At 45.6% G+C, this 144,179-nt stretch overlaps 1 protein-coding gene across 1 annotated transcript; it reads right to left on the bottom strand.

The window, feature by feature from the left end:
• Positions 1-39,918: 39,918 nt before the first annotated feature.
• Positions 39,919-132,633, bottom strand: LOC144785078 (somatostatin receptor type 2-like). Its single transcript, XM_078664187.1, has 3 exons — positions 132,548-132,633; positions 44,486-44,569; positions 39,919-41,795 (listed from the first exon to the last, which is right to left on the bottom strand). Exon 3 carries the CDS (start codon positions 41,743-41,745, stop codon positions 40,783-40,785), a length of 963 nt encoding a protein of 320 aa, XP_078520313.1. The 5' UTR covers positions 41,746-41,795; positions 44,486-44,569; positions 132,548-132,633; the 3' UTR covers positions 39,919-40,782.
• Between the last annotated feature and the right edge of the window lie 11,546 nt (positions 132,634-144,179).

Below are 144,179 nucleotides of genomic sequence, written 5' to 3'. Positions count from 1 at the left end.
CTTCATTTATTGAGTTATTGAAAACAAACACCCAGCCTATCAGTCTTAACCACCAACCTAGGTAGACACCTTTTAAAAAAGGTTAAGCTGCATAACTGATATAATGCCCAGTCTCCAACCCTATCCACGATGCCCTGCTTCCACATGAAATTGTTTTTGAACACCTGAATTGTGACATTCTACCACTGTCCTTGTCCTTTATTGGTAACCCCCCCCCCCCCAAAAAAAAAACAGACCAGCATTATGCCACCTGGCCTCGCCTCCCGCTTAGCCTTCCCATCCTCTACAAGCGGCTTCTAATTCACTGTCAATAAAAATGTGGCAAGAAGGTAGGAAACCTGCAGTCCTCTGTGGGGGACTACCATCATGCAGAGTGCCAGTGCTGACAAGGTGCTGACATGGATGCTGTCAGAATGCAGAATGCATAATCTCACAGACAGCAGGAGAGGCCATTAGTGGCCAGCATAAATCACGGGTGGGAGGTCGTGCAAGGAGGGGGTCGAACGGGGGGAATTTGAATTTAAATTAAAAAACAATTAACTTACCTTAGCCAGCACGGTCTGGTCCCGTGTCGTCCCTCGACTCACTGCTTCTCTGCTCCTGAGGAAGCAGGCAGCCTCCCTCCCCTCCCCTCAGCCAATCACAACACTGCAATGGCAGCGTAGTGATTGGCTGGGACGCGGACTACATACATGATGAAGCATGACACCTAGCTTGCTGGATGTGTGAGAGCCCTAGTTCAGAGAGGAGGAATTCCCCTCCTCCTCTATTTAATTTGACCCCTGTTTTTCCTCTTTTTTATTTTGCCAAACATTCCAGTCTTGGCTCCTTGTCGTGAATATTACTTCACCTAGGAACTGCGTCCCATTCTTTGTTTAAACGCGGACTACACAGGCATCTATGGGGAGGCCATTTTCTCCATGTATAGAGAAAATGCAGAGTGCGTAAGACTGGTTTGGTCGGCCGTGGGACCGACTAAACAGTCAGCGCACTCAGAGTGGGTAATGCGCTTCTCTCCTGCCCTACAGCAGGACCTCCCCCTCGCCCGCCCCCCAACCAAACCATTCTGCTTTCTCGCACTACGAGAAGCAGAAACATAAAATGGTATTTATGATATGATGTTATGCTTCTGCTTCTCGCACTGCGAGAAAGCAGTGGGGCAACGCTCCTTCACCCACATTGAGGAGCCGCTCCTGGGAGAGGCACAATTGGTGACAACAGAGTATCACAGGAATTTGCCACCCGCCATGTGTCAAGGAGACCAGAGGAGACGAGGGAAGGTGGAAAAGATGCTAGACCATGAACCATCATTCTATTGATACCTTTGGCTTTACGGAAGCCCAGGGGATGAGGTGGTTCAGTTTCATGCAAGTATCCGCTAAAAAAACACAAAAAACTATTTTTTTTAAGTCCGCTGATGTAAGGGCAGTAAAAAAATAAGTTTTGTTTTTCTCTGCTCGTATGTTAGATGAGTCAATAACTTACTTTCAGGTGATACTAATGGCCTCCAATGCAAGCCAGGTACAACATACCAGTTAGTGGCGATATGCTAGAAATGATATTTGGCTTTCCATCTTGAGATCCATACTTACATGTACAGTCTCTGGAGGACACATCGTGTAGGGAAGTTTTCAGTAGAATGTAGGTACTGCTACACATTTTGGGCACTTGCATTGGAAGATATTGAAGGTTGTTATGAAACATACACATCATGGAGGTGATTTTCACATTTCTGTGGGGTAATTTCATGTGATGTCCTTCATCATGACTAAAGCTTATGTGACGTCACTTTCTGTGATGCAATTAGGGCCACCTTCCTTTTGATTGTGTGCCCCGCGTGACCTGAGATCAAAAGATGGGATTAAACACACTGTGATGTCAGATCCCCACATATCATAGGAGTCCAAAAGCCCTGTGATGTCACTTTGCTACCCTGCGATGTTAGTGAAATCAAGGCACTAACGAATGCCCAAGGAGCAGTATTACATGCCCACACTGGGGTGGTATGTTGTGGAAGCAGGGGCTTTGGATGCTGCAAGATGGGTATCTGTTCAGCCTCTGCCAAATATTTCGCTCCTTTGCTTCATGCGTGAGACTGTTTGCTCTTTTTTTCTCATTTCCATTTTCAACACTTAATTATGCAAAATGCATTTGCAATTTCTAGTCTAAAACCAAACCTCTAATGAATACACTGAAAACACCTTCGAAATAATAAGACAGGCTATTAGTAAAATCATAAAAACAGACATCCAACACAGCTAATTTCTTTTAATTTTGGTACGATAATGAAGAGGATAAGCAGGAACATGAAGTGTGTGTCAGAAACAAAATGAAACTCTGCAAGTCAGAAAAGGTCCCTGCGCCCCAGGGTACGAAGGTAAAACTAGGATATAATGTATGAATGCTTTTTGTAACAATGGGTTAAGAAATCACCTTATTTAAAATAAAAACAAGCAATACCTGTTAGAACTGGGGGTCTCTAGTTGGCAGGGGTAGGTACCCCTGTCCAAATAGGGACCCGTGCTTCTAGTCAGGGTAAGGAGGAAACCCTCTGAGATAACCCCTGCTCACCCCCTTGGTAGCTTGGCACAAGCAGTCAAGGCTTATCAAAGGCAATGTGTAAAGTATTTGTACCAAAACTCACAGTAACACAGTGAAAACACCACAAACTGACTCCACAGCAGTTTAGAAAAATAAAGGTATTTAATCTAAACTACACAAGACCAAAACGACAAAAATCCAACATACACAGTTCAAGAATATGGTTGCAAAAGAGTTCTTAATGTTAGCGTTAAAATAATCCACAGTTGCGTGAAAAGTTCACAGTAGCATCACGTTTAGCCAACAGTACCTTTAAATGCGACAAAGTTCCAAAATAGAAGCTGTTGCGGTGAAAAACAAACGATGCGTTACTCCTGAGACCCTGGGGAGGCGTTAGTGACAATTCCGCTGGATGTAGCGGCGTGTAGCGACGAATCCAATCTGTATGGGGAGGAAGGCGATGACTTGTATGGATTCCGTTGCAGAGGTTCCGTAGGAAAATGCTCGCAAAGGCACAATGCGATGATTCTCGGGGCTCTGTGATGATTCTCGCAGCGACGTGATGCAGTGATCTCACCCAGCGATGACAGGCTCTGCAACGATGTTCGCAGCGGCGAAAATTCACAAACAGGCCAAGGCACACAGAAAGGTAAGACAAGAGAACAGCTACTTTCTAAAAGTGCTCTTCTCAAACAGAGGATTTAAAAACAACCTTTCCAAAAAGATGTGTTATTAAATTCTGAGTTCAGGGATTCCAGACTTGTATGTCCTATCTTGTTTCTATGGGAAGATATGCTGGTAGCCACTGTAGCCAGCATCCCCCATGATAGCCTATGGAGCAAGATAGCTTTACAGCAGTGAAAAACGAAAATGGCTGTAATTCACTACCAGAGCATGTCACCTGCACAAGTACATGACCTACCTTTCACATACACTGCACCCTGCCCAAGGGGGTACCTTGGGCCTTCCATAGGGGTGACCAATGTGCACAGAAAGGGAAGGGTTAGGCCCGGTCAGTGGGGACACTGACCAGGAGGACATGGCAGTTCACAGACTGCACACAGGCACTGCGGTGGCAGGCCCGAGACACCATTTTAGGGGTACTCATGTGGGTGGCACAATCAGTGCTGCAGGCCCGCTAGTAGCATTTGACATCACCAGCCCTGGCACACTCAGTGCACTTTACTAGGGACTTCTGGGTGATACAAATATGCCAATCAGGTATATCCAGTTACAATAACAATTTACACAGGGAGCACTTACACTCTGACACTGATCAGCAGTGGCAGAGTGTCCAAAGCATCTAAACCAGCAAAAACGAAATGCAGCGCAGCATCAAAAATACAGGAGGTCGAGGCAAAAAGATAGGGGGAAACCACGCCAAGCAGCCGCGGGCCGTGGAGGGAGTTACGGTGGGGCAGGGAGGCGGGGAGGGGGAGGGGCAGGGTGGAGGGAGCTAAAAACTGGCATATGGATATTTGCAGGTAAGTACACAATTTAATTAATAAAACGAATTTCGTAGCGTGCACTGCATCGCAAAATGCGATGCTGTGCGCGCTACGAATTTCGTTGTATTAATTAAATTGTGTACTTACCTGCAAATATCCATATGCCAGTGTTTAGCTCCCTCCACCCTGCCCCTCCCCCTCCCCGCCTCCCTGCCCCACCGTAACTCCCTCCACGGCCCGCGGCTGACGCCAAGGATGCCAGGTCTAACAATACCTTTTCAAGTCAATAAATCAGACAAGCGCATAAAGCACTACAGTCGCATTCATATCTAAAACAGAGCCAAAACAGCACCCTGCCTCGCATCACTAAAACTTCTGTTCGAAATATGTAAAGTTAGGAAAAGTATTATTTGTTAAAAAAAGACGAGGCTAGGCTTCATTTCTCACATCTAGAAATGATACTGTTCAGTTAACTTATGCTTCATTATGTTTACCTTACAATAAATATGCACGTGCATATGTTTTTAAAATAATTAAAAAAAATGTAATACAATATAACCACATATTCAACACGAGATCTCTATAGAAAGGAAACATATAGGATACATCTTTGTTTCTATCAAACTCTCAGTTGCATTCACTACTTTGTAAATGTGATAGCTGTTAGTTTCTAATTTTGTGCAGATATTGTATCTGTCCTACCTTCATATGTAAGAGTGCACATCAATCAGGTTCTTTCACACACCTCTCAATGGATTTTTAACCTTGTTTAGAACCCCTACGCTGGTTTTAGTGGATTAGTGCAGAAATAAGTCACATCTTTCAAAGGCTGCAATGTCATTTTTATCCATTATGTTACAGAGCCACATTTCGGTATCATTTACTATGAAGCCTTCCCAACAGATATAAAAAGGAATTGTAGACCTTTGCTCAATCGCATGCCACCTTAAATTGTTACACTTATGCCCGGGTTGTTATAATTGGTCTGCTTTTTTTAAATTCATGATTCCCTCTATGTTTAGCCCCTCATGCCTCTCCCTTTATTTTCCTGGGCGATCACGTGACATATAAGTGGTGGGGAAATCTGGGCTTAATTGGCGTGCTCGTGCAGACACATTATTAGCTGTAAACTCACCAATCAATGCAGGTTGAACCTGCAGAGACCCAGTAGATGAGGGGTCATGAATTTACATGCCCTTCACAAGAGATCAAGTTATCTTGCACCACAGTCACAATACTTCTTCGTTAAAACCCTGTAACTATCCCGTCTCAGCACTTGTTCACTCAAAGCAGAGGCAATTTGATTAAAAGTATTGATTTCATGGCATTAAGAATGGAGAAATCAGCAGTCTGAGACTATATCTCTCCAAAGGAGCACAGGTCAGACAACCACATCACATTGCTCCCTGTTGGCTTGATTAAATTCCAGTTGCCTGCTACAATAGTTGATAATAATTACAAAGAATAGTCCCCAAGGGAATCAATTCTTTTCATTAGGTTTCGCCTGCATAGCACTTGCGCTGTTCTTCAGAAATCTATTGCATTTAATATAATATTAAAAGCAAGCCCCCTTGCTTTTCATTGGTTCCTGTGCTTGTTACTTACTTTGCCTCCATTTCAATTGGCTGTAGCATAGTTTCCTACATTTAGCAATGCTTGTTCCTCCCTGCTTCTCTTATCAGTTTCCCTTCCCAAAAGTACTGTTTCCTTCTGCTGTTGGGACACTTTATTTTAATGCACACTTTGGAGCTCATTATGATGCTTGGACTGCCCGCCTGACGTACGATGGTGCCACCATCCCAATTAGGATGTGCCCGCCAGTATGGCGGGCGCATCCTGGCCTTTTAACATTGCGGACGGTGCTGCTAGCTGCAGAACTGTTTGCAATGTTAAAATGCCACGATGTGCATTTCCATGCACAATGTGGCAGGCACCGCGCGATGCCTGCCACCTTTCGCATGGTAATGTAGGGGGTACCCCTCCAGTGCATAACTGGCTCCCCCACCACAGAGGGGGCCAGTAACGGGCCCCCCGAAGCCAGTCTCCACCAGCCTTTCCATGGCGGTTCCACCGCCATGGAAAGACAGGCTGACGCCTGCTAGGCACCGCCGCCGTATCCCCGGTCTGAACCGCTCCGCTACGCAATTGCAACGATTGCCTGTGGCAGAAGCTTGGCAGCCGCTCTTTGCGCTCTCCACACTTGTGGAACGAGTGCCCCGCCATCCTAATGTGGCGGGGGAAATGGGAGCCAGATGGCAGAGGAACCGCCACTGCCGGCACGGCGGCGGCGGTCCCTCCGCCATGGTAATGAGCCCCTTTTACTTAACGCCCTTTCCTTTTCCTAGCTGCCTGCATTTGTCTCGTATTTTATTTAAACTTTTTGGGCACGCATTTTAAGCGTGCTTGTGAACCCATGCCGAGACTTGAACTTGGCTGCCCAGCTCCTAGGTCAGCAGTTCTGGCCCTAAGGCCACATCCTCTGTCTTGCCCATTTACTATATATTTTTTTCATTTAATCATTTGCACTCCAAACGAGTGCATGGTTTTCATGCTGTTTTCAGATTGTTCTCCCCCCATTGCGACCCCCAACATTGCTGGCATCCATTTCCAGCGCCATCCCCTGCCCTGGTCATTACTTTCACCCGCCACCACTGTCCCATTATTGCTTGCAAGCTTGCTGCTACAGAAGGCCAGGCTCTAATACTAATATCACAGCGTGAAGAATTGCACTGGCTTTGATAATCACGCGTTGAGGCATGAATGGATTAAATTATTGCTATTATTTGCTACAAATTACAAAAAAAAAAAAAAAAAATCACATGGGCGAAACAATGCATTTATCAATGCTTGTTTCTTAATGTGAATATCACAGAGGATGAGAGTTCATTGTTGTGCAAACCAGAACTGAGTATATCTTAGCTTCTTATTGAGGTTTAGTTACGTCATACAATTATTACGACCTGCTCATAATTTTTTCTCGTCATCTAAAATTTTGCGGCAGCGATCATCAAATTTTGGATTATTCCCAAACACTTCCTAATTTTTGAGAAAAAAACAGGTTAATAAGGCACTCCCCAAGTATAGCGTATATTTAAACATTAATCATTAAGTTATATCACTTTAGAGAGCAAGTAGAGCACAATGCAATTATTGTAGTAGTCCCAAAATTGTATGAATAACGCGTGATTCACACTATACTAATGGTGTGAATGTAACTTGTAAACGATCCCGCATACTAAATATTCCACCTTTAGTAATAATAATTGTAGTTTTCATGTTTGTAGCTATTACTACGCAAGAGTGACCAATTGTGCTTAACCGCTCAGTATATTATATACTTCTTATTCGATATGCGTTATCATGACAGGCCTTGTCCTACGTAGCATTGCGCTATGAATTCATGTCTTATTGGATTAATTTTCTGTTGATGACACTTCGGTATCTATGTTATCATTATTTATAACCATGACAATATATGGTTTTCTTGGTTTTCCAGTTGTATATACTTCTAGGAATTATACTCTAACGTCTGATATGACATTGGACTACTAACTATGCTCCGTGATCATTTCCGTTTCCATTGAACAGGACTTCTGAGACTACGTCTAATTTGGCCATCTTTATTTGGTACGTTTGTGAATACCATTGTCACAATCACACGTATTTTGTTATCTTGGTCACTGGTTATATCCTCATATGTCTTTGTTCTTCCAGGATCCTTGCTAATTGCGTCTTATTTAGACTGCTTCTTGATCCTACACTCTGAGACCGGATTTGGGTTATTAACATCTCCTTAGAACACTCTTAGGTATGTTTTAACTTTCTTGAGTATTCAACTTGAAACTTTAGAGTAGGGGTACATTATGTCCTTTCAGTTTAGGCCCCACGATCCATATATCAGTGGTAATTTGGACAGCATTATTTTGATATCTCAGCCTTTTGCCTTAATGATCAACCTATGTTTGAGTACTGTATGAACTTGTGAGGTATCACTATGTATGAAATAACAATGTGTTTCCTATCCTAATTGTTTTAAAATGTGTTATTCACCAGTATTGTCTAGCATTATTTATAATACACTTTGCATTTGTTTCTTCTTTTTGTGGTTTTTCAATGAATGGATTGTATAATTTCACTTATATATGTATGTTATACTTGTGTTTTGTTGTAGTACATTCAGCATGAATATTTATTGTAGTCTTTTATACTTCCAGCCTTGAAAAATTCTCATGTTGAGACGAAACACGTGTCGGCGGTGTGAGCTGGAATAACTTTTAACGTGTAAAAATAAAGAATTTGAAGAACAACATCTGTTTTTGGATCCGTACTTTTGCATCATGCTTATTTTGAAATGAACATTATTCATACAATTTTGGGACTACTACAATAATTGCATTGTGCTCTACTTGCTCTCTAAAGTGATATAACTTAATGATTAATGTTTAAATATACGCTATACTTGGGGAGTGCCTTATTAACCAGTTTTTTTCTCAAATTAGTAATGTTAGCATTTTTTGCTAGCTTAACACCCCTGGTGGTGGGTGTATAACAGGATATATAGTGCACCTCCGCATAAATCATCTCGATATTTTTGACTCCACACGCTTTAGGAATTGTACTTACCTGATGTGCGGACGTTTTCTCTCAAGGGAAACACTACCACCAAATACTGTGTGTAATACTTCCTAATTTTTGGTGAATAACCTATTTGGTTTGCATATTTTTGCTCTTAGTTTATGATTATGTTATCATTTTCCAACATGGCTACTTACCTTTTAGAAGACATCAAAATACTTGAAATCTCAGGACTTTCATGCGCTCGCTTGCGACACGCTCCATCTGCATATGCATTGCCAAATAAGGAACTCCACAATGCGCTGATTTCTGGATCCCACACAAAAAAAATTCTGGCACCATCTGGGTTGAAATTAAAGTGGTAAGTATATATTTTGTGCACTAATTTTGTACAAATGGATAAGCAATGCTGGATGAAGACTCTCAGCTGGATAATACCTGTAAATGCAAATTAAGGAAGTGGTAGATGTATTGAAAGTGCTGGGAGAGTGGAATGTGTGCATGTTCTCCACGGTGAAATGTCTGCAAGTGAACTTCCTGTGCACCCGTCTACAGTGGGGTAATGCAAAATGATGGTGTCACCCTGAAGAATGTGTTATGATGACCTTGAAACTCCCATAGCTCACATCAAGTCATGAACCTTAAACTGAATTTGGCCTCCTTCAATGGGGAGGCCTTCCAGCACTGCTGGGGCTGCAGGGACCTGTGTTACACCCCTGCAAATCTAGATATATGCTCTAAAACAAGAGGGTCATGTAACAGAAAAGGCCTGAGAGGAGCTCAATAGTTTGCTACTTACACAGTGGAATGTCAAAGTGACCATGTGTAAATAGGTGCAATGCATGGTTTTGTTGGTGAAATCAAGGCAGGTTGACTGATTTTGGTAGTCTGAGACAGTTTTATGGTGTTTTTCATCCCAACAAATTTAGGAAGGTGCACTTTTCCATCCAATGTTCAATTCTTTCCTTTTGCTGCTCTTGTTTAGGTTTAGAAAGAAGAGGAGCACCTCTGGTGTGCAACAATAACAAGTGGCATATTCATTGTGAGATTCTGTGCAACAGCCTATAGGAAAGAAAAGCCCACTACTTATTTTGCCTGGATTTCTCCAATGTGGGCACTGTAACAGGCCCACTAGTGAATTTATGTCAAAGTGGCTCATTTGTGAGATGCTTATGCGAGCGTGCCACTGTGAGACCAAATCACGTTATATCAGTTGCTTGCTTTGGTATTGGTTACCAATGCATGAAAGCAGGGCAAAATTTAGGAGACACACAGGTAGCGGTGTCTACCCACTTTTTTCTCAGGGTGAATATCGCCACCCTGCTAAGAAGTTGGTCCCCAGTAAAGTAAGCTAAACTTCTCCTGTTGAAATTTTCTGACACCAAAACACATCTTCCGGGAGACAGCCGCTGACCGTGTAGGTACACGGAGGGGAGCCGCGGGCGTTGAAAAAAACGCCGCGTGAAGACACCCCACGCTGTCATTTCCGTAGGGGCGTAATCGTGTCCCTTAGGAAGTCATTTTTTACATCCCTACCAAATGTGTAGCGTGGTGTTGACGAAAATGTTTTTTTCATTTATCTACACTGTATATATCTTTTTCACACTTTGAGCCTCTCGGGAGGGTGCGCCTTAGTGCGCGCACACCACCGGAGGACTTTTGATATAGGTCCTGAAGAAAGCTGAGCTACACGCAATCAAACAGCTGAAACATGTCGACCAAATTCCTGTCTTTGACTTAGGATTCCGGTTCCTTAATTAAGAACCTGGGGAGTCCGCTCATTTTGTTTTTAACCAATGCGGGTTGGCCATTATTAAAAAAAATTCTAAAGGCACAACCTTTGCATTTTTTAATTTTCTAGACACATTTGCACAATCACAGTTAGTCACATCCTAATTTGGGCACTGTTGCACTCACCACATCCTGCTCCGCTGTAACCAGGCGTCGTAGCACGCTGGGGAGACATTCGGTCACCCCAGCGGGGACCCGATGATGAAGCATGTCACCAACTAGTGGTGAGTGAGGGTCCTTCAAAGAAGTAAGGTTCCTTCCCTCCACCCGTTATAGGGTGACCAGCAAGCGCCCAGACTTTCTTCCAGTTGAAGATAGTCTTTTGGGCTCACTTAGGGATTTTGAGACTGCCCCGCTGTGTGTACTGCACACATGTGAGCATTGATCACGCGTGCGGCGCACAGCGGAGTTTATTTCGTAAACATTTAAACTATCACGTTTTTTATCTTTTCTTTGTATCACAGTCACTCCTTTGTTGTTTATAATACATTTAACCGGGGTACAGGAGTGTCTACGCCCTACCTCTCTTGTTGATATTGAATACCAAAACACATTCACCAGCTCCTGCACATTGTCTACGATTTGCTGAGCAACAATGTGCAGGCAGTAGTGAGGCTTTTTAGGTCTCGACTAGACAGCGCATACGCTGTCTTGATGAGACATGTTGTATTTAATCTGTGGGTTTCAGTCCACCCATAGGCTTACCATTTGCTTGCTCCATCGTCGCTCTGAAATCCTTTGTCCTCATCCGTCCATGGCATGCATATGTCATGCCTGCTCTTGTGTTTAGCCCTCCCTCAGAGCATGGACCAAGTACTTGTGTCCATCCACTGCTCCTGTTTTAAGAGAACCTTTATTGTTTCTGTTTGAGCACTTTACATCTGTGCTTGTGTTTTTACAAGTCCTGTCCCATACATCACAGAGTTCTCTCCCTACAGGTTCCAGACAGTCTTCCTGTTCCGCCCTCCTTGCCCATCCTCCTCTCATACCCTTTTCTCTCCCAGCAGCTTGTTGTTTCATCCTATGATAGTGCCCCTGCTCCTCCATGACCCCCACGGCTCCCGGGCTCTGGCAGTCCTTCGTCTTGCTGCCGGCTGGGGAGTATGATCTGTCTCACAGCAGGCACCCAATGCCCATAGGCTTGTCGCGTATCTAAGCCCGGGCTGATGCAGCTTCCAGGGATCACACACAGTTTCTAAGCTGCTGTGGGCCTGCCTGCGTAGTGTCTGACGTCTTATCTCAGTCTCACCCGAGTATTTCACAGGTCTTTAAAAGACCATTTACATGCCTTTGGAACAGGTTAACAAGGCTCTGTAATACATTTGGTGAATACCTTCAGCAGTGATTCAGGTTTTGCAGAGGCCCACACCTTTTTAAATGATGCTACTTTCACATGGTATGTTCATATAGTTTATTTAGTTTTTATATGCACTCTTACAGTGCATGTCTCTGCAGTCTTTAATTCACCCCTGTTGTTGCTACTCTGTACCTTGTGTTGGTTTCCCCAACAGCCGTGGTCCGTGCAGGTAACAGCGGTGAGGTGGTAGGGCCGGGTAAGGGGGGATTTCGAGGGACGATGCCAAGGGAAAATTAAACAAATAGTTAATTTTCCCTCTGCATCGTCCCTTTGAAATCCCCCCTTACTCGGCCACACTGCTGTTACCTGCATGGGCTGCTGCTGTACTCCCATACCATGGACTCTTCCCAGCTGTCTCTGCTTGCTTTCCTCACCCCCTGCCACACCACCCCACCTTCTGTCCTGCTTTAATTGCCTCCAAAATCACTCCCTCGTGTTACTTGTTACATCTGGCACTGTAGTAATCACTGTAACAACATGGGGAGAATAAAATGTTTTTTCAGCTATTCTTTGATTGACATATGTGCAGGCACACCAACCCTTAATTGTTTCTAGCTTTAATGAAGGCACATTTTGAAGATGACAGCATCAAGCGGTAGATAATGCAAGGTATCTTTTTGTGAGATACCAAGAAAAAGTCATTTAACTGGAGCGCGCGTGGACCAAGCCTCTCAACGCAAGCATCTTCCTCCGGCACAGGCAGCCACTCTGTTTTTTCATTGAAGGAATTTCTGCTGAGTACACGTATTTTCAGCTCCATTTACATAATTGCACAGTTATGTGTTCAGCTACTTAATTATACTGTGTTTTACAGCCGGCCATGATTGCATGGTGGGGTCGTTCATTCGTGGTTGTGTGTTCCACATCCCACTCGCTGAGCAACAAGTGTAACATTGTGCCACAATCGATGGTATATCAAGGCAGATTAGCCTGCTACAGGAAAACTCAGAGGATGCCAACAAACTGGGCCTGTAAAAAGACGGAAGGGCTGGGGCTTGGACAGGGGAAAAATGCAAACTGATGTCCTCCACCCCTGAGGTCTCTGAGACTCCTGTATGTCTCAGGGGCTTCAGCCAATGGGAAGCGCTTGCCAACTAGTTGTTTATTTTGGCTGTGATAGCTTGGTGTTCTTGGCACAAAGACTTCATAGAAACCTCATACCAAAGAGTCATGTGAACCTCTGCATTCTTTTATGATCAGGGTCACACTCACAGGCTCCAGCTAAGCAGCACATGAAGAACAGAGCTTTACTCCAAATCAACCCACAGGTTTCATAGCTGGAAGCATGCTACCTGGATCACTCTCAAATTGGATGAGGTCAAGGGTTCTTTGGGAGACCTTTTGTGAAGGTCTTCAAATTGAATGAGTGTGACCTTGTGTAATGAAACTGGTGCTCATGTAAATTGCTCCAATACCTTTGAGTCAAGTTCCCTGCTATATAAAACTGCAACAAAAAAGAAAAAGCCGACCTATAATCCCATAGTCGGCATCCAGTCCTTTCCTCAGCGTAGAGCAGGCATTAGGTTCGCAGATTTCCAATGAGGAGTATATTGGCAACATACTGTAATCTTCAATTGGTGTTTTTTCCAGGCCTCAAAATTACTCAAAAGCATATGAATTGAGTCATTTCAAACAAGAAAGAATTGTGGGAAAGCATAACACTGGATGTGTGATACAGTTCAGTCAAAATTACCATGGTAATTCTGCCTATAACACGTCATGACCCATGGTGTGGATAAATGATGTCTGGGTCTTGTGAGGAGCATTAGCCTCAGTAACACATCTCTTTAGAAGGAAACATACCTGTGCAGTGCAGTGTTTTAGAGAGTTTGTGGTTATTATTTTGCTCCTCAGGGAGATAACTTTGTCTTAACAGGTTGAAACTGCAGTTTGACTAAAGGCTGCAGCCTCTTGTCTGAATGAAGAGGGTCGACCACATTTCTGAGTGCTGTTGGAATAACATTGCATGGAGTTGATTGAACTATACTGAAAACTGCATTTTTTTATTCTTCGCACATTCAGAGAGTTCCCAAACACTTTTTTGCTCTGCATTCTGCTGCTGTGAAACATGGCTTAAAGAAAAAAAGCGATATCAGGCGGTCAGCTCTGGCCATGTCATAGCGCTTTGCTTTTATTTACTTTAAGCCATGTTGCATAACAGCCAGCACTTCTGTGTAATATGTTTAAAAAAACATTGACAATACCAATAGGTCACTGAAAAGTAAAACCTGTTGGATTTGCCAATGCATGTTGGACCTCCTGTTCCGCCTGTGCCCTCCACTACTGAGTTCAGAGCAATAAGGTCCTTATTGTTCACAAAACTAGGACATAGATGTCTGTTGAGTTCATGCAACTTGTGAATCCGTCCTTGAACACCCTTTGCTTTCCTCCAAAAACACTCCTCTTTGCGGTTATACTAAAAAGGTCAGCCTGGGAAACCAAAAGCGGCCTTGCCAAAAATGTTCACAACAACCCGCTCTACTTCTCTCTTTCCACCAATCCTTTACCTCTCCTTCTCTCCCCTCTCTCTTCTCCCTCTCTGATTTTTCTCTCCACCTCCCTCTATCTTTCTTGAATCCCCCTGCCCTGTTCCTGCTGCAGTTAACCTTGGGAAGCTGCCACATTTCACTAAAATCTACCTGACTCTCTTCCAATCTACCCCAGTGTACCCCACTTCACTCCAACGTACCCCACTTCAATCTATCCCAATCGACCCCACTCCAATGTACCCCAAGCCAACCCTCTCCACTCCATTGTACCTGACTCCACTCCAATCTACCCCACTTTGCTCTACTCCACTCCAATCTGTCCAAGTCCAATTTACCCCACTCCATTCCAATGTACCCCTAGTTTATTCCAAACTCCACTGCAATCTACTCAACTCCTCTCCAATCTAATCTACCCCACTCCACCACAAACTACCCCACTCCACCATAATCTACTCCACTCCATCACAATCAACCCCACTCCAATCTACCATAATTTACCCCACTCCAATGTACCCCAATCCAATCCACTAAAATGTACCCGACTCAAATCCAATCTACCACACTCCACTCTACTCCAATCTATCCCAGTCCAATTTACCTCACTCCCTTGCTATTTACCCCATCTCCACTGCAATCTACCCAACTCCACTCAACTCCAATCTATCCCAGTCTAATTTACCCCACTCCCTTGCAATTTACCCCTACTCCACTGAAATCTATCTAACTCCTCTCCACTCTAATCTATCCCACCCCCCACAAACTTCCTCACTCCACCACAAATCTACCCCACTCCATCACTATAAACCCCACTCCAATCTACCACAATCTAACCCACTCAAAAATAGCAAATTCTACCACTCTTCACTCCAATCTACCACACTCCAATCCACCCAATCAACCCCACTCAACTCCACTCTAATCTACCGCACTACACTCAACCACACTCCACTCCACTTCACTCCATTCTACCCCACTCCAGTCTACCACACTCCACTCAAATCTACCCCTCTCCACTCCTATCTGAACCACTCCACCCGATCCACCCCACTCCACCACAATCTTCCCTACTCCACCATACCCATTCCCAATCTACCTCACCCCAATCTACCCACTCCAATCAACCTCTCCACAACCTACCCCACATTCAGTCTGCCCACTCTAATCTACACCACTCCAATCTACCCCACTACACCCTAATTTACCCTACTTTAATATACCCCTCCCCAATCTACTCCACCCCAATCTACCCTAATCCAATCTACCCCTACCTACTCCACTCCCATCTACTCCACTCCAATCTACCCCACTCTACCCCAATCTAACCCACTCCACCCTACTCCAAAACACCCCACCACACTCTACCCCAACCCGCTGCACCCCACACCACTCTATCCCACTTCAATCCAACCCACTCCACTCCACCTCAGTCTACTCCAATCTACTCCACTCCAAACTACCCCACTCCAATCATCCCTCTCTAATCTACCCCACTCTAATCTACCCAACTCCTTTTCAATCTACCCTACTCAAATCCAGCCCCTTCCACTCCTCCCTAATCTACCTCACTACACAACACTCCAGTCTACCCACTCCATCCAACTCTTCTCCAGTCTATCTCACTCCACCTCAATCTTGACTCAACTCCAATCTATCCACCTCCAACTCACCCCACTCCACTCCAATATAACCCACTCCACTTTATCCCAATCTACCCCTCTCCAATCTACCCACTCCAGTCCACCTAATCTAACCCACTCCACTCTGTCCCAATTTACCACACTCCATTCCACTCTACCCAATCCTCCCACTTCACTCCAATCTATCACATTCCAACCAAATGGACCCCACTCCACTCTAATCTAACCCACTCCTCCCAATACACCCCACTCCAATCCACCCTACCCCCACTCCAAGTACCCTACTCCAATCTACCCCCTCCAATCTGCCCAACTCCAATCTACCCCACTCAGATCTACCCCAATCTACTCCAGTCCAGTCTACTCCACTCCCATCTACCCTACCCAAACCCAATCTACCCCACCCCATCCCAATCTACCCCAACACCACTCTATCCAACTCCACTCCAATCTAACCAACCCCCAACTACACCACTCCTAGATATCTCACAACAATCTACCCCACTTCACTCTTTACTCCAATCTATTTTACCATAACCCCATAATTATCCCACTCCAATCTACCCCATTCCACTCTACCCACTCCACCGTAATATACCCACTCCACTCCAATCTTCTCCTATCAACCCCACTCCAATCTACCCCACTCCAATCTACCTCACTCCACTCCAATCTACTCCAATTCACTGTACTTCACTCTACCCCAATCTACGCCACTCCACTCCAATCTACCCGAATATATTCAACTCCACTCTTCCCAATTTACCCCACTCCAATCTACTCCACTCCATTCCAATCAACCCCACTGGACCCCAATCTACCCCAATTCGATCTACCCACTCTCCCGGTCCAGCATACCCAACTCTAATCTACCCCAGTCTTCTCCACTCTAATCTACTCTACCCTACCCAATCTACCCCACTGTACCCCAATCTACCCCACATCACTCCAATCTAGCCCACTCCCCTAAACTACCCCACTCTTCAAATCTACCCCAATCCACTCCACTCCAACTACCCCAATCTACCCTCACTCCATTCCATTCTACCCTACGACAATCCACCCGCTCTACCCCACGCCAATCTACTGACTCCATTCCAATCTACCCAACTCCACTTCAGTCTACCGCACTTCAATCTATTCCAACCCACCCCACTCCACTCTTCCCTAGTCTACCCCACTTCACTCCAATTTACCCCAATATATCACGCTGTACTCTATGCCAATCTACCCCGATATATATCTCACTCCAATTTGCCCCACTATAATCTACTCCAATCCACTCCAGGCTACCCCACTCCACCCCAATCTGCCCCACTCCAATCTACCATGCTAGTCTACCCAGCTCCCCCACTCCAATCTACTCATCTATCCCACTCCCATCTATTTATTTATTTTATTTAAAACATTTGTAAAGCGCAGCTGTCACCTGGCAGGTATCCTGGCGCTGAAAGCATTACTGCTGAACTAGAAGCAGTGGGAACTGTTTTAAGGGGATAGATGTGGCGCAGGGGACTAGGGGAAAAGCCACGTTTTTATTCGTTTCCTGAAAGACAGGAGCTGTGGAATTTGGCGAATGTCGGCGGGCAAACTGTTCCACAGCTTGGCGGCAGCTACTCTGAAGGATCTTCCCCCGCTCCTAACCTTCTTGAATCTGGGTACCGTCACAAGACAGGCTGTAGCGGATCGTAGATGTCTGGTAGGGACATACCAGGAGAACAATTGTTGTAGGGGTCTTGGGCCTGATTCGTGCAGTGCCTTGAAGACCAAGCAGAGAGCCTTGAAGGCTATTCGTTGCTTCAAGGGAAGCCAGTGTAGCTCTACTCCAATCTACCTCAAATCACCCATTCTAACCCCTCTCTACCCCCACTCCACTGTACCTAAATCTACTTCATTCCACACTACCCCACTCCAACCTACCCCACTTCACTACACGCCACTGACTTTTAGCCATGCAGAACAGCTACCACACTGGTGTACATAATAGCTAAAACACATTGCCAACACCAATAAATAGCTCTTGCATAGGTGAGACCCATTGGTTTTGCCAATGCGTTTTTATTTTTCGCTCCTGCTGGGCCAAGACAAAGGGCTGATTTAAAGGCCGTCAACTCTCCTTTTCTGCAGTACAAGTCTGTCTGGGAGCAATATGTGGCATGCCTCACTACTATGTGCAAGAGCAGTGGAGGGGAAACAAAGGCACACAGCTTGCGATCACTTCGCAAGCATTTAAGAGAAACAAGTATTCGGAAGCAAGCTTTTGAATGTATTCCTTGCCCACCAATAGCCATTGCAATTCCCATTTTATTTAATTAATTATTTTGCAGATGCCACTTCCTGTGATGCCACGTGCGATGTGATGCGCAGTGATGTCATTTGTATACTGTCTAACTTAGTCCTTTACTTCTGTTTTTTAGAACGTGTGCCCTGCATGAAAGATGCCCCTCAGAGCCCTGTGGCGACAGCCGGACTGAGAATCCAAACTGGCCCTGGCAAGGAGCTTGGCCGGCCCCCCTTGGAGGGCTGAGCTGTTTGCCACGACCGGTTTTGGCCGATTTTGTTACTGGGGCCGATTTTGCAGCTATGTTTCAAAAACGGCCCTGTAACAAAAACGGCCCCCAGGGGTCCAAAATCAGCCCCTCCACCCTGGCGGCCCACCGGGAAAACCCCGGTGCCCGTTATGGCCAGTCCGGCGGGTAAGTTTGTTGCTGTAGAGAGCTCTGTTGTTTCTCTTCCGTCCTTGGTGAGAAAGCTTGTTGGGTCTTATTTACAAGCCCCTTGCGCCACCCTTACGTCAATTTTCCCATGTTAAAAATGACGCAAAAGTGGCGCAAGGGACTTGTAAATCTGCCCCGTTGTGTCTTAACTCTGTGAGTGGCCTTGGTAGGCTATGGTCCTCCGACAGAGGGCGCTGTAGGCATGTGCAATGCAGTGCTCGCTATTCCCCTGACCCAATACCACTCCCAGGCCTCCTGGTAATTTCCAGTGTTCTGGAATTCCCATAAGTGGGGCCATTGAATTTATCGGGAAATTAGGGGCGAGGATGTCTTTCGGTTTGGCACATTGTTACCCCACAATGCAAGAGGGGCAGATAACATGAAATATTCCAAATATGAAAGTCCCATCTCCGGCTGTCTGAACAGGATATAGGATTAAACGACAGGCCCACCAGACAGACTTCAAAATGAAGTGGCTAAGAGTGTGGGGCGGTCATATTGGGGAATATGATAATACTGGGATTCTGAAAGTTTCCAAGATTAATCGCTCGTTTAATTTCCTCGCTCCCACACCGTTCAAAAACATTCAGTTTTGTCATTCAAAATATTGTTGGCCTCAAACTGTACATTGAAATATACAGAATGATCTCCGTGCACCACAACATTCTCCTCTTGCTCAGGAAATTAATTAGTGTCTTGTCTCCCACTATAAGCAGAATTAAACTGTGTACAAGTTCACCTCATACACCACTTCTGTGAAGAGCATACTTGCACATCAGGGTTCTTTTCTTCCATACTTGTGCCCACAGGTGGCCTATCCCCCTTTAACTCCCAAGCAGTACTACTTTTCCAGGGCCCTACCTTCCAACGGCTCGCCCTTACCTACCTGGATGTTGCTGCTCTCTTATAAGTGTCTAGTACCAGAAAATGCTGGTTTATCAGTTTGTCTGTGTATTTCTGTCCTCATGAACTTGCTGTGCCCCCTTTTCCAAACCACTTCACACTTCCGCCTACGTCATGCTTGTGAAATAATCTCAGGACCTTATTTATGTGGCCTTGCGACCGTTTTGCGCTTCCGTTGCGTCATGTTTTGTGACGTACCTGCGGCGCAAAACATGCCTCCTGTTGCACCCTATTTACAAAGTGATGCATCTAAGCAGATGCTTCACTTTGTAAACCCCTGCGCTACATTATACCTGCTTCGGGTATAATGTATGCAGGGTGGGCGTTCCCACGTAAGTAAGCCTCTTAGAAGTGGCGCAGTAAAATCTACCAGATTTCACAGTGCCACTTCCAGGGTGCAAATGCGTCATTATCTTATGCCTTCCTCACAGTTGGCGTAAGACTGATGCAAGCCCTTTCACGTGGGGCTTGCCCTGTGAAACGACACATTGCTGAAGTTGCTTTTCTTTTGTGAAACACTTTAGAAATGCGTCACTTCTGCGCCATACAGATACGTCAGAAATACTGACGTATATGTAACTCCTTGCAACATGATGCGTCATACAGAAAATATGACGCATCAATCATGTCACAAGGAGGGCGCACTTAGAAGTAACGCATCGCTGCTTTCACGCAGCGATGCGTCACTTCTCATTAATGAGGCCCCCAGTGTCATTCAATCAGTCTTTCATAGTTTTACATTTTATACAGTAAATATATTTCATTCGTAAAAAATGCTAAAATATGTAAAACCACATATGTGAAACAAGAATACAATGACTGATAGTGCAATTCACTTAAATCTTGACTTCATCTTGTAGGGCAGGTCACATCATCGAGGTGCCTCACACAGCAAAAAAAAAAAGGGCACGAGTGGCAGAAAAAATGCACTTAATATTTACTGTAAAAATAAAAATTCAATCTCTAGACGGAAATTAAAATGTATTTTTTTTAAAAAAAAACTTCCAAGTCCCTTTTTGCTCCAGTTGTATTTAAGATATGCCCAGGTGTAGTGCACAACATCACCGTCGTCCCATTTGTGTCACACTGGCCCACTGGACTCATGCATTCTTCCTCTCTGTGGCTCCCATGTGACGCCAGATAGCCTTTCACGAACACCAGTGCGACACCTTAATTCTTCCAGATGCTTCTATAATGTAATAAAATGTATTCATTCACCCTGCTTGACTCACTGAAACTCAATTGTTTACACACTCACTGAATTGCTCACCATTTCCCCACCTGTGCTTTGTAATCCTTGCCCCCAACAGTTTACTTGAAATTCTGTGTATAGAGGGGCATATTTACAAGCCCTCGCCGCCACCGGAGGGTCATTTTTTTTACACTCCGGTGGCGTATTGCCATTTTCCATATGTACATTTTGCGTGGCTTAACATCACCTGTATATCTGCTCCTTTCCGCCGTTGTCCTCTGCGGCGACGGAGCGTGCAATGGGTGTTGCAGTGGGCGTTCCACCACAACATCCATTGCTTTTTGATGCTGCCCCAGATTTACAAGGCTGAGGCAGTGCCAAAAACAAATGCCATGAAATACCAGGTCTTAGAATGGCGCAACTAGAAGAAATTATTGATTCCTTCCCGTTTTTTGCTCTTTCCATGAGGCATAGAAGGTGCAAATCACCATTAATGATTGCGGTTGCATGAATGCAATTTCGCAAGAGTTCAGTGGGGAGGGAATGGCGAGTCAACATTGGACTTTCCGGTGGAAAGGGGGGTTCGCCAAGGCTGTGCCATGGCACCCCTACTTTTCACTTTATTTATTAATGGGATTGTCGAGCGGATGTTAGATGTGGGTATAGATGCACCCTCGTTAGCGGGCGTCAGGGTTCCGATCCTGATGTTCGCTGACGACACCCTAATCATGTCAAAGACTCCTGCAGGGCTTCAGCGTGCATTAAACATATTTGATGTTTTTTGCAAAGAGCACGGTTTAGAAGTAAATGTGAGTAAAACGAAACTAATGGTTTTCTCCCCGTGCCGTAAAACTCATCCAAGGGTATCTTTGAATAATACCAAGCTAGAGGTGGTCAGGGAGTTTACGTATCTGGGGGTCCAAATAGCAGAGGGTTCGAGTTGGTCTCATCACCTGGAAAAAACGGTACTAAAACACCAACAAGCATCAGGGGCATTGCGGGGGGAACACAGAAAATCTAAGACTAAACCCATCAAACCTGTCCTTATAGTATATGATGCAAAGGTTCTAGGTGCTGCGTTATACGGCGCAGAGTTATGGGCCTGGGATAACCTATCGACCTTACAGATATCTGAAAACAAGTTCCTCAGAGGAATTACGGGTCTCCCACAGAGTACCCCTCTAATACCACTGTTCCTTGAGCTGGGTAGACGGTCACTTAGTGATAGAGCGCGATTGCGCCCTGTTCTCTATTGGAGACGTCTCTGGACAACTCCAGAGATCAGGCATTATGCTGGTGGCTTCCTGGCAATAATCAAGGAAGACAATTTTCACAAGATAAAGTGGTTAAAAAATCTAAGGGCCATGCTAATTAATTTGGGCCTTTCCAATCTTTGGACCAATCCGCAGGGGGAAGTCTTCCCAAGTAAGGAAGCCCTTAAGTCCCAATATTGGGATTGGGTGGATAACAGCCTTCTGAGAGGTACTAGATCTGACTCTATGGCGGGTCGCTTCTTGGAAGTAAAAATCTGTCCTATCTTAGAAAACTATTGGGACAGCATTACAGTCCCACTGGACAGGAAGCTAGTCTTCCAGCTAAGATCTGGATCCCTCCCGCTAAAAAACTAACTGCCGGATGGCAGAGGCCGACTACTGTGTTTTGTCCAGCGTGTGAAGCAGCTGTTGAAAGCTTAGGTCACTTTTTATTTGTCTGCGAAGCCTATTTGTCACCAAGGAGGGCATGGCTGACCCCAGTATGTAAAAATCTGGGGACACGACATAGTGAAGTGGCAATGAGAATCTTATGTACATCTACTCAGGAGTCGATAGTTCTCGGAGTAGCCAAATATCTGGGGTGGGCTTGGGCCATCAGGCGGCGGCTGATGGGCGTTCTTAGTTAACTTGATTTATATTTTTCCTGTCATTTTATAAACTTTGATGTAATTGATTACATATGTGTATTTTAACATTTTGGTTGTATGAGCTTGCACAACTGTTTTATAAGAAAATGTATATGTTAACTGATTTGTTTTTATCTGTAATGGTTGATTTTATGCTGTGCTTTTATGAGGAAATATCTCGAATAAAGCTTGTGCAAACCGATTGTTTATGTGCAGGAAGGTGCCCCTTCCTGCAATTAGACCATCATCCCTGCAGCGCAAGTACCCTGCTACATGGTGACAGGGTGCCTGTGATGGCACTAGAGAGTTTTTTTGCGCCAGTGCTAGGGTAAACACAGGGGTGTGCCATATTCTTGTGTATACGGTGCTTCCCTGAGTTTTTAAAATATTGGAGCATTGCACTGACAAATTTGGTGCAGCTCCGCGCTCTGACATTTTATTGTAAATATGCCCCAGAGTTTCCTCAGTGAGCCGACGTATATATCTTTATGCACATGATTGATATTTGCAGGACCTCAAGAGGTGCAAGGAGGCTCACCCACGTGAGTCCCAAAGCCTCACAGTAAATACATGTCTACCACTATCCATTTTCCCAAAAATAAAGAAATGTCTACTTTTGAGTATCTTTGTATTTGACCTTCACCATTCTGACCTTGAAGGCAGCCATCTTTTAGCAAGGAAGGTCTATGGATTAGAGGAAGGACATGGGAGGGGTGGATTTGAAGGGGTTTCCCAGAGGACCCCAGCTTTGACTTAAAAAGGGAGGGAGAACCCTTCTCTTTGCTGTAGTCACCTCACAAACCATGGAGCAGGACTCGAGAACTATGCAGTGGGCAGTCAAGTGTTTTGTATTCGAAGGCTAGCCTACTAAGCCCCCAACATCAGCAGCCTCGGCCCGATAAACTAAGTTGAACTCTTGGCAACATCATTTTGAGGTCTGTAGCCAACCTCTCTCCCTAATCGACCAAGTGAGATCATAGGGGGCATAGAGTAAAGACTGAGTCTACTATACGCTCAACTGGGTAAACTTTAATGCATTCCTATATCTTTACCATCGATAACGGCCATTTTTGGCCTGGCTGGCCTGGCCATTATGGACATCAGGAAAAACTGTGGACCGATTCACAAAGGCCTTCTGCAATTGTGGCAGAGGCCACGCAGTGCAGTTGCTCATTGCAGAGGTCCCACCATGAGTGGGGGGCTCCCTACCACGACCATGGGCGTTCGCCACAAGTGTGTGGAGGCGTTTTGTGAATCAGGCCCCAATTTGGTGAAGAGTAGGAGGCTTTCAGAGCAAGAAAAGCCAAAATGTATCAACTATGTATCAGACCTCGATAGCAGCGCTGGGCAAGGGGCTTAAATGCTGCTGCGCTGTAGCGGATACGGATCTTCGATGCCGGGTCGCAGAGTCCGAGTAGATCCGAGTAGATCTCAATTGTTTCTCTTCAAAGAAGCCTGGAAAAGCTCTTTAGACAAAGTGCATTCAAGACAGTGCTGTGAAATGAATACTTTTACCCAATTGTAAATACAAACTTCTTGATAGTTGACCTATGCTGAGCTACCCCATCACATCCTCTGGATAGTGTACGGTTTGCTGGCTCTCTGTCCCACTTCATGCAACATGAGGCTGGTATTAATACTTTTCCAAAGGAAGCTATTAGGTTCCAGTCCAGCAGTGATGATTGCAGTAAGTGTTAGTAATATCCAATATTGTCTGCAGATGTTTCCCTTCCTAGGAAGAACTATCACATTACACCAGTGGCAGCTTCCCCTAAATCAAAGGCTTTAAAACACTCCCTCTATTTGTGTCCATGATTAGCTGTCCTTTTTGGACAGCCGTGCAGTTTTTCCATTAAAACACTTTTCTGCTTTTTTTATTTTTATAGGAGTACGAAGAGTACGTTGCAAAGTATTGAGAGCTCGGTGCTGTGGGAGTAGGTAATTACCAATGCCATAAACATTAGCTGTAAGCTTCACTAGATACAGTTTCATTATTTATTTTTCAAATGCAGTGCATGTGTTTTAAGCACTCTTAAAACCTTCTCTGTGTTACATCCTGAACCCTCCAGCTGGCTCTATAGCAAACATCATTAAAATGGTAATGAACTCAGGGTTGGGTTACTAATCACTTAGCACACAATGAAAAGTTACATGCAATCCTCAATATTATATTTCCGTTATAAAAACTGTGAGTGTGGAAATTACTGATGTGCACTTGCTTGTGTGGTCTCTCTTGGAGAGTATGAAATATTTATCTTAAAAAATATTTATTTAGTTATTTATTTAGTTATTTATTTATTTATTTATTATTTGTGTTTTTAATTGCATTGTACAAGGCCCTTGAGCATTACAGTGCCACACAGAGGCAAAAAGTAAACAGACATGGGTTATAACAAGAAAATCCTATGACTGGTATACTAAGTGCTAATACAACAAGACAATCAATGAAGCAATGAAGCATCAAAAGTGAAAGAAGCAGGAGTAGGTAAGAAATGGCTGAAGCCGTAGTTAATCACATAAAAAAATGAGTAATCAAAAAGCTGATATTCTTTAAGGTTCCATCGAAACCAGTGAAAACTGAAAGATGGTGGCAGGAATTAGGTGGAGGACGAGGGAAAAAAATGATCAAGGAGAAATAATTCAAGTTCTCTTTGATTGGAGCTCGAGGAAGAGGCAATGGTACCAATCCAGTATGCGCATCCAGTGGACGACTGGTTGATGGTGCGTTTTTTTGTTGAACACTCGGGGTTACAGCAAAAGAGTATCTGAGCTTCATAGTCGGTGGGATCCCGAGACATATTCAGCTTGCTTGGCCAGTAGTGAGTGTTGTCTGTATTTAAGAGTTTGTGAACAAAACACGTAAGTGTGAACGTCAATCTGCATACGACAGGGAGCCAGTAGATTGAAAGAAGCACAGGGATGATGTCATCAGATTGACAAATCCCAATGATTAGGCATGCAGCACAGCAGTTTGTAGAGCGGCTCTTAGTGAAGCTGGTGATATGGGAATGCTTACAAGGATGGAGAGGCTGTAGCCAATTCTCGATAGAACCAGTGCTCGGCGCTTCACCTTCAGATCCTATTCACTGAGGAGGGCTTCATTCCACACATGAAATGAACATGGCGATTGGCTCTGCTGGCCAAGGCCTTAAAGTTTTACTGAAGTTTTAATTGGGAGTCAATGATGAAACCTAGTAATTTGGCATTGTCATTATTAGACCGATTATAACTTAGGATGCCTACAAAGAGGATCACATTCTCGGAGTGGGAGGGATCAGACAACTTAAGGAATTCTGTTCTGCTGCTACTGAATTTAATATGATGGGTGGTCATCCAGGGATGAAGGTTCTTGATAGTTGTTACCAGAGTGTTGCCCTTGGGACTTATGACCTTCAAGTACAGCCTTGTATCATCCACACACCGAAGGCATGATAAGGCTGGATGTCTAATAATGTTGAGAAGAGGGTCCAGGTAGAGGTGGAACAATGCAGGATCGCTTACTTGAATATTACCTTCAGTGGGTGCAGGTCTTGGACACCACATGCCACCAAAGCTGTCTTAAAACTTAAGCAAGTCACAGGGGCAATTCGGATACAGGACCTCGCACACTAAACCTATCCCGACCGAGTTCCATCTTTACGAGGCTACGACTCTGGGTTCAGCTTTATACGGGGCAGAGTGTGAGGCTTCTCCATCACTGAAACACTTATCAGTACTGAAAACAAATTCTTATACAATATTGTATCTCTTCCCCTAGAACGCCTATGACACCACTCTTTCTGGACATGGGTGTAAGAAGTCTTTCTGGTAAAGTCAGGTTGTGCCCCTTGTTATACTGTAGACGGCTTTGGACAATCCCAGAACTTGCTCACTGTACCACAGCCCTTCAAGGCGTAATGAATGCAGATCAATTCAATAAAGTGTCCTTGCTCCTCAACATTAAAGAGTCCCTTTACACCCTTGGGATATCTGACCTTTGGGACTATGCTGGCACTACCTGTTCCCCATCAAAAAACTCACTGAAGGACCTTTACTGGGCAGCCACAGAGGCCTACGCCCATAGAAGGGCTAATTCCCTAAAACTGGTTAGAAAATGCCTTGATTTCAAGCCTCTGGGAAGGTATGAGTCATACTGGAATCAGGTGGCTGTCTTGATCGACAGGAAGTTATAGTTTCATTTCAGAGTGGGCACTTTCCCACTTAGAAATTTCACCCAGAGGTGGACCATCTGCTCTCCCATCAGCTCTCCCATCTGCTCTCCCATCTGCTCTCCCACTGAGAAATTTCACCCAGAGCTGGACCATCTGGCCCCCTGACATGGGCCCTATATGGACTTCCCCAGTACATAATGTTGCACATGTTTTCTTTGCTTGCCCAGCCTATACCCGAACAAGTAGAATCTGGCTAACTCCTACCTGCAGGCGCCTATAACAGCATAGCCACTTGGCCGCCCCATCGTATCTCGAGATCAGACTGCAGTTTAACCCTTGCCATAACACTTGGGAAGTTTCTGGGGTCTTTGTGGATACTTCACAGGAAGGCACTCCGCCCCCTCTTAATTTCATAAGGCTTATTGAAATTGAATCCTTGTTTCTTTTATGTTGTGCTGCAACAATCTTTACTAATACTTTTTTGCATTTTATGCCGTACTTGCTCACTTGGCCTCTGGACTCAAGCAAGCCTGGCTGAAGACGGCTGTAATGCCAGAAACTGGTCCTAGGAAGCTTGTTTCCGGTCCAGGGAAGGCATGACTTGGCAGTTCGGGCTGGAGTTTTCCCATGAGGCACAGGGTCAGAATGATTTGCATATGGCCATGTCTGAACTGGGATGGCAGAGTGTGCTAAAGAACGGTGATGGATTAAACCCAGATCAGTTGACTGGGTGTGAGTTTTTGATTGGTTCAGATGCTCCGTCCATCACCACCCCCTTTTGTAACACTTTGTTCGCCATAAGTTGGCAGGGTGTGCTCAGACGTGAGTCCCTTGCTCACTTTGCCACTGGATTCAAGCAAGCATGGCTGAAGACGGCTGTAATGCCAGAAACTGGTCCTAGGAAGCTTGTTTCCGGTCCAGGGAAGGCATGGCTTAGCAGTTCGGGCTGGACTGTTCCCATGAGGCACAGGGTCCGACTGATTTGCATATGGCCATGTCTGAACTGAGGTGGCAGAGTGGGCTAAAGAACGGTGATGGATTAAACCCAGATCTGTTGACTGGGTGTGAGTGTTTGATTGGTTCAGATGCTCCGTCCATCACCACCCCCTTTTGTACATGCAAGCCGACATTTTAATTTGCTATTTCACCATTTTGGCATCTACTTACGAGAAATATGATTGCCACATGTCAGATTGTAATGCATTGCTCTATTTTATTCATTTATTTGCTATATTCTGCTTTACTTGCACTTGCACTTTTATGGCCCTGGAGGCCGAAATAAAGTAATTTGAAATACAAATAATACTGATCCCTAAGAGACAACGTGGTGCACTGGAGCAGCACTGAAAACGATGGCCTATGTTGATAGCATAGGATCAATTAGCTAGAAATGAAGTGAACCAGTTGGAAACTCGCGTTCAAAGTCCTTGCAATTATTAATGTTTGGATAAGAATGTCGTGACTCGCAGCGTCAAAGGAGGCTGAGACATCCAGTAAAATCAGTAGGCAGCAACTCCTTTGTCTGAGATACATAGAGTGTCACCAATGAGTGATCAGATTGAACCTTCAGGACCATGGCAAGCCCAAAACCCGGTTGGCAGTCACAACAAACAATTTTGTGATACTTGCACTTTTCAACAAAATGAGAGCATTCCTCTTCTCCAGCAAGGGAAACAGGTGCCATCATCCTTTCTGGAAGGACATCTCCAGAATACTCGCACACCTGAAGACATGTTAGTAGTTGTATGCTTTAGGTAGGTTATTATTGTCGATTTTTCAGCAGTACTTCATGTTTCGATTGTGTATAGCCTTTGTCATGGAATGGAAGTACATGTATCGCTACTTGGTCACTGCAGCCAGAGCTTTATACTCCTCAGTTTCAATGTTTTAGGTTATATCTGGAAGTTTTAGGCCGCCAATGGAGAATTACCTCCCTCACTCCCTTTCCAAGTTTCCAAGTCCAGGCCAGGGTTGGGTGAGGCACTGATTAGCTCCTTTAGAGGCTTATGCAGTGCACAAGTTCAAACCATATAATGTTGTGTAAGTCTGGAAATTCTTCCTCCAATATACGTGGGTATGCAACAAGGGGTAACCAATACATTTGGAGACTTTCGGAAACGTCAACTCACCTCCTCTGGAGCTTTTGGCTTTCCCTGTATCATATCTGAATAGGACATTGAAAGGCACCCTGCAGTAACTCAAGACAGAAGGACCAACTATTTTACTAAACCTATTACATTTGGGTGATCATCCCATGGAAGCAGGGGTGGCTGGTGAAGTTTGAGAGTGGTGATGCTGTGCTTGGGCCCGGAAAGGGGGTGCGGGGGAGGGGGTTGGGGATGTCATTTTTTTTCGGGAGGTTAGATTCGCCATTTCCTGTGCAAATCTTACTAAGGGGAATACTCAATTTATTGACCTCGAAAGGATAAGAAGCTGAGTGGTCTGCTAGAATTTGAACCTGTTGCTGAGTGGTTAAACAGAGATGCTTGAAACTGATACTTTCGTCCACCCAGTCACCAGACCCAACACAATGCATGGTGAATTAATAAAAAAAATGCAGATATTTGAAAGATCATATCACGACTAACATACGCATGTTAATTAATTGCAAAGCCATTAGCCTTCGTTTTAAAATTCGGCAGGGTCGCGACAACGGTAATTCACATGCCAGGAGTGAATACAGCATCTTGTCGGCAGCACCTCGTGTATCATGTCCTGGTTTTTAGGTCTCACCTATGCAGCGCGCATGCGCTGCTTAGGAGACCTTTAGCAGTTGTGCAGCTCTTTTTCAAAACATACTCGTGCTTGTGGCGGCATACGCCTTGCGGGACTGCGCAGCGGCGCGCCCCAAGAACGAGTACATGCTTTGAAAAAGAGAAGACTGCCCTCCCCAGCGCGCGTGCACCACTTGTGGATGCACCCCTCCGCCTCTCTCTCCCGCTGCAGCCTGCACGCTTTTTTTTTTATCTTTCAGCATGAGGCGCGCGCATGTGTTTTTTTACTGTCGCTATCCAAGGAGTGCTCTAACCATGTTAGTAAAGGCTTCAGTGAATAGACTGCAGCAGATTCGAGCTTATACATGAGCCAGAAACAAACGGTTCCAAATATCTGGAGCGTGTTAAACATCTCTTACAGCTCTTGCTTCGGAGTTTTATATAGCGCCAACTTGACTCGAATGTATCAGAGCTCTTTACTTGAGCACCAGACAGTGCTCCTGTAAATAGTGCTGTTGTATAATCCATTTGCCGGCGCATCGGTGCTCAGGTAGGCTGCGCCATGTTAGTACGAGTCTTCAGTGGTAAGTACATTACATCAGAGTCTGTCCCAGAGCCGGGCGCCTCCTGGCAGGCTTCCGGGGTTTTGTAATCATCGATCTGCTTTTACTGTTGGGGCTCGAAAAATGTGCGGCATTCTGATGGGAAGCTACTCATGAAGTTGTTTTCCTCCTCACAGTGCTTTTAGGGACAGTCTGACTCTGTTTACCTTGGCAGTGACATAGCGCAAGTTTTAGAAGCGTTAAACCCCATAAGCTTTTCTCTATTTTCTTAAGTTATTGATTAATTGATCACATGCCCAGACGCACTGTTGATGTAGAACAATCATTTCAGCACGGTTCGCCTTTGAAAGTGAGCTCCCTATCCAGCAGGCAGTACAAGCTGATACCTGGCTCTAGGTATTTACAAGTCTTCGTGACTTTAGACTGCTTTAGGTCACTGGGGGCCTTTTCACATGCTGAGAACAGGCGGAAGTTCCAAAGGAGGCTTCAGTTCTGTACTCTGACAATGGAGCACACTCCCTTGGGCATGCATGCTGAGGCGGACCACGTGGCCTTTTTTCCCTGTGATCAGGGATGTTAGTGAAATATGGAAGTGCAGGGACTCACTTTAGACCCCCTGATTGCTCCTGAGAAATGCCACAGCTCACAGCACTGTGGAGAAGTGCTTCCAGTAAAAGAATTGCAGGGATTCGGAAGCAAAGAGGACCTGCCCGCTCATTACATCACTGCTTGGGATTGCTTGTAACATGCTACGTTGAAGACCTCAATGAACGTACACACGTTGATATTTTGTATTGGCTAATGCAATGTAATGGATAATGTGCTGTATGGCTAAACATGTATAAGGTCCCAAAGGCGAGACCTATTGGCTATGCTAATGCTTGTTACTTTTTTCAAATTAATATCTGGCCTGTTGGTCCTTTTGGTGTGATTGTACCGAACGAAAACTATGAATCCCACAATGCATTGTTTTGCTAAATGAAAGTACCGCACTGGACAAACAGAACGAGCTGGCATCTTGTCTCTCTGCGGTTGTCTAGTAACAATGCATCTGTACCTGGGAGCATCCCTCAATAATCGTTGTTTGCAGTCCTGACCAGCAGCGCACAATGGGCACATTCACCCCGGGGAGGTTTAGGAGCTGCCATGAGTGCTTCCTAAAAGGTGTCTCTTTCTTTTGTATCTCTTTCTCACCTTGTCACAAGACTCCTTCAGTCTGTCATACCTTTTTAACACACGGCAGTTTGCGTGTTGACATAAAGGTTGTGGGGCAGATTTACAAGCCCCATGCGCCACATTTACGCCGCCGTTGCGTCACTTCTGTGACGCGGCGGCGTAAACCATGCGCCACGTTGCGCCTTATTTACAAAGTGACGCATCTAGGGAGATGTGTCACATTGTAAAGCCCTGCGCCACATGAAACCTGCTTTAGGTTTCATGTGGGCGTTCCAGCGCAGGGTGAGCCTTCCGTCGCAGGAACGCCTTGTAAAAGTGACGCAGTGAAATCTACAAGATTTCACGGAGTCACTTTTATGTCCACGCAGCGTAAAAAACCCTGCGCCTGCTTGAAGTAGGCGTAAGGAGTGACGCAGCATGTTAGGCATAGGGCGCCCCTGAGCATTGCTGGAGTCGCATCATGCTTGCGACACGACTCCAGCAATGCGCCACACTTACGCCACAGGATGCGACACGCATCTGCCTATCCATGCACCGCGGCACGCCGCATTGTAAATCCGACGCATCAGTGGTGGGGCACGGGTAGTTTTTCAAGTCGCAAGTTTTCTGGCGCATCCCTATAGATTTGCAGAGATGCGTCAGACCTTGTAAATCTGCCCCTTTATATGTAACGTGGAAACACAGCTACACGCTGCTTTATAAGTTGTGCTGCTGAGTCAAACAATAGGACGGGCCGTGGTGCCACTCTCCGTGCTTTAAGCGGGGTGTCAATTGTAAGTAGTATAGCGCTGTCTTTAGTTTGTTTGGGTTTTCTGTGACGCGCTGCTGACCACCTAAGGGTGGCCTCAGAGCACTACAAAAATGGACTCCATGACCTAGCAGATAATGCATAAGCGAGACGCCGGATGTGGCAGTGTGAGGGCAGGGCACAGGAAGTGCAGAATGGAAGGGGCACATTCAGGGCACGTGAACTGCAGGGGAAGCGGAAGAAGGGCACTTTGATCAGAGCTGCTTTAACACATCTGCAAAATGAAGAAATACCATGGGCCTCCACCTTCTAAGTGGCCCATGTGCGTGATCAGGACTGGCCTGCTATGACAATGGAGTCCATAAAAAAGATTCTTTTAAGTGTGACAGATCACAGATGGTCACACAGAAGTAACTGAATCCTAACATGTTGACCCTGCCTGCTCAAATGTAACTTTTGCGTTATTATGGGGCAGATGACTAAAATTACATTAAAAAGTTAATCTTTCTGTCTGAAGTTTCTGCTTTTACTTCAGGTCATCTCTTCTTACTTTCTCTCTTTACATTTTTCACTCTCTCTCTCTCAACCTATTGCTACATGTATTAGGTGCCCCCTCTCGCTCAGCTATATCTAATTCAACTCTCTCTCAAAATACCTTTCTGTACCCTTTCTCTTGAACTATACCACCCTTTCCCTACCACTACTTCCCTACCCACTGTAGAGCTTAATGCAAACCCTGTGTGAAAACCATGAGTCATTGCACGAGCATTCAAAAAGCACCTTATTACTTGAGCGGGGATGCTAGAAAGAACTCATAAATCAAATGTTTACTTCTTTCAGCTCTGCTGGTCTTAAGCGAAGATGGCATTCACATATTTGTTAAAAATCATTCAAATGTTTCGTTTTGGCATACATATGGCTTTTAATTGTTTAGGAAACATTTATTTAACAGCTATTAAATAGCAGGGCCTCTCTTAGGGCCAGATGTAGGTAGAATTGATTTACCGATTCTTAATTACCGAATTTTACCGATTCGGTAATTAAGAATCGGTAAATCAGAGGGGTGGAGATGTAGGTATTCCAGATGTGCTGGAATACCGAATCGGAACAATTCGGTATTTACCGATTCGGTAAATACCGAATCGGTAATGCCCATTCATTCCTATGGGCTTTGAAGCCCATAGGAATGAATGGGCATTACCGAATCGGTATTTACCGAATCGGTAAATACCGATTTTCACAAGGGTGCAGGGGGTGTCACTTTGACACCCTCTGGCCCCCCCAAAACAGGCTCGGGTGCCATGTGGCAGGCATACATGCCCTAAGGGCAGGTCTGCCTGTCATGTGGCATAGGTGTGCATGCACACATGTGCATGCACACTGGAATCTGTATTTTACCATCAAATTGGATTTGATGGTAAAATACCGATTCGGTAAGGCTTGTGGGACTCAGAAGAGTCCCACCTACATCTCAGATTTACCGAATCGGTAAAAATACCGATTCGGTATTTTACAGAATCAGTAAATTTACCGAATCGGTAAGTTTACGGATTCTGTAAAATAATGCCCCTACATACCATTTCTGAAATACCGGTCGGTAACGGCCGAAAATACCGATTTTCGGCCGTTACCGACCGACCTACATCTGGCCCTTAGTTGTCTGCGACATCCATCCATGTGATGACAAGGCCCTAGTAAACGGGCCTATATAAGTTAAAAAAAAAATTCCAGCCTGGGCCTTACCTGGTGAGCTGCCGACTCCTGAGTTCACATTGAGTCCAGTCTTACTCCGGACAGCAGCCTGCAGTAATGATGGACTGCCTCAGCTCTAAAACGCTGCCTGTGTCGCTAGAGTCGAATGACACACTAAAATGGCTTTCAGTTCCACCACCACTCCGATTGCCACTGCAGACATTGGAGAGTGCAGACTCACGTGCAGGAAGCAGTCAGAAGCAGAGTCATGGGTGGGTCCCACCATGCCCTGTAACGAGTTGGGTAGGCCGACCGACCTACGATACGATACGAGTTGGGTAGGCCGACCGACCTACATCTGGCCCTTAGTTTTTCTGCGACATCCATCCATGTGATGACAAGGCCCTAGTAAACGGGCCTATATAAGTAAAAAAAAAATTCCAGCCTGGGCCTTACCTGGTGAGCTGCCGACTCCTGAGTTCACATTGAGTCCAGTCCTACTCCGGACAGCAGCCTGCAGTAATGATGGACTGCCTCGGCTCTAAAACGCTGCCTGTGTCGCTGGAGTCGAATGACACACTAAAATGGCTTTCAGTTCCACCACCACTCCGATTGCCACTGCAGACATTGGAGAGTGCAGACTCACGTGCAGGAAGCAGTCTGAAGCAGAGTCATGGGTGGGTCCCACCATGCCCTGTAACGAGTTGGGAAAGGGTGGGGCGACAAGCTCGCTATTCTCTGATTGAGGTGGAGGGTTAGCGATACTGGACTTGTTTTTAAAACACCTGGGGCTAACTTTACCTCCAGGCCATTAGGTGGTGGAGACTGCACCTTGCAGCTAGGTCTTTGCCGAGATGATGACCTCACAGGCTTCAGGGCTGTGATGTTGTCAGCCCGGCAAATACTTAGGCTTCTTGGGCCCGCCCGGGGAGCAAGCAAAGAGAGAGTCAGTCACGTGACATCCAGACTCCACAATGGCCACTGGACAATGGCAGCGGTATCGGTGAGTGGGGCAGACAGTGCCCATGTTCTAGCAGTAGAAATGGAGTAGAAGGCTACACTAAAGGGGTATTTTTTAAATAAAATAAAATATGAGCACTTTGGTGCATGTAACAGGGGCGGAGACTTAATGCCCTCGAAGAGAAACCGCCCCTGCTTGGAAGATACCTGCTAGAGGTAGCCAGCCAAACCGATGATGGGCGTCTTGTTTTGTTTGGCTTGACACATGAGATACTTGTACAGTATTGTTGTGCTAGTTCACACTTTGGGAATTTGTACACAGCGCCATACATGATACCGTAGGGTTGACATTTTTTCCATTATTTACCTACTCCAGTAGCTCAGACTGTTGGATGGCTATCGGTTAGTTGGCATCTTCTGAGTCAATCAGCTTGAGGGTGGGCTCCTCATTTCAGAATTCTATATTCATCTGCTACTCATGACGAGGTTCAGACAGACAAAATAATCCAGAAACAAAGTCTATTACATTTTGGGCTTGGTTTAGGTTTCAGAAGATGGGTTACTCTGTCGCAACGATGCTGAATATCCCATCCGCTGTATTACAAGTGCATTATATCCAATATACTGTGGACAGGATACCCGTCACATATGTGATGGGGTAACCCATCCACTGAGCTCTAAATTAGACATTTTTCCAATACAGGGAAAAACGTGCCACAACATTCTCATTCTAAAACACTTGAGACTCCATTTCAAATTGTTCATGGGCACTTTCTAGCAGATGGTGGTACCATGTAAATACCATCATCACCCACGTGAAGGAAGGTATGACCTATTGAAAGTTTTTCGTTAATGCAGCAAATGCTTTTTCAATGAGTGAGAGCAAGTCTAATTGAATTCACCAACTGGGGGAAATGTTTTATGCAGTGGAATATGAAATCTTTTTCTCTTTTTTTTTTTTTTTATTATTGCAGGAAGAACATCTTCATTGAATTTACATAGTATAACAAATGCAAAAAAGAAAAACAAATGTAGACTAACAAAATATTATCTGAGACAGAGAGCAACCTTATAAAGTTTCAAAAGTATACTTTAGAAAATACGAACAAAAATTTAAGCTGGTTTCTTCTAACATTTATATCCTGAATTTCACAGTTCAAAGAAAGTACCCCAATTTTGTTCCTTCTTTATCAAAGCCTTAGGACCTCGAAGTCTTGCTAGCGAGAGTTCCATTACATTTATTTCATTTATGAGAATCCACCATTCAATTACTTTCGGTGAGTTCCTTGATATCCAGGACCTAGCTATGACTAGCCTAGCGCAGGCATATTCTATAGTTATTAAATCTTTATATTGACTATGGACATCTTGAATGTCTAATAAGATCAAGTGAGCCGATAATGGTGGAGTGAAATTGTGTTTCCTAGTTAAAACATCTGTTACCCCCTTCCAAAATAGAGTTAACTCTGGGCAAGAGAAAAACATGTGTTCGATGCCTGCTACTTCCATAGTGGAATATGAAATCACGCACTATTTATCTAAAAGGTTTGTGAAAATGACATGAAATTACACACATTTTCTATTCAACCCAGTCGCCTGGAAATAAATTAAGCAAAATTGCATACTCAAGAATTTTATGAATGCAATACCCTAGGCATCCACCGTTACAAGAGTACAATATATGTGTACAAGAAATCTTTTTGTTCCTTGTTCCTTTATTTTCTTTTCTTCTTCACAATTCAATTGGTGTTTCTTAGTTACACTGCATAGTCACTTGAACAGCTTCAGTAGCCGACACGTGTTTTGTCAGTAAGGTATATAATCACCTGTGACTTCATCAGGGCTGTTGTCATCAGTAATCTCTCAAATGTACGAATATTAATAGTAGTCCCTCAGTTTCTTCTTTGGACGGTAATGTTCTCTCCACTTATATTCTGAGTTCTAATCTTCAAAAGAGATGCTGCCTGTGTATTGTAATTCCATCTGAAAGAGAGTACTCATCCATGTATGCATTGCGGCGTAGTGCACACATTACCCATTATGTGAAAGCCACAATTGTTGAAAATTTTGTAAGCATTATTAAATTCACCTCCTCCTGTAAACTCAGTGGCTGCTCTTAAACATACATCTATCAACACTTTAACATGCCCTTTGTCTGTTCATGTTTCATATTTATCATTGAGTTTCTTCCAACTGCTTGCTGCACTCACCGGTGGTGTTGCTCAGTAAGTTCCCCATTATGAGCTGCAAGGCATCTCAAAGGCTTAAGTAAGGTTTACAGCCACACAGGGGGCAATTTGTGCTGCTGTGCATGACTTTGTAAAGAAATGTAATGCAGCACAGTGACTTGCATTACATTTCATAGTTGTAGGCATTCCATGTGTGGAGCATGGGCAACTCCATACATCCACCTATGGATTTTGAAACAATGTCAGATGTGCAGAAATCAGCCCCAACCATGGAGTAATGAGGAGAAATAACTTTATTTCCTCCCCATCACACACAGAAAGAAGAAATTGCCTATCAGGATTTTTGTGTGCAGGAATCCTGCCCATAACATAGGCACTCTTACACCATTGCAGCCTCAAGTGCGGCAGCACATGTAGAGAGCTGAAGAGCGACATATCTTAGTAGATGTTGCATCGTTCAGCTCTCTCCTATTCGGTAAATATGCCCCTTGGTTTTATTGAGTGTGCTTTCTCACCATGTTACAAGTAGGGTGGTATTCCCCGTGTAATGGGCCCCTGAGTGCTTGAGTGTTAGAACTTAGAAAATATATCTACAGGTAACATAGAAAGATGACATGTGGCCCAATAAATCAATGTAATTTAGGCCCTGATTTATTGTTTGGCGGACAAGGTTCTCTGTCAAAAAATGCATCTGAGTACCCTGTAGCCACACCCTCAGTCAACCTACCTCATTTCGAGTCACGAAAAGCCAGATTCCTGTCAACTGAACCCTCATCAGTTGCATCAACAAAAATCTTCCTCCATAGGCCCAATGGAATAGGAGCCTTCAGAGGAAGGTCATAACACCACACAACCTATCTATAGTGAATAATGTAATGTCTTTTTGTCCTTTCAAATACCACAAGGCAAAACCTGATGGTGAGGGACAGCGAAAATAACAAATATTATCACAATTTTGGTACTCACGATGACAGTCTAAAGAGAAAAAATAAGAAGAGAGGACAAATATGGTACGAGTGAGACAGTCAGCATGACTAGTTTGAATTGAGGTCAGAGAATCAGTAGGAGTGCAAATGGGCAGCATACCGCCTGAAGCATTTAAGTAGTTGAAATGAGAATTATTATGTCAAAGAATAAAAATGCTCTAAAATGCAAAGCTTAATAAAAAATGACAACGTCCAAGAGAAGGAATCAGATGGGCGAATCCGTGTGAAAACAAGGACCAGCTTTAACAAAAACCTACCAAGGTCTATAACTATAGAATCTTTACCATTATTATTGTATTGTGTTTGTATAAAGTTCTCTTACATTTTAGGGCAAAATGCATTTTTAACCAGCCTCTCATTTACCACTGCCTCCACTTAACTCACTCACATAGATTTGTATTTATGGTATTTTGGGCTACTTTTTCGAGGTTTATTTATTTATTTATTTTATTTGTATTTATTTGAGTGTTTCGTATAGCACAAACAAGACCCTTGCGGGTATCAGAGTGCTTTATAGGGCAGATAAAGGTGGTAGACCTAAGCATAAAAATACTGTGAGTTAGATAAATACAGAAATGGTAGCTGATATCGAAAAGCACATATATACATGGATGTAAAAATAGTTCAAGTGAATTTGGCCAAAAGGATCGCTTTCACTTCTTTTTTTAAAAATGTCGTGGAGGGGTTCAGTCATGTGTCAGGAGGCTAGGTGTTCCATATCCTGGGGGCCATTCCTGAGAAGGTCTGGTTGTATGTTCTTCCTGGAAAATTGTTGTTACAGGTTTCTTAGTTATGAGGTAGTGATTTTGACATAATGACAGATTAGCAGAGCTCGTGGGTCGATTTAATGCATATCAGCACTTAAAAACAGTTACAGACCTAAACCAGCAAATCACTTTGATTTCTTAGGACTTCCAAAACTGAGGCATTTGAAAGAAAGTTTATTTTTGGTTAAACATGCACCTGCATTTTGTCCTTTCTTTCACATGCCCTTCATTTGGTATCAGTCACACCAGGGTGTCGATTCCGATCCGGTAAAAAGCGCTCCGAATTGCCGTTCGGAGCGTTTTTCCCGTACGAATCGTACCCTGCAACGTCCACCGTACAAACGACGAAGTACGATCCGTACCAGGAGCCGTACTCCGTACGAATCGTACAGGGACCGTACGAATGAAATCCCCGTATGACTCTCCCTCGGAACCCGCTGTACGCAAAATCTGTACGGTTCACGGACGATTTCTCCGACCCGGCAAGTACGATTCGTGTTGGGTACGCACCGTACGACCCTTTTCCTACGGGAGCTGAAAACAGTCGTAAAAGCGGTGTTCGCCCCGATACTGGTACGGAACGGCCCCCCCGGGTACGGCGCGTATACCCCATGATCGCAGGGGTACGCGCCGTACCCCTGCAATCATTGGGGGTACGTGCCGTACACCCAGCGTACATGGGGTATGCACCGTACCCCATGTACGCTGGGTGTACGGTGTGTACCCCATGTACGCTGGGTGTACAGCACGTACCCCCCATGATCGCAGGGGTACGGCGCGTACCCCTGCGATCATGGGGTGTACGCGCCATACGGTGTGTATGTGAATGTGCGCTTTTCCGTACGGATCGCCCTTACCTGACGTGGACCGTACGACTCGCGTCCTGGTACACCGGTCGGGATCGTACTCGTCGGGTCGTACGGCGTCTGTACGAGTCGTACGGAAACGGCTCCGGATGCGAGTCGTACGGCGGATTTTTTTACCGGATCGGAATCGACCCCCAGGTAAGCAGACCACTGCTCACCCTCAGGGTGTCAGTAGCATATTCTCAAATACTGCATGGCAGCAAAGTTCATATTCATCACGTTAACATGCATATTGTAATAAAGTAAGTAGCAAAAAGTGACCATGTGAAGAAGCGGACTAGATGGGGTTCGCATGGCAGGCGAACTCTGTTCTACAAGTTAAGCTGCTCATTTGAGACCCCTGAACTGTGCTCCCTCCTTCTCTGTGACCATTGTCTTACTTTTAATGAGAGAACATTTTAGGCCTCATTCACAAAAGAAACTTGCACTTTTGTGTAAGTTTACATTTGTTTGCTGTTCACAAAGGCATTTTACAAGTAGTATCTTTATGACTGTGGAGTCTCCTCACATAAAAAGATAGGACAGCCTGGTCTTTTTATGTGCAGAGACTCCGTAGCTGTAAAGATATTACTCGTAAAATAACTTTCTGATTAGCAAACGATTAAAAACTTACACCAAAGTGTACGTTTATTTTAATGAATCAGAGCCTGAATGCCCTCTTGCGTCTACTGCTGGTGTTCAGTTCTATGCTAAGAGCCCATTGCTCAGGGCTATACCAGTTGTTATAGGCCCTGAACCCATGTCGTAGTCCTGCCTGAGCCATAGGGGAGGGTCTTCCGGGACCAAGAAGGCCTTTAAACACTAGTAGAGCATGATGCAGAAGGGCTATAAGGATATTAAACCATTTCACCCACTACAGGTAGAATGTTCAAAGCTAATGTAGAGAAACCAAAAGACACACATTGGAACATTGAAGAAGTGCATACTAACAATTAGAACACTGGAATGTTGGGAGCTCCATTGTAGGCAATGAAGTTATCCCTGCTTCTACGGGCTGGTAAAGGCCCGCAGTGCAACATTCCAATGTATTACAAAGGCCTCTCAGAGCTCGAGGGGATTTAAATCCCCTTGAGCTTCGAGAGGCCTTTGTTTTATTTGTTAGAACATTCTGCCCTCTAGTGGCAGCATGTTCTAATAGCCTTATAGCCCTTCGTAGCAGGGCTATACCAGCTAATAAAGTTCCGCTACCTTGTTAAAGTCCCTCACCTTCGGCTCAGGGCTTTAACGCGGTAGCGGGCCTTTAATAGCCGGTATAACCCGCTATGGTGGGCTATAAAGCTATATTATTAGCTCCAAGCTATTTCATTGTCTTCAACAGAGCTCCCAACATTCGAAGGTTTTCCACAGTGTTCCCCCGAATCAATTGCTGAGTGTAACATCGTTTTTCTGTAACTGGGACTCTAACTTATAACTAACAGCTTTAATGCAGCTGTTCTATTTTCTTGCAGCACACCACACTCTGAAAACATTGCCTGAAATCATCCGACACATAGCAATACATTATTGGGTAGATGCAGCCCTTAATATAGGGCATAACAACAACAACTGAACCAATATGCACCAACGCACGGTACCCTGTGATATCTCCCAACTCAACGTAGATCATGTTGAAAATATGCATTGGAATCCAAAATGCCACATAGACAACAAAAAGCATGACAACCATTCTTGTCCTATCAGATCCTTTGTGTTTTGGGACAAGTGGATCGACAGGCGGTTGTGCTTTGACTGCAATCATCAAAATGCATATAATAATCAGTACCACAGGTTGGAAAAATCCTAGACAATACAGAAAAACAGTGTAAATATAATGTTGATTTTGGTCATGCCAGATGAGTTGACAAGTGGGTGGATGTTCCGGGACCGTTCCATACACAATCACTGGAACTGAGGACAACATGGAGATTACCCAAATTGCTATGCTGAGAAGACAGGCCACCTTTGGTTTACGCCACCGACTGGACAGGGTGGGACGGTAGAGGACCACACAACGGTCAATGCTCATCACCGTTACAAAGAAGATGCAGGCAACCGGATTAATGGTCGTCACAGCCAGAACAATTTTACACCAGAAGATGCCAAAGGGCCACTTAATCATGGCTTCTTGAGTGGCAACAAAAAGCAAAGCCAGCATAAGGAGGGTATCACCAATGGCCACATTGAAAATGTATATATTGGAGACAGTTTTGATCTTGGCATATCTCAAAAACATGTACATCACCAAGGCATTGCCCAGAAGCCCAATCACAGACAGCAGAAAGTAACTGACGACAAGCGGGAGATTCGGATATAAGGTGATGTCTTCTGGAGAGAAGTAGTCAGTCAAAGTCAGGTTATGAACCAGTGATCCATTTCCAAAGATAGCTTCGTAAACGGGATCCATGTCGCTTCTCGCTTGATTTATTTCAAGTTTAAGTGTTTTTCAGAGAATACCTGGTTTCCATGTAAAAAGAAAATGAATGTATTTATTAGTTTTTTAATATTTATTAGTTTTTTAAACATACAATTATACATTGGTCCCTACGGAAGCTCCTGATACATTATTCTGACATCAATAGGATACACTCTCTAATACTTAATTAAGGAAAAGAGAACATTTCAGTTGTAAAACATCATACATTATTAACTATTAACACACACAGCAGTGTGATCTGTAAAGAAGAAGAACTAGCAGGCAAAGGAAACGTGTGCTGAATGATGTTATGCACTGCAAATGTTTATTTTCACAGGTTTTACTCTTTCACACTTTACTCAATACTTTATAATTTGAATACAGGTTGTAGGTCAGAATAAAGCATAGAGAAATATTTTCTGGCATAATAATTGTACCCTAATTATCATTTTCAAAAGTATCATCCAGTTGGGTGTAGATTTCGTAATATAAACTCAAAAAGGGTGATTTTTTGTAAATGAGACTTACAACACAGTATTTATGTCAAATAATAGTTTGACAAAGAGGTACTGCCACCACAACTTTTCTAATAATAATCACCTGAAATTACTACTTAAGTAGTCCAAAGACTTGTACGTAAAACACATCAGTTTATCTTATGTGTTGAAACCAGTCTAACACTTACACTTCCACCATAAACAGGTCAGCCAACTTCCACACCACACCTATTTCCACAACCCTAAGTAAAAGAAAGTATCTTCTGCCCAGTAACTAAAAGATGTGAGTTAGTATTGATGAATGATCACCTTGAAGTTAATGCTGGAAGGAACTGGAATGTACGCTTAGCCTGAAATCACGTGACTCCAAAACACACTCCCAATCTTACAACATGTTTATACCACATGAGGGGTATATTCACGTGTCAGCCACAATCCACCACCAATGCTTCTGTAGAGCTTATTTTTTACTGTGAGAGACATTTTCGGGATGTAGTATATCAATCTAAACCTGGGCAAACTACTATTAGAACATTGGAATGCTGGGAACTCATTGAAAACAATGGAGTTCACCAGGCTTCTAATGGCTGGTAGAAGCCCGGAGCTCCAACATTTCGATGTTTGTTCACAGCTGTTGCTGTGGGCAAACGGCCTCAAAGAGACTGAGGGGATTTCAAGCCATAGCAGTCCAACCATCATCGCAAAATAGCCACCAGAATGATGAGTGGATCACCAGTGTTGTCAGAGGCCAGCAGGACCATGGGAAAAGAAGGAGCAACAGTGCTGTTGCTATCAGAATCAGAGGCAATTTCCAAAGAATAATAACCATCAGCTGCGTAATGAGGACCTAGAGCCTTCTGGTTACCAACTCTCATAGCCTAATGCAACTACAGTAACAAGAGAGCACATTGAGCAGATGGCCTAGTAGAGACCTCAGAACACAGTATCAATCCTCTTGCATTTAATGACAGCAATTTCTAAAGTGGACTTTGTATCAGATCTCACCATGACCATGCCTTTTTATGACTCCTACAACAGTCAGCAGTTCTTGAATTTAGACTTAACTGAGGTTCTCACTTGTGTGAGTGGTGCTGTCTCAATCACACTTGAATGTTCGCCCTTTGCTAATTTATTTATGCATGGGCAGTGTCGCTGGGTTCATGGATTGACTCAGACCAAGGTTTAATGAAGGATGCTTTCTAAGTCGCAAGTTTTACCAAAGAGAGGAAAAACAAGAATAAAAGATAAAGTCGGGCCTCTCACATTTGATAGTGGTTCACAGTGCTCCCTTTTCTTCCCCGTGCAATTCAGCAGCTCACTTAGGGTGTGTGTCATCAGGCATACCATGCCATCTGGGCCACACCCTAGAATTAAAGTCCTATTAAATAATCCTGTGCACGAGCCCACCGGACCACCCGCCGCAAAGCCCGCTGCCGTTCTCGCCTGAGGCCAAGACTCTGTCCTTGAGTCACAGTGGTCTCATCTCCCGCTAGCCTTTCCCTGGGGTCCTCTGCATGCCGTCTATCTCTCGTCTTGTGAGGCGTTGCTCCTGTCAGCCCCTGGATTCTCCTCCTGCCTTGGGGTTTTCTCGTTGGTCATCGGAACGTCTCAGACTCCCAGTTCTACCTCTCCTGCTCCCGGCATCTGCACAGCACCGCTCAGGTTTCTTCCCCAACGTCCTTGGTACTCCATCCTCTGGCTCCCTCTTCTGTTTCCTGTACGAGACACTCATCCTTGTGTGCGTTGGCCTTATCAATCATCTCAGTTTGAAAGGTGGAAGTGGCCAGCACTGCCAATAGTATGCTTGGCTGCAGTAGTCCCGTCCCCCTGGGGGCTATATTGGGGTAGTTTCCAGATGCCATTTTAGTAGTTCGATCACAGGCAGTTAAGATGTAGTTCTGACCTTGGTATCAGTGTGCAAACAACATTGGTCGACAGCGAGGCTATTGAGGAGTGACAGGTAAGGAATGTAGACCATCAGCAGGAGTGACAACTACTGCCACAAAGTCCATTATGAAGGTCACCAAGTCCTGCACCAGCAAACCCACCAACACCAACTCCACCTACAGCGATACTACAAATAGTAACAGTGTGGAAAATCCCTATCCTATTGCTGTTTTGGAAGTAATTTAAAGTACCCTCTGAGCCAGCACCATTGAAAACCCAGGTGATGTAAATGGGGAACATTGCTTTGAAGATTGGAGCATAGTCCTTTCCTTTTCCAGAACACTTACCTTAAGGACAATACTTGCAAAGGACACAAAGTAAGAATGTGTGACATCTACTCCAAATGACTGCAAAGGATCGACAAACCAAATCTACAGAAAATATGAAAACAGTAATAAGTGCTGGTTACAAATTTCAAGTAGGAACACTTCAACAAAGTACACAATGTACAATGATAACATTAAGTTACAAATGAAAAACACTCTGAATTCAAAGAGGAAAGAAAATACACCAACAAACTCGAATGCTTGGAAAAGCCAATGGAGATTTTCGGGCGCTAGAACATCATCCCCCGAGATTTTCTCATCGTGGGTGGTGGTGACCATTCGTGGTGAGAAAGTTGCTACTCGAGTAGAAAATCTACTCAAGGGGCAGCCAAGAAGCAGCTCCCTCTGGCCCACCGCATGGTGCAGTTCACACTGATTTTGCAGCGCAGAACAATCTTCCAGCACTAAAAATCAGCACGAGCAGTGTGAAGTACAGATTTCCTCCCACTTCCGAAATCTGCAGAATCTTGCAGTTTTTATGTAACTTCACGAAATTCCATGGAATGAGTCTCTGCGAGTTCCGCCCACCCACCCCTTGTAATTTTCCAATGGTTCTTAGAAATTTTGCTCAGTGTTTGCTGGAATTCTGCAGCTGAGTCCTTTCAGATTAAGGCCTGGTATACAACCGTACATTGTGCAAAATCATTGGGTTTGTGATGGCAAAATGGCTTCTTGATATCTACTAAACCCATTTTGTGAGTATGAAAAGCATTTCAAACCCTCAAAATGAGTTCAGTAACTGATTCCAAATCACAAGTAAAGATGCATGAAAGGGTCGCCCCCTCCTAGGTGCAGTTTGGAATGCTACTATCAATGGTTTGCTGCTTCAATTGCATTCACAATCTATTGTAAAGATACTGACGACTCAAGGGAGGTCAGAACAGATTGAAAAGAAAAATGTGTCCTTGTTGGGCAGTTTTACTTTTAGGAATCCTATTAGGCGACCATGTGAGAAGCTGGTAGTGGTCCAAAATTTTCATTTTTTTGCAGCATAAGTTGCTTTAAAAAAAGAATTTTCCAATTTGGAAAGGCAAATACATCGAGGGCCATCTACTGTTCCTTGCTGTTTGTAGGCGATCACAGCATGTCACAAATAGCAACCTATATATCACACAAAGGAGGTAAGAGGTAATAATCTATCAACCACCCACCGTTTATCCTAAACCATACACATAAGGTTGATGAAAAACAAACCAAGTCACCATCTAAGGAAACCCCTTTTTGGGTCAAAAATGTGCCCTCAATCTCTAATCGTAGCATTCTTCATCATCAAGCTACTACTACGCTCCCTGTTGCCCATCAACAGGGATGGAGCTGATGTTTCTGATTGGCTTTCAATCACAAACATGAGGGGTCAAGATTGTGAGAGTATTGATGGGTTAAAAGTGCCTTAAGTGTGTGTATTCAATTTTAATATTTTATTTCTCGGTCCCCCTGACAGGATTAAAAATTGCATCATTTCATGATCTATGGGCTTGTTTTTTGCCTAACCATCACTCTAAATGTTGTCAACATGTTTCAACCAACCTTTATATGCCAATGAGGGTTTGTGGCCTCCGTCAGGATCATATGATCCCCTTTATCGTCACTCTTCCTTTTTTTAAAAATAAATTTCTATTGCAGATACACCAGGAGCCGCTAAACAGTCTGTCAGAGATTACAGTTATGCATCACAGTTGGTGCCACTCACAGCCGGCTAAGGGATACACGGCCATTCAGCCCACACCCCAGAGGTCGGGCGGCAATCATGCTCAGTGCACTATATGAACCAGATATTACACAGATGCAAACATTCAATGGGCGTTCCCCGGTTCTGCTTTTTGATTTTTAAATGCAAGAACTCCCCCCCCACCTCCCTATATCGAACTGTTGAAAAACCCAAGTTTAAGATCCGTCAAGACTACACACACGAAAATTTCTGCAGCTACACTCCCTTGTCCCTCCCCATCCCCCCAGTACCAGCCAAAGTCTTTCACTGTCTGAGGTCCGCATCTGCAGGTGGCTCACGACATCCCGTGGGCTCAGTAGGTTAGTCGTGTCCTCAACGTATATCTCATTAGTCCCGGTGTCTTGTCCCATGCCCCCCCCTGTGTAAGCCCTCCTACAGCCCCCCGTCCAGCCCGTGATAATGTCTCCACTTTGACCAGACTCTACGGAATTTTTTCGGGCAGCCCCTGGCCTTATCGGTGACCCTTTCTGCTGCCATATACAGGTCCAACCCTCTCCTCCACTCCTCCAGGCCCGGGTGCTCCGGCGCTCCCCAGTGTTTTGCAATGTCTCTTTTGGCAACAACCAATACGAGGACCAGAAAAGTAAGTAGTGGGCGGGTCAGATCAACCTCGTTTGTCATGCCCAGCAGTGCCAGCTTGGGATCCCGGGGGATCGGTGCCTCGAGGACCTCCTCTAATTCCCCAAATATCTGGGTCCAGTATATTTGTATTACATCACAAGTCCATACAGTATGATAAAAATCTCCCTCTCCCTGAAGGCATCTAAGGCATCGTGAGTCCTCTACCATCCCCATTTTGTACAAACGCAACCTGTCAAAGTAGGTTCTATGAAGAATATTAAATTGGATAAGTCGTAGCCTAGACTTGATTGCCACCTCCCGGGGATGCATCAAGACTTTCTCCCAATCCAGATCCTCCATCTCCCCCACTTCCACCTCACAGGTATCCCTGAGTCTTGTTAAATCGCCCAGCATATGGTTAGTCAGTGTCTTATAAGTTAGGGAGACCGCCTTTCCCGCCATCTGCTCTTGGAGAAGCCTCCCCTCCAGAGGCGCATATTCCGGGATATCTGTGAGCGTGATGTTTTGGGCTATCCAGGCGTGCCGTAGTTGGACATACTTGAACTGCTGTGTATTATGTAATCCAAACTCCGATTGAAGGACTTGGAACGATTTTAACTCCCCCTTGGCTATTACATCTCCTATAGTGGAGATGCCAATGTCGTCCCACCTGTGAAACCTGCGCAGCTTATGAAGCTCTGCCAACCATTGGCAGTGCCATAGCGGTGTCTGCCGTGTGGGCTTCCTCTCCCAGCCCATGCGGCGTGTGGCCCTCGCCTACGCAGTGAGCGTTATGGAGGTGGCGGGGAGAAGGAGCGCCCTTCCCTAACTCCCATAAAGATAGCTCAATATGTTCTTGGATGCCATTTTAGTTCTCTCTAGAGTGTAGGTTGGGTGGTCTGCCGGGGCATGACACCAGTCATTAACCGGGGTCAGTTGTTGTTGGGACGGGAAGTCTCCTGCATGTCTCTGGAGAGAGTGCTTCCCCTGCCTTATGCTAATCTCCAGGCAAGTCACTCAAAAAGCTACTGTATAGTTTCTAGATCCCTACCTCAGTGAGCATGACAATCATACATGTCCACTGAGGGTCTCCCTGTTTACCTGGATTGAGACCCTAGAGCTTGGCTCTGAGGTCGAGGGGGCATGCCTAGTGCACCCCTATTTTTCAGAGAGTGGCTACTGCCCTCTCTATTAAGGCTGTGGTAGACTGACAGTGGTGGCAGCAATAAATCTATAGTCGGGAGGGGTGAGTCCCTATGTTAAAAGTTAGGCTGGAAACCGTCAACATTATCGGCGCCCTCTTGCTCTCCTTAAACCTTTTGTGCGCGTAAAACAGCCGCCATTTTGGACACCATGGCTTCCCCGCTCTCGCCGAGAGCCAGCGCGTCTCTCTCTCTCTCTCCTAACTTCGCTGGCAACCCCCCCCCCCTGCTTGCACCTGCCTTGAGTCATAAACCCCTCTTCGGCACTGCTCTGCCCCAGGCTCTCATCCTGTTCCCAGCGCGACACCTCCCTGCTTCCCCGTCATGACCTCCGGCCCTTTTTGATGCAACCCCCTTTTCCCCGTGTGCCCGTTTGTCTTCCCCGTTCCCAGGCCGACACCTAGCTCTGCCGATACCAATCTCTTGCCCCTCCCCATACAATAGGAAGCTTCCCTCCTCAAAGGACCCCCGAGATGATCAAAGCCCCCCCCATCCCACGAGATCCGATCGAAACCCGCACCCTCCGTGAATCGGCGGAATACCCAGCTGCGCGATGATCATCACCTGTTGTGAACGGGGCGGGGACTTCCACTGTAGCCTTGCATGGGAACGGGCTGGGAAGGGGGGATTCTGAGGATGTCTTTCCATACATCAAAGTATCAACGAGAATGTGTTACATGTAATAAAGAGACAAACTTGTGTATAAGAGGCCAGGCCTCCGGGATGCAGTTAGAGCACCTCAGAACGATACCTTCTGTCCGTTTTCGTTGTGTTCTCCTCCGGAGCGAATAAAAACCTTGTTTCCTGCCTTCCAGTCTCCAGCGCCTGCCTCTTCAATAGTTTAACTTCTTTGTGGGTTCAAGAGGCGACATCGCCGGGCAATAATTAAGGATCTTATATTCTGGTTGGTAGTGCCCCCCAGTTTGTATATTTCCACAATTGGCGCCCAACGTGGGGCCCATCAGCGACCCATGGATCCAGTGGGAGAGGTCCTGACGACAAAGTGAACGACTGCAACGATCGGGAACGCGTCTGTCCGATAGACCCTCGTCTGACAGCCGATCATCCGAACTTCACTGGTTCCGAACAGACCTCTCTCGAGTGATCTACGGTCCTGACTGGGAACCATCAGGAGTGCCGCGAGGATAACGAAGAAGAGAGGACGATCGGGCGCTGGATTCGGAAGTCAGGAAACTGTCCATGCGGTCCGGGTAAGGTCGTGTTACCACGACAAATTGCGAAAAATTGCTTGATTGTTAAATACTAGTATTTCTCTTTTTGTTTATTTGGAGATTCACTGTCTGCAAACGGAGAAACAACAGGCTCTCTCTTTGCAAGCAGTGGAGGATAGGTAGGGCAGACAACCGTGCTTATTTTTTCCCCCCCACTCAATAGTCACCTGAAACTGAGCTGTTGTTCACAAATTATTGTTTCCTGGAGATTCCCTGTCTGCAAACAGGGAAGAGACCACCCTTTTTGCAGATAGTGAAAAGGGTAGGTAACGCAGATCTTTGCGGACCTACTCATTCTCCCCATTGTTATTTATCGGTCTTTCGTTATCTTGATCTATGAGGGATTCACTGTCTGCAAACGGAGAAACAAAGGTCTCTCTCTTTGCAAGCAGTGGAGGATAGGTAGGGTAGCAGCCGTGCTTATTTTTTTCTCCCCCCCCCACCCTATAATTGCTTGAAACTGAACTGTTGTTCGCAAAATTATTGTTTCCTGGAGATTCCCTGTCTGCAAACAGGGAAGAGACCACCCTTTTTGCAGATAGTGAAAAAGGTAGGTAACGCAGATCTTTGCGGACCTACTCATTCTCCCCATTGTTATTTGTTGGTCTTTGGTTATTGTGATCCATGAGGTATTCACTGCCTGCAAACAACGTAGAATAGAAATATTCTGTCTAGTCTTTGCACCTAGTGATAAGATAGGCAGTGCTGACTTTTTAGTCCCTCGTTACGAGCCGTCATGTCTGTCTTCTCCCCATTGATTGGTAGCCTGTTTAGCCCGGACCGCTTATTAGAGATGGACCATCCAGCCCCACTGGAAGGCACCCCTAATAAGGACATGTTCATGAAGCATGGATTGACCGCTATTGCCTATAGTAAACTATGGCATAAATATACAAAACAGGGTCAAGAAAGTCAATGGCCCCTGATAGGATCCTTCGATGATGATAAAATAAAAACGCTAGAAACTGCCCTAGGTAAAAACAAGACAACACCTACTATGCTTGATAGCTTCGGCATGTGGCGAAAAGAAACTGAACAGCGTAAAAAGAAAACTGAGAGTAGGTTGGAAAAAGAGCTGCAAAAAGCAGCCCACCTAGCTGCTCAGAAGCTAAAAAAGGAGATAGAGGAAAGAGAGAAAGCTAAACAGAAACTAGAAAGGGAAACGCCAAGCCAGTGTCCGGTTAGAACCCCCTCCATGCTCTACCCTGATTTACCCTCGAAACGACAAGCCAATGAGGACCTGCTGTTAGGTCCCCCTATCATCTACATGCCCCCTCCATATGCCCCTTCTCGACCCTTGGCGCAGCACGCGCCACCCCCAGGTACAAGCGAAGGTACCGCCGCAGCGTCGGCCCCAATGGCCTCTGTGCCAGCCGAACCCCTGGTATTAAAACCCGCATCAACGGCAACGTTAGACGAGCATGAGACTCGAGGGGCTGGCCTTGCAAGAACAAACAGACTAGACAAAGATGAGCGAGCGGGGATCGACAAAATAGCAAGGACACTGGTAGAAAGGAAGGATGATGAAGAGTACATCACAGATATGTTCAGCTCGTATACAGGGAGTCACAGACGACATTTTACCGTACGACTGTGTTATCATGTCTTGAATGCATACGAGGACCGATATCGAGACAAAGGTCCCGAGAGCCTAAGGACTCTGTACCGGAAGGTCGATATCGGGGATGAGGGCGAGTGTGATGTGTCGGACCTCCTTACGCGTACGCTTGAGGTTTTCCGCCACCTCACTGAACGAAAGCCGGGAGCTAAATCCACGGCCCCCGTAGTGACCGAACCACCAACCGAGCAATCTAACACCATGATGCCGATACGTGAGGCTGCCCCTTACTGGGTTCCCCCTCGAGGTACAGGGACTCACGATGATGCAAACAACCAAGATGCGAAGGGAAGGGTAGTATACAACTGGGTCTACCAGCCATGGGACCGGCAAGAGATACTGACATTCCGGAAATCTCTACCCGACCTACGTAAAAACCCCACTGCCTTCTATACTGAATTGGGTACAGCCCTGGGTTCAACTATCATGACCCTGGCTGACATCGACTTGTTCTTCGGGTTATGTCTACCAGCTGATGTGTGGAAGCAAATCCGGAAAGTCGACCACCTTGAGCTGTTCGGACATACCTGGCCACAACTCGATGACTTGGACAAACAACGGGGACCAGGGCAAAAGCCGTTGAAATCCATTCTAGACCTCCCAGATAAAATTGTAGAGAAATTAAAAACCCTAATCCCAGAAAAGAAAGTGGACTGGTCGATAGTAACAGCCTGTCGCCAAAAACCCCAGGAGGATGTATCGGAATACTTCTCCCGGTTTGAAACGGTGTTCTCCGATTACAGCGGCCAGGACATGACCACTGCAACCGGACACCATCTGTTTGTCCAGAATTATGTTAAGGGCCTATCATTGGACATCTCCCAGAAACTACAGGCCAGCGAGAGTAGTTGGGCAGCCTCCAAACCTACAGCGATTCTCCAAATGGCCCAATATTATGAGCATCAGAAAAATGAAAACGATAGGGCGACAGAGAAAAAGAAGAAAGACTTAAAAGAGAGGGTGATGATTGCCAAACTGCAAGGGGTGACTATAGGACGAGACCAATACCGGGGAAACTACCAGACAAACGTCCCTAAGACTGCATTTCCCCAGGACCGCACTCTGACTCCCTACAGTGGACGCACAGACCTTAGAGATGACCAGTGCGCTTTCTGCAAAGGGACTGGCCATTGGAAATCCCAGTGCCCAGTTCTCCTGGAAATGATCAGGAACAGAGACCCCAGGGATGTAGCAAACGGACCGAGACCTAAGGGACCACAACGAGGGCCCCCAAATGACGCGACTAATGACAGATCAAGCAGACCGAATACGTTCGATCGACCCAGACAGAACCAATATCAACAATCTGACTATGACGACACTCACACCTTTGCATAGGACAGCCAAGGGCGAGGGAGGGATCCAGTCGAGCTCTATGTTGACCAGCAGGGCCCTTATGTCACTGCTAAGGTCCTGGGTACCAAGTCTCCATTTCTGGTAGACACTGGCGCAACACGTAGTGCGTTATCTAAACGACTGATTCCAAGGGCACCCTTGTCTGGCTCACTCATAACATCGACAGGTTTCGATGGAACGCCCTCCACCAACCCTTTGTCTGCCCCGATTCTCTTTGACGTAGAAAACAACACCACCGACACCACGTTCTTGCTTTCCTCCAATAGCCCTGACGCCATTATGGGACTTGACTTACTGAAACACTTCCGAGCGACGATTAGGTGTTCTCAAGATGGAGTTCGAGTGTTTCTTTACGACAACCCCGTTCTGCTTAAACATTGTTCCCCCCGACACATGTTTTCCATCACCGACGTCGACGCGTCCCTGCTTGACACCCTACCTCCGTATCTGTGGGCCAAAGCGGATTCGGACGTAGGGCGTATGTTAATTGACCCAGTGCACATTACTGTCCGACCAGACGCAACACTCCCAAAACTCCCCCAATATCGGATATCGCCAGAAGGCGAGAAGGCATTGGTAATGATTATCCAGTCACTGATAGACGCAGGAGTGGTAGAGGAAGTGGTTAGCAACGTTTGCAACAGCCCTATCTTGCCCATTATCAAGAAGCAGGGAGAGGGAGATGAGAAAGCATACCGTTTCATCATCGACCTCCGAGAGATCAACAAAGTGGTAGTACCCCAGTACCCTGTGGTCTCAGACATCACCACCATCCTGACCTTGATTCCATCCACTGCAACCACCTTTTCCGTCATCGACCTCAAGAACGCATTCTTCTCCATCCCCATCCACCCAGACAGCCGATATCTCTTCGGCTTTACCCTAAAATCCCGCTCATATAGGTTTTGCCGAGCCCCTCAAGGCTACACGGAGAGCCCTAGCATCTACAGCCAGGCCCTCAAAAGGCAACTAGACCAAGTCCGGTTACCCGACGGGGTGGTGTTGGTACAATATGTCGATGACATCCTTTTGGCAGCCGACACCACCCCTCTAGCGGTTACCGCCACCATTCAACTCTTGCACTTCCTTGCGGAAAATGGCCACAAGGTCTCTAAGAAGAAGTTGCAATTCTGCCTACCCCAGGTCACTTACCTAGGCCACCTTCTGTCCAAAGATGGAAGGAAACTCACCCCTGATCGAATCCAGACCATTCTAGACACCCCTGTCCCTAAAACCCAGAAGCAGGTCCGCTCCCTATTAGGCCTCACCTCCTTCTGCCGACAATGGTTGCCAAACTTCAGCCTCGTTGTAAAACCACTGCTCTCTCTCCTAAACAAAGACGTCCCTTTCCCACTCCCTTGGACTCCTGAGTGTCAAACCTCCTTCACAGAACTACGAGATGCCCTTTGCTCAGCCCCTGTCCTGGGTACCCCTGATTACAGAAAGCCCTTCTCCCTTTACACTCACGAAAGGGAGGGGTGCGCTTTATCTGTCCTGACCCAGGCCATCGGTCCTAAGCAACGACCGTGCGCTTACTTCTCTGCCACTCTTGACCCTGTCGCCAGAGCCTTGCCTGCCTGCCTTCGAGCTGTAGCTGCTGCTGCAGTCTCTATCCGACAGAGTGAGGGGATTGTACTCTCGAATTCCCTCACGGTACTGGTACCCCATGCAGTCGACACCCTCCTGAACCAAACCAAGACGCAAGATCTGACGAGTGCACGACTGACTGGATACGAACTAACCTTGCTTGCCCCCCATATCACCCTGAAAAGATGCACCACACTGAACCCAGCAACTCTGTTACCCCTGCCAGAGAACGACCCCAATGTGCACCCCGTACATGACTGCGTGACTCTTACGGACGAACAGACCAGGAGTAGGGTCGATCTCAGAGACACAGCTTTCCCTGACCCCGACGGGGAGTTGTGGGTGGACGGTTCTTGCATCAAACTCTCCGATGGTACCACTTCCGCTGCCTATGCAGTCACCACGGCTCGAACTGTAGTAGAAACAGCCCGCATCACCCAGCGATCTGCCCAGGCAGCGGAACTGATTGCTTTGACGAGAGCCTGCATCCTGGCAACAGGAACCACGGCGAACGTTTACACCGACAGCCAGTATGCCTTCGGGGTGGTTCACCATTTTGGGCTCCTCTGGAGGGAGAGAGGATACTTGACCTCACACGGCACACCCATTCTGCACGGGGATTTAGTCTCCGCCTTAATCGAAGCTGTCCTCCTCCCCAACAAACTTGCCGTTATCAAATGCCAGGCACACAAGAAGGTGACAGACATTATTGGACAGGGAAATGCACTAGCCGACATCACCGCCCGAACGACAGCTGAAAATAGAACGACAACACGTATGTACGTGACCAGGTCACAAGCAGAAAACTGGACTGACGCCAAGGACACAATTAGAGACATACAAACGGCTAGCACACAACACGAATTGACTGAATGGGCACGGGTGGGATTGAAAGACGATGAAGGCTGCTGGCGGACAAAAGACACGAACAGATGGTTGCTACCTGATTCATACTTGATTCCCATATTAACCATGGCACACTCCCCAGCCCACATAGGATCAGCCCCCATGATCGAACTTGTCTCCAGGGTTTGGCACAATGACAAGATCCCAGATTCCGCCAAACGCCTGGTCCAACAATGCTTAATATGCCTACAACACAACCCCGGGAAGGGAACTGTAGTACCCCGGGGGGGATTTGGGGTCCCAAACCACCCATTTGAAGTCCTGCAGATGGACTACATCCAGCTAGACAGATGCCAAGGCCTGAAATATGTACTTGTCGTGGTATGCGCATTTAGCAAATGGGTGGAAGCATATCCAACCCGTGACAACACCGCTATGGCCACTGCAAAGGTCCTGTTAAAGGAGTTTTTCCCCCGTTATGGCCTCTGTCGTGTTTTATGGAGTGATAATGGCCCCCACTTCGTAGCCAACGTTATCCAGCTCATCCTAAATGGGCTGGGTATCAAACAGAAATTCCACGCAGTCTTCCACCCTCAATCTGCTGGGCTTGTCGAACGACACAACGCCACACTAAAGCTTAAACTGGCCAAAATAGTGGCTACGACGGGCCTGAAATGGCCAGACGCCCTCCCATTGGCATTGCTATCGATGCGCTCTACCCCCACCCGACATCACTTAACCCCTTATGAAGTTGTCTTCGGTCGACCCATGAGCGTCTGGTCTGCCCCGAAACCAACGTCCATTCATGACGTTCCGGATGTCCTAATGTCTGATTATCTGTACAAATTGACTGAAACTTTGTCTGTCCTTCATCAGCAGGTGCGGCAGGCCATCCCCGATGCTTCCAGGGGTCCGGGTCACGCCATCCAGCCGGGGGACTTCGTGCTGATCCGAAACTTTCAGCGGTCAAAGAGTTTGGAACCCCGGTGGACGGGCCCCTGGCAAGTGCTGATCACCACTCGGACCGCACTTCGAGTGGAGGGGAAGAAACACTGGCTGCACGCTCATCACTGCAAAAAGGTCTCTCCAGCCCTGGCCACGACAGACACCGTCAGCACCCAAGAAGAGCTCCTGAACCGGGACCGACCATCGTTGAACTGCTACCCTGATACAGAGACACTTGAACTTTCAAAACATCCTGACCCCACTGTACCATCTCGAGAAGGGTATTTCCTACGTCGAAAGGAGGGAGCTTCGGCTAAGTAGGCCACGGACTAGGCTTAAGAATCTCAGAACGGTGACCCAAACTACCAAGGGTTACCTGGAGAGAAGCTAAAACTGAGTCTGTGGTCCTGCCCACTACCGAGCACCTTGAAGACGAAGATGATGGAAGCGCCAGATAAGAAGATGATGGAAGCGCCAAACAAGAAGCCGACTGAGACAACAGGAAATACCCACTACAGAAATCCGAGAACAGACAGACTCCATAGCTCAAAGACAATTGCACTCTTCATCGTAATCCTCCTCTGTTTTCTCCTCATGACTACGCTCTGGATTATGGAAGAACACGCACCTGCTCACGAAACATTCCTAACCACTGCTCAGCCTACCACCATGAAGGAACATTATCTAATTTCGCTCTCTCCTCAACTAAGAGAGAGGCGAAAGGAGTTTTGGAACAACTCTTTCGTGCAGCTACTTCACCAGCACAATCTTGCCACCAACGCCACCAACTGCTGGATCTGTGGGTGGCTACCCCATGCCACTGGACATTCAATACCATTCATCCCTTCACCCTTCTCCGTCCACGGCTCCTGCCTTGCCTGGCTGATCCTCCTACAAGAGAGCTATACGGGAAATGCCACTTCCAGCAGAGCTGCAACACATTCTTCTCATGAGGCCGGGCGAAACAAGACAAAGACACAGGGGTATATTATCAAGGGGTTTTATCTCCGCTTTTTTGGCTTTAAAAGCCAAGAAAGCGGAGATAAAATTATCTCCCTATTACCAAGCTGTCGCTAACACCAGTTAGCGACAGCTAATAGGAGATAGCGACCATCATGGGCCCCACTTTGCATGTCAGTGATATTTATCACTAATGACATGCAAAGTGGGCGTGCCAAGATGTTAGCGACTGGAAACAGTCGCTAACATCGCTATCTCCTATTACCAACTTTTGGAGATATTCGCGCTAAGCGCGAATATCTCCAAAAGCTAACACCTGCCCTGAGCAGTTCTTAGCCATGTTATCCAATGGGAGGTGGATAACATGGCTAAGAGCATTTGCTCGATAATGCATGAATATCGCTGACTTTTCAGCGATATTCATGCATTGCGGCCGTTTTTTATCGCATTTACGATAAACCTTGATAATAGCAAGGTTTATCTGCGATAAAAATCGCCGGTTTGCGGCGATAATTTTTGTCTCTAAACAAGTTAGAGACAAAAACTATCGCTAGTTGTTGGTAATATACCCCACACTTCTGCCCGCTGACCCCCAGCGACTCGATCCAAATGGACATTCCGGCCAAAGAACGAATCGAAATGCAGGTGTTCAACAATCCAACCAGACCCACCTTCTCCTATCTGCGGAAACGAACGGCTGCCACTCTGACTGTGGCCCTGACGGTCATCAACGTCACAGGCCATATGTGTGTAGAAGGACTTGGGACACAGCTGGTGGGTCACAGCGCTTGCCGCTTTACCAGAACTTTGGGCTCCACGGATCCACCTTCCTTTGTGTCATCCCCAAACATGTATTTCATCTGTGGCACGAAGGCCTACACCTGGCTCCCCAAAGGCTGGGGGGGCACTTGCTACATCTCCTTCGTCCTTCCTCCAACTTATGTGGCCCCAGCGAATCACCACAGACAAAAACGAGCCAAAGACGTTGAGCAAGCCGACTCAACAGGAGCACAGTTCCTCGATGCTATGAAAGGACTCGTCCCCCTCTGGGGCCCGATGGCAAACAGCCGTGCCATCCGACATTTGACTCAGGCAGTCGAGACAACCATGAACATCACAGCGGGCATCTTTGCCAACAACACTGCCGAGCTCCAAGCGGTCCGTTTGGTGGCTCTTCAGAACCGCCTCGTTCTAGATGTGGTTCTGGCGGACCGTGGAGGAGCATGCCGCATTATTGGGGCCAGCTGTTGTACATACATACCGGACAACTCACCCTCAGTGTACAAAGCCATCGAACATCTTCACAGACTCTCCTCGGAAGTTCACCAAGAGCAAGAAGAATGGTCGCTTGGTGGTTGGTTCTGGGACACCATCAAAAGTTGGGGCTGGAGACTGCTCACCATTATCCTGATTCCCGTAGTTGTAATATGTGGCCTATGCTTAGGGATTCAATGTTTGCCACCTATGTGTTCTTTATGTGCGAGTTGTATTTTTCCCAAAACTGTGGACATTGGAAGCGAACACATGAGGGCATTATATGATGCCGAAGTTAGGAATTTGATGAAAATTGACATTGAGTAAGCAAGTTGGCTAGATATGTTGAAAAGGGAGGACTGTTAAAAGTTAGGCTGGAAACCGTCAACATTATCGGCGCCCTCTTGCTCTCCTTAAACCTTTTGTGCGCGTAAAACAGCCGCCATTTTGGACACCATGGCTTCCCCGCTCTCGCCGAGAGCCAGCGCGTCTCTCTCTCTCTCTCCTAACTTCGCTGGCAACCCCCCCCCCCTGCTTGCACCTGCCTTGAGTCATAAACCCCTCTTCGGCACTGCTCTGCCCCAGGCTCTCATCCTGTTCCCAGCGCGACACCTCCCTGCTTCCCCGTCATGACCTCCGGCCCTTTTTGATGCAACCCCCTTTTCCCCGTGTGCCCGTTTGTCTTCCCCGTTCCCAGGCCGACACCTAGCTCTGCCGATACCAATCTCTTGCCCCTCCCCATACAATAGGAAGCTTCCCTCCTCAAAGGACCCCCGAGATGATCAAAGCCCCCCCCATCCCACGAGATCCGATCGAAACCCGCACCCTCCGTGAATCGGCGGAATACCCAGCTGCGCGATGATCATCACCTGTTGTGAACGGGGCGGGGACTTCCACTGTAGCCTTGCATGGGAACGGGCTGGGAAGGGGGGGATTCTGAGGATGTCTTTCCATACATCAAAGTATCAACGAGAATGTGTTACATGTAATAAAGAGACAAACTTGTGTATAAGAGGCCAGGCCTCCGGGATGCAGTTAGAGCACCTCAGAACGATACCTTCTGTCCGTTTTCGTTGTGTTCTCCTCCGGAGCGAATAAAAACCTTGTTTCCTGCCTTCCAGTCTCCAGCGCCTGCCTCTTCAATAGTTTAACTTCTTTGTGGGTTCAAGAGGCGACATCGCCGGGCAATAATTAAGGATCTTATATTCTGGTTGGTAGTGCCCCCCAGTTTGTATATTTCCACACCTAGGCACCCCCCTGACCAAGTCTGTGCAGTTTGCCATGCCTGTGGGCCTGTTGCCGTTGTCTGGCTGATGTGTGTTTGAGAGCCCGCGGGTGTACAGGGGAAGAATGGTGATTTGAGCCAGTGTGAGGAATGCGAGCTGTCCTGCTGGACATCCCAGCTCCCCCGTCCCCCTCCCTATTTCCTTGGAAAGGCCTGGTGGGCTGGGGGAGACCCTCAGCTCTTATCTGGGTTTAGCTGCACTAACTGTGTGGATAGGACCCTCCCTCACTTATCAGGGCCTCCTGGGCTGGAGTTAATTAAAATTCCTCTCTAGAGGGTGGCGCAGCCTGATACCAGAGCACGACCTGCTACATGCTTTACGCATGCATTGAACACGCGGTGAATAGTCTGTGATTGGAGGTGTAAAAAGTAGCAGACCCTCTGATTGGATGAGCCTATCAATCAGAGGTGATAAAAGTCTGGCCTGAGTGGTCAGCTGTTGTTCAAAGACTGGGCTATGACAGAGAAGATAGCCAGGCACGGACCCCGCGGGTGTGAAGACAGATGATAAGACTCTGTTCACTGCGGTCTGGAAAGAAGGTCATTAAAGACCAGCTGTTGTAAGGCTTGGAGGAGCGTTCGCTTTGGACCAAGGAAATTACAGACAGCTGCCCAGTGTGGGAAGGAAGCTTGCGGCACATCACCAAAGGTGTGGGAAGGAAGCTTACAGCACATCACAGAGGCTGGTGGAAAGAAGCTTGCAGCACAGGACGAGAGCCAGAGAGAGAGGAGGATGCTTGATTCTAGTCTTTGAAGGTGAGATCAAATCCCCTCTAGGCTCCTCCCTTGCGCTGTGGGAGCCTGTACAAGCAGTAACTGGGAAGAGAGGCCAGTGAAGCAGACCCCACCTTTCTTTTTGTGAAATCTGAGGGTAACAGGGTGAACTGGCACTCTGCCCAGCCACTACCCTCCTTCAGCTAGCCAGTGGCTACTGGACTAGTGGGACTCCAGTAAACTGTGCCAAGACATCCGGCACCTTTGATCAGATCCCTGACACCACTAGAGCGGTGTCCTCACTCACAATGGGAGGGCACTTCTGTTGCTTTGGGTGGGGGGTTATGGGGCCGATCACGACCATTTGACTTCGCATCATATGCTGAAACTATATCCTTTCAATACAAAGTTTGGTATCAAGGCTCTAGTGAATGAGAACAGCCCTGTGTAACATGATCTGTAATATGCAATGCTTACTGTGTGTTTTCATGCTAACTGTGTTTTTATAGTGCTTGGCGTCTAGGCGCTATAATACTGTTTGGGGTCAGAACTCTGCCCCAGAGTGTTGTAGAGACTTCTGGTTTTCACTGTTTATCCTAGTTTTATGTGAAGAATAATTATCTTATGTGTATTAAAGTACTTTTCTTTTATAAAAAGTAGAGCACTGACTGGACATTGAGTTTATCAGCTGGTGGTACGGTTTACACTGTATTCTGAATGTCTAACCCCACCTCACCTCCTTGAGTAAGCCTTGGACTGCTCTGTCTCGCTACCCTGAGAGAGTCAAGTGCTGGAGAGGAGTACTTGGTTATCCAGTTTTGGGTCCTTTAGTACTGAGGCCCCAGGACATCAGTGAGGGAACACTCCAGTTGATGCGATTGGAGCGCAGTTACCCCTGAGTGCCCTGGTGCCCAGGAAGCCGGGTCTAACAGATGTTCCGCCCAATAGTAAGCCTCTAAATTGGGGAGCGAGATTCCTCCTCTATACTGATGCCTCTGGAGCGTGGACAGGGCCACCCTGGCGTGTTTGCCCAGCCAAAGGAAGGATCTCAGATCCGCATGGATCCTATTGAAGACCGCCACTGGTATTGGATAATATTCGTTTTGAAGGGCGTATAGGAATTTCGGCAAAATGATCATTTTGTATATAGCCGCCCTGCCCAGGAGTGTCAATGGGAGCTGTCTCCAGCGGTCCATGTCCGCCACCGCATTAGTTATAATCCGTTCCAGATTCCTCTGGAATGAGAGGGTCGCATCCGTGGTTATATAAATCCCTAGGTATTGGAAGCCTTCTACTGTTGTCAGCAGTTCCTCTGGCAGCCTCCCCCACTGGTTGCGTCCCCCCGGGTCGTAAAGTACTGATTTGTGCCAATTTGTTTTGTAGCCCGCCATCCCTCCATACCGTTCGAGCTCTCGGAAGAGCTCCGGCATGGTGAACTCTGGTTTAGTAATGTAGAGCAAGACATCGTCTGCGTAACGCGAGACCTTCTCTGGATGTAGTTCTGTATCATCACTCGTAAAGCCATGAATATCTTTATTGTGCCGGATTCTGGCCGCAAGCACCTCAATGGTAAGCGTGAAGAGGAGAGGGGACAGGGGGCAGCCCTGTCTGGTGCCTCTCTGAATTCGGAACTCACGTGAGAGTATACCGTTCACCTTCACCCTAGCCCTTGGATTAGTATAGAGCAAATGGACCCATTTGATAAACTTTGTCCCAAAGCCAAACCTATGAAGCACTGCAAACAAGAAGGGCCAGTGGACCGCGTCAAACGCTTTCTCAGCATCCAGGGAGAGGAACCAGTGTGGATCACTTCTTCCCCTCACCTCTAGTAGCCAGTTGTGGGTTCTCCTGAGATTCAGCTTCGTTGCTCTATCAGGTAAGAAGCCCGATTGGTCCAAATGTACAAGGCCCGTAATGACCGCCCTCAGGCGGACAGCCAAGATGGTTGCCAGTAATTTCACTTCCGTATTAAGGAGGGAGATTGGCCGGTAGGAGGCACAATTCTCGCGTGGTTTGCCCTCCTTAAATATCGGAATTATCGTGGCCGTAGCGAGATCCGGTGGGAGCTCTCCCTCCTCAAGGGCGCCAGTAAAGAGGCCCTTAAGATGACGGCTCAGTAGGTCCGCCGCACGCTTAAAGAGCTCTGCAGGGAAACCATTCGGGCCTGGGGATTTGCCCGGCCTCAGCCTGGCTATGGCGTCCGCGATGTCATCAGACGTTATGTCTGCTTCCAGAGCCTCCACGGCCTCTGGAGGGAGGACCGGCAGGGTAGTATTGTCTAGATATTGGAGTGTTTCCTGGTTGGTAGCAAGGTCTCGGGCTGCGTAGAACCTTTCATAGTGGGCAGCAAACACCTCTGCTATTCCGACGTCAGTGTCGACCAAAATCCCTTCCGCCGTAATGATAGTATCTATCCACCGCGCCGCTCGTTCTTTTTTGCTGAGCCACGCCAAGAGTTTCCCTGACTTGTCTCCCACGTCATACAATCTATGGAGGGTGGCGAGGGATTGGGTCTTGGCCTCATTAGTTACCAGTTCCCTATATTGCCTCTGGGCATCAAGCAGCCGTCTTAGGGTTTCATCGGTCTTATGGGTCAGATAATCTCCCTCCCGACTCAAGATAGTCTGTTCTAGGGCCGCTACCTCGGCCAGGAGTTTCCGTCTTTCCTCGCCCAATCTAGATCTAATCCTGTCACGCAGGACCGGTTTTAGGGCTTCCCATAGAGTGACATTGGAGTCCACCGAGCCCTCATTTTCTGCAATATATATTTTGATGTCTGTCCTCACGCCTCTCAGGTTTTGGAGATCCCAAGCCGCGAGGCGCCAGGAACCCGCGTCCCTGCCTCGTTCGTGGCCCACCTTCACACATAATGGTGAATGATCGGATATTCCCCTGGCCCTGTAGTCTGCGACATCCCCTACTACCAGCAGCTGTCGGGACATGAAAACATAGTCGAGGCGCGAAAAAGTCTTGTGTGCCCCAGAGTAGTACGAGTAGGTGTGCTGCGTTGGGTGGAGCCATCGCCACACATCTGTCAACCCTATTGTGGACATCTGGTCGAACAACGCAGTTCGGTGCTCCTCCCTAGCTGTGCTCCCAGATCTATCAAGGTTTATGTTCATGACATCGTTAAAATCCCCTCCCATCACTTGTACAGTGTCCGCTGTGTCTAGGAGTATGTTTGCAAGCGCTATACCCGTACGGGACTGCAATTTGGGTGGTGCGTAGACCGAGATTAGTGTATAGGTCCGTCTATTCCATGTGCCCTGCACTCCAGCGTATGTTCGCTGTGGGTCAACCCAGGTACGAGTGATACAGAAGGGTGGGGCTCTTTTAACAATGACTGCCACTCCTCTAGAGTCGGATGTGTATCCCGCATTTGCCAACACCCTGTACCGACCTCTAGCAATGAAAGCACACTGGGTGCCCTTGAGGTGCGTTTCCTGTAGGAAAGTGATGTCTGGGTCGACCTTTTTAATATAGGCATTCACTAGGCCTCTCTTGATCTTAGAGCCTAAACCATTGACATTCCATGTCAGGATACTCAATCTCTTATCACCTTCTCTCGGTGTGCCTACGGTACCTGCCATTGGAAGATGCAGTAACTATGAATTACAAGACTCCAGCATGTGTAGGCGATGCGGTGGCGCAGTGTGTGCAGCTGAGCTCTTACATGTGTTTTCTTCCCCCCCAACTGTTCCCACCCTGTCCCCCCCCGAACAAACTTGGAAACCCTTTCTCCCCCCCCCCGCCTCCCTCCCCTTCCAGATGTGTCCCGAAACAGGACATGGCCTTCCGTAGGAGTAGGCCTGTCGCCCACCCACAAAACCCTCCCTACCAAACACCAAGAAACACTGGAAACATGTGAAACAAAACAGGGAGGCGTGACAACTTGCGTGCTTCTAGATGCAGGGCTGCCACTTCAGTTCTTCAAATCCACCAATGTTCATGGACGCTACCAGCGTGTTCGTGCACTAAGATGTGTCGCTTACTCTATGTTCCGAGTCCTTATCCATCAGGGTTTGGAGTCTTGAGTCTCAGTTTCGGGCGCACTGTGCTGTTCTGACAAGTCCTGTTCCAGCACATGGATCTCTTGTACCAACGGGTGGTCAGATTGTCCCTCTTCTTCTTCCTCCTCGCCGCCGGATGTGCGGCTATCGAGAGCCTCTTCGTCCTCGCCCTCCGATCGTGCTGTGGTGCGCAAGGCTGCGAATCTCGACCCCGTCCCCTCCACACCCTTTGGGGAAGCAGAACGTCCTTGTCGCGCAATCCCAGAGCCACGACCTCTGTACGGCGTCGCTGGGGGTTGCCTCTTGGATCTCCTGGATTTCAGTCTCTTCGCCTTCGGGAGTTCCCAGTGGGATGCGTTCCTCAGGGAACTGTCTAGCAGGTCTCGTCTGGCTATCTCTCTGCTGTTGAGGATCGGACGCTCCTCTAGCCATTGCCAGGCGTCCTCCGGATGTGTGAAGAAGAGTGATTGATTATTGTATAACACCGTAAGTTTCGCCGGAAACAGGAGCATGTATTCGATTTTCAAGTCTCTAAGTTTAGCCTTCACCGCATCGAACGATCGTCTCTGTTTTTGGACCTCCTGACTGTAATCCGGGAATATCATGATGTGTGCGTTTTCCAGCCGGATCACACCCATCTTTCTCGCCTCTCTCAGTATCAAGTCTCTATCAGCAAAGTTTAGAAAGCGAGCAATGACCGGACGCGGTCTGGCCCCCGCCTGCAGTTTTGCGAGGAGGGCCCTGTGCGCCATCTCAATTATGAAACATGGCGAGAACTGTGCCGTAGGGAAGGTTTCCATTAACCACGCATGAAGGAAGGACACCATGTCAGCCTTCTCAATTCCTTCCCTAAATCCGACAAATCGAAGGTTGTTGCGCCTCGCCCGGTTTTCGGCGTCGTCCACCTTCCAGGACAGCTGGCGATGGGAGGCCTTTAGTTCTGCCATGTCTTTGCGAAGGGTCGTGATTGAATCTTCGGCCTCACCCATCCGTGCCTCCGCAGAGGTGACCCTGTCGGACAAGTTTCGGAAATCCTGTCTCAGGAGTGTCACTTCCGAACCCACCTCGCCTATTTTGACCTCCAGGGCCGCCCTAGACTCTTGAATATCAGTGCGTGAGGACTGGATGGCACCCATCAGCAGGTCGATGTCGGAGCGTGGGCCCGGGGCAGCGGGAAGGGCATCCGTCACCTGTCTTGGCGCGGCGAAATTGTCCATTGGACCTTGTTTGGGCCCTTTAGGCTGGGTGTCCCTCTTCCCCATGGTCTTCAGAGGTGTCGCGACCGGGCCACTCCGTCAGCGGTTGGCACCCCTTTACCCGGGCACCGGTCGCGGTCCCAGAGGCAAGCGTCTATTTCGCAGGGATCGTGGAGCCGGATCGTATGTATTCCGGGGCCTCTGTCCCCCCGACCCCGTCGTAGGCGACGATTTAAGTCTCTGGCTGGAGGGGCCAGGGAGAGCCGCCCCCCTATTACTTCCCTTCGTCTCCTCTCAGGTGCCCGATCCCAGGCCACCCCGCGTCACACTGCAGGGGGGGGGTGACGGACACGTCCCGGGATCCACGCCGTACAGGCGTCCCTTCATTCCGTTCTTTATGCCCGGCGGGCCCTCGGAGTGTCACACCAAGGCAGGATCTTCCCCGGGTCCACTATGTAGTCTAGGCCGCCATCTTGGAGGGCTCGTGCAGTTTCGCCACAGGTCCCGAGGGGGCCCCCACATGCACACTGAGCAGCCCCAGCGCCGTCGCTCACCACCACAATTGCCTCATCAGCACGGTGGCGCAGTACTCTCCGCAGCGCAGGTCACCTCACCGTCCTTGCTGCAGCGATATCGGCGGGGTGGGGGAGGGGGGGGAGTTCCACGGTGCCCCCGGCGCCTAGATCAAAGGTGTCCAGTCCCCGTATCTGCTGTTCAGGGTGGCGCGTCTCTCCTCCCGGTGCGGGATTTCGCGGCCGGGCGTGAAGACCCCCGGTCAGCACCGCCGCTGATAATCTCAGGTCGCGGCCGCCATCTTGCCCGCGGCTCGGCTCCCAGAGCGGCTTCGGAAAAGTCTGTATTGCGGGCTCTGCGGAACGTTGTTTCTCTCGTTCCGTCGCCTGTGAAGGGCACAGCGCGTCCCCAAGCACTCCGGAGTCTTCAGTGGTGATTTGGGGGATATTTATTGTCGGATTTCTAGGCAGCCCTCCGGAGTCGCACGTCTTAGCCCGCCATGGTGCTGGCCATGCCCCCTCGTCACTCTTCCTTTTGATCAGTCAGTCGTATTTTTTGGTAAGACCCATAAAGTGTTAAACATACACCATGCAAATGTCTTACTCACGGTATGTACACTATAACGAAAGAGATGTTTCTAATTCTTAGATGGTATAAATTAGACATTAGACTCAAGGAGAGTCATGGAAACATAACCACATTTTAGGAAAGATGGCTTATCCAGCTTGTTCAGTTTTATTTTCACATTGGGCTTGTGTTACGCCTGCACCATCTTTCAGTAGTCCAGGCTGCAAAAGACAGTTTAATGTTCTGTAAGATGCAGTTTCTCTGTGAACTTTGACTGTGCAAGCATTATGCACCTCTGGAGCAGCTGTGCGTACATTTCATGCCCAATAAAAAAGTCAAAGAAGTGTATTTCATTTCAACAGCTCTTGAAACAAGCCTTAGAGTGGCTACACCGCTTTCATCCCAGCTCAGCTGCTTCTCTGCAGTCAAGCCGAAGTCTGACAGTACTTGTCACACTTAGCTACTTTGAACTGCAACAATCATAGTGCATTCTGTTGTAACTACTAAAGAACTGATTGTCAGATGTTTACCAATAACCATGTATCTTGATTGTGAAGTGTCTGCATGGTGTGACCAATGTTGCTCCTTTGCAAGATCATGGTGTCATGGGTTGCCACAGGAAACCTGGGACAACAGTTCAGTACACAGAGGTGTGCATCGCCAAATGTAGGCTTCTTTATGTGTGGGTGGGACCACCACAGCTACTTGTGTACAGCCAGCCGATCCCAGCGCATTGGGACAAACCAGTATGACATAGAAGTTCACCTTGATGGTATTGGTTTCACGGCGACCCATGGGAAATAATATTAGCTTGCCACTCCCAGTCAACAAAGCATTCTGTATGTTGCTGACGGTTGGCTGTATTCCTTCTCCATTCTGGCTAAAATAACACAGTGTTGTACACAGTCAGTCATCACAGTTCCCAGTGTAATACTCATGACAGTATTTACTCTTTATCAGTGTGGGGTTGAATTGTTACTGCTATCCAACATCTGTTCACAAAAAGGTCTAGTTAGCAATTAAAAAGCCACAAACCCAGGTGGCCGTGTTCTTGTACATACTACTTACCAAACGTAGTATGCAATTGAACACTCTTTAAGTGTTTTTATTTTGTGGTTTGGATTTATTTTCAGGGAATCCTTAATTTTCTGGTATCAATGACCACATCATGAATGGATTTTTGCAAAAGAATACAAAATAGACCCGTCTTGAAAACATATGCTGGTTCATTTGCTCTTCTTTAGTTTCTCCACTAGAGGGAGCCAGTCAAGCAAAGGGCTTAATGTCCCTTCTATGGTGCACTCCTCTGTGTCTTTTGTTGCCTTTTGTGCATTTAATAATGTTTTTCTCTGCAACGGTTGGGGCTGGAAAGGTAACTCGATTCATTCTCACAAAATGCAAGATAGGATCATTCAATAAAAATATGACTAGTTCGGAAAGGGTAAGAGCGATTTGCTCAGCTTATAGGATTCCTTTATGTGGGTGGTTACTACTGCTGTAAATGTGATTGCAACAGATAAAAGCTTTTTCAAGACCTAGGTCAAGAAATGGAGACTGTCAGAGGCGGAAGGAAGGAGGTAGATGCAAGCAATTATGATTCTAGATGTATTTATGTTACAGTTGAGGTCTGATTATACACATTGGAGCTGCATGCATCTTTGAAGAAGCTGGAACTTCCCAGAGCGCAAGAAAAAGATATATTGAGAGAGATGTGGGGTGGGAGGAAGAGAGAAAAGGAGAGAGAAGAGAGAAAGAGAGAAAGGCACAGTGAGAATTGAGACACTCTCAGAAGAGATAGGTTTGGGTTTGTGGGTCCAAAAGAAGATGGGGTAGCACTACGGGGCTGTGCCCCTTCCAAGCCAAGCACTGGTGCACAGGACATATGACAGATTTATCCTTTCAGGGAACCCAAGATAATTAGGGGGGCCCTACCCTAGAGAAAGTGACTGTGTGAGTGTCTGTGATTGTCTCACCATAGTAGGAACGCATCCAGGAGGAGGATGTCTCTATAGATGTCTATATACACTAATCCTTCAAATCACTTTCAAGAATGCAAAAAAGTTCTTTCCAAATTGCAAGCGAAGTCCCCTCCTATTTACAAGTCACTAGCCTATCTGTCAATGGTCTGCGACCACTGAACAGTGACCAACCTCTGAGTTGGACTTGCAAAGTGGGCGTACCCAAATTGTTAGTGACTGAAAGCAGTCGCTAACGTCGCTGTCACCTATTAGCAAGGCAGGCGTAGCGATGGAAGTATTCGCGCTAACCGCGAATATCTCCAAATACTAACGCCTGCTCAGACCAGTTCTTAGACATTATATCCAATGGGAGGTGGATATAATTGCTAAGACCCTGTTAGCGATAATGCGTGAATATCGCTATATTCTCAGCGATATTCACGGATTTCACCGCTATCGCCAGAAATATTATCGCTTTTGAGATAAACGTTGCTAATAGCACGTTATCTCCGCGATAATATCCGGCGATGTGCGGCGATAAAAAACTTGCTGCTAAGCCTACTTAGCGATAAATATCGCTAATTGTTGGTAATATGCCCCTCAATCCCTACATTTGGAGCCAATCCTGGGGGTCGCAAATTGTGACCTGTATAACTAATATACATTATGCAGGTCCTTTTGCGACCTCCTGCATATGGACCATGTGCGTGTAAACTACTAGTACATAGGTGCCATCGCAAATTCCATCCTCGTTTGCATATAAATCAATGTGAAATTTGCACATTCCTAGTTTGTGAGCGGGGATTGTTCATCAGGGCCCAAGGGCCTACAGTACATGTGCACACTGATATATACCAGTGACATACTGACCACAGGTATAGGGCTGGGATATGGGGGAAGTTATAGGTGCCACATGCGTAAAATGTGATGGGTTAAACCCAGATCATTTGACTGGGGGTGAGTGTTTGCAATGTTCAACACTCCATCCATCATCCCCCTTGGTTTTGCTTTGTTCGCCCTAAGTTGGCAGGGTATGCCCAGACGTGGGTCCCTTGCTCACTTTGTCACTGGATTCAAGCTAGCCTGGCTGATGACGGCTGATTAGCCAGAAACCGGTCCCAGGATGCTTGTTTCCGGTCCAGGGAAGACATGGCTTGGCTGTTCAGGCTGGACTGTTCCCATGAGGCACAGGGTCAGACTGATTTGCATATGGCCATGTCTGAACTGGGGTGCCGGAGTGAGCTAAAGAATGATGATGGATTCAACCCAGATAATTTGACTGGGGGTGAGTGTTTGCCATGTTCAACACTCCGTCCATCATACCCTTTGGTTTTGACATGGGTAAAATAGGGCATCATATATGCGACTTTGTTAATTGTTTTCATTATTCGTTTGTCACACTATTGACATGTTTGCTTTTCTTCCTAACTGTAATACTTCACAGTTTACTTCAGCACATATGTTCAGTTTGCAGAGCAGCCATCTGCCAGACTTCTCTAATCAGTGTAAAGTAAAGCTAGCCTTCACTTCCTTGTCCAGCCTAAAAGGTCCACATATTCATTGCAGATGTTTTTTGACATCCTCACGGGAAAAGCTATTTTCTGTCACCTTTGTATGGTTATTCAGTAGCCGCTGCACCTCCTTTGGCAGAAGGGAGCCTTGATGGAAACTCATATCGCTAAGAAGACACATCCTGGCACCACCTTTCATCTCTCCACAAATTCCTAGCACTGCTGTCCCGTCCCTGGTCCTGTCACACCTAATGACTGCTGATTATTATAAACACTGCTGTATCGATTTTTTGTTGTTTTTTACAATAAATAAATACAACACAGAAATACCTCCCTCACAGGAGCAAAGGCTATCCACGGGGGTCCGATGCATACCAATGTCCTGGGACCCCATCCCTGGGCCAAAAGTGTTAACTGCCCTCCAGAGCAAGGAGAGGGAAGAATTTGTTGCTCCCATCCGGCAGGAGAAGAAAACTCCCACCGGTGGGAGAAGAAATGTATCTCCCTGCCCACCATTTGGCTGGCACGGAACAGAGGACTGTGTCCAACTTCGCAGAACCTCAAACTAAAACAGCTAATAAAGCTGCTCCCACCGCCACCCATAATGGGTGCCAGCAGAGGAGCCCGCAGGACCGCCAGGACCATGGTCCTTACCCCTCAACCCCGCATGAAGATAAATAAGTTGTGGCACCAGGGAATCCCCCATTTAAAACTGTTAAAGAAGTGCAGCCTGCTACTGAGCCTATTTCAAAGGACAATGGTCCCTAGACAGTGAAGGGATAATTCAAATCAATAAATATAGATCATGAATCGATTCTATATTGGCTGTCCAGCCGGACAGTGTTTAATAACGTATATACAATTGTGTAGTCAGATAGTCCATACAATATAGAGAGGGACACGGCATGTGCCCTACTAACACATATAGACAAGTGTGACATACATAGGAAGAAGGGATTCAGGCAAGAGCAAGCAATCTGCAAAGAATCCCAATAAGCAGATTAATAATACAAGTTTACACTATTGTGACTTTTTTAGTAATATAGTCAAAACATATAGTGTAGTGTGTCGACGGCGTTTCGATCCCTATAAAAATGATGGAATCATCTTTAGGACATTGTGATTCATGCCTATGAACATATCTCAATACTAATTCAAGCCCGAAAATTAAGAAACAATTACATAACAAAATGAACGGTTAGGGAGTGGGAAGGAATGGGAAAATAAACATAAAATTAGGCATATACAGTGTACATAACAACAATTACTGGCATGTCTAACAATTTAAGACAATGTACACAAGGCGTTGTGGAACTAATACTTGAGAAATGGTGAAACCATGAAATAAAGTGAGAATACAAAGTGTATTCATAGTGACAACTGATGACTGTGTCTAAGTCGGTGGGATGGATTTAACCTGTGTCACAAGTGAACCAGAAAAGTGGTCAGACAAACCTCGAAAATGCCGGGAGGCGTTCGGCGTGAAGGATACCAAAGGGGAGTGTTTAGGTGAACCTATGCGAATTCGAAAGTATAGGCGGCGTGGTAGTTCATGTGCTCTGTTATAAAACCGTACTCCAAAACCGTACTAAAAACGGTGGGCTGCGGCGAGGGAACAGGGGGTCTCTTATCTCATCCGAGGTTCGGGAGGTATTGCAAATACCAGGTTGGTCCGTAGCCGTGTAGTCTATGGGAAGAATATGCGAGGTCACATGTGGCCAGTAGTTACCGAGAGGCGAGTGAAATAAGGGGTCAAGCAAAAATTCTTACCGTGAACTCGGTGGCCCAGGGTGGGCGGGAGATCGATAACCTACAGAGAGATGAGCGAGGGGGTTAAGCTACAGTATGGTCGGTGGGCCATACTGAGAAAATTAATAATCAACCGCTGGAGCTTACCAAGATCGTAAATCAGGGACATCCACAGGGACATCCACAGTGGGGGTCCTGTCGAGTACGAGTGATGCGAAGCTCGAATTCCTGCGGGAAGAGGGGTCGGGTTAGGAAACGGCATAGTAGGTATGCCGGCCTTGAAGTAGGGAGAAAACTCTTATGCTTACCGGTATCAGTAGTTAAGGGTGTCCACAATGGGGATCCTGTTGCAGTGCGCGTGAGGCGATGCTCAATGGCCACTGTAAGCCCGACTGGGCTGCGTACTGAAATACTCGGTCATGTGACCCGTCATGGTACGACCACGGGGGAGGTGCGTAGCGGGCAAAATGGAATGGGCGGAAAACCCAAACTACAAGTGTTGTCATGAAGGGCAACACTGGGTGCGAATGGCGGCCATATTGGAACGTGCAAAATAGACCAAAGTGGGGTGCACCAAAACCATGTGTAAGCGTGAACATGAGAGAATAATGCGCGGTTTGGGACTAAAAGCTAGTTAAAACCTGAAATATTAGCGGCAATCAAGGAAATATAGTATGTACAAAGAAGCATTGGCAAACATTGAATAAAAGTAATGAATAGAAGTAAGCATTCCGGATTATGAACAGAGTGACAGCTGTAATTACTGTGAGAGTCAAACTATTCAAATGAAAGATTTGCAGTAACTTAGTTCATATTAGGGAAGTACAGTCCTCGAGGCGATTAAGCCCATTATGGATACTTTTGGTTCTAAGTATCCACTTAAGTTCTTCCTTGTTGAGGAGTGTACTGATGTCACCACCCCTTGGTGGGGTTTTAATAGTGTCAATTATTGTCCATTGCAGTTCAAGTTCACTGTGTTCTTTTTCCGTGAAGTGGTCCGCCAGGGGTGCGTTTGGTGTCTTACATCAGGTTCTGGTTCACTTGTGACACAGGTTAAATCCATCCCACTGACTTAGACACAGTCATCAGTTGTCACTATGAATACACTTTGTATTCTCACTTTATTTCATGGTTTCACCATTTCTCAAGTATTAGTCCCACAACGCCTTGTGTACATTGTCTTAAATTGTTAGACATGCCAGTAATTGTTGTTATGTACACTGTATATGCCTAATTTTATTTTTATTTTCCCCTTCCTTCCCACTCCCTAACCATTTATTTTGTTATGTAATTATTTCTTAATTGTTGGGCTTTGAATTAGTATTGAGATATGTTCATAGGCATGAATCACAATGTCCTGAAGATGATCCCATCATTTTTATAGGGATCGAAACGCCATCGACACACTACACTATATGTTTTGACTATATTACTAAAAAAGTCACAATATTGTAAACTTGTGTTATTAATCTGCTTATTGGGATTCTTTTCAGATTGCTTGCTCTTGCCTAAATCCCTTCTTCCTATGTATGTCACACTTTTCTATATGTGTTAGTTGGACACAGGCCGTGTCCCACTTGATATTGTATGGACTATCTGACTACACAATTGTATATATGTTATTAAATACTGTCCGGCTGGACAGCCAATATAGAATCGATTCATGATCTATATTTATTGATTTGAATTATCCCTTCACTGTCGAGGGACCATTGTCCTTTGAAATAGTATACGTACCCAAGGTCCCTGACCAATTGCTCTATTGGGTTCCCTTGTACTTTGTAATAATATGCTACCGAGCCGGCACACCAACAAGGTGCTGGCCCTGGCGGAGGCTCAGGGGCCATGAGCCTCCCATCTCAAACACCAACTTTACAATACTTGTTGGGTGCCCTAGGTGGAACTAGGCTACCCCAATAATAATAAAAAAAGAAAAAAAGAAAAAAATAAGAAAACGTGTCTGGCTCCCATGCAGATAACTGTGTAATATAGTCAAGTATTGCTATTAAGGGCTTCTGGTGACATTCTAAACCACAAGGCCAAAGGCTGAGTGATTCTCAGACTTCACTATTTATTTATTTTAACGGTTTTGTATAGCGCGAACAAGACCCATGCGGGTATCAGAGCGCTTTACAGGGCAAATATAGGTGACATCAGGACAAATAAAAATACCATAGGTTACAATAGAAGAACTTAGTAGAATATTATAGCTTAGCAAATGTATGAGTAGTTCGAGTGAATTTGGCCAAGAGAATAGATTTCACTTCTTTTTTGAAAGATAACGTAAAAGGGTTCTGTCTTGTTTCGGGGGGTAAGGCATTCCAAATCTTGGGAGCCATTCCTGAGAAGGATCACTTGTATGTTTTCTTCTTGTTAAATCGTTGTTGTTTCAGTAACAGATTGTAGGAGCTCCTGGTGGTTCTGTTACCACATGACAGCACCAATTTCTCAGCCAGATATATCGGTGTTTTGTGATGTAATGCCTTGTGCATCATTCAGGCGATTTTCAAGTGAATTCCAGCCTCAAAAGGAAGCCAGATGAGGGCTCTCAGGTCAGGGGAGATGTGACAGTTTCTTTTGGAACCTGTGATGAGTCTAGCTGCTGCATTGATAGAGGCTCTTAGAGGGGCCGACGTCGATTTGGGAAGACAGCAGAGAGCCACACTACCATACTCCAGTCTAGGAATTACTAGAGCTTGAACTGCCTGTTTAAAGTCATTTGCGGGCAGGAAGGGTTTCAGTCTTCTCAAAGTGTTCATATGAAAATGTGCTCCTTTTGTAGAGGTACTGATGTGTGCCTGCATGTTTAGCTTATTGTCCAGGGATATTCCCAGTGATTTCGCTGTGTTGAACCTAGATCCTTAAATGGCAATATAGAACACTATTATACATATTACTCATTTTGTATTTGTGTATTACATGTTTAGTTTGAGACAAACAGCTTTAAATAGCTGTTTATATCAAAGGTCAGCTAACAATGAACACTAATTGTAATTAGACTGTTTAAGTTTTGTTTAACTTTTATGAATATATTTTTGATAAAAACAATGGACGATGGTGAGGGTCATTGGATTTTTGTTACTCTGTGGCTGTAGTGTTTACTGCATAATATGGATTTACCACCTTCACCACATAATTTCCAGACTTCCAACAACATTCTGTGTCTGCTTAAATGGATAGTGCCAGGGAATGCGCCACATAATTTGGCTTTTTGCCAATCTTGAGTGAAAGTGAAGTTAAGCTACTGATGTCACATATAATGACCCAAACATTCAGTACAGCCTCGGCAAAAGTCCCCCAATCCACTAAGTAAAAGCTACTGACGCCACTTATTGAGATGGAGCTGCCCAGGGTGAAAGTGAAAGAACAGGTATTGAGATGGAACACTGAGTGAAAACACCACATGCTACAGTGAAACTACTAATGCCACGCATCGAGATACTCAAGAGCTAGCTTTCGAAAATCATGAGACGGGAGGGAAGAAGACCTGGATGGAAAGTGAGAAGATGGGGAGGGGAAATGAAGAAGGCTGGGAATTGAGGGAAAGCAAGGAGGGGAGAAGTGAAGTAAGGAGAGCAGGGGGAAAGTGCTGAGCAGGGGAGAGAGGAAGATGGGGTGTAGAGGAAAAGAGGGAATAGTAGATGTAAACTGAGAGCTCCCGGAGGACAGGAGTGCAGATGTGTGTCAGACTGCTTCTTGATGACCCATCATCAAAACCTATTGGAAAACCTAATATAACTATGTAACCATCCGTGAAATGCCACAGGCTTGATGGACAGCTCATCCAAGCAACTGTATGCCACTCAAAACACATGTCACCCTATGAATGAAGGGAACTGACCAAATTCTCACTTCCTCTGTACCTCTTCCATGTACATTTTTAAAGTATTGGAAACAATAGGTCTTTTATAAAGCTAGCGCTGTCTGTAACAATACCTAAAAATGGGCCATAGTGGGAGTACTTTGCATTCCTTGTGAAAAGAAACTTAACTTCATCAAAAAGGAGTTGGTAAAGCCAATAGTTCTGGATTATGATCTAAAGTGCTTCGATCTCATGTGAGATTAGGCACTAACAGCCTGATTCATGTACGGGCCGTTTTGCGTGGCCCTAATAGCGAATCATAGCGACTCGCTATTGAGGACACGCAAAACGGCATTCATGTAGGAATTGCTAAATCAATAGCGATTCCTACATGTTCTCTATTTGCGAGTAGCAATTTGCTACTCGCAAAAAAAGGAATGACTCCCCATTCATTCCTATGGGCCTTTCAAATGGGGAGTATCCCTCATTTGCGAGTAGCAATTTGCTACTCGCAAATCAGATTGCGATTTGAAGGGTGCCAGGGGTGTCCAAAGGACACCCTGTAGCACCCCTAAAATGCACATTTGAACAGGTGTTGCGCACACACATGTCCAAAGGACATGTGTGTGTGCAACATGCAATTTAGAAAAATGCTTTTAAAAGCATTTTTCTGAGTTTTTGCTATTTACCGAGAGGTCAATAGCGGCCCAAAAGTGTAAAATCACAATTTTTTTTTGTGTCATGAATAGCATTTGAGGAATCTCTATTAGAGATTCCTTAAAAGCCATTCCTCGCAAATATACGAATTCTTAAATAGCGATTTTTGCATTTGGGATTGTGAATACCAAATGCAAAAATCGCACTCGCAAAGGGCCAGATTCTCAGAATCTAGCCCTTTTGCGAGCGCTATTAGCTACATGAATCAGGCTGTAAATAACTAATCATACGTGCACTGTCACTAATTTGAGCAATCATGCATTCATTCATACATCCATTGTCTCATTCTGACATTCACCCAGATACCCATCTGTGATAAAATAAAGACATAACTCAGTAAGAATATGGAAGATATACTGAACAAATGAAAGTAGGAAAATATGTTGTTGCCTAAACATTGCAGTTATTTCCTTACAATTAAAAAATAAAATTAAACATTAGCAGTGTGTGGCCATCTTGCACTGGTATTGTACATAATACAGTCTAGTGTTAAAGTTCTAATTGGGTTGCTATGTTTAGAAGCACGGTATTGGATGTCTATGAGCAGGATAACTATGATACACAATGCCAATACCATGCCAACATGGCCACTCATTGCGGCCATCTTGAAGTAGGATTACACGAAGTATATCATTGTTGTAGTAATTCAGGCTAAACAGTATAGTGATTTTAAACTTGGTGGCCATCTTGGATTGGTTAAACAATAATCCTCTATGAACAACACCACTCCAAGATTATGCCCTGTTTGGAATTAGTGAATGCACAAGATGCAATATGCTGCAGATGAAGGGGCATATTTACAAGACACTTGCGCCACCGGTGTGGCACTTTTTCCCATATTAAAAGTGGCTCACCGGCGGCGCAAGGGGCTTGTAAATCGTTTGCCTATTTTTGTTATGGGTTTCTAGGAGTGCATCACTGTTATCCCATGCCCTTTTTATTCTCCTTATAATGGAGTCTGGGTATTGCATTGTCCTTGCATTAAGATGTGTACATCTACTTGATTGGTAAAGTCTAAAATATTCATGCAGTTTTTAAGTGATCTGAGGAACTCTTCTTATGGTAATTTTTCTCAGAGTGAGGATGTTTAAAAACTGTCAGACCTAAGTAGGTCATTCCTGTCCGTCAGTTTATGATAGGTGTCATTTCTCAGGACTAGTCTTGATTTCAGGAATATGAAAAAAATATAGGCTTCAAGAAGGCCTGTAGGATTATAGAGACTCTGTAGCCTGGTAATGAATTTCATAGCATGTGGAATTACAGAGATGTTTTCGCCATAGACCCAAATGTGTCCCCTTCTCCAGGACGTTTACCCCATCAGAATTGTTCCAGTTCTTTGTTATTTGACTGTATTTTATTTCTGAATACTACATCAACCACTATACTGTCAACAAGAAGATACCCTTTTCCTGTTGCTTGATGCTCCAGGTAAGCACTATCCCCCAGATGCATCAAGAATCCATTTTGCGATTCCTTATAAGCAAAAAATAAGGATTCGCTAATAAGGAATAGCAAAATGCTATGCATGAAGAAATCGCTAAAAAAATTGCGATTTCTTAATATTCCTTAATTGCGACTCGCAAATTGCGAGTCGCAATGAAGGAATATCTCCCCATTCATTCCTATGGGCCTTGAGGCCCATAGGAATGAATGGGAAGACATTCTCAATTTGCGATTAGCAATTAGCGAATCGCAAATTGAGAATGCAATTTCAAGGGTGCAGGGGTGTCCAAAGGACACCCTGTTGTATCCCTGAAATTAATCTGTGCACATATGTGGTGCACACACATGCCCTAAGGGCATGTGTATGCGCAACATAAAACTTTGAAAAATGCACAAAAATGCATTTTTCAAAGTTTTTGCAAATTACCATGAAGTTCAACTTCATGGTAATTTGCTCCCCCTATTAGCGAAATCGCTAATTTTTTTACTTTGTTGCATTGCATTTAAGGAATCTCAATTTGGGATTCCTTAAATGAAATCGCAATTTAAGGAATCTCAATTTAGAGATTCCTTAAATTGCGATTTTTGCATTTTGGGATGATACATCCCAAATGCAAAAATACAGGTTGCAAAGGGGCAGATTCTGAGAATCTGCCCCTTTGCGACCAGATTTTCCTTTCATGCATCTGGGCCTATGTCAAGTTACTTCCCTCACAGAATATATATGGTTTTATTGCAGCTTTGTGACACTACCGGCTATTTTTTAAATGGGCAGTTTTTAACAGTTCCAGCTTTGCTCTGTACAATTTTGACTTTCATCCTTTTTCCTTGATTACCTGCAGCCATGGGAAATGAAAATTCAGTCTTCCTTGGGGATACAATAAACTAAATATTTGTTAGATAGTAGGGGATTACTTATCAAAATATTCAATCTCTATTACCAGGAGATGCACCTGAAGAAATTCACATATCGTCACTTTGGCTACCCCAGGAACAAGCCCATCCCCTCTTTCTGCCCTTTTCTTACCTTATAGGCAAGTACCCGGAGTATCCCCACCTGACTGCCACACCACACTTGCAAGGAATAGCTGCTGAATTTGTGTGGTGGACCAAAGCAGCATATATGCTTTAGGGGCACGTTCAGATTCAGTCTTAAAACATATAACAGAAAGGCCTCATCTTCATGAACTTTAATTGTAAACACATTGGACCCTATTCACAAAGGTACATTTTTTTAATTTTGAATGTACATTTAGGACCAAATTTATCTGTAATACTTCTGCCAGGAATTCTAGGGGGGATTCGTGAAACGGGCAAATGGTTTTACAAGTTTGGGGTTCTCTTCTAAAGGTGCAGAGAAATCCACACTCGTAAATCCCACCCAAGGGGTGGGAAATGGACATTCCATGGCATGATCAGCCTTGGATATGTGAGGATACCCACACACCAACAGTGCTTGATTTTTAAAACAATGTGTGCCAGGGCCATCTTTGAGAGGCCCTTGACAGTGCTGTCAATGACAGTACTAACACAACTACTAACCTTCACAATCCTGCAAGTGTGCCAATTCAGACTATTCCAGGCCCCCAAAGTGATAAGAGTGGGATGAGTAGCAGGTATTAGGCATTAGAATTAATAAACAACTGTTGTTGAGCTCATCTCTAAATGAAACAAACCGCAACGCCATGTGGCAGAATGCCATAAGTGCCGGTGTTGACAATGAATGCTCAAATTAAGCTCTGAGTACACTTTTTAATTTAATAAATAAAACGAATTTCGTAGCGCACCCTGCATCACATTTTGCGATGCAGGGCGCGCTACGAAATTTGTTTTATTTATTAAATTGTTTACTTACCTTCAATTATCCATACTCCGGTTTTTAGCACCACCCCCACCCTATCCCTCCCCCGCCCCGCCTCTCCACCCCACCGAAACTCCCTCCACGGGCCGTGGCTTCACAGAGAGTATACAGGCTTCCTGGCATTGCACACAGCTGCAATAACACTGGGTGACCCCATGTATCTAGCACCAAAAAGTATTGGCAATGCCTACTGGCCTTGCTTGTATTATGAGTCCTGACTAAAATTCAAAAAGTGAAAAAAACAATTTCTTTCTTTATACAATGTACCTAGGAGATGAAGACATTAGTTTGTGATGATTCAATGTGTATTTTAAATTTGAAAAAATCTCCCGCGCATTGCAGTGCAAACACCCCATAAAAGGCAAATGATGCACCAAACAGGCAAAAATATGAGGTTAGAGAGAAATACACCTTTAGATGGAGTGAAAGACAACTCTAGGTATATTTCAAAGAACTGGTATCAATTGTTTTTTTTCAGACAGCTATGCTGTCAAGCCAGATATAAATAACTCACAGCTTGCCACAGCCCTCATTCCTGTTAATTCCTTCCTCAGCCTGCCAAAACTGTGGGGAAAAAAAACATAAGGGCTTATTTTCAAGCCATTTGCGCTACAGGTGCGTCACTTTTTTTGACACACCGGCGGCGCAATGGGCCTATTCATATTTATAAGGCCGCGTAAAGCCACCCTGTGTGGCTTTTCATGGCCATGTAAGTATGCCCCCCACCCCTTTAACGCATTACTCTGCGTGAAAGGGGCGTTCCATGGGTGTTGCTGTGGGTGTTCTCACGCAACATCTATGGAACCTGATGGAATCCCAGTTTTACAAGGTTTCGTAAGCCTGGGAATGTGTCAGATTCCTACGCTTCTCTAGGGGACGGGCAAGGGAGGCCAACAAGGAGAAATAGCTTTATTACTCCTAATTTTTCCTTTCTCTGTGTGCTGCAAAAACACTTCTCATTATTGTTTTTGTTCAGGAATGTGTCCCTTTCTGCACAAAACAATCACCCTTATAACGCAGACACCCTTTCACCATGGCGCTAGGGTGCCTACGATGGTGCACGGGCAGTCCATTATCCACAGCACAGGGGAAAAGAACAGGAATGCACTGTATCTTGTAGATACTGCTCATTCCCGCTCTTTTGACACACACGGTAGTGCAGCAGGAAGGCTTACTGCGCTGCTGTGCGTCAAAATAGTGTTAATGAGTCCCATGATTTGCTAAAAGAAGTAAGATAAAATATCCAGCTTCTCCAGCCTCGTGCCACCCAACGACAGAAAATGATAAAATACGCTAATGAAATAAGAAAAATGCCACCAAGTACTGTTACAACCCACACAATTCTCAACAATGCCGTCCTGCGGTACCAAAATTGTACGGACAGGAAACTATTTTGGTAAATGAAGAAATGGTCTACAGGTTTCATCTCACAAACTGGTATGACTTTAAGGAGCAGAGACAAGCTCCTTTGAAACAAGAATCGTGTGAACACCAGATAATGTACAAAGCAATCGAAACAACACACATTTGTGCTCTCACATTGCTACCGATGCATTCTCTATGAGTCCCCCGTTTTCTTCTGTGGCAGCCACTAATTTGAGCAGGCGCGGGGCAAGTGGGCCACACAAGCACACACACATATCTACACTCACCTACATGCATACTCGCTCACACCCATACATTCATAAGCACGTACACAAACACACACCATTCACAAGCCCATTCACATGTACACACCCATTCATAACACAGATACACTAATATACATTCATTCATACATACACACATGCACCAAACATTAAACAAAATAGCACTTACCGGGTGCAGCGTTAGTCTCAGGGGATGTATGTCGTTACTATGCATGCATTTACAACGCATGCCTTTACGACGCAACTTTTACAACGCAAGTTGTTACAACGACTTGCATTGGGGGGCGCTGGATAGTGAATAGTTTAATTTACTATTCCAACTCCAGTCCCCGTGGATAGTAGGGAAGGAGTTGGATAGTAAATTAAACTATTCCCTATCCTGGAGCGCCCCCCAGCGCAAGTCGTTGTAACGACTTGCGTTGTAAAAGTTGCGTCGTAAAGGCACAGCGTTGTAAAAGTTGCATAGTAAATGCTGTTCCCCGTCTCAGGTGGTGGAGGAAAGCCCCCCCAAGGTTTTGACTGCCGCCTCTTCGGTCAGCCAGTCCTGTACTCATCACAGAGTGGGATGGGGTCAGTGAGAGTTTCTGACCCCACCCTACTCTGTGTAATGCATCTCTGATGGATACTCTGCCCTGGGCACTACATGCCTTAAGACTAAAGTGCCCAGGTCCAAGTCTATGAGGACCTCCAATTGATTTTGCCAGTCTGATGAGGTCTCATCACCAGGGATGTAAAATTCTCTACACAGCAAAAATCAGCTCAGGCAACTAGGCACCTGAGCATGTAGTGCATGTACAGAATCTGGCTGTGTTAGAAATGTGATTTCTGGTTGGCTGAGGCTTGCGCCAAAGCCAGGCAGAAACCACCACTCTAGTCAGGGAAAGGGAGTTACTGCCAAGATAACCCCTGCTCAACCCCTTGGCAGCTTGGCACGAGCAGTAAGGCTTATCCCGCAAGCAATGTGTAAAGCGTTTGCGCAACACACACACACAGCAGCAACTCACTCGGCACACCACAAAAAGGAACTCCACATAAGGTTATATATAAAAATAGCCTTTGTATTACCATAACACATTACATCATAATCACACAATTACACCATGCCAACTGGCACTGTGCAGTATTTACAGGGATTATTTACAACAGACAGGGCCACGTGGGCCACGGTCAGAATCAGCACTTAGTAGAAGTAGAACTTTTAGAACATAGAATAATTGTAGCACAAAATAACAAGTGTAGGACACAACCAGTAATCATTGGTAAAAGGTAGGTACACACTACGCAATACTAGTCACCATAAGCATAGATCACGCAGGTAAACATAAACTCGCTAGCATAAACCATACTAGGCAAAACAGCCTCCTAAGCATGAAAAAACAGTTAGAGGTATCACAGGCATAAAGGCATTGCACATTACGCATAAATCACATTAGGCATAACCAGTGTAGACACAGTAGGCAATCACCTTGCGCAAGAATCACATTAGATACTGACCCCAGGCTAACTGGCCTTCCGTGGGGCTCAAACGCCCTTTGTCCAGCAGTGTCAGGGCAGGCTGCGCAGGCAGCCAAAGAAGAATGCGCAAGAGTTTAGGGCTTAAACGTGGCAGCTGCCCACTACTTGCTGGGCAGCTGTGAAATGCCGAAGAACATGTCCCCTAAAAGAGAAGAAGAACCTAAACGGTGCAGCTTCCCACTACTCGATGGGCAGCTGTGAGGTAGGGAAAAATACTGTAAGGGCTCTCAGTGCCCTTTAAACAAATACGCCAACGTTGGAGCCTAAATGCCCAGGTGGAGCCACTCAGTCTCTGGAGGTTATGGGGCAACCACGGGCCCTAAAACAACTGTGGGCTCGTAGGAGCGGCCCACTGGCAAACGGGGCCGCTCAGGTTCAGGGCACCACACTGGGGTTTCTTAAATCACTAGGCCCCCATACGTTGGGGCGGCCTGCAACGGCAGGCCCGCCCAGGACCGAGGCAGTATCACTCTGCCGGATCCAGCAGCAATGCGGCACACATGGAGCACCTCCCAGCCCGTCTTGACTTACAGTGCTGCTCCTCCGGTGGGGTCCTCTCCTGGGTCCGGGCTGCACTTGTCTCTGGTGGAGCCTCCAAGGCACCTGGTATGCGGGGCACAAGCAGGCCGTCTGGGGCTCTCCTATCTGCAGACGCGAGGCTCTCCTCTCCACCCGGGAACCCCGTCACCTTACCGACGGCCACTGCCTCTTCTGCCGGTTTTGCGGTGGCTGCCTGCGGGACTCTTCCGGCCAGGCTCAGCTTCCCACTTCCGGCGAGTCCCTTGGTTGCGAGGCAACGCCCGCGTCTGGGACCAATCCCAGCACGGCGGCCTCGTGACATCAGCGCCAGCACGTCCGGGGATTCCGGGGCCAGTGGCGGTGATATGAGGTAGGCACCCGTTTAGATACAAGGTCCCTGGCGGGGTGGGCACTAACTAGGTCATAAAAAGAGGCACAAGGTCCCTGGCGGGGTGGGCACCCGCTAGGGCATAAAAAGAGGCACAAGGTCCCTGGCGCGGTGGGCACCCGCTAGGGATATACGAAAAAGCACAATGCGGGGTAGGCACCCGCTCTGAAGGTACCGATGCGGGGTGGGCTCCCGCTCGGTTTTTCAGCGCCGAGATGCAAGGTGGGCACCTGCTTGGGGAAAATGAAGCCCAATCCAGCTGGGCAGGGGCAGAGCGCTCACCAGGGCATCAATCCAGCGCTCTAACCAGGAATAAATAAAGCTCTTATTTTCCGCACTGCAGAAAGTAAAGCGCTCCCAGGCGCTAAAGTCCAAGAACAAGTCCTTTAGAATGTGGGGGGGACAAAGGCTGGGTCCAGGGGCCAGCTCACAGGGCCCTCTAGCAGGTAGGCAGTCCCCAGTGGCGGTTCCTCCTGGTGCCCAGCAGCAGGTTACCCCTCAAGTTAGGATCCAGAGAACATTTTACCTGGGGTCACAGCCCCTTTTTATATATACATTTCCATTGTCGAAGGCTGTAGGGCAGGGGGAGAACCAGTTACAACTGGTTCTTGAGCACTTTGTTTTGCTCAGCCCCTCTCCCTATTCACAGGACCGGCTAGGGACATCAGACGCACCACAGGGGGTGGAGCCAGCATTGTGGAGGAAAAGCACAGCCCTATTCATGTCCCAGGTGCAACTCCTCCCTCGCATCTACATGCAAATCTCCTCATTCACCACCGGGCAGACCCATCCTGACTCCTGGAGCCAGGCACACCCACCAGCTCCAGCCAATCACAAGCCAGATAGTGAATTCAAATTCACTGCACAGACATGCCAACTTCTAAATGTGGCACTTCCACACTAGACACATTAAATCTGCGCACACCGTCGCGCAGCATTTAATCTCACGAGTTTGAACATACCAAACTCGCCCCTGCACTCCTCTCACATCAGGAACTACCATGGACACACATATCCCCCATGCATTCCTATGGGAGGGCAGGCCCACCACTCGCACTCAGGCTGCGCACGCACTTTACCCTGGGACACAGTGTTAAAGTGCGCAGAAGCCTAAAACAACTAATACCAGGTCACATTTAAAAGCAAAAAGTTTAAGGGTGAACCTGCCAAAAGGGCCAAGTCCAACAGGCTGCCTGACATGAACAAAGCTCAGCCTGACAGACAGTCTTCATGCCATCAAAAAGGTGGGGGAGGGACACCTCCACCCTTAAGGACGGGGCACACCTGGTTTTCTTAAAACCGTGGTCAAGATTAATCTAATTTTGGAGAGGAAAACTACAAAGCATAATAGTTTCTAGGTACAACAAAAAAAACGCCCCCTTGGTGGAACATTTTGTGGAAAAGGCACACAATGAAAGAGACTTGACTTGGACAATTATTACACAGATCAAACCACCACCATGTGGTGCGGATGTGTCACAACTACTTAACAAGGAGGAGCTCCATTGGATACTAAGGACCAACAGTATCCGTATGGGCCTCAACCGCCTTGAGGATTGGACAACCCTCCTCTAACTGAAGGTGCAAACATCCCCACGATATGCCTGGTTAAAAATCACTGAGTCAAAGAAAAATTACTGTGCCAAAGAAATGTTCTGTCTCTGTTCTTGGATAGAAAATATTTTCTCAAATGTGAACATCTGTTTCCCCTCTTGATATTTTGAATGTACATTGTTTTTAAGTCTTGATTTTCACTTATATCACCACCACTACCACTTCACCACCTTTCATTCTCCACACCAAGATGGCCACCTCGTCCTAGTTAACCTTTGAACCGCTTAGATAAGCGTTAGTCCCTCCTTTATTTTAATCACATGCCCAATGCTATCTCATTCTCCACTCCAAGATGGCCACCGCGTACTAATTGCATGACTGCCATTCCAATGTGGCCACCACACAGTCAGCGCTAGTCCCTTCTTTATTTTTCCAAACCACATGTCTTTTTAGCCGGCTGCCATAGAACAGCCCAACAACAATCCCCGCCAGAGATACCGCGTCCTGCGATTCTGCAACCGGCAAACTGTAAGTACACCCACCCTAACCCGCTTAACCTGCTTAACCCCAGCCCCCCTGTCACAAATTTTTGACTGAGCCCATGCTTCCTTTCCCCAGCGAGCTGGGATCTGGACGGACTAATTGACTCAAAAGCGGGATAATCTGAAATACACGCTTTCATTGGTAACAATTCTCTGCTCATTTTTCTAACGCTCAATTTACCATGACTGCACAATACTTATTCAGGCCACCTTCTCCATAGGTCCAAATCGATCCACTTCTCTCGACCTGTACTACCTCCCCGCCTAAGGATCTGTCTTGATAATACCCTTCTCCTCTATAATCACCGCACCGTTTACACAAACTTGCTCACTGTAGAGATAATTGTCCACGCCTTAAGGACTATCTTTGATATTAACTTTCTCCCCGAATGCCACTGCGCCGTTCACACAATACTGCTCACAATTGTATACCTGGTTAGGATCTGCTGTGATAATACCTTCATATGTCACCATGCCGGTTACATAAAACTGCTCCCTGTATAGACAATCCTGTATCCAACACAGTTTAGTCATCGTTAATGCACCAGTCACTCTGGACCCTCTCACTTCTATTCTGGATACTGTCTCGCACTGCGCCATATGCAACGTTTTTTTTTTTTTTTAATCGCCCCTTCTCTGAACTGATTCCCATTTGAAACTCGGGCTTTTTAATTCCAACACCATTTATTTATTTATTTATTTATTTTTTGCATTTGTAATGCGCACAGATACCCACAAAGGGTTTCCCGGCGCCAGGGCTCAAAGATCAAACCACAAAAGGCAACAGCTGTCAATAACCACAATTACTTGTTAAACAGCCACGTTTTGACATTTTTTTTAAAACTGGCAAAATTGTCATCTTTGCGAAGGGCTAGAGGGAGGGAGTTCCAAAGAACTGGTCCCATATGGGAGAAAGATTTCCCCCCCATTCGGGCCAGTTTAAATCTAGGGACCACGAAAGTTGCTCCACTGAGAGAACGGAGATTTCGTACAGGGACATGGGGCCTAACCAATTTTTGCAGATATTTAGGGGCAGTTCCTGCTCTGATCTTAAACATATAAGTCAAGGCTTTAAACCTGACCCTATTCTCCACCTTCAACCAATGAAGATCTCTGAGGTGCTTCGAGATCCTCGCTGTCCTCGGGATCTTACATAACAGCCTGGCTGCGGAGTTCTGGACAAGCTGTAGCCGTCTGATTACTGCCAAATTGGAACCCAGGTATAAGATGTTACCGTAGTCAAGCCTAGATGTAATTAGTGCATTGACTACGGTCTTCTGGGTATCCACGGGCAGCATCCAGATAATCTTCCGCAACCATTTGAGGATCGTGAAGCAAGTCCCAGCCACTTTGTTGGCCTGCTGCTTCATCGACAAAGAATCATCGATGCACACCCCTAGGTTTCTAACCTGGGTTGCTGGTGTAGGGAATGTGCCTAGAGAGGGCGGCCAATGAAAGTCCTGCCACAGATCACGCTTTTTCCCTAGGAGAAGAATCTCCGTCTTCTCCCCGTTTAGCTTCAGCTGGTTAGCTGACATCCAGCTGAAGACTTCCTGAAGACCTAATTTCAGTACAGACGGGGATGAAGACTCTGAGTTGGTAAGGGAAAAAATGATCTGCGAATCGTCCGCATAGGTCATGAGTTCAAGACCTACCCGTTCTGCTAAGTCAGCAAGGGGGCGGAGATAGAGGTTGAAGAACAACGGACTTAAAATTGAGCCCTGGGGCACGCCATGGGGTGACAGAAAGACATCCGACTGGGCCTGTGAGGACGAGATTTGAAACGTCCGGCTGCTCAAATATGATCTGATCCAGTCCAGCGCAGTGCCTCCGACACCATCCCCACTCAGCCTGGCAAGCAGTCTGTTGTGAGAGATGGTGTCGAAGGCTGCGCTCAGGTCGAGCAGGACAAGAGCAACTGTTTGCCCATCGTCCAAGAGCCCCCTGATCTTTTCCGTAACTCCCAGGAGGGCAGATTCGGTGGAATGGCCTGCCCTGAAACCCGACTGGGTAAAATGGAGTAAGTTGTTTTTCTCCGTGTACGATGACAGTACACTGTGGATGTGCTTCTCTAGAATTTTAGAGAAGGCAGGCAGCAGGGATATCGGACGGTAGTTTGCCAATACCTCTGGGTCAGCAGATGGTTTCTTCAGCAGAGGGCTGACCATGGCATGCTTCCAGGACGCCGGGACGGATGCCAAGCGAATGGAGGAGTTAAGTGTCTCGGCAATAATCCCCAGAGCGGCATCATCCAATTGGCTCAGAATGTTAATTGGCAGAGGGTCACATGGAGAGCCCGATTTGATGGAGGTAGCAAAAGATCTTAGTGTATCCAAGGTAATATATGGCCAGCAGTCAAGTCGACTTCCTCCAAGACTTTGTGGGGGAAAAACTTCCTCGTCCTCTCTCTCCAAAGAATTAATATTACCAAGAATTGTTTCGATCTTTTCCACAAAATACGTGGCAAGATCTTGGCATTTTTGAGGGGTAAGTGGGGGTGCAGCCGCCATAGAGTTTGCTCCGGCAAGGTCTTTAACAGTGTTAAAAAGGGTCCGTGCTTTATTGGCCGCAGTGTTTATAGACTCTGTTATATAGACTGCCTTAGCTCTGGAGCAAGCCGTATGGTAAAGGTTCCTAGCCTTACGGTACAATTCCTTGATTTGGGGATCGTAATGCCTGCGCCACTTCCTCTCAAGTCCCTTGCATTTAGTTTTTTCCACTTTTAATTGCTCTGTATACCAGGGAGCTGGGGGCCGATGGATGTTCCCTCTACACCTGGTTGCAGGTAGACAACTATCAACTGCTCTCTCCAACCAAGTGTGGGCTTCTAGCGCATTTGTTTCCATGTCCCCCCCCAAAACAGGAGGGGATATCTGTAATGCCTTCTGCAACTCGGTCAGATCTATTTTTTTCCAATTTCTCATAAAAGTGGGGGGCCGAGTAGAACCAGGCATCATGAACTGAGTCAGAGTAATACTAAAAAGCGTCAGAAAATGGTCCGACCAACACACAGGATCAGTTTTTAACCATTTCAGTTCCTGTATGTTAGAGATAATGGGGTCCAACAAATGACCGGCTGTATGTGTGGGGCCTTCATTTCTCAAAAACATATTCAGGGTATTAAAATCCTCCAAGAGATTAGTGGCTATACTGTTGGATTCATCTTCAAAATGGAGATTTAAATCTCCCAAAATGGTCAGGTTTTGGGCATTCAAAAAATAAGGTGAAATCAGATTAACCAGATTCGCAGCCCACACACTACTGTTTCCCGGGGGGCGATAAATTAAAAAACCCGAAAACATGAAATTAGGGTTCAGCGAAATTTTAAAAAATGCTGCTTCACATCCAGGTATATTAACCATTTCAAAATCACAAGTAAAATCCCTGTGAAAGATCACGGCAATACCCCCGCCTATCTTCTTTTCTCTGTCTACTCTAACAATAGCATAGCTAGAGGGCAGGGCAGCGGCTACATCAGGGCCTGCGCCATCGTGCAGCCAGGTCTCCGTTAGAAATACCGCACAGGGTTTTTCTTCAACTAGGAGGTGGTAGATATCAGCTTTATGTTGGGGCAGTGATCTGCAATTAATGCTATAAAAAGTGAAGGTACAGGGATTTGAAACAGAGGCTTGGGTGGGTGACATAGACTTAAGTAGTACCTCTGGGTAGGGCTGTATGTTAGTTAGCGCAAAAGCACAATGGGGACATACATGTGTACCCACTAAAGAAGGCTTTAAAACGGAACAGTTACAATTAAAACTAGGGCGCAGCGCCCGTAGCTGATCCGATGAAAAAGTACCAGTGTCCCGTGCCCCGTGACCCGGCCTGGCCCGGACGGGCTCAGACGGGCTGGTCTTAGGCTCGTCTTTGGCGCAGTCAGAGGCGCCTACCCTGCGCGCCATCGCTGCGCGCTGAGGCCGACGAGTGGCTAAATAGTCGCCAGGAAGCGGAGGTCTAGAGCGCTAACCGCTCGACACTCCGTCAGGTGACTGTCCCTGTCCCGCCCTCGACAACCCGCGATTGGCTGGGATGCCGGTTGCCAGAGAAACTAGGCGGAATACAGTCCCCGGCTAGGAAATGCTGCAGACTGGTGAGTGCAAGTGTGTGCTCTTTCAATCAGAGTGCTACTAAAATCACAGTACACAACAACAGTACAAACAGTTAATAAAAGCGAGCTTCCGCTCTAAGTATCAGCGCAATGTGCGTTTTTAAAAAGTTTGTCAGCCTCTGACAGCAGTTAGCAATTCGTGATAGTTCGTGCTCGACGCCCAGCGGGGAGTAGCTGCCACCCACTCTTACCGCGTGGAACGTCTGCCTCCTCGCAGCCTAAATAGTCGCCAGGAAGCGGAGGTCTAGAGCGCTAACCGCTCGACACTCCGTCAGGTGACTGTCCCTGTCCCGCCCTCGACAACCCGCGATTGGCTGGGATGCCGGTTGCCAGAGAAACTAGGCGGAATACAGTCCCCGGCTAGGAAATGCTGCAGACTGGTGAGTGCAAGTGTGTGCTCTTTCAATCAGAGTGCTACTAAAATCACAGTACACAACAACAGTACAAACAGTTAATAAAAGCGAGCTTCCGCTCTAAGTATCAGCGCAATGTGCGTTTTTAAAAAGTTTGTCAGCCTCTGACAGCAGTTAGCAATTCGTGATAGTTCGTGCTCGACGCCCAGCGGGGAGTAGCTGCCACCCACTCTTACCGCAATGCACCATCACTTCTCCTTCCTTTGTCGCAGTCTGCACCGAACTCACTGCACCGATGTTTAAGTGCACACTTTGACATCGTTGCTCCAGCACTAAGCATCCCAGAAAAGAACGGTCCTTGATGTGCGGATAGTAAAATGCACCACCGTGTGTTTTTTGTTTCACCGCTAGTTATAGTAATGGCGAGCGTATGTATGCAACCATGGGAATTGAATATAGGTTATAACATGTCTTTTTTGATAATTACAGACATAGATTGATACCTCTTGTCTGAGTATAAGTGGAGTGCTTTTATCTGAATACGAAACACTCCTACCATGGGAAGTCGTAATCCTCTCTCTTTCAAAGTAAGTAAAACCTAAAGGACTACTTACCACCAGTAATGTGAAATAAACTATGTACTAGTAAGGGTGTACTTTTATTTAAAAATTAAAATAATTGTGGCCTTCAACCAGGCTGTATTTTAAAATACCATCTGGTTTTCCCCTCTATTGTTAAATTCTAATTTTGTGAATCAACTGCTCCAGAAGTCCATTATGAACTGAGAATTTTCTCTTTTGTAAATAATTAGTCCATGTGGTATGAGGAAGACAGCTGGTAGAATATAGGAACATGTTGAATAAATGAGATTTGTGGTTCTTGGCTTTAAATATATGCTTATGATGTAAACATAAACCTATGCATCAATGCTTGATTTAGGAGGGAATGTGTACATATGTGTTTTTTAATAATTATAATAAAATGTTAAAGAATGGATAGAAAGCAATTATAAAATATTTCTTCCTTTTTCTTAAAGATTATTACAGTTTAAACTTGTGGCTCCTGAAGAAGGCGTTTGTGGAAACGCCGAAACGCGCGTCGAACAGAATTAGTTTTTTGCCACGTTTTATGCCTTTGTGAATATGTGTTTTTTTAAACTTTAGGACTTAGAAAGAACTTTAGCCGTTCACAGTTGAAAGTCTATTCTATTTGTTTATCTGTATATTTTAAATATAAATTGATACAAGAAGTTTTTATGAATTGTGGTTCTTGTTCACCTTTTTTTTTAATTATTGTGATATAATAAATTCTTTTTGTGTTATATACATGTGTATTAACTCCCTCTTCTATTGTGCTTTATGATTTTTGCTATGTACAAATAATTAAAATTTAGTACATTGATTTGAAATGTTTTGATTTCATTTGTGATTACATAGAATGCTGATGAGTCTATATATTAGGTAAAATATTTTTCTAACCAGCTGTCTTGTTGTTAGCTATTTGTTTTTACAAAGTGTTTATCCCTGTCGTCTGGAATTCCAATTCCAAAACAGGGGGTCCTTGTTATTTTGCACCAATAATCCCACAGCTTGTCTGTGCAGGGCTGTCCTATTTTCATTAAGGATATATATCTAGTTGCTATCATTGTGACATAGTTTCTGGAGCAGTTGATAATATACCTCAGTATTAACTTTTACCCCGGGTCTATTTAACCTCACCTTCTATTCCATCTCAGTGGTAGGTATGGCCAACCTTAAAACTTTTGGCTTTACGGATGATGAATTCGCTACCCTAGTTGGCATAACAGCTCCCACCAATAACACCAACCATAATTTTAGAGGTAACGATGACAGCAGAAAATTGATTGATCTTAAAAAGAAGTTGATTCGTATGGAGGCCCATGGGGAATTTATGTTATCCTATTTGAAAACAGGCATAATCCCCAACGGACTAAGGGTCCGTATTACCCCTGGTCTATTTGTACATCACAGACCCTTTTTGGAGAAATGGAGCCTCATAGCGAATAGATGTTCCCGCGATTTTATGATCCTAATCGTCGAGACATCTAAACTACTTGCCTTAGAAATTAAATCTGAAATAGAAGATCTGGAAGAGAAGTTAAAAATAAGCGAGGGAGTAGAGGAGGCTATGAAAAAGATAACAGAATGTAACAAAGATCTAGAGTCCTTTATTTCCTACCTGAATAAACGAAAAACCGACAAACTAAACAAAGATAAAAGGTATTATTCGGAAGAAACAACATACCCCTACCTAGGCAAAGATTTTTACCAACAAAATCACTACAGGGACGAATCTAGGAATATTCAGCAACGTGTGAATAATTTCACAGATACGTCAGATTCTGAAGGTGAAAGCACCAATGGGAATCAATATGAGCCTGATGGCGGTTTTAACTCCTATACTGGTTCCCGCCCTTACCAGCGCCCTTTTTTATCCAACAGGGGGCCTCGACGCGGTCGCCCCAGAGTGAGATTCCAAGGTCAGGGTCAAAACAGGGGAAACTATCAGAACCATCAACAGCAACAGATACAACATCACCAATACCCTCACCAACAGCAACACCAACAACTTCCGCAGCAGGAACCTCAGTTTATCAGGGAGACTTGGAACAGACAGTACTAGGGTCAGGGAATGTGATACCAATTTTCAATCTGTCCAGTGTAGAGCTTGACATACATAGTGAAACCCTGTTGGCCAAGGGTCTTTCCTTTGTACCACAGACTCATGCAAATATATTTGATCTACATAGAGACATCATATCCTTTTTCAGAAAAATTAGGTTAAGGAAATTCTTCCAAGATAGGGAAGCTGTTGAAGATGACTACATTAGACATAGAGAAATAACATTACCTTCCACATTTAGTCCAGGCTTAGAACAATTAGGTCCGGAGATGGCCACGTTTGAACTGGTAGTCCTCCAGAAATTGGAAAAATCCCTAAAATTTGTCCCTAAGCCGGCCTATAACCTAAGTAGAGAGGAATCTCTAGCCCTGAAAAGAATAACGGAGAACAAGGAATTGACCATAAAAGCATGCGACAAGGGAGGTGGCATTGTCGTACTGGACTCTTGTAAATATGAATGTAATATGATCACAATGCTGAATGATAACTCCACCTATCAAAAAATTCAGATCAATCCCCAAAAGGATATTGTCAAGAAAATTCAACTTCTAACTAAGGAAGCACGAAATAATGGTGCTATCACTAATCAGGAACACGAATTTTTAAACACCAATAGCAATAAAACAGCCTGTATCTATGGCCTCCCTAAGATACACAAGAGCGCTACAAATCCGCCATATAGACCCATCGTATCTACGATTGGAACACCAACTGAGGCCTTGTCTAAATTTGTAGACCATTTTTTAAGGCCACACATCTCAAAGATCAAATCATATGTCAAGGACACGGTACATATGATCAATATTGTAGAAGATCTAGAATTTACCCCCAATAGAGATATTTTGGTCACTATGGACATCACGTCCCTATATAGTAACATCCCTATCGATGGAGCCATAAGGGCGACAGATCAGTTTATAGATAAGCACAATATAGAGTGTCCAAAAAGTTTTGTAATTGACTGTCTATACATCGTCCTAACGGAGAATATCATTGAGTTTGGCGATTCCATCTATCGCCAACTTAGGGGAGTCAGTATGGGTGCCTCTGTTGCCCCATCAATAGCAAATATTTATATGTCTGCTTTTGAAGATCGATTTATTGATAATGAGGTGGCCCCCTTTTTTGAATCCATTTCCGATTGGTCCAGATATATAGATGATATCTTTTTTATCTGGACCAATGGGAAAGATTCTCTTCTAGAGTTCTTAGAATGGATTAATCTGACAGATGATAATTTACAATTCACAGCCCAGTACAGTACGAGTCAGGTAGAATTTTTAGACCTGTTGATACGCGAAAATAACAACAAATTGGAGGTGGATCTATTTGTGAAGGGTACAGCTCGTAACACGCTGTTACATTTCACCAGTTTTCATCCCAAGAACCAGCGGGAAAGTATCCCCTTCTCGCAGTTTCTGCGAGTACGCAGGAACTGCACTAATCTTGCAGACTACGACAAGCAGGCCCAAATTATGCGTAAGAAATTCCTCGAACGAGGATACCCACACAGACTTATAAGATCTTCTTATAAGAGAGCCCGGTTCTTTGACCGTGATGCATTGCTAACACCTAAAGAAAATAAGCCTAAAGACCAATTGGTATGTGTCACTACTCATTCCACCTTGAATGAACGTGTCCGTCAAATAATTAATGCGAGTTGGCACCTGTTGAATTGCAATCCAACGTCGAATAAAAAATTACCAAAACCATTGTTCGCATTTAAAAGAAACAAAAACCTTAAAGACAAGGTAGTCCATTCCAGATTCAATACCAATACATGCAAAAATGGTTCTACACAAAGATCACTGCTGAATAATCTACCCGTTCGTGGAACAGTAAAATGCTCCTCGTGCAAATCATGCAGTAATATTATTGAGGGTGAAGAATTCACTCATAACGGATACACAATGAAGGCAAATGATCTCTGGAATTGCAAGACTGCAAATGTAGTCTATTTTATAAAATGTAAATGCGGACTTGGTTATGTTGGTGAAACCTGCAGATCCATTCAGGTGCGCATAACAGAACACAGGTCCGCTATTAGGACCCAAAAAGTGGTAGCACCACTAGTTAAACACTTCATCGAGAAAAATCATAAACCTGAGGACTTCCAATGGCGCATCCTCGAAAAAATACGAACGCCAGACAGCAAAGGGGGATGCGCCATCAGGAAGAAAAGAGAAGTCTTCTGGATTTTTGTTTTGAACACATATAGAATTGGGTTAAATTGCGATATCCCATGGGAAAACGCAATTATATGATGACATCAGCTCCAAACAAAAAATATGTGGATAAACAGAGATCAATATGAGTCACTGCGCACTATATAGGTCCCCTGCTTATTACCACCAATGGCAATTAGCTGTACATACTTCCATGCAGAGAATAAAACTAGTGTCAAGTTTATAATAAACTAGAAGTGTGTACATTTAAGCTATGATTGGACGTTGTATACATGCATAAGGTGCTAGGGTATTGTACTGCATGTATTCACGAGCGCAGGAATAATTTGCAATACATTGTGAATTACTATTTGCATTGCCCTTTGAGATACCATACTAACTCTTGTCCAAATTCCAACGACACACATAAATAAGATATAATTGTTAGAATGTGCGTATGGTCATAACACACATGCCTTATGATCGCCCCATAGTTATATGAAATCTGGTTTTGTGAATAAAAAAGACGCAATAATATTTGCGCTATGAGGTGTATACGCCTTTAAATGATCATGGTACTAGCGTACTTTCACGTTACGCTATGACCTCACTGGGTCACAGGTGTAAGGTATCTGCCCTACTGAGCTGTAAACAGCTTAAAAGCAGGATTCCGTGGTCACACACGGTCGATACGAATCCTAACGGTCGGGAGACGCCAGCGGCTACATCCAGCCGGTCCGCGACCTAACCTCGATCTACCTCGCCGGAGCTCGATGAAAGGTAAGACGTGCGCCCTTAGACCGCCGTCCTCTAGCTGTTAAAGCGTCAAGTTATATAAAACTGAGCACCCGTACTGTAAATAGTAGAATTATGTCTAAAACTAAGTATAACGTCTCCCTTAGGAAATACCGGCTTCCAGAATACGCTGAACAAACCGGGCTTCAAGAGTGGGAATTATTTTTAATACGCACTCGGAAATATTAAAACATTGAGACAACGATTCTTTTATCTTAATTAAAGTAAGTGAAAAGGACATTTTAGTAACTATCTTCAGTGCAGCAACCATCAAACATATCAGATGCAATGCATGTAGCTATTTCGGCCTTTTTTATTGACAGCTTTGGAACTGCATACCATAGGAAAGAATCTAAACAGCTGGCCGAGTGGAGAAGTAATAGTAGAAAAAGGATCGGGGAAAATATAAATCTATTGGTGAGCTCTTAGTTTATTTAGGATTTCTAATTTATGGGCAATACATCGTACATTATGGAAGATTTAGACAACCTGTTTGACCTTTTGAAATTCGTTAAATAATAGACTTAAATACAATGCATTACCATCTGGGGGTTCTGGCTCCTTTTCAGGGTTGGAAGGTCTATCTTAAGTCAAAATATAAAAGGTGTCAATAAACGAAGAAACTTCCCAAGGCTCGTCTTAGAAGCCTTTCACCGCTAGTTATAGTAATGGCGAGCGTATGTATGCAACCATGGGAATTGAATATAGGTTATAACATGTCTTTTTTGATAATTACAGACATAGATTGATACCTCTTGTCTGAGTATAAGTGGAGTGCTTTTATCTGAATACGAAACACTCCTACCATGGGAAGTCGTAATCCTCTCTCTTTCAAAGTAAGTAAAACCTAAAGGACTACTTACCACCAGTAATGTGAAATAAACTATGTACTAGTAAGGGTGTACTTTGTTTTAAAAATTAAAATAATTGTGGCCTTCAACCAGGCTGTATTTTAAAATACCATCTGGTTTTCCCCTCTATTGTTAAATTCTAATTTTGTGAATCAACTGCTCCAGAAGTCCATTATGAACTGAGAATTTTCTCTTTTGTAAATAATTAGTCCATGTGGTATGAGGAAGACAGCTGGTAGAATATAGGAACATGTTGAATAAATGAGATTTGTGGTTCTTGGCTTTAAATATATGCTTATGATGTAAACATAAACCTATGCATCAATGCTTGATTTAGGAGGGAATGTGTACATATGTGTTTTTTTAATAATTATAATAAAATGTTAAAGAATGGATAGAAAGCAATTATAAAATATTTCTTCCTTTCTTCCTTTTTCTTAAAGATTATTACAGTTTAAACTTGTGGCTCCTGAAGAAGGCGTTTGTGGAAACGCCGAAACGCGCGTCGAACAGAATTAGTTTTTTGCCACGTTTTATGCCTTTGTGAATATGTGTTTTTTTAAACTTTAGGACTTAGAAAGAACTTTAGCCGTTCACAGTTGAAAGTCTATTCTATTTGTTTATCTGTATATTTTAAATATAAATTGATACAAGAAGTTTTTATGAATTGTGGTTCTTGTTCACCTTTTTTTAAATTATTGTGATATAATAAATTCTTTTTGTGTTATATACATGTGTATTAACTCCCTCTTCTATTGTGCTTTATGATTTTTGCTATGTACAAATAATTAAAATTTAGTACATTGATTTGAAATGTTTTGATTTCATTTGTGATTACATAGAATGCTGATGAGTCTATATATTAGGTAAAATATTTTTCTAACCAGCTGTCTTGTTGTTAGCTATTTGTTTTTACAAAGAGTTTTGTTTTAAACATGCCTGGCCACGTAATTACATTGTGTTTTTTCCCTTTTCTCCCTCATTTTTTCCCACTAATGTAATTTAGCGTTTTTTAGCGTTTAGATAACTTTATTTCGGTCAAGTAGACCATAAAAGTGTACATAAAATCAGGACATTTCACTGAGGGTTAAAACAATAAAGTACGTATACAGTACGTATACAGTAAAACCTTGAGGATAAAATAGATTAAACCAGAAGTTATCAACTATACAGTATAATAGATATATACAAAATTGCACGGTGGGTTTGAAGACCGAAGACTTGTAAACTTTCCTAATTCCCCCCACCACCTGAGACAGCCTTAGGGCCGCCTTTGCAGTCTGAGCCCCCCAGTCAAAGTTTTCCGTCAAGGTAATGCCCAAGTAATCAAAGGTCCTAACTCTTTCTAGACGTATACCATTTAACAGAGGGTTCGGGTGGGTTTTCCTCGGGCGATTAAAAATCATATACTTGGTCTTGTCCAAGTTGATCTCTAACCCACGCAGTTTGCAAAAAACAGCGAAGCCTTCCAGGGTACGCTGAATCCCTGTTGATGTTTTAGATAACAACAGAGTGTCGTCTGCAAACATCAGCGCGGGGACACGCCCAGTCGCCAGCCCAGGGGCATCATTATCTTTTATCTGCAGGAGGTGGTCAACTAGCCCATTCAAATAAAGGCAAAATAAAGTTGGGGCCAGGACACACCCCTGGCGTACCCCTTAATGTAATTTGTATGTAGCATGAAAGGCAATTGTTTATAATTCCAAGACAAACATGATTTATATATTTGTCGTGAAGATGATGCCATTTATCTTTTTTTTCGGCATCGAAACGTCGTCGACACAATAGGATCATATGTACTGAATATGCTTGTGAATACTATGTACAATGGTCACTCAAACTACAATCAAGTCTGTTCACTGATTATAAGTATACAGACCGATTTGCTCGTTCTTGCAGATACTTGTTGTTTTGTCTTGTTCACTGTGGGTCACGGGCTGTGCCCCCTTGACATTACTTTCTGATTGTGTGCATCGCCAAATAAATTCCTGTCCGGCTGGACAAAGGACATAAATACTATTCCAGTTTGTGTCTATTCTTACCCTGATCACCCAAACTACTAGGGTCCACTGTTTTTTGTAATGTGCAGGAACAGGGGTGCATGCAACCGGGGGGCACAACATCTGTCCCCCTGTATGCACCCCATGCACAAGGGCAACAGGGGGGCCTGTAGGGCCCTTTTATTTCCTGTAGGGCCCCCTTTGTTTCCCCACTGCCAGGCTTTTCATGGCAGGCTCACCTCCATGAAAATGCTGGCTGTGGGGAAACTCATAATGTGCATGGCAGTGCTAAAGCAGCACCGCCATGCAAATTGCTTCCCCAGCCCTCTTCACTACCACCCGGGATCAGTGTTAGCGGTCCCAAAGCGCTCCGACTGCTGTACTCATAATATGGCAGCCGGACCGCTGGTGCGGCATTCCCGGACTGCCACCGCACCTCCAACGCTCGTTTTGCAGTCTAATTTACTGCAAAACTCATAATCAGGCCCTTACTATGAAGGCCATAAAGCCGGTATCGCACACTCAGAAACACAAAGCAGGAGCAGCAGCTGCATTCAATCACAGGGCCATTAACCCCTTCCGTGCGGGGGTAATTCCCGTGCTGTACTGGGGGCAGGGGGCGCGCGCAGCGCCCTGGTGCTCATGACAAGCTCAGCTCGTCATGAGGCACGGTGGCGCTCGTGTGCTCATGACGAGCTGAGCTCGTCATGACCACACCCGTTCCTGTGGAACGCTCAGCACAGCAGGTGAATTATCCCCGCGTGGAGCGTTCCACGGCTCATGACGAGCTGAGCTCGTCATGAGCACTGGAGCGCCGTGCCTCATGACGAGCTCAGCTCGTCATAAGCATGGAAGAGGTTAAGCGTCAGGATCCGAAGACTATTTCGCAATTGAGAAAGGAAAGACAGTCTTTGACTCTGCAGGAATCAGATGGCAGTATTGAATAGGAGCAAAACTTGAGCAAACACAGACACAATTGTTTTTTTGGTTTTTTATGGAGACATTATCTTGGAAAGTATTTTAGCAAGTTAGGTAATATTTGAAATACAGGTCGAAATGATTTCCAGTAAAATCAAAGGCTATTTCTAAAAGAGGGAAGGTGGAGGGTGGGGGCAAAGTAAGGGCTCTTTTGAAGTGGGCTGGATTTTTAATCTGAGCTTTCTGAGGTTTCTCTGAAGAAGATGTGTGTAAATAATAACCAGCAGGCAGGCGCACAAGGGATAAACATCAACCGATATCAGAGGGTGGGCAGGCGAAGGAGCTGCAACAACAAGCTGGGTAAGAGAGAGAAGACGGCCTGCAGATGCACTCACATGGAGTGCTCGCTAGGAAATGTAAAACCAAAGTACCTTCAGGGTGGTAGCCGGTGGAAGGTCACTGGCCAGTAGCCAGTGGCCTGAATCTGGATTTGGTCCAAGTTTCACGCCACGACATTGACAGACAAATCAGACAGAGCAGGAAGATGTGCAAAGTAGATGTGCTGACCAATCAGAAGCATGCAAATTACAGCGATATCCGAATCAACCAATGGGAATGTTGTTAGCTCCTTTTAAGACTTTTTTTTGGATGTATGACATTACAACGCATGCTTTTACCACGCATGCCTTTACAACGCGGTTTTTACAACGCAAACCTTTACAACGCATAGCGCTTTGGGTTGCTGGATAGTGAATAGTTTAATTTACTATTCCAACTCCAGTCCCCGTGGACACTAGGGAAGGTGTTGGATAATAAATTAAACGTATTCCCTATCCTAGAGCGCCCCCCAGCGCAATGCGTTGTAATGGTTTGCGTTGTAAAAGTTGCGTCGTAAAGGCACTGCGTGGTAAAAGTTGCGTTGTAAAGGATGTTTCCCCTTTTTTTTATATAAGAGATTTCATAAGCGCGCTGTGAAGGGGAGACCTAAAAAATGACAATTTCCCTACGTATACTTTGCCACAGCCATGCTGTGCCTATACATTGGTTGAAAAAGAGAGTGAAAATTAAATGAAATTACCGGTTTTGGTAAAGATAAATGGAGTTCTAGCTGCACAACAAAGGATGGCTTCCAGTTTCTGCACTCATAAATATAACTTAGTATATATTTATGCACCTCAAGGCAGAACAGCAAGTTGAAGAGGTATCCAGTCTATACAGTAAGGTCCAGTACCTGTTCTCTCGCTATTGAGAGAGCACAAATCTGAAAAATGTATAAGTGCACCATATTTACAAGCACGTAGTTAGTTTAAATATATTTTGCACAAGAGTGTCTTATACCCAGTAGTGAAATGTATAGAGTGTTCAAGTAGGGTAACAATAATCATAGCAATGTGAAGACTAATGTAGAAATGCTGTAATGAATATTAAAACCTCACGTTCTCATGTTAAAGTGATCATGTAAGCGGAAAATAGAACCTTGCAAACCAGTTGAAATGTGTAGGCCTTATGGCAATTCACAGTAAATCTAAACGTGCTGCTAAAATAATGTGAGGTGGGGTTGACATTGTTCATTTAAAGGTATTATTGAATTTAGTACTGAAATATATGTTTTATAGATGTGAGGCAATATAGAAACGTGTGTTAGTTAAGAATACTGTTTAAATCAAGTTAAATGTTTTCAGAGTGCAGGGACCCGCTTCATGTAAATCAAGTAGGCCCGAACAGATAATGTCGTTCCTTTGATCTGCAATGTGCTCGTTAGAGAAGAAGTCGAGAGGCGCCAAGTACTGTGCTTTACATATGTTTTACGACCTATAGATATGGTGGAGCCTGGATTTGAGGCCCACTGTAGGACGGCCTGTATGCAGGTGCGAGGGGTCTTAATCAGTTGAAATGAATGGGGCTTTGTTCAGTGGCGCTTGGCGCAGGCCTGTAGGAGTCTTCAGGAATTTCAGGGGGTATCGGCACGCTGGAGAAGAAGCCTGGGAACCAAGGTCAACTTTAACGAGGGTCTTGAAGAGTACCATCATGGAGTCTACCGCCAAATTTGATACCACGTGAGGGGCGTCCCGAGGGGCGTTCCTATTGGAAATGTGATTTTGTATTAGGGAAAGCGACCCGGGAAGAGGTTAGAGCAGATGATTTTGGGAGCCTAAGAAAGCGGTTGGGTAGGCAGATAGGCTGATCACAAGAGACCGATTTACAGAAAAGACAAGAGGAAGTGAGTGATCTTCTTAGGAAGTCACCACGGCTGACACCTTTTGGGGTAAAGATCTTGTTAAGTAGGGATGTCACTTAGTCTAGTGCAGGGACAGACTAACCTGAATTTTCTTTTCTGTAATGACTCTTAAGTTGCAACTTGTATCCATTTTGGCAACTCTAATGATTTTCGAACTTGTACTTATTATTCTGTTTTGTAGACTTAGATTATTCAAAGAATTTATGTTTATAGTGATACCAGTATACCTTTTAAACCTTATCTTGAGAAGTTTGTATCTTCAGTTATCTTTGGCTTTATATTAAATCTTTAAACTTTATCACTGGTCAGTGGTTATTTAGAGTGGTGTAAGTTCTTAATTGACTAACCTAGTAGTAGATTATCTTTTACTCAATGACAGGTACCAACGATCCAGTCAACTTGATTTGGGATCTGGCAAGGTAACTAGAAACCAGAAACCCAGCGTTAACAGTTGGTAACAGTTAGGATGGTTATCTTCTTGAGGAAGGTAATCTAGAGAGGTTAGTTTACCCCAAGGCCCCTAGACATCGAGAGACGAGCAGCGGAAGAATCGTGCGCCGAAGGTGCAGACGGGGCGAGGAAAGCAGCAGTATCGGAGGAGAGTGAGTATAACAAGGGTCATGCGTGAACAGATTGCGGTGTTTTGTGTTGTAATTGTAGTGTAATGTCTTGCGGAGTTGAATGCCTGTAGCGTGATTGTGAGAAGGTTGTGAGTGCGCGCAACCTGGTGAACTGGTTACCTGGCAAACGGGTGAACTGGCGAATCTTAAGTTCAGGCCAGAGCTTAAGTGGTTTTGGGTGTATCGAACATCCAGAGTAGTTGTCGACCATAGTACGGAAGTCATGAGGTACCATTGACCACCGTGGGACCGAGATAGGGGGAGTCTAAGAGTGAGCGTATGAGTAACGGATGCTGGTCGGAAGTTACTGTGTGTGAGTAACCTATCAGAGAAGGCGATTGTCTGGAAGTAAACGGAAAGACATTTCGTCAAGTTAAAGGGGACAACTACAGAAAGACTGTGGGCGTACAGTCAAGAAAGGTGATCGCTTGGACAGAAGTAATCATTTTTTAGAGTATGAATGGGATGCACGCATGACCGAGGAGACGAGCTGAAAAAGGAGGGGAACTGCTGCGAAGGGGGACGAGTGACGTCAGAAAGAGCCGCGCTGAGATAGGGTGGCGAGTGAAGAGCCGCGACGCGATAGGACGGTTGGTGTGACGTCGGCAAGAGCCGCGACGCGATTGGGCGGCTGGTGCGACGTCAGTGAGAAGTCGCGATCGGATAGGCCAGTTAGCGAGAACAGCGCGGTGATTGGTAGATTGTCATTAGGAAGTAAACAAACGCGGAGAAAAGAGAAATCATGAAGTGCTTTAAGTGTTTGAAAGGGATTTTTAAAAGAAAAAGAAGTGAACATTATTACGGGGAAGAGGCACCACCGGAGGGTACACCAGCTCATTATATGGCAGCGAATGTGGGGCTGCATACGATATTATGGATTGGAGCTTGGAATAAGCTTACGGAAGGAAATGAGGAAATGCAGTTCCCGAAGTACGGGACGTTTAAGTTAAAAGGTGTTACATCGGCTAAAAGCAACCATGTCCTCATTGAAACCCTCACCTAGACCAACCCAGTTCGAGGCCCTTAATGCATGGATTAGGGCGGCACACGATAGAAATTTGAACAGGCGTCAACAAAGATTGACTCGATCGGTAAGAGCAGTGCGAGATTCTAAATGGGATGAAGAAGCAAAGAGATGGAGGGTACAGGCTATCGAGGTAGAGAAGTTGTATCCAATGAGGGAGGTGGTAGGTGGGAAGAACCTCATGGAAGAGGATGAGGAGAGCGAGTCGGAGGACAATGTGATAAACAGATTGTTGATAGACAGACCACCTCCGAGAGTTGGGGAAATTGAAGATAGAGGGCTCGCAAGGGAAGATGGGACTGCCATAGAGGGGTTTACACCACTCCCTATATCGGAATGGACACCTATCAAAGGCGAGGAGACACCTCAAAACAACACAGTACAGAGTGTAGTGGGAAGGTTTGTGGTACAAAAGACGCCAAACACCGAAAAGGTTGAGTCTTTTGGATTACCGGATGCTCTTCAAGTACCTGTTACCATAGGACCTATAGTGTCGATTTACAATCCAGATCATGGGAAAGGAGAAGAGCAGGCACGGTTAGATAGAGAAAGGATTGAGATGGAAAGGAGGAATAACACGACAAATGCATGGAAGCAATTGCCAGGATCGGTAACGTGGAACACCCCATTCGATACAACTGTGGGTCCCAACACAGGACAGGGAAGTCAGAGAGGACCGATGGACCTGAGGGGACCACGGCCGAAACCCTATACGGAATTAAGGGCTGACTTGAGAGAATGGGATGGGGCCGCAGTAACCCCGAGTAATAGGGTAAGAACAGAACCCGAGTGGGAAAGCCGAGGTAACGGGACTGTATCTCATTGCGGGGCTAGCGAAAGCAGTCAGGGCCGAGAAGGTCAAAGTCAGGAGAATAGAGGAGTTACATGTCCTATGAATGAGAGGGAACAGCAGGAGCAGAATGGTAGGAGTATGGAGTGTGAGGAGATGTCTCGTCTCATGCAAACCGAGGGAGACCGAAGAACACAAGAGTACAGGGATAGGTTTAGGTGCACTCATCACGCACCTGGGCAAAGTGTACAGCACTGGCAAAGAGGGAACAGTGAAAGGTCACGTCATACATCGAGTGATCTGAGGTCACAGATGCATGAGGAAGAAGGAGGGAATAACGGAATATCTTACCATGTATCCCGTGAAACTAGACAGGATGGGGAACGCGGAGCTATGAGGCGCGAAGGAGTGTTTCACCATCCACCCCGAGAAGATGGAAGGGCATGGGACCTAGAGAGATGGGAGCATGGGAGAACTCCCCATAACTCACCAGTGCTTAGGCGCAGGGCTAGGAGCTGGGATGGGAGAGATGCGGAAGGAGCACCTGGATCCGAAGTACTAAAAGCTGCAATAAAGGTTAAAAGGCTTGATGTCTCCAGTCTAAAATCCGATCTAGACGAGATTATAGAAGGGACGGTGCCTTTAGAAAGGATTGATGTGTACGAACAAGATGAGCTACTGTTCATAGCGAAGGATACTACTAGGAAGGCTAGAGCGATTCATGAGAAACTGACTAATTTGGCAGACAGGTATGCCGTAGATTTATCGAGGACAAGGGCATTGCAGAGTAACCACAGATTGCAGTACTCAGACCAAGACCTAGACGAGAAGAGAACTACTGGATTAAAAACACACATAAGAGAGTTGGTATCAGGAATAAGAGTGTGGAGAGAACTGGACAAATGGGAGGAAAGGTGGTCGAAAAAGGGCACAGTTAGACGAAGTACAAATGTGATGACCCCCGAGGGAAGGGTAATGCAGATGGAGGCATTCCCTTTGCGAGAAATATCTAATGGGAATTATGTACATGTACCATGGAGTAGGGGAGATTTGGCTGCATTTACCAACTCGTTTCCGAAATTGAGGGAAAACCCAGTTGAGTGGTATAAGCAGGTAGAAAGGTTTGTAAAGATCTCCAAAGTATTGTGGATTGATTTGAACACTTTGTTCGACATAGTGGTTCCAGGGGATTTGTGGGTAACGTGCAAGATTAGTGTCCAGTGGCCAAATGCAGAGCCTGAGAGGAATGCTAGAACTAATGGACCATCGGACAGTGTCATGGAGAAGTACGAAAGGGTAATAGCCTGGTTAAAGGATAAAGTGCCTCCACAAGATATAGATTGGGTAAAAATAGACCGAACAAGGCAGGAACTCAAGGAGACAGTTCACGAGTTTTATGAGAGATTACTGAAAATATTCAAACAGTATAGTGGACTCGATGTAATGGATCCCAAAGACATAGGGCAGTTTGTGTCAAAGTTCGTTTTGGGGCTGAGACCAGATATTTGTTTGATGATTCAACAACATTTAATCTGTTGGCAAAACAAGCCACTAGATGAGATCCTGCGATATGCGAGATACTGCAGTGACGAAATAGATTCTAAAGCAAAGAATCTAAAGGAGAAGTTGATGGTAGTGCAGATGCAGTCAGCAGGGAAGGGTGGACAACAGAAGCAGGGGATGGGACGAAAGCCAAATGGTCAGAACAAGGATAATGAAGAAGGCCAGAGACCTAGGGTAGACTTTGCCACTTTAAAGAAAACGACAAAGTGCCATTTGTGTCACCAGGTGGGACATTGGCGACGCGAGTGTCCCAATAACCCTGAAAATGGAGAGCTGGAATTAGAGGAGCAAGTTCAAGAGGTTCCAGCTCAAAAGGCAACAGTCCCAGGTAGCAAGGGGATCAAAGGGGGGACTTCGGCTCCGAGAGCTCAGTTCCCACAGGCCCCGAAAATAGCGTCAGGGGGAAAGGTCTTTAAACAAATGCCTCTCTTTATCGAGGAAGAAAAGTGTTATTATGTTGACCCATTGACAGGACAGCGTGTGAGTAGGGAAGAGGACTGTACCCTCTGGGCAGTCCTAGAGGTGGATCAAAGGGGGCCATTTGTTGAGGCTGAAGTGGCAGGATGTCCTACAATGTTCTTGGTGGATACTGGAGCTACTCGATCAACGTTGAGATCAGTGGTGGTTCCAGATTTACCGATGTCTGGGGAAACAATTCAAGTGGTAGGAGTTGCAAACAAAAGGATGACTAGTCCTCTGACTGAACCAGCGTCTGTGAAAATAGGAAACCATATGAATGAACATCAGTTTGTGGTATGTGATTCGAGTCCGGTATGTCTGTTAGGGAGGGATCTGTTGTGTAAATTGAACTGCACAATATACTGCACCCCGCAAGGGGTGGAGGTACAGACTACAGATGATGACGCTACCTTTAAGGTAGTCAATTCCAAATTTTGCATAGAACTATATCCTACTCTAACTGTAGAAGATCTTCCCCAGGACCTGCGAGATGCAGTGGCGTCAGAAGTATGGGATTTCAAGGGTGAGGAAATAGGATTGATTAAAGGGGTAGAACCAGTAAAAATCATGGTAAAGCCAAGTGCCGAGTTTCCCAGAACACCGCAATACAAATTGTCCCAGGAAACGATTGCAGGAATAAAGCCTGTGATCGAGTCAATGATTCAGCAGGGAATACTAAAAGAAATCATGGGAAGTCCTTGTAACTCCCCGATTATGGGTTTGCAGAAACCTAGTGGGAAATTTAGAATAGTTCAGGACCTCCGGAAAATTAACAATATCGTTGTTTCATGTTGTCCAGTGGTACCGAATCCATCAGTGATACTGTTTCAGATACCATGCCAAGCAGAATGGTTCACAGTGATAGATCTTTGCCAGGCCTTCTTTTCAATCCCATTGGATGAAGAGAGCAGGTACCTTTTCGCTTTTAAAATGGAAGATCGCGTTTTAACATGGTGTCGAATCCCACAAGGATTCACAGACAGTCCATCAATCTTCAACCAGTTGTTGAAGATAAATCTCGAAAATCTAGTACTGCCGCAGAATTCGGTTCTGGTTCAGTACATAGATGACCTACTTGTTGCGTCAGAAACTGAGGAAGCTTGTAAAATAGATTCCATTGCCTTATTGAACCACTTAGCTGAAAATGGACATAAGGTATCTCCGAGCAAGTTGCAGTACTGTCTGACCGAAGTGCAGTATTTGGGACACCGGTTAGAAAAGGGAAAACGTAAGGTGTCTCCAGATAGGATTGAGGCGATAATGAAAATGAATGCGCCTACGACTCAGAGAGAAGTTAGGATGTTTCTAGGAATGGTTGGTTATTGTCGACAGTGGATAGTTAACTTTTCACTGAAAGCAAAACCCTTACAGAAACTGACGCACAAGGAGGTGAGTGATCCGGTACCATGGGACGATGAATGCCTAGTGGCATTTCTGCAGTTGAGAGACGACTTGTGTCGTGCTCCGGCTCTGGGGATGCCCGATTACGAGAAATCTTTTTCACTTCACTGCTGTGAGAGAGAGGGATGTGCTTTGTCAGTCTTGGCACAGACCCATGGAAATGCCCGTAGACCAGTTGCCTACTTTTCGGCTACATTAGATCCGGTAGCCGCAGCGTTGCCCGGATGTCTCAAATCCGTTGCTGCAACGGGTGTCAGCATTGAGAGGTGTGAGAGTATTGTGATGGGACACCAGTTAGTGGTGTATGTACCACATTCTGTAGAATTGTTAATGACCAGGACCAAGACGCAGCATCTGACCAATAGCAGGCTCACGCGCTACGAGCAAGTTATCCTTGCTGCGGAGAACGTGACCCTTAAGAGATGCTCTGTTTTGAATCCTGCTACATTGATGCCACTACCTACTGTAATAGAAGGCGAAGAATGTGAAGACCACGATTGCCTTGATGTGACTGAACTATGCACGAAGCCCAGACCAGATATTGTGGATGAGCCGTTGTCTGACCCTGATGAGATTTACTTTGTCGATGGCTCATGTTTAAGAGATGATACTGGTCGGTTGAGAGCAGCATATGCTGTTTGCACCATTACTGGAGTTGTGGAAGCCACTTGCCTTGAAGGAGTACATTCCGCACAGGTAGCAGAAGTCATTGCCCTAACTCGTGCTTGCATAGCAGGAAATGGAAAGAGAGTCACCATATACACTGACAGCCAATATGGTTTCGGTGTGGTTCATGATTTCGGGCAATTGTGGTCTCAGAGAGGTTACATGACCTCTTCTGGTTCGCCCATTCGAAATGGAGAATTTGTGCGGCTGTTGTTGGAAGCATTGCAAGGTCCAGCTGCCATTGCGATTGTAAAGTGTGTAGCTCATACTAAAAATACAGATTTCGTGTCACAAGGTAACCGATATGCTGATGAAGTCGCCCGCTATTGTGCGGAGCAGGACTATTGCTTCACAAAGGTAGAAATAGATGGGGCGGAAGAGAAGACAGAATTGAGTATGATGTTGGAAACTGTAGACACTTGGGAGGATTTAAGAGTGATGCAGGAGAACGCACCCGAAACAGAGAAAAAGGCATGGGAAATAGCAGGTTGCGTGAGAAGCGAAATGGATTTTTGGATTTCAGCAGATGGGAGGGCTGTGTTACCTGAGGAATTAGCGAATCCCATGGCAAGGCAGATACATGGTCCAGTACACCTAGGAAGAGATGCTATGCTGAGAGTGTTTAGGCAGACTTGGTATTGCCCTAAATTTAGGATAGCAGCAGAATCAGTGTGTAAGCGATGTGTTACCTGCCAACAATTAAACATAGGGAAAAGAACACCAGTTACACTGAGTCACATTGGGAGGTCTGGGGGCCTTTCAATAGAATGCAATTGGACTTTATTGAAATGCCAAAAATCAACCGCCTTCGGTATGTTTTGGTGGTTGTGTGCATATTTTCCAGGTGGGTTGAAGCATACCCTACACGCAGGTGCGATACACTCACAGTAGCCAAACTGTTGCTCAGGGAGTTGATACCACGCTTTGGGGTGCCTGCCTCTCTGGAATCGGACAGAGGAAAACATTTTAACAGCGAAATTGTGAAGATGTTGTGCTCTGCATTAAAGATCGATCAAAAACTGCATTGTAGTTATCGACCAGAAGCCTCGGGGATTGTGGAACAAGTAAATGGCACTCTGAAGAGTCGAATAGCTAAAGTCTGTTCATCCACATCTTTGAGTTGGCCAGATGCTCTTCCTTTAGTGCTCATGAGTATGCGCAGCACACCTGACAGGAGGACAGGTCTCTCTCCACATGAGATTCTGATGGGGAGGGCCATGAGACTTCCTACAGTTCCAACTGCTGCCCTATTGAATATCACAGATGATCTGATCTTGGATTATTGTAAGGGACTGTCTGACGCCATCCATTCTGTGTCCCTTCAGGTGCAGGCGGCTGAAGTTCCATCATCAAGGAATCTGTGTCATGATCTGAGCCCAGGGGATTGGGTGCTGGTCAAGAAGCACGTCCGGAAGAACTGCCTAGATGTACGTTGGCGTGGGCCCTTTCAGGTAATCCTGATCACGAATACTGCGGTGAAGTGCGGAGGGCTGCCCAATTGGATCCATGCATCCCATACTCGAAGAGTTCCAGCACCTCTAGAAGAAACAGCTCCTCTCCCAGACGAAAGTCCAGCAGTGGAAGAAGAATCCCAAGGGGGGACCAGTCAAGCTGTGGCGGTGTCGGAAGAAGTTGGGAACGCATCTGATCCAGAAGAGGAAGGAAGGCAGGACGGCAGTGAGACCGAAGACGCAACTGAAGGGGAGAGCTGCAGTGAATACGACTCAGACACAGATCAGTATCAGAGCGAACAGGAATCGAGTGTGAGGACGAGAAATAGGAGAACAAGGCGTGGAGCAGCCACCTGGCCGGAAAGAAAGAGGAGGTGAAGCTTGAGGTCTGCTCAAGAAGAAACGCTTGCTCCTATATCCGAAGACTCAGATCCGGAAGACGATACGCAGGATCAAGCCCAAGAGGGTCCCAGAAGATCAAGGAGGGTGCGAGTGCCTAGCAGAAGGTACTCTACTCCTGATTGGACCTACCTCGTTGCAGATGTCCGTGGGACAGAGAACCGGGAGGGTCAGGGAAGTGAACCTGATCAGAACTGATCCGATCATCACAGTACAAATAAGGTTCCTGCTACCAGGAGCGGAGACCGAAAGGTTGCTGACACTCAACATCGTCTATCCTCCTCTCCTGAGCGGAATAAGAAAATTGATTTTAGAGACAGTTGATTTTCCGGTTTGCTGTTCACGATATCCAGTATTGGAGGGAACTCTTCTTCGACTGGAGATGCTTGAGCGAGTAGTGGAACTTCTTGGAACACTCATAGTTTTAGATTGATAGAAGACTTTTGAAAAGAACATTGTAAATATTGCTACAAGATAACCTAGCGCCGAGTGGAAGAAGAAAAATGGTAGGGGCTTCCTTTTAGAGGATGGAGAAGGGCTAGGATTGTCTATTTCTACAGGACTCTAGAACTGTTTGCGGAGTAAATTGTCAGCTTCCAGGTGTTCAAAAGAGAGACATTGTTCAAAAGAGAGACTTTGTTCGGAGAGAAGGAGACGTTGGAGATAGAAGAACGCCAAACTACCCTGTTTGAAATCATGGAGGCTGGCAACCCGAACCGCAGGGCAAAATGTATAGTTGGCACACTTTTAGGGGTGGTGATTTCACTTATAGTTTTAGTGGTTACTGTCTCATACATAGTGGGACATGAGAGAGATGCAACTGCAGTCAAGGAAGTTAAGGGAGTGTCAACACAGAGAACAATCACTGTTAATCATAAGGGAAACATCAATGATAAAGACAAAGCTATGTTAGAGGCGGAAATTAAAAGGTTACATACGGACGAATCGCAGGGGAACTTCAGGTCAAATGCTTATGCCAAATTGCTTTACGAATACATGTCATGGAGGCGAAGAATTGCTACGTTTGTATGCAATTACCAGCTTCGGTGGAGGAGGGTATCAGATACCATCATCTTCCATTGACATATGGAATCACATGTAGTTTGTTGTTAAGCATATTCTATGGACGAGAGGGATTCGAGTATTATTTCTCGAATTTTGACTCGACATTGCCAGAGGTCCCAAATTACAAGCATCTGAACAAGTGGGACTATTACAAGAGCGAAGACAGACTACACAAATGGTTCATTCCATGGAAAACGCTAGATACTTCACATGCCCGAAGAAATAATCTGACTTGTCAAGTGTCAGAAATTGAGAAAAGGTTTATAGGGCAGGTGGATACTAGATACAGGAGGCAGAAGATTCTAAAGGCTTCAGGACAATGGGAAACAGATTGGACCAAGGAAGAAAGGATACACCAAAGAAAGGGTAGCTTTGGTCCAATTGCTTTAGACAAAGAGAAATGGGGGAAACTGTGCATTCACAGGAGTTACTCCTATTATGAGAATCTGTATGTAGGTCAAGTCAGTTGTGAACATGCTTTCCAATTGGAGTACTACTCCAAAGATTTTCTGAAAGAGATGCAAGCAATTCCAAATGTGTATTTTGTATGTGGAAGAAATGCATATGTGAAGCTACCAGATAATTGGTACGGATCATGCTATCTAGCAATTGTCTTCCCCAAAATATATCATGTTGAGAATTTAGAAACGACAAAGAGAGGAATACCAACAAGAGGGAAGAGAGGGTTAGGTGCTGAAGAAGTAATTGGGGATGTATTTGGTGCTGCATTCCCTATCTTGGGAGTGATACTGAATGACATCAAAATTAGAAGATTGGCTACAGTCGTAGATAGGTTATCTGCCAGTACTGCTAGATCATTAATGTTGGTGGAGGGTGAGATGCAATCGATAAGGGCCATGGTTCTTCAGAACCGAATTGCTCTAGACGTTCTGTTAGCCAAAGAGGGAGGAGGTTGCAAGGCTTTGAAGGTCCAGGAATGCTGCACTTACATTCCGGACAATTCAAAACCTCTAGAAAAATACATACGAAACATCACTGCAATTCACCACGAAATTGAGGATCTGACAAAGATAAACGTGTGGGAAAAAGTAGGTCATGGAATGGGTAAAGTTGGAGGTTGGTTTGCCAACCTAGGAAAGGGTATCGTTTGGTACATACTAAAACCCATCATCATAATTGTGATTTGTGTAATCACTTTGTGGGGATTGGTGCGTTTGTATCAATGGTATAAAGCAAATAGGTTGCAGAGATCTATGAGAGAACAGGAGAGAAGGTTGACAGCGATGCAAGATACGCAATATAAGAGTCTGAAGGCATTGGAGACGATGAAAAGAAGTGGTACTGCCATGACTTCCCTTTGAAGGGTCCCACATTTTAGAGATGGTGTCTTGATGGTGATGACTCCTGAAAGTCATCAAAGGGGGGACTGAGAGAGCACAAATCTGAAAAATGTATAAGTGCACCATATTTACAAGCACGTAGTTAGTTTAAATATATTTTGCACAAGAGTGTCTTATACCCAGTAGTGAAATGTATAGAGTGTTCAAGTAGGGTAACAATAATCATAGCAATGTGAAGACTAATGTAGAAATGCTGTAATGAATATTAAAACCTCACGTTCTCATGTTAAAGTGATCATGTAAGCGGAAAATAGAACCTTGCAAACCAGTTGAAATGTGTAGGCCTTATGGCAATTCACAGTAAATCTAAACGTGCTGCTAAAATAATGTGAGGTGGGGTTGACATTGTTCATTTAAAGGTATTATTGAATTTAGTACTGAAATATATGTTTTATAGATGTGAGGCATTATAGAAATGTGTGTTAGTTAAGAATACTGTTTAAATCAAGTTAAATGTTTTCAGAGTGCAGGGACCCGCTTCATGTAAATCAAGTAGGCCCGAACAGATAATGTCGTTCCTTTGATCTGCAATGTGCTCGTTAGAGAAGAAGTCGAGAGGCGCCAAGTACTGTGCTTTACATATGTTTTACGACCTATAGATATGGTGGAGCCTAGAATTTGAGGCCCACTGTAGGACGGCCTGTATGCAGGTGCGAGGGGTCTTAATCAGTTGAAATGAATGGGGCTTTGTTCAGTGGCGCTTGGCGCAGGCCTGTAGGAGTCTTCAGGAATTTCAGGGGGTATCGGCGCGCTGGAGAAGAAGCCTGGGAACCAAGGTCAACTTTAACGAGGGTCTTGAAGAGTACCATCATGGAGTCTACCGCCAAATTTGATACCACGTGAGGGGCGTCCCGAGGGGCGTTCCTATTGGAAATGTGATTTTGTATTAGGGAAAGCGACCCGGGAAGAGGTTAGAGCAGATGATTTTGGGAGCCTAAGAAAGCGGTTGGGTAGGCAGATAGGCTGATCACAAGAGACCGATTTACAGAAAAGACAAGAGGAAGTGAGTGATCTTCTTAGGAAGTCACCACGGCTGACACCTTTTGGGGTAAAGATCTTGTTAAGTAGGGATGTCACTTAGTCTAGTGCAGGGACAGACTAACCTGAATTTTCTTTTCTGTAATGACTCTTAAGTTGCAACTTGTATCCATTTTGGCAACTCTAATGATTTTCGAACTTGTACTTATTATTCTGTTTTGTAGACTTAGATTATTCAAAGAATTTATGTTTATAGTGATACCAGTATACCTTTTAAACCTTATCTTGAGAAGTTTGTATCTTCAGTTATCTTTGGCTTTATATTACATCTTTAAACTTTATCACTGGTCAGTGGTTATTTAGAGTGGTGTAAGTTCTTAATTGACTAACCTAGTAGTAGATTATCTTTTACTCAATGACCGGTACCAACGATCCAGTCGACTTGATTTGGGATCTGGCAAGGTAACTAGAAACCAGAAACCCCGCGTTAACACTATCATCCCTTCGAATTGCTAGTAAGACTAAAAATGACTTGAAAGGCATAGATTTTTCAACAAACATTTTTGCAAGAATAGCTTTTTGCATATTCCCTAAGCAAGCAAAGAAAACGTTGGCAAAGTAATTTGTTCTAGCTTTAATTACACCTGGACAAAAATGTAACTATGCCAGAGAAATTTGTGAATTTCCAGAATTTTGTGTTACATTTAATTCTTATATTTCTCAAAATTTCGCAGTACACAATTTCACGTACTTTTTTCTCTCAAAAAATGTTTATTGTTTTTTAAATTAGTCAATATCAACATTCTGTGCTGCCACAGTGGAGAAAGCTCATACTACCCACTCCCCCTTTCCATCACATAACTATTCTAAGCACACACACCTAGGCAAAAAACAAAAATCCTCAAAATAAACCAGCGAGCCTGGTGCATACAGGAAACTATTTCTGAGATACATTTTCTGCTACAACCAGTCTACTGCTGTTTTACACGAGGGGTGCATAGTTTAAAATATCGTTCGAGGTGCTGGTACATTTCGCTCTCAGAGAGTCATTTCGCAAAATGTTTCATAAATGTATGCTGTTTTGCACACCCTTATCTAATATGCTAACACGTGCAAATGCAGGCATGCACAAGCGCGCACAGGCTATTTGTGATCTATTTCTTTGCCTGCAGTGTCTGCACTTCATTTCCCAAGTTGTCACAAATGCTGCCAGGGCCCATCATGCATGGGAACAAAGATAAAGGAAATGGGAAATAATATTCCCTCTACATGAGTTTTTAAAAGTAGCACAGAAGTGATAGAAACACTGACGCCAGCCAAACTGAAAGTTATTAAAATATGTTTTGAAAAAAACAGGTCCAAAGGTATAACAGGAGCCCTGGAAAATATGCATAAGAAAGTTGCCCAGCTCGGGCTAGCTCCAAAATTGCTGAAGATGCTCTCCGTCACTTTAGAAATGCAGGGATGTGCCGTAGTTACAATAATACGGCGCACCCCTGTGTTTCTCCCTGCGCTGGTGCTAAATTCTGCTGCATTGCGCCAACGCAGGCCCCCTTGCACCATAGTGCAAGAGTGCCTGCGTTGAGGGAATGATTGTTTATGTGCCGGAACATGTCCCTTCCTGCACATAAACAATCTTAAATGACGATTTGCAACTTCTATGCAGCACACTTAGAAGTTGCAAATCGTCATTTTTTGCAAATCGTCATTTTTTGCAAATCGTCATTTTTTAAACGATTGTTTATGTGCAGGAAGCTTCAGCTTACTGCACATAAATAATCATTCATGGCAATTTGCTGTTCCTATGTATGCTGCACAATGCAGCATACAGAGAAACAGCAAAAACGAGGAGAAATAAAGCATTTTTCCTCATTTCGTCATTTTATGGCCAGGTTTTCCGGGTCTTAATTTTGTCACCCTTGCAAAAAGGGGGCAGTGTCAAAATCAATAGGATTTGAAGTGGAACATCCACCACAGCATCCATTGCACGTCCCTTTCACGCTAAGTGTAGCGTAAAAGAGGGCCTTATTTACAAGGCGGCATTAATCCAAGTTAAGTGGCTTAACGTTAACACCGTCTTGTAAATAAGGCAAAGGGTTTATCGCCGCAACAACATCGCAAAAAGTGATGTTCCTGTGGCTATAGGGGCTTGTAAATATGCCCCCTGTAAATGAGATACAGGCTCTAGTTCTCTGAAACTATTAAAATGAGGGTGCAAAAAGCAAGCTCAAGTAGAGGGTATGGGGGGTCGCAGAAAGGAATGGAGAATACTTAGACATCACACTTGCAGCTACTATGATTGAAGAATAAATTATTGGAAAACGGACACAGGTGACTTTCCGATTCTGATGTTTGGGAATAGGAAGTTATATTGGCCTTTGTCTGTGTAATGTGATTTGCAAACTTTTGAACAAACCATTTTTATACACCTTATAGACAGAAAGATTAACTTCACGGTCTTTGCCTCATCTGTTCCAAGCAGGTCATTGACCCTTGTTTTTTCCTGTTTCTGCTCGATAACTGAGCGTAATAATTTCTATATTCTTGTCAAAAACGTCAATTTAAATGTCTTGGTGCTATCCACCAGCTGTGACATTGACGAAAACCATTACAAGTATGCAACAGCTCTCAAATATGAATGTATAGACTGTCCTCCAACTCTACTGACAGCCTCTGCTGACACCTCTTGAAGTGCTCTGCCTTTTGTCCGAGATCGTCCCATAAAGCATCTCTATTAATCTTTCAGAGCAACTGCAAAATATGTCAAGTTAACTCAACATGTCTCCACCAGAAGTTCCAGCTGGTTGCCTTGCAGAGGACACTGGGGCCTCTGTTAGGGTGAGTCGTTCCCAAAGGATGCAGGATGGCCCTGCATTCCATAGTGCAGCCTCATCACAACAGAACAGGCTGTCCCAGACACCACTGGCTGCCCCCCATTGTGCTCCCCATCACTGAACCCGGAGTGCATGCACCCTGACATTCTCCTCTGTCCTGGGGCTAAGAGCCATCAGACTGGGCTCACAAGGCTTTCTTTGTGTCTGTGTACTGTCAATGGCCATGAAGAGATGACAGTCTGGAAACAGCCAAGAAGCGGACAAAGAACCACAGTGTGTGGTCGCATTGAAGACAAGACTTTTTAAAGCAGTGCGTGGTATATAAAGCTTTGAAGACCAACGGAGTGACCACTATCTCAAATCTACAGCAGTCAAAACACAGTAGTGCATATTTAATGTATTGTTCGCACACCATGCTGCGGTGATGAATGGGTGGCAATGTAACCGTAACAGTACTCTGCTTAGAAGGTTAGGTACTGCGGTCGCTGACAAACGCAACACCTTAGCGGCAGTATGGCAGTGATTTGAGTATATTCACATGTAGAGCACTACTGGTGTCACAAAGGGTTTCTTGGAGCTAACAGAATCATGAATTCGAAAGAACGGGGCATATTATCAAGTGCCGGTGATAAATATCGCAAAGCGCGCTTAGCGCTTGCATATTTATCCCTGGCTATCTCTGGAATTTATCGCCCGGTTAGCTCGTTATCAACAACGCGCATCACCGAGGCGATAAAAATTCCAGAGATAGTGGGAATATCGCCGTTTTCCATGGTGGAAAACAGAGATATCCTAGATGATAGGGCCTGTGGTCTTTCAGTCAGGAATTTAACAGATGTTAAATTCCTGCGTTAAGGCATACTTAACATGATTTTAAATATCGCTAACCCTCGTTGTCAATATGACGAAGCTGGGTTGGCCATATTTTCCCAAGGGAGTCTTGTCAGGCACGCCTCCTTTGTATCTCATTAGTGATGCGATGGAAGGCGTGCTGACAAGGGGCGCTATTAAAGGAAACACGCGGACCAGTCCAAATACTTCCTCCAAGCTGATGGGGGGGTGTGGTAGAGGACCTTCAGCGTTAAGCAATGTCTCTTGTAGCCAACATTGTCCCCACCCTCCCAATATCCTGTCCCAAGGGGTCCCCCAAGTTACTTAAGGATGTTTAGTAGTGCCAGACTAGGGTTAATCTCAATGTGCGGCCCCCAACCTAGACAGTGTGGAGAGGACTCATGTCCAGTATCGCTGTATAACTGGTCCAGCCCATACCACGGAATAGAAGTCCCCTCTGGACTCCGGGAAGCATAAGCATGCTAGAGAGATATACTTGGTGTAAATATTTAAACTGGATGAGGTGTAGTTTTGCTGCAATTGTCAAGGTGCAATGGGCCATGCAGGTGTCCTGCCAGTCTGCCTCATCCAGTGGACCCACACACTCCTCCCAGTGTCCCTTTAGGACATCCAGTTGGACTGGTGAGTGTGTAACCAGGGTCATGTATATTTGTGAGATCCCTCCTTTCCATCAGCACCCGGGCCACAAGCGGGCTATACTCTGGGATATCCCCAAGGGTGTCCTGATATGAGGAGAGGGCTTGACTGAGCTGTAGATGATAGAAACACTGGGATTTATGCATGTGGAACTTAGTCTGCAGCTCTTGGAAGGAGCAAATATGGTCCGTGGCTCATACATCTCCCAAAGGCAAGATGCCCACCCTGTCCCATCCCCGGAACCCCTCTAGATTCGCCACCCATGCCAGCCATTGGCCCGCCCACAGGGTAGTCTCCAATGTATGTCTGCTGTCCCAGCCCATCCAGCACTTTGCCGCCCTCCAAACTCAAAAGACCACCCTGGTCGGTTCAGGAAGGTGATTGGGGATTGGTGCTCCGTTTAAACTGTGCATTATGTTGTCCAACCCAGTTATTTGCCCTCAGGTGCGCCAGTTCCTCCCAGCCTCCATGTAACCAGTCATTTACAACCAGGAGTTGAACCGTCCAGTGATATAGATGGTGGTTCACTAAGGACATATTTGTCAAATGCTACTCAGGGTGGCTTATTATGAATTGTCTCACAAGTGATACCAGTGCATTGAACCAGGTCTGCAAAATCTGAATGGGGAAAGTTTGTTGCGCATAAAGCATCCAAGGGAGTCCAAACCTTCCTTTTTAGGTTTTGCCTGGCGAAAAGATGCGCTCTGCGCATCTTTTTCGCGCAGGCGAAAACCTGATGAGAACTGTAGTGTGGGTTTGGGTCGGCCCTCGTCATTCATTGGCTGGCTCCATTAATGGAGCCTAGCCATTGGACGAGGGGCCTGTCCGTCAATGCCGGACCAGATTCGGGGGCGTTCCCGAGATTCTTTGGCTTTTGCCGACGTCACGCGACGTCAGCCGAAAGCCGGGAACGCCCCCGAATCTGTTCCGGCATTGCCGGCACCCGCCTTCCTGCTTGCGTGAGTGCTTTTCCGCCACGTCTCTCCTGCGCTCTCAGCGCTTCCGGTCACCTTCCCCTTGCTCCTCGTTATGCCCCCACAACAGTCGGGGATCTCTGGTGACGAGTTCGCCACACGCGGGGTAGGCAGCAGTCACGCGAGGTCCCAGGGGCTGGCAGGAGGACTTCCCCCGGCAGCAGCGCCTCTTCTCGAGGGGCACAGGCGCGCGTCCAATCCGTGCGCGGCTCTCGGGACGAGCCCCTGATGACGCCGCACGCCTCTCCGGTCCTTGGCCAATAGGAGCGCAGCTCCTTCGTGTAGACCCTGGCGGTGGACCAATGGCAGCGCGTCCTTCTCAGACGAGCCTCCCTGAGCGAGCCAATCCTAGCGCGGCCGCTCCGATGCTGCTCACGGGTCCCGGGCCGCTGGCGGTGTGTTTTCTTAGCTCAGCCTCTTTTACAAAACTATAAGCCGTTGCGGGTATACACCCGTTACAACGGATCTTTTACTCCGCACTACCATTACAACGTGACTTTGACTCCGCATACCATTACAACGCATTGCGCTGGGGGGCGCTCTAGGATAGGGAATAAGTATAATTTACTATCCAACACCTTCCCTAGGGTCCACGGGGACTGGAGTTAGAATAGTAAATTATACTTACCACTATCCAGCGCCCCAGGGCACTATGCGTTGTAACGGTATGCGGAGTAAAAGTCGCGTTGTAATGGTCTGCGGAGTAATAGTATGCGTTATAACGTCATACATCCGCCGTTGCGGTGTCTAGGTGCTGAAACCAGGATTTTTGTGGCCGGTGTAGGTGAGCCCAGATGTGGGGCTCATGTGGCATTTTTCCCATATCATAGTGCGCTGGGAAAGCACTGAAAAAACCTATGGCCCAAAGATGTGCGCCCCTGCTTAGTACAGCACGGGTAGGGCGCTTCTAACTATAAACTTCTAAGCCTGAGAAGTGGGCTCTTACTTCCTCATGATGAGAGCAGCCGTGACGCCAACTGGAAGTCAGGCTGTGGAAGCCTGGTCCTTGGCGGGGCTCCTGTGAGGAAGAGTGCTCCGTGGGTTTCCTCAGCCTTGTTGGGGGTAGGGCCCAGACACACACAGTAGAGACCGGAGCCTTGCGGGCTCCATTCAGCCGCTTTCGACATGGACCCCCTAGCTGGATAGCAGCCCTGGGTGCGTGCATTGTGAACGATGGCAGGAGCCTCCCAGCCGCACCAGGCGGCCTGCAGCAGAATGTGAGGAGACCGGACCAGCGGGCGGCTGCAACCTACACTCGCTCAGCCCCCAGGGAATGGTAAGTGAGACTGAGCTTCAGGCTGATGAGCCCCATGCAATGCGCTCATGGGACCAGTCCTTGGCATGAAGGGAGGTCCCCGGTCAACGTGGGCAGAGCATGGGACACCCCTACCCGTGGTATTTCGCTTACATTGGGGTCTCCAGATTTTTGGCGTTAAGGCAGGGTGTGTTGCACCCCTTACTTGTGGTGTTGTGCTCCAAAACGGGGTGAAACCTCAACGGAGGCCCCCGGGGACGAGGACTGCTGCATTTTCTGGTGTAGTTGGGTGTCTGGCCCGGAAGCCTGTACAAAGGACACCAAGTACCCAAAGGAAAGCGCAGGTGTTGTGCTGATTGGGATGTTCATGTATTGGTGTTTGCACTGCTACAAGTGGGCTGTGGTGCACGACTAAATGTTGGTGCTGGATATCATTAGGGGGCACAAATGTTTCTGGGGGACTTATGGTCCTATGGCCTCCTCTGAGACAAAGTGATGTGCGACTTATGTGATGCTTATGCCTAATGCTTTATACTAAGTACAGTTTCTACAAATAGTTATTGACTATCCCTAACTGTAATGGTCATGACAGTGGCCCGATTGGTCTTGTGATGTATGTAAAGTTATGACAACTGCCCGATTGGCACACTGATTTATGTACTACCTGTGAAGTCATGACAAGAGCCTGGTGGCACAGTATATATATGTGATTGTGTTCTAACGTGTTTTTATGGATAATTCATATTACCTTGTGTGGAGTTTCTTTTGTGGTGTGCCTAGTGTGTCGCTGATGTATGAGTGTGTTGCTCAACTGCTTTACACATTGACTTTAGGAAAAGCCTGACTGCTCTGGTCAAGCTACGAAGGGGGTGAGCAGGGGTTATCTTCAGCTTGTACCTCCTTTGCCCTGACTAGAGTGGTGGTTTCTGCCTGGCTTTGGTGCATGCCCTAGCGAACCAGAAACCCCATTTGTAACAGTGCCTCTCTGTCCTAGACAAGAATTGAAGGAAGAACTTGACAAATTGTGTTCCATGTCTGTTATTGAGCCCATAGAAGAGGGGGAGTTATCTCAAATTATGTTGGCACTTGAAGCAGGTAAATCTTTGCGTCTATGTGTGGATCTACGCAATCTTAATCGCAAAATTTGGAGGATTGTCAACTGCTTCAGCATATCAATGAGATGCTAGCTACATTGAAAGTTATTTCAGTTTTTACAATTTTAGATATGTCTGCAGCATACATTAATTGAGTTACACCAGGATTCGAAACATCTCACTTCATTTGTGACACCGGAGGGGTCATGTTGATATAGTTATTTGGATGATAATTTGGTCAAAATAATTATTAAGAATGGCTTTTGGTGTCAGGGATGGGATGGAAAGGTCGACTCATACATATTTAGTGATTATCTCTCCAGCTGAAGGTTCTATTATATGCCTTGAAAGTGTGTGGCAGTCAGTGGGTGCTGGTTCTCTTTTTTTTTTACTTTCTACATTTAGGTCTGTCATTGAAACTAGACAGTAGCTATGATCAATCATTTATCACAAGTGAGTGGAAGTGACATTTGTGGATCAAGTGATCACAGAGAATGCTGTTTGGTTCTTTCTAGAGATATTTAACAAAGAAGGTACATCTGGTGTTATTCTGATAGAAAATTAGGTTCATTTACCTTTAATGTCATGAACAATGTTTAACAAAGTTTTAGTGGGATGTGTGCAGAGTGCCTACCAGTGCAGAGCTAAAGTTGTAGATACCGTTAGGGACAATCTGTGGTCATGCAAAACTGTGCAATTATTAGCTACTGTCAGGTCACCATGGGTTTTACTAAGAAGAGGAAGGGTATGCAGTGAGTTGTGTTCTTTGTGGATGACTATAGCAATAAGTAAGGGTATGAGTGGTGAACTGTCGAAAAGGCCAGGGTGCATGCTGATGTCACATCATGTATGGAGGAGTGTGGTAGCAAATGTCATCGTTCTCTTGTTGGTTTTTGGGTGCACCCCTCCTCCCGCTCTCCGTGTGTCCGTTCCTGCCCCGGCACCCCCCATCCCGCTCTCCGTCTGTCCGTTCCCTCCCGCTGATTCTCCCTCCTTCTCTCTCGCCCCCTCCCCTGTCGTGGAATGGGGTGTATGTCGTCCGCAAACACCATGAGGCAGGGACGAGCACACAGCACCCCTCAAAAGCGTGCATCCGTGTATGACCCTTGCTGCGTGGGGGGCCGGTGAGCCGACCGATGTGCACTGCGGCACATTCAGGGGGTCCTGGAGAGTCGGGTGTATGTCGCTCTTACAGCTCCCACTACCGCACCTTCCTCCGCCCTCAGTCTTTGTGAGGTAGTGTCGGGCTGGTCACTCGGAGCTCCCTCGCTCCTCACAGTATTCAGCAGGAGGATCCGGGCAACAGCAGGCCCGCCGCACCCTCGTTCGCTGCACGGACAGAATTTGTCCACCTACCCTGTCCCCGCAGAGCAGCACGAGCCGGGGCTCCCAGTTTCCAAGAGAGGGCTGGTACAGTGATGACGCCCACCAGTGGCCGAGTGGTCAGTGCCGAGAGCTCCACACCTTAAGGAGGGGGGTCAGTACTCACAGAATTATGGCGCTATAACATGCCCCATTTTCACGGCGTCCTCAGTCCCAAGGCACAGCCCGGTAGTGTCCTGCCTGCAGTTGCCTCCGTGTGCCCCTGTTGCTTGCTTGTGCCCCTGTTGCCTGCTTGTGCCCCTGTTGCCTGCTTGTGCCTCTGTGTGCCCCTGTTGCCTGCTTGCCTCCGTTTTCGTGCCCCTGTTGCCTGCTTGTGCCTCCGTGTGCCCCTGTTGCCTGCTTGTGCCTCAGTTTTCGTGCCCTTGTCGCCTGCTTGTGCCTCCTTTTTCGTGCCCCTGTTGCCTGCTTGTGCCTCCGTTTTCGTGCCCCTGTCGCCTGCTTGTGCCTCCGTTTTCGTGACCCTGTTGCCTGCTTGTGCCTCCGTTTTCGTGACCCTGTTGCCTGCTTGTGCCTCCGTGTGCCCCTGTTGCCTGCTTGTGCTGTGTAAGTGTGTGTAGAGTGCTCTGTGTGGGTGTGTGTGTGGGGGGCTTTGTGTGGCTGTGTGTGTGGGGGGCTTTGTGTGGCTGTGTGTGTGGGGGGCTTTGTGTGGCTGTGTGTGTGGGGGGCTTTGTGTGGCTGTGTGTGGGGGGGCTTTGTGTGGCTGTGTGTGTGGGGGGCTGTGTGTGTGGGGGGCTCTGTGTGGCTGTGTGTGTGGAAGGGCATTGTGTGGGTGTTTTTGTCTGTCATTTGCGAGAGATAAAGCTAGTGGCATTGTAAATTACAATGCCATGTATTTATGTTAAAACAAAACATAAATAAAATAAAAATAATGTCAAGAGCAATGCCAATAGCTCTAACTTTAACAAAGGCAAAACCATTGCATTGTAAATGCTTGTTAATACATATGTCACCCATTGGTTAGGCCATAAACAGCCCAGAGAGCAGGGTGCGATGTATTTAAAAAGTAGAACATGTACTGGTGTTGAAAAACCCTCATATTCGTTTTCCACTACCTCAAGACCTACCTCTCCAATAGGATAACATTGATGTTACCTTATTACATTTAATAAGCGCTAACTAGTTCTAACCAGTTCATGTTTGTGCCTTTGGAATTGTAATGAAAAATTCTATTTTATTGTAAAGTGTGATTTTGAGTTACAATTCCTAAAACGCCTCTCTTAGAAAGTTGACATTTTCCAACTTTAGCCATTTGGTGCCTGCACTACATCTCTGAGTCACATGACTCAGAGACGTCTATTCCTCCTAGACAGCCACACACAATAGGGAGTATAGGTGTGCCTGGCTGGGCCATAAACTGGCTGGATGGGAGGGAGGAGCTAAACACGGCCCTACCTACACTTGAATAGGCTGTGTTCTGATTCCACACAAAGGGCCGCATACCCCCGGTAGTAAGTCTGAAGCCAGGACAGGGAAGCCAGGATGACTGGGGGCTTCAAATGGGAACCTCTAGAAGCTTCTCTCACTTCAAAGGAAGGCCAAGGAGCAAGTATTAGACCCCAGACACCAACTCTTTAGTACACTTTGGAACCTGTGGATACTATGACAGGAAGAAGGACTCCTGTGTTGCTGAAAGGACTGCCATTCTGCTGGACTGCTGCTATGAAGGAATGATGCTACCCGTGTGCAACCTGTTTCCCTCTTGCCTGGGTGTGAAGGACTGGACCTGCATCTGCTGAACTCAGGAACCCAAAGTGAATCTTAGGGCTAGTTTGCTGGCCTCATGACCTGAGCACCGGGGACAGACGGCTCCAATAACCTCGACACCAGCACCTAGTCTTTGACACCTGTGAGTCTACCTAGTCAAGTGGTGCCACACCAGTCCTGGCCCCCTGGAAGTGGGCTACCAGCCTCAGTGGATCTGGTGGAACTGACGCATCTTCTCTGCTGCGAGGCGAAACTCTGAGCAGAACCAAAGACCAGCATGGCATCATAGCACACCACTTCATTGGAACCTCCACAGCACAATGCATCCCAGGTGCAGGCCCTCCCATTCCTCATTGACAGCAACCTCGACGAAGACGCAGGACTCCACATTGCAGTTTTGCAGCTCCTTAAAATCGATGCATCACTCCGACTGCAATACATATCCTCGACTCTGGACTTCACATCACAAGCCCTCATTGATGGAACTTAGGCTTTGTGACGCATCTTCGACCAGGGACGGGTGGTGTTAAGGGGAGAGATGTGCATTGCCCTGCCACACTAGGGGAGTAACAAAAATGTGAGAAGGAACACCGAGCGGCTCACAATAAATTGTGCTGACTCTGGCTGCTCAGTGAACAAATGTGTAAATCTGTTTTGTTTTTTGGGGCGCTGGGGAGGATGGCCTTTGTCCCACTCGCATGCGTTGGCTGAGCGAAGATTTCTTTAACCTGGAGGCATAAATCAGGGCAGTGACAGCACACTGGTGAGTGCTCTATGTGCATTACTGACGAGAATAGAGTTTTACTTTGGGTGTTAATAACATGGCCATGGGAGGAATCTCTATTATTCTCAATAGCTGGGGACAGGGCAGGGCGCCTAAAACAATATAGGATTAGGTGAGTCAGTGGCCTCTGCCTCTTCCACAGAGAACCAGCAACTCTTGTTTATTTTCCAATGATAGGTGGGCTGGGATCCGGGGGAGGAGTCCAAAAGCTTTCTTCCAGGGTCTTGGGTTAGTTCTTGTCACTGCAGTCCAGTCACGAGGCCCAAGGAGAGCGTTACATAGGTGGGTTTTGTCTGAAGTTGTTATCGCCTGTTCACCTTGACTTCCCTTGCTTCCACATTTTGCGATGCAGCGCAAGCAACAACATTCATTGTATTTATTTAATTGTTTACTTACCTCCGTTCATCCATATTCCGGTGTTTACTACCCCCCGCCCTGCCCCTCCCCCGTCCGCCTCACCGCCCCACGGTACTCCCATCACAGGCCTCTACTGTCCTACAGTAGCCGCACTGCACACATGGCATCTAAGAGTATCATGCTAAGCTCCCTCAGTAAGATATCCTCCGCTTTTCCTGTTGCCTTTCCCATCATCAACTCTGACCCTTTTGCCGCCTTGTTTCACCACAAATGGAAGTGATGCGCTCTGACAGGGGTTGGAGTCGGAGGCCACCAGGCAAAGATCTCCCTGGCCATTGCAATTTTCTGTCACCTAACGCATAAACTACTCTTGCAAACTCTGCAGAGTCTGTCCTTTCATTTTGGGTAATTGCTGTTTTTGCAGGATCGGAAAAGCACTCAAATACACCTGTGAAATTGTGTCTGTTGACTTAACAGGGGCATGTGCGCCTTACTCTGCAGTCGAATCGCTGCAGGCCTCAACGTGTAGCACTCTGCCCTCTGCGTTTTCTGAAGAACATTTCAGGCTGACTGCTGTAGGATTATTTTCAATTTCTCAAGCAGGTGTGCGTGTGAAGACATTTCACAAATGCAGCCATAGCGAAAAGATAGAATGTTTTTAAATCTCTCCTAGCAGAAAATAACGCATTAAATAGTTTTAGCCCAAAAAAAAGCTAAGCAACATATGGGATTTACAAAATGCGCAGTGTGGATCAAATGCAGCCTGCAGGTGTTCCTTAGCTGCAGCGGTGGGCGGAGGTGTAAAATTCATAACAAAAGTTATTAGTCACGTTTTATTATACATAAGTGTGCGACAAAGGCCTAACACACAGGTCTCCCTTTTCTCAAAGAAGGCCTGTGTCCACACTCATTTGCATATGCGTGCTCACACAAAAACACTCAGGGCCTTATTTATAAAGGCCTTATGCTGCTTCACTTGTCAGTGAGGCTGCGACGGCGTAATCAATGCGCCCTATTTACAAATTGACACATCTAGGCATATGTGTACCTTTGTAAATGCCTGCGCTACATTATACCTGCGTCAGTATAATGTATGCAGGGTGGGGGCTTCCCCATAAAAAAGTTTCATAGAAGTGGCGCCGTGGAATCTATGAGATTGCACTGCGCCACTTCTACGACTTGCCTGCGTCAAATCCTTAAGCCTGCTTCAAGCAGGTGTAAGGAGTGACACAGGGTCTTTAATGACACATTGCTGGGGTTGCCGTAGGTTACCGACACACTCCAGTGATGCGTCATTACTGCGCCACCAGAGAGGTCAGGATTCCTGAAGTATCTGGTCAATCCTTGTGACATGGAGCACCCTAGTGTAAATACGGTGCATCCATGGTGATGCAAGAAGGGCACAATGAAAAGTGTTGCATCGCAGTATTTCCGCAGCCATGCAACACTTTTTATAAATGAGGCCCTCAAAGAGCAGTGCACTAACATAAACCATCCCTTTTCTCTCGCAGTGTATTGTAAGTGGTTGGAATCTGAAATCGCTGGGCACTTAGTCATGTTCCTGTAATTTCTGTTCCTCACATATAATTTTTTATATACATAAAAAGTTAATTTTACTGAGTTGGTGCCTATCTTACAAAGCAACTTCATGATTACCAGTCTACCCTTCGAGACTTGGGGCCATCATGTACGACCATTGGAAAATGTGTCTCGCAAATTGTGCCAAATTGCGAGTCGCAATTTATGAGTCACAATTTCCAATGTACAACAGTGTCTGAGACACTGTTTGCGATTCCCAATGGGGTCGCAAATTGCATGCCTCAGGCATATTAATCAGGCTTTCGCAATTTGCGACCCCCATTGAGAATGGATGCACTCCCAGCGACTGCTTTTAAATAAAGTAGTTTTTTTTTTTAATGCAGTCCGTTTTTGTTAAAGGAAAATGGGATGCATTTGAAATGTTAAAACATTAAACTTTTTTTTCTCCATTTTTTAAGGCCAGGTACTGGTTCCTTGGACCACTGCCTGCTCTGAAAACATGTTTGCCCACCCATTCACAAAGGGGAAGGGGTCCTGCAAATGGTTTACCACCCTCTTGAACACGGTGGTAAACTGTGAGTGTTTTGCGACCGCAATTTCAGTCGCAAAACATTCTTACATAGTGTTCAGACTCGCTATTAGGAAGGGATGCCCTTGGTACGCCCCTTCCTAATAGCGAGTCACTAACCCTATAGGTTTTTTGCATGTGCAAACGGGTCTAAAATACATTCGCGCATGCAAAAATCTGTCGTACATCTGGCCCTTGGACCCATGTAATGGAGTTAGATGGGTAGGGTGGTGTACTTTTATCCATTTTTCAAGGTTTCTTTCGGTTCACAGATCAGTGCTGTTGCAAACTTTGCCCTGTCTCTCAGTAAAGGTGTCTTTTTACAACTAAAAAAACATTAGTGTCTGGTTCGCAATGTGGCATGGCCCACCAGTCATAAGCAGCAAAATCAAGAACACACTTCGAACTTAACACAATCTTTCAGGGGTATGTGAGTAAAAGTAGTTCAAGTTACACATTACTACCACTCCACAAAATGTTTTGCTCTGCTCAGACTATTAGATTTTGAATTGCTCACTTTCTCACTTTGAACATGGCTGCTAGCGCCTCCTCGGCGGTAAAAGCAAATTTCCAACTATCACACAGGAGTAAGCCAATTGCACTCTACGTACACCTCTTTCAATCAATCAATGGATGATTTATAAAGCGCTGCAAATCACCTGTAAATGTCTCAGGCGCTAGAGATCACCCCTGCAAACATCTAGGGGCAGCTTTACAATAACTGGCGCATCCCTGCGTATTAGCAGGGATGCGCCAGTTATTGTGCGCCACAACTCCCCCGCCCTGGATGCGCCGCATTTATTATGCGGCGCACCATGGGGCAAAAATGGCACAGATGCATCAAGCATCTCTGCCGTGAAAGCGGCGCATTGCTGGAGTTAAGTCGCAAGCGCAATGCAGCTCCAGCAATGCTCTGGGGGGCTCTATCTCCACAATGCTGCGTCAATCCTTACGCCTGCTTCAAGCAGGCACAGGGTTTTGACACAGCATGGGCCCAAAAGTGACTGAGTGAAATCTTGTAGATTTCACAGAAAATTTGTGCAAAAAAAAAAAACAAGTTTCATGAGCAACAGGCATTCTGGCCATTTGTGTTATTGCTGTAAAATTGTTCAGCGATTGAAGCATAATTACACAAAGTGGCAAAACGGCATAATTTTGGGAATTTCATGTAACCCGGAGAACGCAAAATTCCTGAAATGACACAAATTTCATTGCTATATTTTAAATGTCACCCTTGTCTAATGTCCTGCAGGACATCATAGCCACCATTAAATCAGGCTCACCACAGATCCCGCCCCTCCCCTCATTTTAGGTAAGGCGGTGGAGGAAATTCTTCCTGCCCTGTTTGACTTACTAAACCTTTCACTGGGTACAGGTATTCTTCCTCTAGCCTGGAAGCATGCCATGGTGAAGGCACTGCTGGAAAAAAAACTCTGACCCCCTGGATTTGGAAAACTATAGACCCATCTCCCTTCTCCCATTTATTAGTAAGTACCTGGAGAAGCATGTCAAAGCCACGCTTGTTGATTTCTTAGAAAGCCATGTCATTCTTCATCACACCCAAACCAAATTTCTTTACCAACATTGCACGAAGACTGCCCTCCTGGCAATGGTAGAGGATGCTAAAGAATGGCAGGACCGAGGAGGGATGGTAACTATCATTCTCCTCAATCTCAGTGCAGCATTCGATACTGTTAATCGTGATGTCCTTGTTAAACCAAGAACGTGGGAATTTCGGACCTGGCCCTCACCTGGCTCAAATCCCTTTTCGAGGACAGTTCCTTCCAGCTTTTTGAGGGTGGCTTTACTTCGCCTCTTTCCCACTTAAATACGGTGTTCCGCAGGGCTCCTCATAAAGCCCTACATAAAGCGACCCTAAGGAAACTGCAAGTAGTACAGAATGCAGGGGGCTCATATTCTTTACAATGTCCCTGCCCGCCATGGTTTGAAATCTCTGCATTTGCTCCTGGTAGCGGAAAGAGTTTAAAGCACTCTGCCTTTCCCGCAGTGCCTTTCTTAACACCGCCCTCTATCACCTGTTCCCTGATTGCTCCCTATGTCGCTAAGCAAACTCTTCGCTTCAGAAATGCCTTCCTTGCCAAATGCACGTCTATCGGAAGGGGAGGAAGGTCTTTTCGGTTTAATGTTGCCAATCTCTGGCACTCCCTCCCACTCCCCCTGAAATCATCCACAAAGGAACTCTTGTTCCACAAACAATTTAAGACCTGGTTATTTACGAATAGTCCTTTTTAAGGTATAGGAAGAGATGTTTCGCACTGACAGCGCTAGCAGGCCTCCGGGTAGACATGCACTATACAAGTGCAGTAACAGAACATTATGTTGACCCTGATGGCAACTTACATGAAGGTATATCCTTCAAAATACAACACAGTTTGCTGGCTGAGCCCTATGCACTGGCTGGAGGCCCTCCTCTGCCCCAGCTGCATGGATACCAGTACACCCTTGGCCTTATGCCAATGATGGACGGTAGACATGGCTCCACCATCAAGAGAAGAACTGAACCTATGAGTCCCACGCCACTGTGGCTGTTGAATAATATTACTTTGTGAATGAAACTCCCTCATGTAAGATGGCTGCCGCATCATGACGTTGATGCTGAGGCCACATTACATGTGCTGGTCAGCCTCAAAATTCAGTGCTGCACCTTTGACTACGGGTGCCCATCGTTCGTCACAAATATGCTGACACCACCTTTCTCCTTGAAATGGGGCTATGATAGAGCCCAAGAATGGCAGCCTCGTGTTACAGGTCATTGGACAAAATTCTTTTAATTTAAGAATTTTAAATCACAAAACCCACCTCACCGCCTGACCCTTATTTAAATGCAGACATTGCCTGGCGTACAAGCTGCTGCTGTTCTTGCCGCTGACCGCGTGACCCGCAGGGGAACATGGGCGGGGCAGCGCTTTAGTCCCACCCGGCTAGCTCGAGCCGACCTATGGGGCGCCCCTCCCCGTGTCCACCTCTCACTGGCCAGGGGGAGGGCTTACCTGTGGGAGGGGCGACCCTGCTACCTTCACAAAGTCAGGTTAAGGTGTCAAAGGAGAGGCCTGGGGTTCATTAGGCATGCACCCTTACAGGAAAAACCAAAGGGTACTACAACAAAGACGGGGTATACTTGTCTAGATTGGGAATGGATATGTTTCTCCGGGACGTACAAGAGGCTATAACAGTGGCAGGATGTAAGTAGCTAAGGAGGTGGGGGGGCTCTGTCATCGACGGGGGCCTCCTCCAGAGCTGTGGCAGAGTACAGGGCGATCTGGAAGCAGACGGGTACAGTAAGGGTACCTCTGCGGCAGAAGGGTACAGTAAGGGTACCTCTGCCTGGCACAGTAAGGGTGCCTGAGCCAAGGACCAGGAGCCGAAGGAGGTTCCGGGAAACCGCGACGGCGCCCCGTTAGTCCTTCGGGCGGTCGGGGGGCCTGAACCGATCGGGGGTGTGCCACACCGCTCCGCCCTGACAGGGGGGGCGGGAGTATAACGAAGATGGTAATGTGCTGCACCGTCAGAGCATCGACTCGCCGTGCAAGATGGCTCCTTAGGCATGCGGGACAGCGAGGGGCTGCCTGCTTTAGATCGCCCGTAAGATGACCCACCATAAACGTCATTCCTGTGTTGTATGAAATAAACCTGCAGCAGTTCTTTCCCACAAATATGTCTCCTGAGTTTCTTTTGGGTGGGAAGTGTAATTGTGGTTTGTACAAACGGGCGGGAGCGTATGACGGTGTGGGCACTATTCTTTCAAATGTGCAATCTATAACCGCCATGTTTCCAAAGTCTCAGAATGCATTACAAGGGGACAGGAACACACAAATTGAACCATTCAAAGTTGGCGCATGTGAGCTCCAACGATTATTTACCCTTACAGAGTCCTCAAAGTCCAGAGCTGCATGAAAGTCTCTTGGCCGAGTCATTATTGTAACAAGTATTGGCAAATATAATATGTATGGCTGGCATTTTCAGCTATACGCAGACATATTGGTTTTGCCAATGTTTGTTTCAAAGGTAATGTGGCATAAGCCAATGGAGGATAAATAGGAACATTGTGAAGCTATTGATTAAATGTTAACATGTGTACAAAGTATATAAGGCTAAAGAACTGTCATTAAAAGGCTTTTTACATACATTGCAAAGAGGTCAAACAGTAAATGATCGAAAATGCTGAATGCACTGTGCACCGCCCCTGCAATAATATAAAGAGGTGTTGATTCATGTTGGTCTCGGGCTGAGTGGACAACCCACTCAGCTGGCAATTCCAACTGATTAGATACAAATCGTTACTACTAGATACAGGGTCACTGGAATTATGCGGTTGCGCCATGTGGTGATTTTCGCATTATTATATATTTGCCACATAATTTATCATCTACTACATACTCTCCAGATTTTAGCAAAAATAAAATTTGTTTCTAGCTTAAGTGGTTCAAAAGTTACTAAAAATGCAGCGGCACTTGTTGCCGCGCAGTGGAAGGTCTTTTGGAAGGGTTGATTGGTCACTTCTCTGTTGTTTATTGCTATATTTGGGTATTAAAATGGTGCTAATGAGGTGCACCCAATGTCCAGACGCTGTTAACAAGTGAAATAAATACTAAATACTGAAGTAATACTATTAAAAAATGTGCCACATTATGCCGCATAATTTGACTTTTCTTGCCGCATAATTTGTTCAATCCTGCCACATAATTTGGCCCTCTCCTGCTGCATAATTTCAGTGGCACAGCACTAGATCCAGTTGCTGCAGATGGGTTTATTTTTAGTCTATATAGATATTTTAGCAGCAAAAACCAAGGGGAAGATGCTAACCGAAGGAAACAGGCACCATGGCACACCAATAATCTATTCCAAGATGCAACTGCATTCAAATGAGATGTTAGCTGTAGTAACCTGAACCGCTGGCCATCTGGAATTCCCAACGTGGTCCAAAATGCTGTGGTAGAGGATGTGATCTGTCCTTCATAGCCGACCTTTCCTATAAGAAAACAATAAGCCCACTTCCCGAAATTATATCAAGCGCACAGAACTGAATCCGCTTGCAGCAAGCGCTATACCAATAGTAAAACCTTACACCCAGGCGAGAAACAGTTCACACGAGACACCGGCACATAGTGTGTCTGTAGCGGTGCTCCTGACAGAAGGGGAGGGATCAGAATGCAAGCCCATTGCAAAGTGCCAACTCTGCAAATGTTGCATTAATAAAGTGCAATTTCCTTACCTTTTCCAATTGGTTAAAAACATCTTGTTCTTTGCTAACCCACTAGAACTGGTCGTTGCCTTGAAGGAGGGAGCCCAGTACGAGCAGAGTTAGTTAAGAACGGAAAAAGTCGGAAAGAGCTCAAACAGCAGCATTGAAGCTGTCCACAGGGGAGTGAGAAAAACTACCCTCGACTCACCTGCTGCGGCTTGCTCCGGTCTCCAGCACTGTGGGCGACAGACAGTCGGCTCCCGGCTCAGTGAGAAGTTGTGTCCTCAGTCCACACTTCCCCGTGTGTGAGTGCCACGCCTGAAGCAAGGGTCAGAGGGGAAGGGACCCGCACAAAGAGCCCTTGTTTTTGTAATCTGGTTTACATTACTGCCGACCCTCCCGCGCGATTAGTTGCCGCTCTTGGAATGCTCGCCTGGTTTTTCACAGACCCCTCTATGTTCTCGGGAGATATCTGTGAGCGTCGGAAGCTGCTTTTTGTCCCAGTCTGGCCTCCATCCTTCCTGCCTCTCCATTGGCTCTAGGCCTATGATGGCACGAGGGGGCGCCTCTAGTTGTGCTGGTATGTGGGCTTTGTAAAGTACCCACCACCGCTGGCATGCAGGGGCGCAGCTTGGTCACTACGGATGGGAGGGTTTGAGCTTCAGATTTTCCGACAGCCAGGCTGGCATTTGATGTTCCCATACATTGTGCACGAGAAGACACTAAGAGGCAGTGGAAAGGGAGAGGAGTGCGGATTGGTAGGAGTGCTAAGAGAGAAAACCCTTTTTTTAACCCCATCGCCGCGGGGCTAATTCACCCGCGGCGCGGGGGGAGGGGGCCGCGCACGGCGCCGCGGTGCTGATGACGAGCTCGGCTCGTCGTGCAGCACGGTGGCCGTGTGCTGCTGACGAGCTGAGCTCGCCATGGCCACGCCCGCTCAATGGAACGCCCAGCACAGCGGGGTAATTATACCTGCGTGGGCGTTCCGCGGAGGCCATGACGAGCTCAGCTCGTCACCAGCACACGGCCACCGTGCTGAGCTCGTCATCAGCATGCAAGGTGTTAAAGTAACTGATATTTTGAGGACTTTCAAAACAGTGTGTGCATTTATGTCTGTGTCTGTAAACATCCCTGGTGAAATCAGACTAGCATATCACAATACCAGACTGAAAGCATCTGTACCCAACTATTCATCAGAAAAAACATTTATTAGGGGGGGTGTAACACTCCAACCCCCCCCCCCCCCCATTGCTACCCCCTGCTGGCATGGCTTCTTGGCGCTTTTGTATACCACTGCTAGAGGTCACAGATAGACCTGCCAACCATTGCTTAGTTTGACTTAATGAATACCCACGATTTTAGCACCTTCCTAGAATGAACAATGTCATTATATACCGTATGTACATCATAATGTTATCTGAAAAGGGAACATATTATGAAGTCAGTAAGATAACATATAGAGTAGGGTAGGGCTTTAGGACTATGAGAATGAGATGACCAATAGCCATATGGTCATCCCTGGGGAGGTGGGTCCAGGAGCAGGACTTGGACGACTCGGGGGTGGGGGGGCAAAGGTAGTAGAGGTGCACCCGACAAGAGGAAGGACATGCTCTATGAGTACCAAAAGAAATAAAGGAAATCACCTCTAGTAGCTGTGTCCTTCTTGTGCAATGACTCGACACACAGGAGCCTCTTCCGTATTTCCTGGATTTTTATTAGCTACACAGCCCAATACCAGCAGCAGCCCCTGCAGGTAAGAGCGGCGGGGATGGGTGGCGGGGGGGATTTCAACAGACGCAGACGAGGGGAAAATAATTATTTATTTAATTTTCCCGCCCCACAGCTCTAGCCTGCACGGGCCGCTCCTGCCCAAACGTGGTCGTCCCTGTCCAGCCATGAGTAATCTGTAGGGCAAAGAGACCCCCACCTTGGGAGATCAACACAGAACCTCCTTAATTTCTTACATGTAGGAAGGTATAAGGTTCCGCTTATGCCTTAAAGTCATCACAGGGCACTAAGAGAGCGATCTGCTCCCATCTTAAAATTTCTAGAACATTGGAGACCTGTGGCCACTCCAGAGTGCACTCCCTGAGGAACAATCCATCAATGTATCAGTCAAAAAACTGTGCTAGAATAAAATAGCAAATGCAATGTATACGGGATAAACATTGAAAAGTATTTCAGGCTGCTACCTGTGGCCATTAGAAAGTGGAGGGAGCGCACTGAGTTGGTTCAACGCTCATAGATTAGCATTAACTGAAAAACATTGGGGCATATGTACAAGGAAATGTTGGAGTGCGGAGCTGTGCCAAATTTGGCAGCACCGCGCTCCAACATTTTGAAAACGCATGGATGCGCTGTATTTACAACAATACAAAGCACCCCTGTGTTTTCCCTAGCCCTGGCGCTAAATTTAGCTGCCCCATAGTGCAAGGGTGCCTGCGTTGCAGGGAATGATTGTTTATGTGCACTCAAACAATCAGTCATGGCGTTTTGCTCTTTCTATGTATGCTGCACAATGCAGCATACTTACAAAAAAAAACCAAGGAGAAATAAAAGGTTTTCTCCTTGTATCACCGTTCTAACGCCTGCTCTTGCGTTTTTGGCGCTGCCTCAGATTTACAAATCCTTACAAATGTGGAGCATTGTCAATAGCAATGGGTGTTGAGGTGGAACACCCACAGCAACACCCATTGCTCGCCCCTAAAGGGGGCGTATTTACAAGGTGGCGTTAAGCCACAAAAAGTGGCTTAACGCCACTTTGTAAATCTGGAGCAGGGCATTGCGCCACAGGAACGTTGGTAGAAGTGGCGATCTGGTGGCACCATCCCCTTGTATATATGTCCTATATGTTAGATCTCTGTTCCGAAAACCTTCCAGCCTTTGTCAGTCGTTGACTCGCCATATCTGTTGCCTTGCAGGTGGATTCTTGCATCTCTCCATTTAGCATAACTGTGTCACTTGGATGTGTTTCTCTTCATGCAGTATGGCCTGGTTTCTGCTAAACAGGATCTATTACGTGCCTGCTTTTGCATATATCTGCTTTGCAAATCCTTCTGCGATGTAAAGACTTGTTAACCATTTGGAAATGGCATGTCACTAAGGGCCATATGTATCAAGATTCCCATTTGCGATTCCCAAATAGTGATTTTTAAGAAATCGCTATTTGAGAATCGCAAATGGGTATGTATGTACAAAATCGCATCTTTTTGTGCGATTTTTTAGAATTCCTTAATTGCGATTAGCAAATTGCGAATCGCAATGAAGGAATACTTTCCCATTCATTTCTATGGGCCAGGAGGCCCAGAGGAATGAATGGGAAGTTATTCTCAATTTGCAATTCGCAATTTGCTAATCGCAAATTGGGAATAATTTCAAGGGTGCAGGGGTGTACAAAGGACACCCTGTTGCACCCCTGAAATAAGCATGGGTGCACATGTGCCGCACATACATGCCCTAAGGGCATGTATGTGCGTCACATGGCACTTTGAAAAATGCAAACATTTGCATTTTTCAAGGAATTCGCAACTTACCTATTTGCGATTCCTTAAGGGCATTTTGCTAATTTTTTTTGCTACATACATTGCATTTAAGGAATCACAATTTTTGTGATTCCTTAAATGCAATTGCAAAATAAGGAAAATAAGGAATCGCTAATTTTGCGATTCCTTATTTTGAACCAATTTTGCTTAATACATTCCATTTAGCAAATTCGCATTCGCAAAGGCCGAAATTCTGCGAATTTCGGCCTTTGCGAATTCGAATTTGCATGATACATATGGCCCTAAATGCTTGAATTACAGCATGTTATTATTACCCATCATTTTATATTCCTCTAAAGCGGGTTCAGTCTTGCTGCCTGTAGACACAGCCCACTGAGCTACCTTTTCGACCCACCGACACACCTCAAAGCACAAGACAAACCCCTTGCTCAGAATATTTAATCTGGACAGTTGCAAAATGTGTTCAGTGGCTCTGGTGATACGTTATATAAATCATAGAAAGGTTGTGCAAGGGTATTTTTCCAGTTTTGACAGGACTTAAATCACTTTTCCGTTTGAAAGCCAAAAACAAATAATACATGATTCATTGCTAATTCCGAATTCTGCATCTGATCTTACATTTTGAATATTTTCTCTAGATAGCCGATAGGGTTGGACAGGTGACATCTGAATCCCCCCTGCACAGGGTTATGATGAGAGCTTGGACAAGTTCCATTGTCCTCAATGTTGTGGTATGTTCCTCACTGAAATGGGTGTGGAGTTTACTTTAGGGAGGCCCAAACAAGCCAGTCCTCTGTTTTTTGTTCCAAAGCTGCAGAGGGACAGCTTTTTGTCCTGTAGTTGTTCATGAAATCAGTGATAGATTAAGGACAAGAGGAGAAGATGCATATTCACATAGGCTTTCTCCAAAACATTTATGGGGCAGAGGATCGTTAAAAATAATCTTGAATTTGCAAAGACTTAGAAAATGCTTCCTTAAAGTGTGTTTTACATTGTCTTTATCCAGTCAGTGGGTCTCATCTACTAGAAAACGGCGCAGCGCGGCACAGCAAGCTATTTAGCTGAGCCATGCTGCATCATTTTCAAAGAGCAGGAAAGAGTCGTATTAACAACAATACAATGCAGCCATGTGCCTTCCCCTCCATTGTACACAATTAGCTGCAATGCACCAGCAAGTGCATCCTTGCATCATTTTGCAAGGGTGCCTGCGCTGCTGGAATGATTGTTTTTGTGCAGAAAGGGACACCTTCCTTCACAAAAACAATCATTAATGGCATGTTCCTCTTTCTATGTGAGTTGCAGAATGCAGCACGAGTAAAAATAGGAAAAAACGAGGAGAAATAAAAGTATTTCTCCTTGTTGCGCCATTTCTACACCTCCCCTGGGGAGGCATATGATTTTGACGCATTCCAAGTTCCATGGATGTTGCGTGGGAACACACACAGCATCACGCAGAGTAATGCGGGAAAGGGGCCCATATTTACAAGGCCATGAAAAGTCACGCAGGGTGCCTTTTTAAAATGGGCAAGCCCATTGCGCCGCCAGAGCGTCAAAAAAAGTGACGCACAATGTGTTGAAGATGCCAATACCCACATCCCACCACGGTATATAGTCCTGCCATAATTGGAAATACTGCAATGAAAACTTGGTGGGGGTGATGAATGCTGCCACAATGCAGATGTATTATGGAGCCCAGGAAAGTGGGGACTGTGTTTGATTTATGACCAATGACAATACGACATACAAGGGCCCTGAACTTAACGGGCCTTATTTATGAAGGCTTGCGTCACATTTAAGCTGCCGTTGTGTCACATTTTGTGACACTGCGGTGGTGTAAATAATGCACCACATTGGGCCATATTTACGAAGTGACGCATCTAGGCAGATGTGTCACTCTGTAAACCCCTGCGCTACATTATACCTGCATCAGGTATAATGTATGCAGGGTGGGCGTTCCCCCGCAAGAAAGCCTCGTAGAAGTGGCCCATTAAAATCTATAAGATTTCACTGTGCCACTTCTAGGACTCCAATGCGTCAAAACCTTGCGCCTGCCTTATGGCAGGCATAAGGGTGACGCAGGCCCTTTCACATGGGGTTTGCCCCATGTGAAAGTACACGTTGCTGGAGTTGCATCTGTTTTCAGACACACCCCAGCAAAGTGCCACTTTTGCGCCGACAGATACGTCAGTAATACTGATGTATCTCTTGCGACATGATGCGTCATACAGTAAGTATGACGCATCCATCATGTCGCAAGAAGGGCGCACTGAGAAGTGTTGCATTGCTGCTTTCACGCAGCGATGCAACACTTCTCATAAATGAGGCCCAACATTTTTAATGAAAAAATGGACTGTTAAATTTTAACTGAACATCTTTGCAATCTGGTTGCAGATAATTATTAAAGAAAGAGGACTTTAAAAGGCCACATTGGATCACTAGCATTGTTTAACCAAAGCAACCACGCAGTATATACCTTCCTGGCAGGTAAAACCCCCAATTCTACAAGCCAAGGGTACCAGCACATATTGATGTGCCCTCTTAGGTCTTTTCTTAACCCAGATAAAGGTGAAATGGCTGTGAAGTTGTTTAAGTAATTGGAGTGGGACATAAAAGGTCAACGTCCGACAGAAGGTGTACAAATGTTGGCAAAATAATCATCCGCATGATGTTAATAGGGACATGTAGCAAAAAGTGGGGGATGTCCTATTTTCTTAATCATCTTTAGACACTGTGTGAAAGTGAACTTTTAATTTTGTTTGAAGTTCCCAGGAATGTCTTTGGAGGCCATGACTTTGAGATATCAAGCGAAGTAACAACCAGGATTTTGGTAGAAGTCAGGTCGTCATTGAGAATACATTGGATCTTGATTGAGTTTTAAAGCCAGACAATGCCCTGAAATTAGCAGTTTTTAGTCCAACAGCCACAAATGTTGTCTCTAAGATGGTAGTACATACTGCTACATAAACGACATGCTGTAGAGTAGAGAGTACATCCTGAGCCGGCATTGGACAGAGTTCTCTGATTGCTGACTAAATGCCTGAGGAGTGACCCAAAATATAAGGTGATGTGTAACAGTCTTGTTTGGTGCATGCTTTGTATTAATGGGGAAGTATCTGTTAATCAAAGTAGGAGCTAGGAGTTCGAGTGACTTGTTAATAAAAAAGGGGTAAATCGGCAAACATACCATCTTCGTCTCCCCCGCCTTGGCTCATGTTCCCCACATCCGTCTGAGCTGCTGCTGAGGTCGTTCTTTCTCCTACCTAGCCGCCAAGTCCTTGTACAACCTCCCCCTGAACCTGCGAACTGCTCCTTTACTTAAAGAGTTCTGGCAGAAGCTCAAGGCATGGCTTTTCCACCACGGCTCACATAATCCCAGCACCTCAAGACCCCCAGGGGTGACAAGTCATGCTATACAAGACTGATTGATTGACCATCACTTCCCAGATAAACTGCCACAACACCCAGTTGAAACATTTCACTATGAATAAACCAAAGACAGATTAGTGTTTAATCCTGACCGGTAATTCTCATGGTTCATGTATAAATTGGCTGTAAAATCCAGATGGAGATGTGGATAAATCCAGGATAAGATCAAAGTAGAAATGTGTTCTCTATTAATATCAACATTATTTCCATTCACAGCTGTGCGGTTCCAGAAGGTCTCTGATCATCTGTATTCAATGCTTTTCTTCAATCCATAACATCATCAACCCAAGGAGAACAAACCAACAAGGCTCAAATAGCAAATACATTGAAAAATTACAATTATAGTATAACACACATTACAATACCACAGTGGTGTTTATGCATGGGACAGATCACTGATGAATAGTAGAAACAAGAAAAGATACTGCAAGAGATAAGCATTTGGCACATCTTCTTTAGAAGATCTAAGGGTCTGAGTTAAGAATTGAGGAGAGCTGGTAGAACTAACTGGCTAGTGTGTCTTTGGCTTATTTGAAAGTCTACTAATCTTTCCTCCAACCAGGAGCATGGTAGCTGCAGATGTAATATCATGTATTATATCTATGAAAACTGGTATCAAGTCGTTATCTGTTATCATAGTTTTCATAGTTTTGTATGTTTTTATTCAGCCTCATTTATCCTGTTCTAGTGAAGGAAGGGAAACAAGACATGGGCAGATCCGGTATGCCTCCTGAATATCGAACCCACAATATCAGTGGGACAGAATTTGGAAGACAAAACATCGAAAACAAAAATACTGCTAGGTAAGTAAGTCTAGATTTTCTATACTTAACTACACATATATGAACCTACATGGTACATAAGTAAATCTATACTTCTCTATATTCCCTTACCTAAAAAAAATTAAGCATTCACTGCTAATAATCAATTTTAAGAATCCAAAGCAACTTTAAAGCACAAGGCTTATAGTGCATTACCAAAGAAAAGAGACACATCTCAGGGAAGGGTGGGGAGAATATTATAAATGCATCATTGTTTATAAAATATTGAGTTCTTCTACAGTGAAAGTAGGAAAATGTCCACTTTATCCCAAGATGATGATGTGGGTAATTATGCAAGTTTAAATAATAGACAGGACTTGATAAGTGAAATGTTCAGCCGGCTTAAGGTACAAGGTCACAACGGCCACTGCCTGAGACTTAACCGCAGGATTAAAAATGTCCTTCAGTATGGAAGCAGCTAAGAAAGCTTCTGATGCCATAACTTAATGAGCCGAATGGACTCCAAAGGTATAAGTATCTATGCCTGTGGCAGATCTAGTTAGCTTGACCCAACGGGCTAAAGTAGTACGGCAGAATAATATGAGGAGGGCTCCTAAAAGAGAGAAAAAGCTAGTAAAAGGAACAGTAAATGTAATCCTGAATATAGGATTCCACGCACAGTGCAAGAAAAGATGGGGAATAATTGCAGCGGACAGAGCTAGAGATTGTTTTAGTACAGGCTGAAATGCAATACATTATTCCATCAGGTAAAAAATGGAGACCAGAGAGAGAAAGGTCCCTAAAAATACTTTCATCTAAGAGGTAAGGCACGATAAGGGCACACGTGTGTAGGAGAACTCCCTTAGAAAGAGTGATACATTTGGAAATTTAGAAGATAAGAGGGAGAGGATAAAGAAACATCTCAGAGGGAAAAGTATTCAGGTACGGGAGGCCTCTTGAGAACGATGCACTTCAGGAGGCAAAAGACGAGGTGTCTCTATGTAGGGAGATAGAGTTGACAAGAAGGATGTATGCAATTCTAGCTGAACAATAGATGTTCAATAGTCCTGTAATATAGATATTTATCTAAAAGAGCTGAGCTGAGAGAAAGCAAGGAAGGAAGGTCAGGAAGTAAGCAGATCCAGATTTTGTTCTAAGAATCAATGGAACAATGTGTTCCAGGCTATATTATAGGCACATCCTGGAGAAAAGAACTCATAAACCAAATCTGCAGTGAACTCTGGCAGAGTGAGAAGCTCCAAAGATTCTCCAGGCCTAGAGGTATTGCTGACAGTGCACAATGAAGTTGTGTGGAAGACCTTCTGGGTCTAATAGAAGAGGGTTGAAAAGTGGAAAAAGAAAGGAAAAACCTATGACCAAATCCAGAAGGAAAGGAAAGCAGGTGTGACAGGGCCAATGGCGGGTGATCATAATCACGAGTGTATCGTGAAGTGGAGCACCTGGGGTGAAGAACGATGAGGACGGAAAGTAATTTAGCTCTGAAGAAAAGCATCCTTCTTCCATGCTTCTGGGTCTTAGTGCCAGTTCACAAAAATAGGAAACTGATGGTTCAGCCGGGAAACAAAGAGTTATAGACTAAGATGTCCCTATAGCAGCTTGAGACAGTGAAAGATACTAAGGTCTAGCATCCAGTCAGATTCAGCATGGAGTCTAGAATAAAACTGGACAACCAATCCTAAATGAAGATGGAGAGTCCTTAGAGATATTCCGCTATTACTGAGGAATTGATCCAGAAACAGTGTTCCCAGAGCAAAGATCCGCAAGAGATTTGGACTGCACGTCTCGGAGATTTGTAATGTATATCACTGCAGACAGATTGTCCATTTGCAGGTGAGTACAATAGTTAGATTTTTGCTTGGCAAGCCATTTGATGGAGAAAGTACCCTTGAGGAGCTCTAAGGCACCGATGTGCAGCTTTCTCTTGCATAAGGACCATAGGACCCAGTGGACTGAGCCTCAACAATGGCACCCCGTCCAGACATGCTGGCATCTGAATTTATCTGGGCATGAACCAAAGCTAGATTTGCCATTTCAATCTTCCATGCTGAGAAGCCACCAATGCAGCTTTGCATAGGAATCGGTTGCTAGGGAGATATGGTCTGAATATGAGAAACCCTGACAAAGGACATAAATCATCCAATGTTGAAGGGTTCAAGAGAGAAGTTTTAGCCAGACAAATTTACTTTGACTGGAGGTTGCCAGTAGTCTGATGAGGTCTGTGGGAGGATACGGGGTGCAATGGCAAAGTTTAGTTCCCACCTGAGAAGAGACACCTTGTTGATAGGTAGCTTTAAGATGCTTAATATGAACCCCAGGAAGGTCATTAATCTAGGAACATGTATGTAGGGGGTTCTTGAAATTGACAGGGAAACCCAGGTCATGGAGGAGAGTGTGCATTCAGTCTAGAGGTTGTGAGACTTTTATGACTCATACATTAAAAGGATTTCTCCAAATAAATTATGAAATGAACTTGCCTAATTTCCAGCTATGCAACCACCATGTGGGGAACGTTGGTGAAACACAAAAGGGTGGTAGACAGGCCAAAATGAAGGCATCAAACTGCAGCAGATGGTGCTTCCATTGAAACCTTTAAAAGGGTTGGTAATCCTGCCAAACTGGGATCAGAAAATAAGCATCCTACAGGTTAAATCTGACCACCCAATCTCCAGATAAGACAGTGCCTTGCAGATGGATTTGTGCTGATGTGCAGATGCTGATGTGTTTATATGTAAACTAATGGTTCCTTTCTCCTTTTTGAAAAACTGACAATCAAAAATATAATGGATATTATATATGCCTCATTGTCTCTGAGGCCAGGAAAATAGCTTTGATGGTCTCAGCTCACCTCCTTTCATAACACAATGGTTACTTAATACAATGGTTTACTTAACACAGTGGTGTACTTTAGTTTTCAGTGCAGCTGTGAAATAGAAATCAATCTAAAGGTCAATGTTTTCCCAAGCAGCAGCTGAGCTGACAATTGAAATTGTAACCACAATTATTGGTTGATGAAGGGCAGCTTATGGAGGAAAATATACTGTCTGTCAGACACTTTTTAAGACTGCCTAACACAGACAATACCTTTATTCTCTGAAATGTTCCTTTGACTGAATGAAAGATATTTAAAGTTACACCCTCAAAGATACAAACCCATCATAATCTGTACTGGCATATCCCCCCTAAGGTTTAGCTGTTTTTCTTTAAATACAAGATATGATAAAATTCATTTCAAATCAGGAAACATTGAAAGCCACTTTTTTATCCACTCTTCACAAATAAACACAGCATTCATGTTTATTTCAAGTAGGCAAGGAAGGCTGACAGCTATTGTGGATCCTTGAAGTGCTGGAAAACTTTGTCATGCTGCTGTCTCGTGGCAGGATGAGGCACCCAAAAGGCACATGTTTGCACCAAGCTGTGCTAAAATTGCTGCATATCATCTTTATGATGAATAATAAATACATGTACAACACTTTACAAACTGTAGTGATTATAGGTGTCCCAAATATTATTACCTTACTTAATAGAACTCATTCCCTGCACATATCACACAGTTAATTGAGTGACACACAAGGAAATAGTTTACACTGATGCACCTAGTAATGTACTAGTATTTTCTTGATTGTCTACAGTAGAGTGACAATGCCATAGTTGCCTTAGTAATTGTATCACTTAGAAGAATGCAAACCTTTTTTTCTAGTGCATGAAGCGTGGACACTGAGACTGACAAATGCAAACACTTCAAGTTGGCTGTAATGATCAAGGCCGGATGACAATTGATGTTAGAAGATATGCAGGTATATACTTTGGAGGAGACATTGATTACAGAAGACATGCAGGTGGTTCGCCTGGAGTGTGCCCTTGGAGAAGCGTATGGGCACCTTCGTGCTTAGTCACAAGCATCACGCAGATGTATACCTCAAGGGAAAGATAGTTCATGTGATATTCACTAGTATCACAACACATCATATTATACAACAAAGTTAATAACACTATAGCTGGTTGGCTACCTTACATTTTAAAGAATTGTTTTATTGTCGGTATTGTGGGAGTGGGAATGTTTCTTTCTCTTATGTACTCGTACGTGCACCATTGAATCTATACTGTAAGGAATCGGATGCACAGAAAC

This window comes from Lissotriton helveticus, chromosome 10, assembly GCF_964261635.1.
Source record: "Lissotriton helveticus chromosome 10, aLisHel1.1, whole genome shotgun sequence".
NCBI lineage: Eukaryota > Metazoa > Chordata > Amphibia > Caudata > Salamandridae > Lissotriton > Lissotriton helveticus.
Note: the sequence above shows the minus strand (reverse complement) of the source record. Positions and strands in the feature narration are given on the sequence as shown.

Coding starts and splice junctions, on each gene's coding strand:
- LOC144785078 (XM_078664187.1), bottom strand. CDS start 41,745: ATGGATCCCGTTTACGAAGCTATCTTTGGAAATGGATCACTGGTTCAT.